This window comes from Ctenopharyngodon idella, chromosome 6 (genome assembly GCF_019924925.1).
Source record: "Ctenopharyngodon idella isolate HZGC_01 chromosome 6, HZGC01, whole genome shotgun sequence".
Classification (NCBI taxonomy): domain Eukaryota; kingdom Metazoa; phylum Chordata; class Actinopteri; order Cypriniformes; family Xenocyprididae; genus Ctenopharyngodon; species Ctenopharyngodon idella.
In genome coordinates, this window is record NC_067225.1 from 16,371,048 (window position 1) to 16,515,226 (window position 144,179).

General features: G+C 37.4%; 2 protein-coding genes and 1 pseudogene across 7 annotated transcripts; 1 reads left to right on the forward strand and 2 right to left on the reverse strand.

The window, feature by feature from the left end:
- Positions 1 to 11,553: 11,553 nt before the first annotated feature.
- LOC127514279 (kynurenine--oxoglutarate transaminase 3) lies at positions 11,554 to 16,840 on the forward strand. Of its 4 annotated transcripts, none has more exons than XM_051896986.1 (13): positions 11,554 to 11,802; positions 12,638 to 12,702; positions 12,783 to 12,927; positions 13,007 to 13,156; positions 13,249 to 13,335; positions 13,420 to 13,545; positions 13,617 to 13,737; positions 13,836 to 13,912; positions 15,566 to 15,655; positions 15,748 to 15,934; positions 16,051 to 16,124; positions 16,221 to 16,307; positions 16,504 to 16,840. In XM_051896986.1, exons 2-13 carry the CDS (start codon positions 12,644 to 12,646, stop codon positions 16,561 to 16,563), a joined length of 1,263 nt encoding a protein of 420 aa, XP_051752946.1. In that variant the 5' UTR covers positions 11,554 to 11,802; positions 12,638 to 12,643; the 3' UTR covers positions 16,564 to 16,840. The 4 variants fall into 4 exon arrangements, with proteins under 4 accessions (XP_051752946.1, XP_051752945.1, XP_051752943.1 ...); XM_051896985.1 differs by lacking the exon at positions 11,554 to 11,802 and adding an exon at positions 12,350 to 12,437; XM_051896983.1 differs by lacking the exon at positions 11,554 to 11,802 and adding an exon at positions 12,367 to 12,561.
- Positions 16,841 to 21,183: 4,343 nt separating this feature from the next.
- Positions 21,184 to 74,697, reverse strand: pkn2b (protein kinase N2b). 3 transcript variants are annotated; one of them, XM_051896982.1, is made up of 22 exons: positions 74,267 to 74,697; positions 58,462 to 58,762; positions 49,260 to 49,414; positions 44,162 to 44,285; positions 43,910 to 44,067; positions 40,121 to 40,334; positions 36,201 to 36,386; positions 35,532 to 35,641; positions 33,616 to 33,759; positions 33,441 to 33,516; positions 30,474 to 30,651; positions 30,099 to 30,225; positions 29,391 to 29,512; positions 29,208 to 29,283; positions 28,915 to 29,006; positions 25,824 to 26,000; positions 25,675 to 25,737; positions 25,512 to 25,588; positions 25,278 to 25,420; positions 23,002 to 23,109; positions 22,736 to 22,816; positions 21,184 to 22,642 (listed from the first exon to the last, which is right to left on the reverse strand). In XM_051896982.1, exons 1-22 carry the CDS (start codon positions 74,285 to 74,287, stop codon positions 22,439 to 22,441), a joined length of 2,937 nt encoding a protein of 978 aa, XP_051752942.1. In that variant the 5' UTR covers positions 74,288 to 74,697; the 3' UTR covers positions 21,184 to 22,438. The 3 variants fall into 3 exon arrangements, with proteins under 3 accessions (XP_051752942.1, XP_051752941.1, XP_051752940.1); XM_051896981.1 differs by lacking the exon at positions 74,267 to 74,697 and adding an exon at positions 66,916 to 67,120 and having other exon boundaries at positions 43,910 to 44,064; XM_051896980.1 differs by lacking the exon at positions 74,267 to 74,697 and adding an exon at positions 66,916 to 67,118.
- Positions 74,698 to 97,275: 22,578 nt separating this feature from the next.
- On the reverse strand, positions 97,276 to 97,400 carry LOC127515021 (uncharacterized; annotated as a pseudogene).
- Positions 97,401 to 144,179: the final 46,779 nt, after the last annotated feature.

Genomic DNA, 144,179 nt, shown 5'->3' on the forward strand with positions numbered 1-144,179 from the left:
AGTGATTTATTTCTTACATGTGGGAAATTCCAAATATAGTCTTGTAGTCTTGTTGCTTTACTGAGATCTCCAGACCAGAACATTGCAGTGGTGTCTTTTCTTTATTGGTCAGGTCAAAGTGTCTGAATAATTTTTGGTTCCAAATTTTCATCAGTTTTACTGTTAGTCCACTGTATGAATAATTTTTGGGTATAATATGTCCCAGTTTACTTTATTTTGCTATCCTGACTTACATAAATGTAATAGTGTCCTGCACCCACTAGTAAAAATATATCAAAAATATAAAAAATGTCTGAATAATTTTTGGTTTGACTGTATATATATATATATATATATATATATATATATATATATTGTTCTTTGGATATTAGGGAACGAGCACCTCGGTCAATTCTTCTCCGAAATGAATTGCATTTTTGAGGGCCTAAGCATTTTGAGGGCTCGAAAACTCATGAAACTTTGCACACGCGTCAGAAGTGGTGAAAATTTTCGTCTGATATGGGTTTTAGAATTAGGTGTGGCGAAATGGCTCGATAGCGCCACCTACAAAATTTCAATTAAGCGCCCTTCGCTCTACGTTTCACGTACAGGTATGAAATTCGGTAGACATGTAACAGCCCAATACCTACAAAAATGTCCCTGGGTGCAAAATCTGAAAACCCAACAGGAAGTGAGATATTTTGAATTCTCTCTGCAAAATTTTTGCAGTTTTTGCCATTTCCAGACGTCATACTTTAACAAACTCCTCCTAGAGCTTTAATCAGATCAACATCATATTTGGTCAGGACAGAATTCATGACCAAATAGTTGTTTCAAAGTAATTTATTTCTTGCATGTGGGAAATTCCAAATATATTCTTGTAGTCTTGTTGCTTTACTGAGATCTCCAGACCAGAACAGTTATGAAATTCGGTAGACATGTAACAGCCCAATACCTACAAAAATTTCCCTGGGTGCAAAATCTGAAAACCCAACAGGAAGTGAGATATTTTGAATTTTCTCTGCAAAATTTTAGCATTTTTTGCCATTGCCATTCCATTTAACGAACTCCTCCTAGAGCTTTAATCAGATCAACATCATATTTGGTCAGTCTAATCTAAAGGCCTTTTCGGTGTTAAATTGCGAAGATCTTGAGTTTTCACTGAAGGGCGTGTCCGTGACGGCCTGACAAAGTTCGATGTTTCGCCATGAAACAGGAAGTCGTTGTAACTCGGGCATACAATGTCCGATCTGCCCCAAACTTCACATGTTTTATTAGAGTCCTGGCCTGAAGACATCTACATGGCAAATATTCAGTTACAGTCATAGCGCCACCTGTGGGCAACAGGAAATGACATGTTTTACACTGTGATTAACTCCTCATAGAGATTTAACCAGATCAACATCATATTTGGTCTGTCTAAACTTAAGGCCTTATTGATGTTAAATTGTGAAGGTCTTGAGTTTTCGCTGAAGCGCATGTCTGTGGCGGAGGAAGCTGTTGTGACTCAGGCATACGGTGTCCGATCTGCCCCAAACTTCACGTTTGATAAGAGTCCTGGCTTGAAGACATGCCAATATTCAGTTAGTCATAGCGCCACCTGCTGGCAACAGGAAATGGCATGCTTTGCACTGTAATTCACTCCCGGAAACACATTTGTATATGCCATGAAGTACTAAACATGCTAGAAACACGTTAAATCATGCAACACTTGGCTAAGTGCTAAAGTATGCGATTAACGCCACGAAACAGGAAGTTATTGTAACTCAGGCATACAATGTCCGATTTTCTCCAAACTTCACGTGTTTGATAATAGTCCTGGCCTGAAGACATCTACATGGCAATATTCAGTTATAGTCAAAGCGCCACCTGTTGGAAGCAAGTGTGGTACGTCGAAATGACTTTGCCATATTTCTCCTGTATTTACTCGCTTACATGCATGTCGCCCACTGTTCACTGTTTTCCTAAGGCCACAAGGTGGCGCTGACCCTGGGTGCAAGGGACCTTTCATAGCTGCTTGCAGCTTTAATTGTAATTATAATTGAGGGCCACTGTAAAAAGTTTATGCTGTGGATTTTAAAGGGATAGTTCACCTAACAAATTGTTTATTATCCCTGTCATTCCAAACTTGTCACGTGTATGTTCAGTTTAGTTCAGTTCTGTCTTGTCTCTATTATTTCTTGTTAGTCACTATGGTTTCTAATTAGTTAAGTCTTGTCAGCTGTTTCCGTTTAGTAATCATCATGTGTATTTAAGTTCCTGCCTGTTCTCTGTTCATATTCAGTCATTGTTGGTGTCTATGTTTATCACCAGTAAACGCTATTTCTTTAGTATCCTGTGTTCCTCATCTTCCTTACATGGACTAAGCATTACAAAACTACTTCTTCTGTGGAACATAAAAGATATTTTGAAAAATGCCTCAGTGATCTTGTCCAGTTCTGTGAAAAAACCCTGAAGTCGAGGCCAAGGCCATTTGGTCTGCAGTATTTCTTATGTTATGTAATTTTCTGTGGTAGACTGGGATGGGATCCATTGTTTTAAGTCTTCTAGCTCCCTTAGTTCAAAAACAGCATTTCTGAACATAAGGCTGATTTCTTCTTGACCCTTAGAATTTCACTAGCTTCTGAATTAACTTCTCCAGAGGCTGAAGCACAGCGGTTTCAGCTGCTTTTTGATCCCAAACAGGAATTACTGAGAGTTTCTTTAAGAACAATGAATTTTACTGATCCAGTGGATGAAATATGAAAGCAAAGTCATTCTTGACATCAGCAGTACCACTGTAGCTACCATCATCCCACATTAGGTCAAAGGATACTTCTTACGGGAGTTTATGATCATCCACAAGAAACTATAAATGCTAGTTCGGCCTGTTCTTCGCCTGTCCAGAACACCCTGCAGCTCGACCAAATTTCTTTTGTGTTTTCACTTTGAACAACCGGGTCCCCTCTGACAATGCTCTGCTATGATGAGCCATAGCACTTGTGTAGGATGGAGAATATTTGGCCAGAGGTGGTTTAGAGCTGGTGCTTGGGTAACTAAGCCAAAAATTGTTCACCTTTACCAATGCTTATGTCAGAAACAAAAACCATTTTGGTTGATGACCATAACATTGCTGACATAAGCATACTGCTCTAAGTCAAGCTTATAAACCCATGGAAAGAAATATTAATACCTAAATGGTTGGTCAGTGTTAGTGTTATATGTAGGCTAAATATGTTGTTTAAGGACATGCCTCTTCCACAAAGGTTGTTTGGTAAACATACTGTATGATCTTGTAGATTGTCATATCTACGACAATTGCAAACATTTAAACTGAGAGGTAATGACAGAAAACATCTCATCAGGGCTGAAGAACATGGTAAACAGACTGATAAATGTCTTCAGCTTCCCTGTTCTAGCAGAATGCACAGCTGATCAGCATTGATGCACTATTTACAGTATTTATCAGTTTATTTCAAACTAATCTACATTTTTTTAAAAGACATTTAAACATGAGTTGTGCTAACAGGTAGATGGGGTTTACCCATTTATGTCAAATGATAGTCAACATGTTAAAATGTGGTGTATTTTTAAAGTTTTGGTGCACACTGCAAAAGTACATCCACAGTTACATTTTGCTGTTGTATGATCACAAGTTGTATGAGCACAAACGTGTTTTATATTAATAAAAAAAATAAATAAATAAAGCATATTTTGAACTTGTACTTAAAATGCCCCACTATTGGAGCACATATTGTTACGTTTCACTGACAAACATTTTTGAAGGTCAGATTTATTGGTGTAGTCCTATTACAATCTTTTTACAACTGTGAAAATTGTACAATGATATTAACAAATTAAAATTGCTACATGACATTTGTGTAATAGTGTAGTTTGTGTTATCCCTTCTATTATTGTATTTATCAAAACACATGGGTTTATATGAAGAAGAATGCCACAGATAAAAAAACTGAAGACTCGTCTCTATAGTGTTTGCTGAAAGTGACCTATTTAATTTTTCACTGAAACTATTCAGTGCTGACTGGAAGCCAATTAAACATTAAATGCCTAAGAGAAAAAAAAATACAGGCAATATGAATTCCCATTAATTTAGAATAATTTTCCCCAAAAGGCACACTACTGAGATCATCTATTATTTATGGACCCCTGGGTGTCTGTGAAGGTACAGCATAGGGAGAAGTTACGGCATAATGTACTGATAAGAACTGTATAATAATGTTAGTTTTTTTGTTTGTTTTTTGCTTCTTTTTTTTTTTTGTACATTTAAGGGTTCCTGCATGGGTTTGCTGAATCTTTCGACTGAGGAAGCGACAAGCAACTCCTAACAGTGCTAGCATAATAACACAACAAGCTTTCGCAGTATTTGTTGCAGTCTATCTCAGGGAATCAAGGTTACGTTATTCCCTAACCCTAAACTATTCCCTTTCAATAACGGTTCACTCACATTGCATCACTCGATAGCCATATATATATGACCAACACAATATTAGATACAACCCGAATTCCAGAAATGTTGGGACGTCTTTTAAATTTGAATAAAATGAAAACTAAAAGACTTTCAAATCACATGAGCCAATATTTTATTCACAATAGAACATAGATAACATAACAAATGTTTAAACGGATAAATTTTATACTTTTATCCACTAAATGAGCTCATTTCAAATTTGATGCCTGCTACAGGTCTCAAAAAAGTTGGCATGGAGGCAACAAATGGCTGAAAAAGCAAGAAATTTTGAAAAGATTCAGCTGGGAGAACATCTAGCAACTAATTAAGTTAATTGATATCAGGTCTGTAACATGATTAGCTATAAAAGGGATGTCTTAGAGAGGCAGAGTCTCTTCAGAAGTAAAGATGGGCAGAGCTGTGAAAGAGTGCGTAAAAAGATTGTGGAATACTTTAAAAACAATGTTCCTCAACGTCAAATTGCAAAGGCTTTGCAAATCTCATCATCTACAGTCAGGGGTGTAGCACCGATTCTTGGGCCCTATGCAAAGACAGTGTGTGGGGGCCCTTAATATAATATTATATTTTTATTTCACACTTTTTTAAATAATAGTGTACAATTTTACACAGAGCACTCACTAATAGAAAACAGTTACAGTACTATATATCATGTAACACTCTTGTGTTTGAATTGTGCTATATTTAAATAGAGCACCCCAGTAATATTAGACATAAAAATGACATTACAATCTTTCTAAACTATTTAACAGTGTATGTACCTCTGCAAGCATGATGAACACAGGATTGATATTACCCTGAGCAATATATTAGGCTACATGTCTAATATTTATGCTATCATAACATGTGTTTAGCTGCTTATACATGGCAGAAAAAAATGACACTTGTGATATTACTTAAATCTTTCATGACTATTACTGAGATGGCCAATTTTATATATATTTTAAATAATTTTAGTAATTTCTGTAAAATGTTAAAAGTGCGTTGGATTTGTAAACGATAGCTGCCTGGATCTTGTGATGAATTTTGTGAGTGTTTAATGTTTTTAATCGTTTTTGATATACATTTTTTTAGTATTATTATCATCACGCTATCTTAATGATATGACCAAGTTTGCTCATCATTTTAAGATAGCGTTTACGAACGATGTTTGTGTGGATCTTGCATTAAAATATTAATGTGAATATTAATATTTTAATGCAAGATCCACACAAACATCATTTACATATTGTTTTCCAAATTTACAATGCATCTCTAATGATTTGTCACACACTTGTCGTGTTACTTCGGTGTTTAGAGTATGATAAGAGCCTTTATTACCGGCTTAAGGCTGATTTATACTTCTGCATCGGACCTACGCCTCTGCGCCGTAGGCTATGCGTCTGTTTTCATTTATACTTCTGCGTCGTTGTCCACGTCGACGTGCATGCAGACCACTAGTAGGCAGTGTCTGCGGTCATGTTGAGTATCAAGGCAAAAGCCGAAGAAACAGCAGCTTGTCATGTACGTTGTCAGAGAAGCTTACAAATAGAAGCGGCAGAGAAGCAGCAAATAGGTAACGACTTTTGTTGCAGTATGACTGCATGTGTCCCCTGAAACAGAGCGTTTTTCATTCCTATGGAAGTTGAAAACGCTCGCTCTTCTCCTATTGCTCCGCGCCAGTTTTTTGACCCGAGGGAGGGGTTCTAGCAGACCAATCACAGCGCTTGCGGTCCGCGTAGAATTGACGCGTTGTTACATTTTTGAAGAGGTGCACGTCAGGCTACGTTGTAGGCTATGCGTGGTACAAACAGCCTACGCCGTAGCTACGGCGTACACTCGACGCAGAAGTATAAATCAGCCTTTACAAACAAGTTGTTTCTCATTATGTAGGAAAATGCAGACTCCGGTTCAGCAAACACATCTATTTACACAACGTAAACAGCGGCATATAGGTCGACGTCACCTCGCCCGAACAATATAGGTTCTCTCTTGGTCCCTTTGGAAAGAAATTTATGAGGAATTGTTTTCCCTTACTGTTCACTTTTGCCTGATCTTAGCTTGAACGGCAGCTGTGCGATTCAAAATTCACCACACTCCGGAGTCAGGCGCGTCCGCTCCGCTCTCCCTCACAGCCATTTAGCGCTTTGCAGCGTTCCTAGACAACCAATCAAATCATGCGAATTGCGTGCATGCTGTGCTCGTGGGAGGCGCCTACACAGACGTGTACCAAAGCTTGCCAACAGAGAAATAGCGCAGACACAGTGTATGTGCACAATTGTATAATAATAATTATAATAATTTCAGGATCGTTGAGGGCCCCTCACACGCCAAGGCCCTATGCACTCTGTCACCCTTTTCCCCCCACTTACGACGCCCCTGTCTACAGTGCATAACATCATCAAAAGATTCTGAAAAACTGGAGAAAGAAAGGCCGAAGACCTTTATTGGATGCCCATGGTCTTTGGAGCCTCAGACGACATTGCATCACTCTTCGGCATGATTGTGTGAATGACATTACTAAATGGGCCCAGGAATACTTCCAGAAACCACTGTCGGTAAACACAATCCGCCGTGCCATCTGCAGATGCCAACTAAAGCTCTATCATGCAAAAAGGAAGCCATATGTGAACATGGTCCAGAAGCGACATTGTGTCCTGTGGGCCAAGGCTCATTTAAAATGGACTATTTTGAAGTGGAAATGTGTTCTATGGTCAGACGAGTCCAAATTTGACATTCTTGTTGGAAATCACGGACGCCGTGTCCCCCGGGCTAAAGAGGAGGGAGACCTTCCAGCATGTTATGAGCGTTCAGTTCAAAAGCCAGCATCACTGATGGTATGGGGGTGCATAAGTGCATACGGTATGGGCAGCTTGCATGTTTTGGATGGCACTATGAATGCTGAAACGTATATATAGGTTTTAGAGCAACATATGCTCCTCTCCAGACAACTTCTATTTCAGGGAAGGCCTTGTGTATTTCAGCAGAACAATGCAAAACCACATACTGCAGCTATTACAACAGCATGGCTTCGTCGTAGAAGAGTCTGGGTGGCCTGCCTGCAGTTCAGATCTTTCACCTTTAGAGAAAAATACGTCAAAGACGACCACACACTCTTCAGCAGCTGGAAACCTATTTCAGGCAAAAATGGGACCAAATTTCAACACCAAAACTCCAGAAACTCATAACCTCGATGCCCAGATGTCTTCACACTGTTTTAAAAAGAAGAGGAGATGCTACACCATGGTAAACATGACCCCGTCCCAACTATTTTGAGACCTGTAGCAGGCATCAAATTTGTGTTATCTATGTTCTATTGTGAATAAAATATTGGCTCAATTTGGCTCAAATTTGGGTTGTAGATTAAACATAAACTGTTCTTTCCTGTAGGCCAGGCCTATATATGTTATGATGAAATTAGGTGATGCATGAATTAATATGAATGACATACTTTTACTTTTAGTTTATTGACTGATTTGTTGAACTTCCAGCCTTGTAAACATGTATTATCATGACAACATAAAGCACTGACATATAAACCTAGTGTAAACATAAATATGAAAGTCAGTAACAAATCACACAAACTAAAGTGCAGATTGTAGAAATATAAAAACAAATATGTGGCTTTACCACACGCAGTATTTATTAGATAATTGTCACTGTAATAGTCATGATACATAAACACACCATACTAAAGTGCACAATGAGTATGGCACTGCCAGCCATAGTGATTCTACGGTATGGTTCTCAGTAGCTCACAGGTTTTTTGCTATAGGAAAACCAGTATATCCACTTTTGCTAGTTTCAAGGATGAGCGGGTGCAGGTGTATTACCTCCAGTGCTAAACAGACGCTCTGAGGGGGCACTAGTGGCTGGTACACAAAGATACTTGCGGGCACAGTCATGGAAACATGATATTGTGCACCTTCCACCAGGCCAAGGGATCGTCCTCTCCGTCAATGACAGGGGTCAACAGGTAACCGTTTAACTCTGCCTCCGCGACATCTTCAAGTTGCACAGGCAAAGCAGAAGATGCCACACTAGTTTTGAAAAGGCTGCCAAGAGACTTCTTTGGTTTTTCCCTGGAGGGCTGTGCACTTTGAGGCTTCTGAACGGTTTCAGTATGAGATCTCTTCTCCTGCCAGATGGGGGAAAAAAATCACATTAGTTTTGCAGTTGAATTACATATAAATATATATGTGTTTGTGGAAGTATCATATTCAAGGACATAATTATTATTAACCTAGTTATATGTATGTCTTGCCGATTCTAGCATTTCCGTCTTCAGTCAGGTCTTAATGGCAGGGATGTTGTCTCAGTTATGTGTGCTCAGGAAGTTTGAGCTCCCTCTGTGCCTCAGTCATTGCTGCCTTCTTCCAACTGTGGGAGAAGTGCCCCACCAGCTTCTTGCACAGCCCTATTGCTCTTGACACTGTCATCCTTGATTGCATTTTCTGGAAAAATAAATAAATAAATAAAAATAGTGTATTTCATACAATTTGTGTGATACAAGACACTCATTCTCTCTCACATACACACACACACATACGAGATACAAACTTACCAATGGCAAGATGTAATCTGTTCCTCAAACACTGGAGCCTGGGGCATCATACCTTTCGCAATGAACTCTGTTACTGCTTGAGTAATTTCTACATGCCGTTTTGAAGCACGTTCATATGGAGTTACGCTATCAAACATTTCAGTCAGTGATGCCTGTTGGGTGGTATTTGGCTTACTTGACACACTGGTGTTCGGCTTTTTTAGCCATGCAGCTATCGTACAGGGCTTTGTGGTGGTTTTTTTTTAAGTGCTGAATCAGGTTAGTAATGTTACTCCATGAGGTAACAACGTTAGCAAGGCAGGTTTTGGACAATACCTGACGCTGCGCAACATCTTCTTTTTTAAAGCCAAAATAGTCCCACACAATTGACGTACTGTTCCTCTTTGACACTAAAGTTTCTGCAATGTCAGGTTCTGTCGAGCCTGAGGCCATAGTACAACAGGTCAGGGTACAGCGTAGCATGGCAAGTTAATGCTTCTTCTGCAGACTGTGCTTTACTCTCGCATGTCACATGATCAGAGTGTAATTGCAGCCTTTGCGGTTAAAAAATCTCATTTTATCATATCATGATATTATCGCAAATGCAATTAATCGTTCAGCCCTAGAATAGGCCATGCAAGTCTGGCCCAGGGATGGCTCCGATCCGGGGGCCTCAACAGTGGGGAGTGCAACAGTGGGCACTTCAGGCTCAGGCTCTGCCTTGGGGTGGGGCTGGGCAGGTGCTGCCACTGGCTTGGCACGCTGCTGGGTCGAAAAGGACTTTGGGCAACCAGGAGTGGTTGCTGCACTGGCTCGTTTTAGCAGAAAGTGGCACATTGCGCAGCACAGCTCCCTGATTGCAGCGGAGTTAGGGCCTGACTCATCCATGCAGTGGAGGAGCTTGGCCTGTAAAACTTGAAGGACCGCCATCATGTGAAGAGTGGATCCAGCTTGTCCGGCAAATGAATAAGCCATAGCCGCCAGGGCCAATGTGGCTCTGCAGGGCTTAGAGGGATGGGCCCCCCAAAACTTCTTTTTGGGGGTTGTTGTCATACCCCTTCTGCTCTGCGCTGTCAACAAATGTGAGGGTAGATGAAACGGAAGAGTGGACGCAAGCCAAATAGGGGCTGTGCCACGACTTTGTCAGCTCCTTGTGCACCTCCGAAAAAAACGGGGTGGGTCTCTAGCGGGGGGCTCGCTGGTGGTGCACCGGCTGCAAGAAACCACTCATCAAGGAGGTGTGGGAGGGCTCAACCAGAGTTGACAACTCTAACCCCAGCTCCTCGACGGCCTTTGAGAGGACTTGAGTGAGCTCGGAGTCCAGCCCAGATCCACTCACAATGGAAGAGGGCTGTTGGTCTTCTCTGGTAAACAGCACAAGGGAATCCTCTCACCGTGGGGAGAGGGAGACATGAGGGACCTGGGCCGATGTGAGCTTACTGAGTCCTGTTTGCTCAGCCCCACATCTCCACTGTTTCTTCCTCCTGGGCTTGTCAGAGGAGGGGGTCGAGAACGGGGGAGCGTGAGAGGCGGGATCACTTCCTTTAAAGAAAGTGATCCACGAGTGCAGCAAGGCGAGATATTTGTGGGGCAACATTTTGCAACAAACACCCCCTGAAATATTCTGTTTTGTCACAGGTAAACTTGCTCAATCACTCGCCGTGTGGCCAAAGCAGCTATCGCTGCTGGGCTCATCAAAACGGTGAGCAGGTAGGCTTCTTTTTTTCGTTCTTCTTCCTGAAGTCAGTGAGGAGATGGTCTTCATGCTTGGGGAAAGATTCTGATGAAACGGCACTCAGCTGCGGCTTATATAGGCAAATGTGCCCACCCATTTGGCCGCGCTGAGACACCATTGGTCTGTGCAGTTTTACAGACTTGATTCAATCTGGAGTCAGTATTTTCAGGGAAAGGGATTTTCCATAATTTCAGCTATAGACGCAACGTGACTGAATCGAAAGCTTTCAAAAGGGAACCCTGATTTAATATAGTAAAGCCATAAATTAACATAACAATGTAAGTTGGTGATTTAAATAATTCTAAGCTAAATAAAAATTGTATGAATTCAAATTACAATAAAAGTTTAAATATGATGGCTAAAAGATTAGCAGATCAATAAAAATCCATAATTTGGATAAGCCACACTGCTAGAGTTAGCATGCACTGGCGATTCATAGACAGTTCTATTCATAGGCAGTTTAAGAATAGAAACTTCAGTGCATGCCATCTAGCAATCGCTGGGAAGTTTATCTCAAAATTAGAAATTTCAATGATTTGAAAGGATATATAAACAGTGAGGTGTGAAGAGAAAATTCAATTCTTCTTTACGTTACAATATTTGCCTCTACTTCAGTGAACCCAATAATATGACACACATGAAACTGCATTCCAAGTCTAAGAAGGAAAGCAATGTCTTGACTTAATACGAAGACTTTTTACAGAGAATCTTTAATGTGCTGAGCCTGAGACGCATGTTAACGATTTCTTTACAGAATTATTAATCCTATTCAATTACTAATAAAAGTTAGGCTAATATTTATCACGTCTCCGTGGTTACAGCGCCACCTGCTGTGTAAAAATACATGTTGACGAATAATGTAAAATGCAGAAAGCTTATGATCTGACTGCTATTCAGTTTTCCAAGAATATATGGACATTTAAACATTGCCCTACTACGACATTAAGCGAAGTAATACATTGTCTAGGATAGATGTGGATTGGATGCCTCTATCAATGATAAATTTAACTCTGACTACAAAAAACAAAACTCGTTCTTGCTTTTCCTGCAGGAGCCTTCATTTTCTTTTAATAGTAATCAACAAGCGAGACAATCACAAACGTGAGTAAAATTGTTACTGTGAGCAAACCTTTTAGTTCATGTATCCTTCAATATGTGCCAGTTAATGAAAACGCTTTTTATGCTTGTTTTTTAATACTTGGAGCTTTTTGATAGATTGGTCATACACGCATACTTGTCAAGCTCTGTGACTCAATATATATATATATATATATATATATATATATATCGAGTTGGTTTTAAATAGGCCACTTAAAACAGAAGAAAAAAGCTTTTTCAATCAGACGTAAATAACTTTTTTTGTGAAGTGAATGGCTACCGCAAAACGGACAAACTGAGTTACAATAAACACTAGGCCTAAACTTAAATCGAAAATAAAAACCGTAAAATATATTAGGTATAGGTGTATTCTACTCTGGGAAGGGTACAATAAATATACGGCACGCTGGGATATTTGGATCTGCTTCGACCCTTATCATAGTAGGACCAGTTACTTCCAGGCCAGAACACAGAACTGTATCGGATCTTTGAAAAGAGCAAACTGATTGGTCCGTTTTAGAGGCGTGGGACGTTTGCGTCAAGCAGAATCTGCTCCCGTCAAACACAAAATACATTTACAATACAGCCAACCAATAAACTGAAAGGAGTCCTTATATCTGCTACTGCAATGTTTTGAAGTGAGCAATGAATATTTGATACGATTTTGACTTTTGTTTGGCAGAAATGAATCTACTCCCTATTTTCAGATCTGCTTCACGCATATTACAAACCAATAGATTTAGAACTTTATCATCCTGTCAAGTGAGTGCAAGTTTTACTGAATTACTAATTTCTCGTTGACATTCCTTTATTTTGTTTTTTTACTTTTTTTTTTTAGCATAAGATGGCATCCATAAAACATAAGAACGCGAAAAGAATAGAAGGTCTGGACAAGAATGTATGGTAAGAATAAAGAATATTTGCAAACATTTTCTCACAGACATGTGTTAAATATTCTTAATAGTGTCTCCTGTGTTGTTTAGGGTGGCCTTCACATCAGTGGCAGCAGACCCTTCCATTGTTAATCTTGGACAGGGTTACCCAGACATTCCTCCTCCCTCCTATGTGAAAGAGGGTCTCGCTCAGGCAGCAATGGTAGACAGGCTGAACCAGTACACGCGTGGCTTTGTATGTTCTATCCACACTTTATGATCATCCTATATTATGTGTTGAAAAAGCACTCAAATTGTTATATTTCTGTTTTCAGGGCCACCCAACATTGGTTAAAGCCCTGTCAAAAGTATATGGAAAAGTATATGACCGTGAGCTTGACCCGTTTAAAGAGATCCTGGTAACAGTGGGTGGATATGGATCTTTGTTCAGCACTATGCAGGCTTTGGTTGAGGAGGGAGATGAGGTGAAAACATATTTAGCACTTGTATGTTATACTTTATCATTGCACTAGTTTATGATTCATACACTCTCTGTTTTCTCCCTTTCTTCATTCAGGTTATCATTATAGAACCTTATTTTGACTGCTATGTGCCTATGGTGAAAATGGCAGGAGCAAAACCTGTTTTAATACCTTTACGACTGGTAGGTTAGCCTTCTTTATTATGAATGTAATAGTGATTTGTCATATTTCCATGAAACATAACACTTGATTGACATGTATGATAGAAGTCAACCGCAACAACCAGTCTAAGTAGTGCTGACTGGGTTCTGGACCAGGAAGAACTTGCTAGTAAATTCAACTCCAAGACCAAGGCTATCATCATCAACACTCCTAATAACCCTATTGGAAAAGTAAGGTCACATATATTGCATTTAGTTTCAAAATGGCGTTTTAATATCCTAAAGCACTCTTCCACTCCCAGATATTCAGTAGGAGCGAGTTGCAAGGGATTGCAGATCTCTGCATCAAACATGACACCCTGTGCTTCAGTGATGAGGTATACGAATGGCTCGTATATAAAGGCCATGAGCATGTAAAGATAGGTATGTGATATTTCTCTGTTAGTGCAACTTATCTTTTGTGTTAATGGATTACATGTGCTATAAAGAAGGGATAATTCTGCCATATTCTCTCTGAACAGCCACTCTCCCTGGAATGTGGGACAGAACCATCACTGTCGGCAGTGCAGGGAAAACATTCAGCGTGACTGGATGGAAGGTATTTGACCATTACCTTCAGTTGTCATTGTTCATATTTATGTCCAGCTTTACCTTAAAGGAATAATTCACCCAAAAATTGAAATTCTGTCATTACTTACTTACCCTCCTCCTGTCAATTTAAACCCACCACCTGTTACAAAGGAATAAAAAGAGAGTTTTTTTAAAGACTCCAGTCTCTATATAAGTACTAAAACTCAATAAAAGCAACAAAAAATGTCGCTATAAAATCTTCTTTTAAAATCTTCAGATTAAAAAATTATGCATCTTGGCAAGTTTTGTGCCAAAGCACCACAGAGTGTAAAAATCCATAGGGAGATTAATTTTTAAGAATAACTTATAAACCTTTAAAGACAGACCTACTGTGAGCTATGAGATTGTAAAATGATTACATTTGCTTTTGTTGACGCCATCAACACACAATATTTAAAATTTGCTGGCGGAAAAACTACATTACCTAAAGAATCTCCACCCCAGATCTCCACCAATTAGAGAATCAAAACAAGTAAAATTAGCAAGTAGACATCAGCGTTTTGGGGGCCTGAAAATTTGAAAACAGGACACCATTTTCAACTAAAAAAAACCGGAAAACTTTTTTTTTTTACTTTACAATGTTTTTTCATTATTTATTTATATTTACAAAGCGACATCAGCAACCACTGGCCTGGCATGCATAATACAGTGTTTTTAGTTGTTTTTGCTGATCCGTGTCAACGGGGATCGTTTTAACAACGTAGTAGAAACCTTTCCATTTTTAGTACATTGTTGTTACGTAAATGAACCCAAAGAGCAAGTTTTTGAAAACGATACCATTATTGTCTCTGTGTAAACTACAAAAACACAAATTTGTGAAAACGGTGACGTCATGCACCTGCATTTTAGTGTTTCTTTACAAAGTGACATCGCCAACTACTGGCCTGGCATGTGGAATACAGCGGATTTTTGTTTGTTTTTTCCCCTGTTGAATGTCATGTGTACGTGAAAAAGGAAAGTGTAAACTTACCCTTGTCATGTAAACTTACCCTAATTTGACAGCGATTCCCTCAAGATTTTCCTATGGGTTTTTATAATGCGGTTTTTCAATTTACAAGTTAAATAAGGTCTGTGTTAAACATAACTTGATGAAACTCGAAACTTTACAACGTAAATTACCACACCCATATCAAAAACATGAATTTTGAATCTGTTATGTTTATTTAAAAAAAAAAATATATATATATATGTTTCTAATAAGTAAGTAGATAAGAACATTTGGGATTTGTGTTTGCAATTTATGTACAATACAACAATACACTTTTTTTGTTTAATTATTATTATGGTAACACTTTACAATAAGGTTCATTAGTTAAACATTAGTTCATGTTTTAACTAACATGAACTAACCATGAGCAATCCATTTGTTACTTACTAATCTTTGTTAATGTTAGTTAATGAAAATACAGTTGTTCATTGTTTGTTCGTGTTAGTTCACAGTGCATTAACTAATGTTAACAAGATTTTAATAATGTATTAGTAAATGTTGAAATTAACAAAGATTAATAAATGCAGAAGTGCAGTTCATTATTAGTTCATGTTAAGTTAACTAATGTATTTAACTAATGTTAACTAATGAAACTTATTGTGAAGTTTTACCATTATTTTTCTGTTTTTGCAGTTAGGTTGGTCAATCGGACCTGAACACTTGATCAAACACCTGCAGACTGTTATGCAAAACAGTCTCTATACGTGTCCGACCCCATTACAGGCAAGTTCTCTCTGTCTTATTGGTTTTATGATGTGTTGCAATGCATTATTCTATGCATTCTATGTGTTTGTGACAATTGCACTGCACAATAGGAGGCTGTTGGCCAGGGTCTTCTTCGGGACTATGAGCTGATGGGTCAGCCCGACTGTTACTTTACCTCTCTAGCAATAGAGCTGGAAGGGAAAAGAGATCGTATGGCAGCCATGTTGAGACAGATTGGCATGACTCCAGTGGTCCCTGAGGGAGGATACTTCATGATAGTGGATGTCACAGCACTCAGTAAGTGGGTTGAAGTGATGTATGTTAATAAAATTATATTTATAGAGGCAAAGGTGACATTGGTTGTGGGCGGTTTAATCTTATTAATGTTGTTCTGTCTTGTCTGCTGAATATAGATCAGGACCTGTCACATATGGGAGATGAAGAACCTTATGACTACAGGTTTATCAAATGGATGATAAAAGAAAAGGTACACTCTTTTCTGATTTTAGGAATATATAACAGAAGAAAGCATAGTAAAATGTACATAATTGTCTTTAAAATTATTATTATTATTTTTTTAAAGAAACTGGCTGCAATTCCTGTAACAGCTTTTGTGGGGGAAGATTCAGTAAAGCAGTTTGAGAAGTACATTCGTTTGTGCTTTATTAAGGTAAGGAATGGGTTTACTTCAGGCTTTTATAGGAAATACAAAAGATCATTCAGCTATCTAAAGACCGCCAAATCTATATTTAGCTGTCTTTACTTTCGGAAACTATCTGAATGTTGCAGAGGTGATTTTCTAATAACAAATGACATTAAATACCTTACCAGTGCTGATGATATGTAATGAATTTTTTTCACTACAGCAAGACAGTACCTTGGATGCTGCAGAGGCCATTCTGAAGAGCTGGAAATCTGATTTCTGAGAGCCTGATAATGTAGTAATAAACGTGCAGACCTGGTCAGATATATAACATATTTTACTTGAATTTTATATTGTTACATCCTCTTACAATGACCTAAACTGTGGCTGAAGTGTCTTTAGAGCTTGTATTTACAGTTTTCTGGATCAGTCAGTTTTAAAGCCTGTTGGGATTATGGTTCAATTTTAGATTAATATTTTGTCACAGGCTACTAGTTGTATTACATTTGCTGAATTTAATGCTTGTACAAATAAAATCCACTCTATGTGGTAAATCACAATTTATGTCTACATATAAAGTTGACTGCACACATACACTACCATTCAAAAGTTTGGGCTCAGTAAGATAAACATTGAAGACTGAATTAATGGCTGCTGAAAATTCAGCTTTGCCATCACATTAATAAATTACATTTTAAAATCTATTCAAATGTAGCCTGGGTGAGCAAACAGACTTTTTTTTAATTTATTTTTTTTATTAAAAATTCTTAAAAATTTCCAAACGTTTCAATGGTACTGTAGGTAGAATAGAATGTGTAAATGGTGCTGTTAGTTCAGACCCTGTGAGATGGAAACAGCATGTTTAATGCAGCAACATGTAGTATCTCATTTAGCTGCATTTCTGATATCAGGTTCCTTCAGTATAACAATATCTGTGACTCTCCATGCAGAAGTCAGGAATTATTTAGTCCCAGTGTTTGTTTTTGCATTAATTCACAATGTTTACAGTAAATCACATTTACCCATAGAGTACAACTCATATCATGGCTGTGGTGCAGCAGTTAGAAAACATAGCATGTTTTCATAGCAAGTTTCTAGCATGTTGAGCTATGTTGCTTACGTGAGAGACACATGAGTCCTGCAACATGTCCTGGTCCCATTTCTTTTTACCAATGTTTTCCTGTCACTCTACTGTCTTAGTACTTTTTTAAAGAACCGTTTTTTTCCCAAGACAATATCATTGGTCAACCTCAAGATGGCATTATTCATCCAAAAATATTTTATGCCGGTGGAACATGAACACCTGGTTTCACAGACAAGGCTTATAGTGGTGGTCAGAATTATTGGCACCCTTGGTAAATATGATCAAAGATGACTGTAAAAATAAATCTGCATTGCTTATCCTTTTGATCTTTAATTCATAAAATTAGCAAAAATATAACCTTTCATTGAAGGAAATGATTCCCAGATTCCCAGCTCCATGTTGGTGCTTCTTCTCTTCAGTTCACTCCACTCATTTTCTTTAGAGTTCAGGTCAGGGGACTGGGATGGCCATGGCAGAAGCTTCATTTTGTGCAGAGTGACGTATTTTTGTGCTGGTTTTGATGTTTGTTTTGGATCATTGTCCTGATGGAAGATCTAACCACGGCCCATTATAAGATTTCTAGCAGAAGCGGTCAGGTTTTGATTTTTTTATCTGTTGGTATTTGATAGAATCCATGATACCATGTATCTGAACAAGATGTCCAGGACCTCCAGCAGAAAAATAGGCCCACAACATTAAAGATCCAGCAGTATATTTAACCGTGGGCATGGGGTACTTTTTAATCCATGTGTGCACCAAACCCATCTGGTGGGTTTGTCGCCAAAAAGCTATTTTTTTTAGTTTTATCTGACCATAGAAGCCGGTCCTGTTTGAAGTTCCAGTCTTGTCTGACAACTGAATATGCTGGAGATTATTTCTGGATGAGAGCAGAGGATTTTTCTTGAAACCCTCCCGAACAACTTGTGGGAATGTAGGTGCTGTTTGATAATGTTTTTAGGCTTTCTGAGACTCAAGACTCAACTAATCTCTGCAATTCTCCAGCTGTGATCCTTGGAGAGTCTTTGGCCACTCAAACTTTCCTCCTCACCGCACATTAGGACGATTTAGACACAGGTCCTCTTCCAGGCAGATTTGTAACATCTTTAGTTGAATGGAAATTCCGAATTATTGCCCTGATAGTGGAAATGGGGATTTTCAATGCTTTAGCTATTTTCTTACAGCCATTTTCTATTTTGTGAAGCTCAACAATCTTTTGTTGCACATCAGAACTATATTCTTTGTTTTACTCATTGTGATGAATGATTACGGGAATTTGGCCTTTGTGTTTCCTCATGTTTTTACTCCTGTGGAACAGGAAGTCATGGCTGGACAATTTCATGTTCATGATCACCCTGGTGTGCTAAAAAAATTTAACTATGAATGGGAATATACTTCAGAGATATTTTACTCATAAAAAATTCTAGGGGTGCCAATAATTGTGGCCAATGTGTTTTGGAGAAAAACATTTATTTCACAATGTGATTTTCCCCCCTTTCAATTCTTTTAATTCAATGAAAGGTTAGATTTTTTAAACAATGCAGATTTATTTTTACAGTCATCTTTGATCATATTTGCCAAGGGTGCCAATAATTCTGACCACCACTGTAAGTCTCAGACTAAAATGCATGTTTGAGCTGTTTTAACTGAAAGAAACTTGCAAAATATGTCAGTGTCCCATTGTTTTGTTTCAAGATGCACATCATTAATGTTTTTTTTTCCTAAGGCATGTTTATGAAAGCTACTTAAATTTCATAATTAAAGTCCTTTAACTTGATCTAAGCCCTGTCTGTGAAATCAGGCTTAAGTGATATTAGACAATTAATTTTGTTAAAAGTCTTGGCTCTTTTCTGTTTTGAGTGAAGTTTAGAACTTTTGTTAATAAACTAAAATTAACTATGTTATGTAAGGGACATAGTGAAGTTAAGAAGAAAAAAAAATGAGATGGAAGAAAAATTATTTTACAATGCTTTTGCGTTCCCTTGCATAAACTTTTGTTCCACCGAGAAAATTTGCATTCGATAGCAATGAACTCAAAAGGTTTTGTGAGCGAACGAAAAGTTTTCCGGGTGAACGCAAAACATTTGCGTGAGAACACACATTTGACTTATTTTTCCTCCCATCTCATTTTTTCCCTACCACTATGTCCCTTTAGGGGCTCCATATTAACCACACTCAGTAGGTCATGTGCAAAAAAAAAAAAAAAAAAAAAAAAAAAAAAAAAAAAAATAGAAAAATTCTAGAGCAGTTTATGTAGTCAAATAAGCTGCAAATACAAAAGGGTCTGGAGACCTCATGTTTTGAAATAGAAGGAATCCACAGGATTGTGCTAAGACATGGTTAAGTTGTCCAAATTCCTATTGCCTAATTAATTTAAAGTTTTTTTTTTATCAATGATACCCTATTTCCCACCTATATTTGTTTACTTCCTTTCTGCAAATTCTGAGGCACCAGTGTGAAGGGCGGAGCCTCTCATCTCCAACCTATTTCCCAGCTTCCCTTTCCTCTTCCTGTCTGTAAATCTGTCCCATGTCCTGACTATCCCCTAGAGAGCATGTAGCCTAGTATTTTTTATGACAGTGTTCCAAGATAACGTCTGGTCACTGACTATCAGACAGAAACATCAGATTTACATCACTGTTCAAAAGCCTGAGTCAGGTTTGAAAATCTGATATCCAATTTAAACCTGAAAATAAAGTTTAAAAGGGGTCAGACATGCCCTTTTTATCATTCTATTACCTTCCTGATGTTGTAAAATAAATATTTAAGATCTGTCACTAATCAAATGTGAACTCTTTACAAATGGTCAGATGTTCTAGCGTCCACTGAATCTTTGGAACATTCTCAAATCATACTGGATAACATGGTGTTGTTTCATACACCTTTTGCACCAAATAGTTGGTTTCTTTTAAGAACAGCACCTCAGTGGGAGTATTTCGCGTGTTTATGATACTGTGCAGAGGAGGTTGTTTAAACACACAACCTTAATCTTGCACACAGAGGAGGGAGTTATGAAAGTTCAGAGAGGATGAAGCTTTCCATGGGAAAGCCTAGTTACTCATGTAATACACACCCAGACAGGACCAGTTAGACCCGCAGAGCGATAGTTTGCTTCTTCCCCTCAGCAGTCAGGTGAGGTGACTCAAACACCAACTGCTTCTGCTTTTTTTCCACTGCGAATTTGTCACGTGTCACCCACTGCAGGAAACGGTAAAAATTAGCTTTTGGTAAATTCTCTAGACCGGTTTGCATTTGTCACTGATACAAAAACTCATTGTAACAGCGAGTACTAAAACTAGACCAACAGGTTTGACCAGACAGGTACGTCAGTCATCTTCCGCCTGTAGTAAGATTTACATTCATCACTCACTAGTAAAATCGCCTTATTTCTTAACAGACAGCCCGTTTAAATGCAAAGTTATAATCGAGTAATGCCCGAGATGCCACAATGTGTAATCAAATATACGAACATTTAAACACACGTCTTTCGGTATGGCAAGCCAATAGGGTCATTACTATATAGACGTAACTTGTAGCCTATTTCATATCAAGCATGCTTATGGCGTCTATTAGTCCAGCTTTATATAAAAAAAAAAAAAAAAAAAAATTTAAATCAGCCCAACACGATTTCAGACTGACTTAAGTTTTTTACAAATCATTTAAAAAAGACAACACATTGTTTTTGTCCACCTTATGTCTAATTCTAAAGTGCATGTAAACATACTTAGTTGATAGTATGGGTGTGTGTCTTCATTAGTTTGTTTGGAGCACACACATTCTTCTGTGAAGTTCTTACCAAGAGGAACAGACAGAAACCAGGTGTCAAGTTGGTGTACAGAATGTATTTGAGGAAGGTTTCGTGATACACTTGAGTGGAATTGTTGGCAGGAGTCCATCATAAGCTACCTCAGGAGCAGGGTTAGTTCACTGTAGGAACAAATGTGTCTAACAAGTAGGAATGGCAAGCACAGACATATGAAACCTTTTCTATTAAAGGTGGTTTAATGTTGACATATACAACCACAAAATGGCTAAATTGTGAGAAATCATTGTAAAATTACAAAGATCTGAAATAGTCAGACTACAAATTTCCTTTAAAAAATGTCAACTAATAAAACATACAGCCAGCTTTGGCATGACCACATGCCAAAAATATACATTTTTTTGTATTCATGAATATACATTTTTACATTCCATTTGAAAAGTTCAGAATTGCTCTCAACTTTGAGCTGCCCTCTCCAAAATGATAATCTTACAATTCATATATATGTGTACAACCATTGTCATAACATACAGCAGATCCAAATGGCTAATATTCTAAAAATACAGTATAAAACTATAACTTACATTTCTTTTGATGATTAGAGTACAAGGATGCTTTTATAGAAAAGAAAAATTCTTGAAAGATTAAATCGCAGCTTTCTCTCATTTTACCTTTATAAAATTCAAGTTAATTTATCTGTGCTCTTGGCCAAGGTCTTTTTTTTTAATCTAATAAAAAGGGTAGAACAACATTTGGCAGGAACGCTTTGGTAGGTTTTCTGTACCTGATAGTTATTGTTTGGAAGCCCTGTAAATAATTTAAGGCATTGAAGGGAATACATGAAAATAAATTATTCAATAGAATTCTCCTTGAACTTGCTCCACTTGTAAGAGGATAAGTTTCTACTATGGAGTGAAGAATTTGCAATTCGATGATGTCTTGGTCAGGTTCAAATCTTCAGTTGTGTGTCTGCCCCCAAAATCTGAAGACAATAGGCACATTTTAGTCTTTAAAAAGCAGAGAAAAATGTGTGGAAAATAGAGAGAAAAGCTGCAGTTGATCCTGTTGAATCCTCACAAGTTTGTAATGGTCACTAATCAGTGTCCCAGTGCTCTGACAATGAAAAGATGCCACATTGGGCTACCAAGACTCAACCACTTCATTCTTGTTTCTTAAAGCAGGTTATTACCAATCCCTTAAATGGCACGTGCTTAGAGGGAAAGCGGTTTCTTCTCTATTGTGTCCTATAGAAAGGGAGTATTTCCGGCTGGTTCAGTGTTGAGCATGTGTGATCAAGGTTTATGAGGATCTGGGTTAACACCAGTCAGCGATGTAGTCAAAGTCTGCAAACATCTCCTGTTCGCTGACTGTCAAAACCCTCGGCTCACGAGGTGGAGTCAGTATCGGTGCCTCTGAGGTGAATTCGTCATCAAAGTTACTAACGTCCTCACGGCCTTTAATGGTCGGCACAAACGGAGGCCGGATCTTCTTTGTCAGCAGTCCAGCCCAATCCATATTCTGAGGGAGAATAAATAAATGTGTGGTAAGGACTTTATCGGTGACATGTGAAAGTAAAAAATAAAAAAAGAAGAGGTAAAACAGATGGCCTACTCTGAAAAACGGATGCCTCTTCACTTCCTCCGCATCTCGTTCCCCTGCGCCAAGGCGCCGCTCTGGATTTCTCCTTAACAACTGGATAAGGAGGAGAATGTCTTAAGCTTATAAACATAGCTAGTAAATTAATGCTAAGTGCCATTACAAAAGAGAACAGCAGTTTCTAATAAGCTGTGTTATGATTTTAAGGATTGCCATATACAATAAAATGAGGTGTAGTCTAGGACAATAGTTAAACCAAAGCAGGACATGTCCAAACACACCCTTCTCATTATGGAAATGGCTTCCGTGGAGAGGAACCTTGGATAGCGAACTTCATCGTTAACAATACTGTCAAACACCTCCTCTTCATCATCACCGGGGAATGGCGACTGAGAATAAAATGAAAAGTAACCCATTACCACACAATCTCTCCATGTCATTTACAATTACACTTCAATGCACAATTTATTTTTAAAATTATTATATAATTAAAATAATATGAATTATATTACAGATAATAAAGTAATCAAATGAAAAGTGTCTTTAGAAGTTAATATTAGTGCTGTCAATCGATAAAAAAAAAAAAAAACTAACTAAACTGCACATTTTTCTGTAATTAATCGCGATTAATCTCACTTAACATTAAAGTTTTTTTTTAAACATATTTTTGTATTGTAATAATTTCACATTTAATCTCCTAATTAATGTAGAAGCAACAAAGATTTAAATATTTGATCTAACAGGTAGGAAATATACAGCAATGTAATCAAGTTATCAAACACTTCACAGTCTTCACTGCATATATATATATATATATATATTAAATATAGAACAATCCTTATTAAAGCTACAAAAGTGATTCAGTCACGAGTGGCGAGTGTTTTTCTCTTTGTCTTTTGTTCTTTGATTAACATTAATGACAGACATTACAGCAGCAGGTTTATTAGGCTGCTGTCACTTTAAGATCTGACGCACATGACGCCGATCTGACACACATCACATGTTCTCAACTCTTTATGGTCATTTAATACTTTATTTAACTCATTTAAGACTGTGCTGATACTCGACAAAGCGGGCATTTTGGCATACGTGTGTGGTTTTTGTCCGTTCAATCGCGAAAGAGAACTCAATGTGGCCGGTGCACTGTCTGAAGCGGCTTTCTGTGTGCATGAGTTGTGTGTGTCTGTCACACAGACAGGAGATTCACAAACCCTGCACCAGTACAAATTTAAGTTCTTTTTTTGCATCTTATTGCGCTTGAATGGTTTAATAGCACTTGAATGAATGATAGCTTGAACATATAATGTAATGCTAGCTAAAGGATGACGGGAAAAACAAACAAAAAAAACCCCAAAACAACGGATGCTGCGTTAAATATTTTTAACGTGTTAAACTTTAAAACTTAATCGCATGCGTTAACGGGTTAATTTTAGAGCTTTTTTATTTCCATATGACTCAATAAGTACTTGGTATTATCACTATAATAAATTAATTTTGTTCATTAGAATTATTGTAGTTAATAATCATTTAATAATAGTGCCATCAGTGTCCTAACCCCTTCATGTAAATTTGTAATTCAAGATTGAAGTATCTCATTTATTTTTTTGAGAAATCACCACAGGCAACACGCCAAACTAAACCACACATAGTGAGAATAGACGGCACAGAATGGGACGCAGTCTTGCACATTCTTGCACGCAGTCTTGCACACTCCTGCCACAGCGTTCACATGGGACGCAGTCTTGCATTAAAAAAAACAGTTGGATGGAGTGCAACAAAAAGGAACAATGTAGAAATCTTGAGAAGTTTTGTAAAGCTGAACTACTTGACAACATTGTCTTAAAACATGGTGCTCAAACAGCGAGACGCTGAAAAACAGCGAGACGGTGAACAGATTCTTTGTAAGGTCTATCTCAGACAGAAATACTTTAAAATAAACAATAAGTTAAATTCTAAAGTCACATTTAATGTCTTTACACCATCAATCCTTCTTCCACAACGTGTTTTTTGTCTTGCTCTGATTCACTATGGTAAGCCTATTATAAGTGTTTATATTTTAGACCTGACGGGATGGTTTTTCGCAAGAAATTGCATACATGCATCACTCATCCGTGCATGTTTCATCATATGTGTAAATCGAGAAACTGAAAGATGTGAAATGTTGTAAAAGTGATGTGGAGATGCCTTTTTTAACAGAAAAATTGCCATGTAGCTCTCTCACAGAGTTCATTGTTAAGCATTATCTATTGTGAAGGGTCATTTCATTATGGTTGTTGTAGGACTGTGCTGGAAATCATTTTCAAGGAAGTACAGTGTCTATTAATGGGTATAACGTCTTCAGCTAGTCAGCTTGAGATCCTTTCCATCTAAATTGGTTATATCTCTTAAGCCTAGTATAATAAACATTTTATGAACCATATTCATCTTCACAGTCAAGCAGAGCCGAGGCACAACTAAAACAATGTCCTTCCGCAAAATGCATGCACTTTTGTTTCTAAGTGATAGAGGGTACACTAAGTTACATAGTGTACCTTTAGCATCCATCCATCTATCATACCTCTCCAACCAACATCTCAAAGATGAGAACTCCCAGACCCCACCAGTCCACCGCTCGTGTGTACGACGTCTCAGTTAAAACTTCAGGTGCTAAGAACTCAGGAGTGCCGCAGAACGTACTAGTACGATCTTTAAAGCCCATTCCTACATGATGGGAGATGGAATGAGTTACACTCACAGTACTGACAAACACATAAAATCACACAAACATTAGTAATAGAAGTACATTATCTACCTTCTTTGCAGAGACCAAAATCCGCAATCTTGACATATCCCTCAGTATCTAGCAAAAGGTTATCTAGCTTCAGATCCCTGCAGAAGAAAATTTATAGCAGTCACACGTGGTTCATAGAACATTCATAAAGTCTTCGGTTTTTACATTCAAGACTGACACTTACCTGTACACAATTTTATGGTCATGCAGAAATTGCAGCCCCAAGACTACACAAGCAGCATAAAAACTGAGGAAATAAAAACCAAGTCATTTCAGATCATGTCAAACAATCATGTCAAGGTGACAGCAGCAATAGTAAACTCAGTCACTCACACAGCACGAGGTTCAGAGAACACGTCTGCATGAATGTGCATCATCAGGTCTCCTCCTGCTGCGTACTCCATAACGAAACACACATGCTCCTTGGTCTGGAAACAAGCGAAGAGGTTCACCAGAAAAGGATGCCGCACACTGTTCACCGTCTCAAAGATCCTCTTCTCACACATGAGGCTGTGGATAGATATTAATAGTTAGTGTAATTGGATAGCTGATGAAAAACATGTAATTTTTTTTTTTTTCTTCAGCATTTCTGGTTAAATTAGGCAAACATACTTAAAGTGTTAGTTCACCCAAAAATGAAATTTCTGTCATCAAGTACTCACCCTCATGTCATTCCACATCCGTAAGACCTTCATTCATCTTCAGAACACAAATTAAGATATTTTTGATGAAATTCAAGAGGTTTTTTTATTTTCAAGGTCCAAAAAAGTAGTAAATACATCGTTAAAATAGTCAATGTGACTACAGTGGTTCAACATTAATGTTATGAAGTGACGAGGATACTTTTTGTGCGCAAAAATAACGATTTTATTCAACAATTTCCTTTCTACCCTTACATTCTCCTACGCAGTTTACGTTGAAGACACATTGCAGAGCTTCTGTGTTCTACGTCAGAACGCGACTCTGTATTGGCCGGCTTCTGTGTCAGCAGCACACGTATACGTCGTGGTGCTCACGTGAACAGCATCGGCCAATACTGAGCTGGCATTCTGATGTAAAAACGGAAGCGTTTCGCTGCATCAACTGCATAGGAGACTGACAGGGTAGTGAACAAATTGTTGAATAAAGTCTTTATTTTTGTTTTGTTTTTGCGCACAAAGTATTCTCGTCGCTTCATAACATTAAGGTTTAACCACTGTAGTCACGTTGACTATTTTAACGATGTCTTTACTACTTCTCTGGACCTTGAATGTGGTAATTTTGTTGCTTTCTAGGGGAGATAATTTGTGTTTCAAAGATGACTGAAGGTCTTGCGTGTCTTAAAGGTGCAATATTTAAGATTTTCAACTTTTGAATGGTCCTGCAGTGTAATAAATGAATTTATAAAAGTAGACATTCATTTAGTCTGTCAATTAACATGGCCACATTAACTGTACGCAAAAACAGAATACGAAAAAAATATGCTGTTTTGGAATGGAATGTTGCATGTCAAAATGCATACAATATCAACAGTTAAAATTGATAATGTATGTAACATTACAAATGTATATACTGTAGATTATATTAGAAGAATAACATATATTTTTTTTAATTTTACCCACTTTATACAAAAATTTGTCAGTAATTGCATGAAGTCAATTACTGAAAATATATACACATATAAATAAAATTTAAAACAAAAAAACAAACTAAATAAAAACATTTAAAGTTTGAGACTATTTCACAATTCTGCATATTATCAACTAAAATGTCAACTAAAATTTGCATGAACTTATGCCATTTAAGATAAATTAAAATGGACTAAAATGAATTAATGTGACACACTAAAATATTACAGAGCCCCTAAAGTAACATGGTGATAGGGGGGAAAAAAAAAAAAAAAAAAAAAAAAAGAGAGAGAGAGAGAGAGAGAAACTTTGCGTTGGCTCGCAAAATTTTTGCGTTCCCCTGATAAACCTTGTGTTCGCTTGCAAAACTTTTGAGTTCTTTGTGAGCAAACGCTAAGTTTCTTGGGGGAACGTAAAAGATTTTTTGCAAGAGAACGCAAAAGCATTGAAATACATATATATAGCCAAAAGTTTTGGGACGCCTGCCTTTACGTGCACATGAACTTTAATGACATCCTATTCTTAATCCGTAGGGTTTATTATGGAGTTGGCCCACCCTTTGCAGCTTACAACAGCTTCAACTCTTCCGGGAAGGCTTTCCACAAGGTTTAGGAGTGTGTTTATGGGAATTCTTGACCATTCTTCTACAAGCACGTTTGTGAGGTCAGGCAGTGATGTTGGCAAGAAGGCCTGGCTCACAGTCTCCGCTCTAATTCATCCCAAAGGTGTTCTATCAGGTTGAGGTCAGGACTCTGTGCAGGCCAGTCTAGTTCCTCCACACCAAACTCACTCATCCATTTCTTTATGGACCTTGCTTTGTGCACTGGTGCGCAGTCATGTTGGAACAGGAAGGGGCCATCCCCAAACTGTTCCCACAAAGTTGGGAGTGTGAAATTGGCCAAAATGTCTTGGTATGCTGAAGTATTAAGAGTTCCTTTCACTGGAACTAAGGGGCCAAGCCCAACCCCTGAAAAGCAACCCCACACCATAATCCCCCCTCCACCAAACTTTACACTTGGCACAATGCAGTCAGGCAAGTACCGTTCTCCTGACAACTGCCAAACCCAGACTCGTCCATCGGATTGCCAGACAGAGAAGCGTGATTCGTCACTTCAGAGAACACGTCTCCACTGCTCTAGAGTCCAGTGGTGGCGTGCTTTACACCACTGCATCCGACGCTTCGCATTGCACTTGGTGATGTAAGGCTTGGATGCAGCTGCTCAGCCATGGAAACCCATTCCATGAAGCTCTCTACGCACTGTTCTTGAGCTAATCTGAAGGCCACACGAAGTTTGGAGGTCTGTAGCTATTGACTCTGCAGAAAGTTGGCGACTTCTGCGCACTGTGCACCTCAGCATGCTCTGACCCCGCTCTGTGATTTTACGTGGCCAACCACTTTGAGTTGCTGTTGTTCCCAATTGCTTCCATTTTGTTATGATACCACCAACAGTTAACTGTGGAATATTTACTAGTTAGGAAATTTCATGAATAGACTTATTGCATAGGTGGCAACCTATCACGGTACAACGCTTGAATTCAATGAGCTCCTATATGTCTCATTTTTTTCCATCAAATTGTCTCTTTAGGGGCTCTGTAGAAATATTGACAATTCAAAAAGGACATTTTGTCAAAAGACAAAAACTGCAAGAACACTATGCACTGACTCCAACATGTATAAAGTACAGCTCTGACCCTTTTTTGCCTTTAATAATAACAAAGTAAAGCAGAAGCGGAATAGTTCCCACTGTATACAATTACTGCTGTCTCTACAAAAGTTGTTCATTTATTTTACTTAAACACACATACATAGCCTTTACCTGTCCACTTCATCCCTTGCAACAATGTCACCCTTCTTCAAAGCTTTAATGGCAAACATTTCTCCAGTGGTCTTGTACTCAGCAAGTAAAACCTGTTGAATAATTAAGGAGATGAAAATGAAACCGTCTCCTGCAGAAATCACATGGTGGAATGTAGAGATAATCTACAATATATTACACAATTACCAAATACAAATGGTTAGTGTACTGTACATTTATGGCACATTTGCAAATTTTACAGAGCTGGACTTATTGCACGTAAGCACAAATTATTGTGAAAGAACAAATTTTACCTTTCCAAAGTGGCCACGCCCCAGAACAGCTACACATTTGAAGTCGGTCAAACTGAATTGAACTTCCTCTTCTTCCCTAAAAGCATGAACACACACTTTGAGCATGTGACTACTGTTAATGTATACATGTTTATCCTGGATGTAGCCATAATGTCAGTTATCAAGAAATGGGGAACAGACTACCTTATTTCAGATTTTTGTGGAACTACAGTCAGTTCCAGGTCAGGCTGCTCATTTTCAACCAGACTGTCATAATCTGGTTTAGCTACTGTAGCGTTCAGGAAGTCAAAGGTCGCTAGGGCATCCTGTAGGCAAGAGGCACTTAAGAGTCATTCCAAACCACTGCAAAAGAACTCCCCTTAAGGGACAGTTCAGCTAAAAATGAAGATTCTGTCATTGTTTACTCATCATCTTATTGTTCCAAACCCATATGACCTGACTTTTGCCCATCAAACACAGAAGAGAATGTTGGGCAGGGTGTTCATGCGGTTCTTTTCCTCACAACAGGGGCAGTCAAGGTCCATAAAAAAAAATTTGCTTCATTTACATGACTTGGCGTGCTCTATTTAAACATACATGAAGGTGAATGAGATTCAAGAGCTGTGGTGAAGATTATCAGTGAATAATATTGAGTTCAATTTCTTTTCCTTACCAAAAGCAATCATATGACTTAAAAGTTGTATGAACTACATTTATGGTACTTTTGGTCATTTTGAGGGCTTGACATTCGGTGATCACCATCCCCTTACGTTGTTTGAAAAAGAGTGATATCAACATTTTGCTAAACTTTTCCTTTTGTGTTCCAGAGAACATATAAAGTCAGATGGGTTTGGATTGACATGAAGGTGAGTAAATGATTAAACGACCCCTTTAATACAACCACTCCTTTACCTGCACCTCTTTTCTATCTGGGATCTTATCCATTGGTGCTGTTTCCTCTAACTCCACTTCGATGGAGTTCCGTTTTGAGGGTGGGGTGGACGCTTTGTCAAAGTCTAATTTGGTCACAGTGGGGTCGCTGATGACGAGAAGACAAATTATAAAAGTTTCATAGCAATAGTAACATTGTGGAATGCATACACCGGGATAGAGAGCAGGAATGTTAAGTCATCTCATTATCTAAATATAGAAAACCAATTATGTTTCCAGACAGATTAGACATTGTTTATCAAAGACTACAGAATAATTTGAGGGCTTTCCGCTACTAAAGCTCTTTTAGGAAATGAGTCTGTGGATGAGATGGAATGAATTTGTACATATATGCACCTGGGTAGGGAGTGTGCATCTGGGTGGCCGATGGGTGCCATTTCAGGGCTCAACGCTGAGCCCAGATCAGTCGCCCCAGGAGTGAATGAGTTATTGATTGAGGGAATGGCTCTTCTCACCAACCTGCCCCAGGTGGCGATGTTAATGTTCATCTGAGGGGCACGCAGGAACGTTTTACCTAAGAGGAATAAGGTTTATGTATGAGATGAAGAAACTTCTAAACAGAAGATAACATTAGTTCCGAAACCTGGTGCGTTACTATGGAGGCAGTATTTTAAAGCATTGTAGACTTGTTTTCCAGCAAGGTTTATACAACTAAGGGTGTGTTCACATTGTAGATCAGTTTTCTTGGTTCTTTTGGTCTGTACCAAAAAAGAAAACGATATACCTTCAAATACTTGGTTAGCATTTGAAGGTTGAGCAAGCAAGCAAGCTCATTGGCTACTGATACAGCAGGAACCAATCAGCTGTGCCCTTTGAGAATGATGTGATTGCAAGCAGGTTGAGTTAAAGGGTTAGTTCACCCAAAAATGAAAATTCTGTCATTAATTACTCACCCTCATGTCGTTCCAAACCCGTAAGACCTTCGTTCATCTTCGGAACACAAATTAAGATATTTTTGATAAAATCCGATGGCTCAGTGAGGCCTCCATTGCCAGCAAGACAATTAACACTTTCAGATGCCCAGAAAGCTACTAAAGACGTATTTAAAACAGTTCATGTGACTACAGTGGTTCAACCTTAATGTTATGAAGGACAAGAATACTTTTTGCGTGCCAGAAAAAAAAAAAAAAAAAAACGACTTTATTCAACAATATCTAGTGATGGGCGATTTCAAAACACCGCTTCATGAAGCTTCGAAGCTTTATGAATCTTTTCTTTCGAATCAGTGGTTCGGAGCGCATATCAAACTGCCAAAGTCACGTGATTTCAGTAAATGAGGCTTTGTTATGTGATAAGTATTTTGAAATTTCAATGGTTCACCACTGGGGGGCGTGACTTTGGCAGTTTGATACACGCTCCGAACCACTGATTTGAATCAAAAGATTCGTAAAGCTTCGAAGCTTCATGAAGCAGTGTTTTGAAATTGCCCATCACTAGATATTGTTGAATAGTCATTATTTTGTTTTTTTGGCATACAAAAAGTATTCTCGTCGCTTCATAACATTAAGGTTGAATCACTGTAGTCACATGAACTGTTTTAAATACATCTTTAGTAGCTTTCTGGGCATTGAAAGTGTTAATTGTCTTGCTGGCAATGGAGGCCTCACTGAGCCATTGGATTTTATGAAAAATATCTTAAATTGTGTTCCGAAGATGAACGAAGGTCTTATGGGTGTGGAACGACATGAAGGTGAGTAATTAATGACAGAAATTTCATTTTTGGGTGAACTAACCCTTTAAGGACCTATTAGCCTGCGCCATCTAGAGTTTCTAGATGGATACATGCTGTGTTGTCTCAGTGACATATGCAGCATATGCAGCATAGACATATGCAGCATATGCAGCATAGACATATGCAGCATATGCAGCATAGACATATGCAGCATATGCAGCATTGACATATGCAGCATAGACATATGCAGCATTGACATATGCAGCATAGACATATGCAGCATATGCAGCATTGACATATGCAGCATAAGCAGCATTGACATATGCAGCATAAGCAGCATTGACATATGCAGCATAAGCAGCATTGACATATGCAGCATAAGCAGCATTGACATATGCAGCATTGACATATGCAGCATAAGCAGCATTGACATATGCAGCATATGCTGCATATGTCAATGCTGCATATGTCACTGAGACAACACAGCATGTATCCTTCAAATGCGTTTTTTTTTTTTGTGTTCTAATCTCTTTTCTATTCCATTGCGAATAAAGATGGCCACCAAATAAGATTCACATGCCCAGAACTGTTGATGTTACATAAAACTACCACTTGGTGCCGCTTAAAGTGAATAGCAGAAGAAGAATCTGGAACTGTCTCTCTTTTCTATGTACCATTGTATTTTTTATTTATTTATTTATTTTATATATTTATATATATATATATATATATATATATATATATATATATATATATATATATATATATATATATATATATATATATATATATATATATATATATAAATATATATAAATAAACATATAGCAAATCAACCATAGCAAATACTAAAATCTGAACAGAGGTCTGAAAACATGTAAACAAAGTTGTGCAACTCTTAGTCTACCGGAGTAACCAGGGTATTTCTGCTTTTGTCTACTGTAGTAACCAGGGTATTTCTGCTTTTCTACAAACACCAATTACTGTCAAAGAATGAATTTACGTGTTCACTTAGCCTGTCAGATTTTCATGCATTGGTCTAAACAGATAAATCACATGCGGACTAAATCGGACCAAATTTACTTTCCGAACATTTTGGTTGGTGTGAATAGGCTGTTAGTTTAGCAACATGTTGACTGAAAACTTTTGACTTGTGTCTCCCATGCAGAGTACTATTTGTGTGACACCTCTAAGTTAAGTTGATATGAATAAGCTGTTAGCTTAGCAACACGCTAACTGAAAACTTTTCACTTGTGTCTCCCATGCAGAGCACTATTTGTGTGACACCTATAAGTTAAGCTGCCAGTTCCAAATTGACCCTTTATGGGGATCCTTGACAGTAGAGTGCTTTCTTAGAAGGCAGCTGCCTACATAGGCAGTAGACAGCTCATGAGATTTTGGAACACAGCTTAAATTAGCTATTCACCTTCTTTGTAAATACATGGTTCAAGTAAGTTCAAACAAGAAGGTCAAAGTTCATTCTGACTTCCCTGTGTAAACACTGGCCCCAAAAGCAGAGCAATATTGAACCACAGAACTGTGTTAGGAGTAGGCTGCTTAATCTAATCTGTTTGAGTGAACATGTCAACCCTTCTCAACACTGAGGCATATTTGGCACTTCATAATGTTACCTTGCTGTTTGGAGAAGATTTTCTTTTGCCTTTGTAGTTTAGGTCGCCTCTCAATAACTGGGTTAAAAAATGTAACCTGTGTCCAAAGAGGCAGAGAAAAATCTCAAAAATATCCACAACAAGGCCATCAAATTTGTATATTGCATGTCTGTGGGTGATGAAAAAATTAAATTACCTCAGCAAACAGTGTTCCTTGAGGTTCCAGGTAGAGGCACATGCCATGACGCTGGTTGTCCAGGAAGTCCTCCAGACGTAAAAACTTCACAGCACACAGTGAGCGCCAGTCTCTCCAATACACAGCTATCTCCAGCTCACGAGACTATATGCCAACCCAAAAATAAATAAATAAAAAAAATTAATATCTGATATTAAGTACACCGTATACACTATCTTGTAAAAATGTATCACAGTTTCCACAAAAATATTAAGCAGCACAACTGTTTTCAACTATGATAAGAAATTATTCTTAAGCACCAAATCAGAATATTACAGTAATTTCTGAAGGATCGTATGACACTGAAGACTGAAGTAATGGCTGCTAAAAAATTCAGCTTCATCATACAGGAATAAATTACATTTTAAAATAGAAAAGATATTTTAAATTGTAATAATATTTCAAAATATTTGATCAAATAAATACAGCCTTGTGCATAAGGCTGTCAAAACCATTAAAAAAAAAATAATAATAATAATAAAAAAAAATAATAATCTTACCAGCCCCAAACTTTTGAAAGGTAGCGTACATAAATCCGTTTAGGTTAAAACTACTTATGAAAAAAATGAAAAATTCTGTATAGTTTCATTACAGTGTTGTGTGGTTGCCAGGGCATTGCTATATGTTTGCTAGAAAGTTATGGGTAGCTGCTTACTGGATTCTCCTTCAGTTTATTTCTTTATGGGAACTTATTTTATAGTCCATCAGGCGAAAACTGTACTTCTGATCACCTAGTATTATATATATATATATATATATATATACATACATACATACACACACATATACTATATCAATATATTAGTTAAACTAAAAAAAAAAAAAAAAAAAAAAAAAAAAAAAATCCACAGACAAATCACTATTCAAATTGACAAAAAAAGAAAAGACATTTGAAAATGTTTAATTCAAAATTAAAATTATATTTAAAAAATTAGATTAAAAAATATATATATTTAAAATTCATTTTAAATGGCAATTAAAAACTTAAAAACATTGGTCAAGTGCTTTATTATTCACTGATAGTTAAAAATGCCAAATTTGTATTATTTTTATTTGTATTTCTAGTTCCCTATAATAACAAAGCCCTCTACATGATAAGCTACGTGATTTGAGGTATCATTCCTGTTCACAGCACAAATGGTGAAGGACCAGCTGAAGTTTAAGAGCCTCACCGTTTATGCTGTGACCATGAATCTGTAGTATGAGCAACAGTAACAGTGAAGCTTAACCCAGCACACACCACTTATGACTATTACTATAGATCACAGCCAAAGGTTTGACATTTATAGGCCTTTTACAGGTATTTTCATAGTCTGTCTGCCATTGCACAACTGCTGATTAGAGCGCTCTCATTGCCTGCCATGAGATTAAAAGATTATGCCATCACACATCCAAAAGCAAGTCCAAACCTAGTCAATAATCAATCCTCAAATATAAATTGAATACAATAACGAAGCAAGTAGTAAGCCTCCAAATCAGTACAGTTACTTCTAACTATTTCCAATATCTTTCCTGAGGAGTCACTTATTTTGGGAGATATTCTGCACTATAGAGGACATACATTATAATATACATTATAAAGGACATATCGAACGGAACTAATGTATTATAGTTGTAATAAATATATAGCCATAACAGAAAGGGAACATTTATATATGTGAGAATGAAGAGATTACAAATGATGACTTCTGATCCGCCTTTTGTGAGTTTCCATAAGAACTGGGTCAAATCTGGGATTAACATTTCCAAAGTTAATTGAGAGAGGCTGGAAAGGAGAGCATGTGTGCATATGTGTGCCCATCGACTCATGTGTTGAGGGATTATGGGATAAGACTGTGGTTTGACAACTGGGTTTTATGCAATTTCTCATGCATTACCCGGTCAAGTTCCAGCGTAAACTTCTGGTCCCAAGATTGGTTGCTGACTGGCTTCCAATGGGTCTGTCCCACAACTGTGTTGTCCAGCTTCAGAACAGCACTGATTTCATCTGCCATAACAGCACAAAGCAACTCTTAAACTATTAGTTTTTAACACAGGCATGAATATAAATTCACGAGAGATGCATATTTAATACATTGATTTAATGTGATCCATAAAAAATGCTGTGATGAAAATAAAAATACGCCTTAAAGACGTCAGTCTCCATGACAAAAATAACAAAAAATACTTACACTAAAAATTTAAAAATGGCACAGATGGAACACAAGAACAGATCTTGTGTAACTGCCTTTCTTGGATTTAAATGATTTTTTTTTTTTTTTTTTTTTTACAGGGAGATTATCCAAGCAGATACTGACATATTCAATTACTTGTGATTTAAACAGTCATTTTGATGGGGAGACAATGAGTGAAGATGAAATAATGTCAAATTGCAGAGCCTTACTTACTAGTTTGCTAAATGCAGACTATACGTGTGTGAATGTAGCGTAATTTACAATGGTTACTCTATTTGAAATGTTGAAGCTCAACTGCCATGCAAGTTCCTTAGGAACGATCTTAACATGGATTTTCAAAGGGAATTTACAACAAATACAAAGCCACTCAACTGGACAGATCATCAGACTTGGACAAGGTTCGGCTGCTGCCAGATTTGTTCTTGTTTCCTCGGCTCATAAATGAGGAGCGTGCCTCACTGGGGCTCCAGCCGGGCAGAGAAACAGATGCTGTCTTTGAGCGACCCGGTACGTTCTCCAGGAGGTCCTGACAGCCCATGAGCCTCACGTCTAATGTGCCTGTGGATTTATAACAGAAACCCTACTCAGAGCCAAAACGCTGCATGATCTTGAGATGTAAATCACTAAACACATCTATTCTGATTAACACAAGATAATAAGTGTGCAAGCAATTACAAATGTATTTCAAGACACATGCAGTAGATATAGAGCCTTATATGGAAATCACTGCATGGTACAAGTCTATAATGGTAACTACGTAAGCTCTCTCGTTCTCCTTTAGAGTGAAGGTCAAAGTTTTGTGTGATAAAGCCAAGGGTGGAGGAGGGGGCCGCTGGGGCCGACTGTGTGAACACTGTGCGAAAAGTCGAGTGTAGTTCCTACATGCCTATACCCAGACAGCTGTTCCCCCTCTCAAACAGGGTTGAACGTACAGTAACATGTGTTGTGATAAAGGACTAAAGGGCCTATTCACACAGGGAGTGAATATTTGCAGGGAACAAGACTATAAATTGAAACAATGCATTCCTATGGATCTATTCACGGAGACAAAAATTCAGCTGAACACAGAGGGATTTCCCCCACATGTATAGGTTGTTGTTTGTTTTTTCTTCCAATGACAAAACTCATCTACCAATAAAGTATAAGCATATGAATTTTGTCTGGAACTTCTACATACTCCAGTACAATTGGGGGCACCATTTTACCAACAACACTGAAAACTAAATGAAGAACGATTCTTCTAAAATTCTGTCATCAGTTAGTCGTTCCAAACCCATAAGACTTTTGTTTGAAACAAATAAAGATATTTTTTTAATAAAACCTGAGAGAATTCTGTCCATCCAATGGAAGTCCATTCCCCAAAACTTTGATGCTTTAAAATTTTTTATAAAAGTAAATCGATAAGAATCGAGCAGTTTAATCCAAGTGTTCTGAAGAAACCAGATTGTCTAATGTGATGAACAGATTTCATTTGGGCATTTATTCACACATAATTATTGATCAACGGACATGCATAGGCCTGGTTTCACAGACAGGGCTTCGATTAAAGGGTTAGTTCACCTAAAAATGAAATTTCTGTCATTAAGTACTCACCCTCATGTCGTTCCACACCCGTAGGACCTTCGTTCATCTTCGGAACACATATTAAGATATTTTTGATGAAATCCGAGGGTATCTGATCCACACATAGGCAGCAACGTCATTGCACCTTTTGACGTCCAGAAAGGTAGTTGAAAACATGGTTAAAATACTTTACTTTGTGCGCAAAAAACAAACAAAAATAAGGACTTTATTCAACAATTTGATGTTCGGATGTAAACAAGGAAGCCTGCACTGCACTTCACTATGTATGACAACGGTTCAAATTGTTGAATAAAGTCATTATTTTTGTTTTGTTTTTGCACACACAAAGTATTCTCGTCGCTTCATAACATTAAGGTTGAACCACTGTAGTCACATGGACTATTTTAACCATGTTTTCAACTACCTTTCTGGACGTCAAAAGGTGCAATGACGTTGCTGCCTATGTGTGGATCATATGCCCTCAGATTTTATCAAAAATATCTTAATTTGTGTTCCGAAGATGAACAAGAGGGTGAGTACTTAATGACAGAAATTTCATTTTTGGGTGAACTAACCCTTTAAACCAGGATTAGGCCTTAGTTCAATTAGGGCATTTAAGTAGCTTTTATAAACATGCCTTAGAGAGAGAGAAAAAAAAAAAAAAAACATTACTGGTGTGGATTCAGATACAAAACAATGGCACTGACATATTTTAAGATATGTCAGTGCAAGTTGATTTCAGTTAAAACAGCTCAAACATACATTTAAGCTGGGACTAGGCTTAAGCCTTGTCCGTGAAACCGGGGGATACATAAAACAAACAATACATAAAATATGGTCAACGGCAGTTCAAACATACACTTGCTTGATGTGTGACAACAAACCTCATTGGTTTTTGCAGAAGCTCAAACATGCTTGCGTGATTTCTTGAAAAAGTGCAATATTGAACTTTGTGCATCCGCCATTGTCATCGCATGTTAATGAACTCCCCCCCCAAAAAAAAAACTAATCTCTGCGCGTTTTATTTTTCATTATTCTATATATTTTGTACTTTTATAACAAGAGATGCTTTTCAGTTTTGTAGCTGATTGAGACCAAATACCTTTTTTTTTTTTTTTTTTTTTTTAAATCAGCCCTACAAAAACAAATGACCTATGCAAGACTGCATTCTGTTTACTGCTTAGTGCTTAATACACTAAAGGAGGCTGTACCTCAAGGGGACAAAATGCTGCCAGGCGGAACTGTTATTTGCACTACTGTCTGTTTAAACAACAAAAAAAACAAACAAACAAAAAAAAAAACTAGCATTGGGGATCTGTTGCTTTTTCCTGTTGTACCGAACTCGTATCGAACCGTGACACCAAAACCGAGGTATGTATGTAGGTACGAACCGTGACTTCTGTGTACCGCTATACTCCTACAGCCCAACTAAATTTCACTATATTATTATTATTTTTTTTTTTTTAAAAAGGTTACCATGCATCATGCTCGGAGTAACAGTATAAATAAATACTTCATGTCTTCAAATCCATAAAGTCACCATCATTTCTCTGAATAAAGTGTTTGTATATTATTTCCTGATGTCTTTTTGTTGACCAACATCCACATCAGACTCTTGGAGACCCTTAAAAAGCCACAGGTCAACTCAAATTCTATAGCTTTTTACTAGCATGACAGTTTGCATAAGAATTAAGTGTTATTTGTATATATTGCTGAGCCAATTATTAATTTAACCAATGTTGAAGTAGTTATCTTTACTGCTTCGAAATACATGCTATTAACGAAAACATTTACAGTTACTGTACGAATAAAAACAGTATTGTATAACAATTACACAACTACAGTGAATAACTGTACATGGCGAATTAAGTTGCATGCGCATGCCTTAAAACATAAATCTGTATTCAGATTTCAGAAGAATCATTTTGACTTTTGTAATACAACTGCTGAGGTGTCCCATCCGTCAGCTGATCTGATATTCGCAACAGTAACTTAATATGCAGGGGAAAGTTCCGACTTTAAACAAATAACCATTTAAATGTTACGACGTTTGCGTTGTAAAAATTTACAGGGAAACTTCAGATATATATATATATATATATATATATTTAAAAAAAAAAAAAAAAAAAAAAAAAAAAAAACACTCACTTGTTAGGCAATGTTTTCTCATTAAAATCAGATGATTTCCTATTACTTCAATAGAATGTGAGGGAATACCAATATGGCAGGGTGGTGGCTTCACTTTTTATGAGCAATCCTCCATTCAAATATACAGGACTTGGTCTTGGATGCCAGAAATTGCTGCCAAGTCTGTGTTGAACAGACTTGAAAGGGACTTTGACAAGGGTGAGAAAATGATGACTTTTCTTAACATGCTTGATCTTTCTTTTTTCTTTTTTTTTTTTTTGTCTATGGCTGTTTTCAAACATTTAAATAATATAATATAATAATAAGTATATCTTCTACACTTCTGTGTTTTATGAATGACAGCTAAAAGATGCACTGTGCCACCTGTTAAATTTGGTTTTCATTCAGCCTGACAAATATTTGATTTAAATGGTTTTGTTTTGAGATTCACTTCACTTTTGCACTTCGCTCCCAGTGTGAATAGGATTTAACCCTGTTACAAGCTGGCATTGTTAAAACCAAAGTAAAATGGGACCAGTAAACAACAACAGAGTTCAAAACCCCTTGAGAACCATGTGACTGTATGAATTATGTTTTGTTACCAGTCAGAGCAGCAGGTTTGGCCACAGTGCTGTACTGGTTGCTGGTGGACATGATGCTTTGGCGGGGACTGAGAGGTGGGGAGGACACCATGGCTAACTCCTCCATAATCAGATTGCCCTTCGGGTGATTTCTGGGCAACTCACTGAGTCTCTGCTCAAGAGAGAACTTCAGCAAGTCTAGCTTCTGACTGGACTCATTCAAGCGGGCTTGAGCCTGCAAGACAAAGTTAGACAGCGTTTACAAATGCATACAGACATAAATACACACATTTTGAATGTAGTCAAAAAAACCCTCTAATGACCTTTGAAAGACATACCGGATTTAGAATCTGTCACAAAGATAAACAGTTCTACATGCGTAACATTGGCAGTGTGAGTGGAAAACTAAATCTATGGGACAGAGTCTGGATGTATGCTACAGTTTAACAAATAAATTCATTACTAACTTGTGGCAGTTCTGCACAAATTATCTTTCTCAAATAAATGTATACCAGAAATTATTGCAGATTTTTTTTTAAACTTTTGTAGATTAATATTTGCTTTAATTGTAGTTATTATTGTGTGTAGGAATGTCCAATATATTGGTACCAGTTATGGGCTAATATTAGTGATTTTGGTATTTATCAGCATGGGTACATTTTGGATATTAAAAAATAAATAAATAAATAATAATAAATAATAATAATAATAATAGTAATAATAATAATAATAATAATAATAATATTGCCCTATATTGGATATTTTGCAGTAATATACTGCTCCACATGAACTCTGCAAGTGCTGTGAGTCCCTTATAACATATTTGTAAACGTAACATGCCAGCAGCACTATTCATTTCAACAGATTTGTAAAGAGCATTAATAAACCTGTTTCCAAAATAAAAGCCATTTGAATATGAAGAAATTATGCAAGTATTAGTATTGTAATATTAGAGTTGTGGTATAAAATAAAATGTTTATTTTTAATATTCATTTTATTTTACAGTACAATAGTATTACAATATCTTTATTTAATAAAAAATATTAAACAAAATAATCACAATCATATGATGATTAAATTATCATAATTATTATTCAGTAAAAAGTAAATTTTTCAGCTTTTTTTTTGAATATATTTTCTTTGCCAATGCACCCCCCCTCCCCAACAAAATCATCCCATTAATTCTAGAATTATTCATTCTTTTCAAACAGAGCTATATATATATATATATATATATATATATATAAATCTCTTAAATATACACAGATGAGCTAAGACATTAGCGAATAACACTGATCATCTCCTAACAAGGCCACATATTAAGGTCTGGGTAGATTATATATTAAGCAAACAATCAGTTCTCGTAATCAAAGGGTTGGATACAGGAGAAATGGGCAGAAATAAAGACCTGAGCGACTTTGGCAAGGGCCAAATAGTTATGGCAAGGCGACTGGGTCAGAGTATTTCTGAAACAGCAAGGCTTATGGGTTGCTTCCAGTCAGAACTGGTGAGAATTTACCAACAGTGGTCTGAGGAAAGACAAACCACAACCGGCGACAGAAAGGCAATCCTGTCTGGTTTGAGCAAACAGAAGGTCTACACAAAAACACAAAATTGTAATGATGGTTATGGGAGGAATTTGTCATAACACAGTGCATCGCACTCTGCTATGTATGGGGCTGCATAGTGGCAGGCCAATCAGAGTGCCTATGATAACCCCTGTGCACCGTCGAAAGCGCTCGCAATGGGCATACGAGTGTCGGAACTTTATCTTGGAGGAGTGGAAGAAGGTCGCCTGGTCTGATGAGCCCTGTGTTCTTTTACATCACGTGGAAGGCCGCGTACGTGCGCGCTATTTACCTGGGGAAGTGATGCACCAGGATGCACTGTGGGATGACAACAAGCCAGTGGAGGGAGTGTGATGCTCTGGGCAATGTACTGCTGGGAAACCCTGGGTCTGGCCATTCATTGTTGCAGACCAGGTTGCAGTCCAGACCTGTCAGATCCTGGCCTCCAGATCTCGATCCAGTTAAGCATCTGTGGAATGTGCTGGACCAACAAGTTCGATCCACGGCAGCTCCACCTCACAACTTACAAGACTTGAAGGATCTGCTGCTAACGTCTAGGTACCAGATATCATAGGACACCTTCAGGGGTCTTGACAAGTCAGCACTGTTTTGGCAGCATGCAGAGGACCAACAGCATATTAGGCAGGAGGTGGTCTATATATATGACCACCTTCCTAATATTGTGTTGGTCCCCATTTTGCTGCCAAAACAGCACTGACCCGTCAAGGCATGGACTCCACTAGACCCCTGAAGTTGTGCTGTGGTATCTGGCACAAAGATGTTAGCAGCAGATCCTTTAAGTCCTGTAAGTTGCGAGGTGGGGCCTCCATGGATCGGACTTGTTTGTTCAGCACATCCCACAGATGCTCAATTGGATTGAGAATCATCATTCCAGGCCACCTTCTTCCATTGCTCCTGGTCCAGTTCTGATGCTCACATGCCCACTATTGGCACTTTTGGTGGTGGACAGGGGTCAGCATGGGCACCCTGACTGGTCTTTGTTTATGGTCCCCATATGCAACAAATTGCGACGCACTGTGTATTCTGACACCTTTCTATCAGAACCAGCATTAACTGCTTGAGCAATTTGAGTTACGGTAGCTCGTCTGTTGGATCGGACCACACGGGCCAGCCTTTGCTCCCCATGTGCATCAATAACATGCTTTGATTAAATTCTTAATGGTTGTGTAAAAAAAAAAAAAAAAAAAAAACTTTTTACCTGGTCAAAAACAGCTATTTCGGTGCATGTCCCTTTAAATGATAATGAGCTATTGTTCACCCCACCCCTATCTTCCGTGGGCGGGCTGTAAACACTATTTGGCAAGTATTGCATTGAACTCACCATTCTTATTTATATGATTACTTAACGATTAAAATACCTTTGAAAATTACTTGTTAGTCATTAACTAACACCTTTATAAACCTTATTGTAGTGTTACCATGTTATCTTTACATAAAATGTACATATGTAATAAGACAATCACCTTAATGAATTGTTCATTATAAACATGCAGTTATGAATTACATTGAGAAGTTTCTAAATAGAAATTATATATTTGTTCGACTATTATTTTGATAATGAACAAGCTTTGATGTCACGTTTGCAGTGCTTTGTTGTGTGTGTGTGAGGCGCCGGCGCGATCAAACAGCAGTCTTTGCAAGGGACTTGCCTCATCATCATGGCAACGGTTCTTGGCCAGGTCAGATTATGCCAGTTTGTTGTTGTATGTTGGAAAATTATACCACACTGCTCAGACATTCCCCAACCCAACAAACGCCAATTAAACGTTCAGTCGGGTGAAAACAAACTCCGACCAACGGCAACAGATGTTACTCACGTCTTCTGGAGGTGAAGCTGGATCACGAACAGTTACAGATCCATCCTTCAGGAACTTTTTAGCAAAACAAACTTTTTAGCGCAGACATAAACGCATATAGGTAGATCCGGGGGCGTATTCCCTTCAAAAACAAACTTAATCCACTGCGTCTTCAGCGGCTCAGATGTCGAGAGTAAAGGACGACTGCTATGTTCATTCTTATATCCAATAACAAAACGCCTCAGTCGCTTAGGAGATATTCTTGTCTACACCTGCGTGGCATCGAAACAATGGCGGACTATTTACAGCTCACTCAGGGTGGGTCTATGCTAAAACGGCAGTGTCCGTCAACAGTCGTGGGAGGGGCCTGTGCAAATTTCAATGAGATGCAACTATAAAAACACTGATTTAGAAATGAAGCCAACCTCTGAATGAGCTTTCTTCTCCGTCACCTTCCCTGTTCCTAACAGTTTCATCACGTTTTTGGCACCTTCTGCCACAGCAGACTCTATCCGGAAGTGATGTCGTAGCTCTTCTATCCTCAGGTCCAGGGGGCTGATGATAGGCTTGCTTGAAGTCACTGCTAAAATCAGATTTATGTCTTCTTACCACACTTCTGCTCAATTAAAGTGCGAATCATAGATATAATTAGAGAGGAAATCAGCTACACCACATACCATCATTGTTCTCGTAGTTCATCTCGCTGGTCTGGCTGGCTTTGAGGATCTGCATTCGAATGAACTCTATCTTTGTCTTGCTGTCTTGAAGCATCTGCTGAGCTGCTGCGAGCAGTTTGCGGTCCTACAGATGTAGCCACAGGAGAAAAGTAAAAACAGAAGAGGAGTTCAGAAAAGAAAGAAGGAATAAAATACGCACAAATAGCACTTTACAATGACAGATAGGCTATTTAAAGCTGCAGTCCGTAATTTTGCCTCTTTGTCGCCATCTCTGTTTGAAACCTGCAATTGCAGTTGTTTGCAGAATTATATTTATGTGCGTTGTGCCTTGGCACAGCTCCACGGCTTCTGACTAACTGAGGGAAAAAAAAAAAAAAGCATTATAGTAAATCGCGCTGCCAATGGTGATTAAATCTAACGATCGCTTAGCTCATATCACGTCAAACCGTGCAAATTATTATTATTGTTTTACTTCGTTCTCAAATTGTTAATGTTAACAACATCAGCATTGTGTGACTATGGCCCGGTTTCACAGACAGGGCTTAGCCTAAGCCAGGATTAGACCTTATTCCAATTAGGATATTTAAGTAGCTTTTATAAACGTACACTACAAAAAAAAAAAAAAAAAAAAAAAAAAAAAAACATTACTGGTGATCATCTTGAGTCAAAAACAATGGCACTGACATTTTTTAAGATATGTCAGTACAAGTTGCTTTCAGTTAAAACAGCTCAAACAAGCATTTTAGTCTGGGACTAGCTTAAGCCTTGACTGTGAAACCGGGGGTAAGTGTATTTAGTGTGTATTAGCGTTACCTGTAGATTTCAGTTTCTGTACAGTCTAATCAATAACATTAATTTGTTATACCATACAATCCGCCATCAAAACGATAAGTTTAATTATTGCAGCTGGTGTGAGAAAAAGCTATAAATGATCCACCTCACATGCGATATAGCCTACTAGCTGGGACTCCTTTATGTATACAGACGTGACGCAATGATGCAAAGACAAATGGCGACATGCCCACCAGTACCACCCAAATTATAAAACATTATTAGAAGATTACCGTTGTGAATCGGGCTAAGGTAAACACTGGCTAGTTTTGAACACTGGCTGGTTATGTACATGCTCAAAAATTGATTTTGGATAATTTTAACCAAAAAACAGTTAAGGAACTGCAGCTTTAAAGGGTCAGTTCACCCAAAAATGAAAATTCTGTCATTAATTACTCAAACCCGTAAGACTTTCCTTCATCTTCGGAACACAAATGAAGATTTTGATGAAATCTGAGAGCTTTCCGTCCCTCCATAGACAGCTATGCAACTGACATTTTGACGTTTCAAAAAGTTCATAAAGAGATCATAAAACTAATCCATATGAATTGAGTGGTTTAGTCCAAATTTTCTGAAGAGACTCGATAGCTTTATATGATGAACAGATTTAATTTAGGCTTTTATTCACATTGGTCAGCGAATATAAACAGAAGCTCAAACGAACCTGCTTGACATCTGAGAACAAACCTTTTTCGGAAGCTCAAACGTGCTGCGTAACAAATGAGACTGAACCTCATTGGTTCTCACACCCGTGTTTGAGCTTCCGTTTACCACAACTGATGTGTGAGTTGATGAATCTTTATATGTGAATAAAAGCCTAAATTTAATCTGTTCATAATATAAAGTGATCGTGTCTCTTCAGAAAATTTGGACTAAATTCTCAATTCATATGAATTAGTTTTACTATCTCTTTATGAACTTTTTGAAGCGTCAAAGTACCAATTGTGTAGCTGTCTATGGACGGACAAAAAGCTCACAGATTATCAAAAAGATCTTTGTTTGTGTTCAGAAGATGAACAAAAGTCTTACAGGTTTGGAACGACATGAGGGTGAGTAATTAATGACAGAATTTTCATTTTTGGGTGAACTATCCCTTTAATGCAGATCTATAGTTCATAAACCTTCAATATAAAAACGAGATACAATTCAGTTCAAATTCTATTCAGACGAAGACGTTGTCAAAACGATCCCTGTTCACATGGGTCCGCAAAAATGATTTAAAACGCTGTATTTAATAAAAATGTATGTCCTGAATGTCTGTATTATGCATTAACTGTTTAATTAAAAAAAAAGTCCCTGAGGCCATTATGTATTGCGCATTTAATCCCAGTTGAAGGTGCTGCATGTCGTACCTAACACTTGCAATATTGCATGACCTCTCATACCTTATTCTTAATTCATATTCTTAGTATTTCTTACTTTTTATGATTTAAAAGTTATTAAAGTGAAACCAACAAATGAAAACCTTGCTGTCTGTCTGAAGTGTCAAGGGATGTTTCCTAGTCAAACCAAGCATTCAAATCTAGTGACTGTGAGTCAGAAGTCTCTCTGGACTGAACTTCCTGTAAGCAGCCATTAGAGGCTGACGTTACCTTAGAGGCCTTTCCTCCGGATGTCTAAAGCATGTTGGGAACCTGCATGGAGGACTCACCACTTCATCTTGACTAGACAAAACCCACATTCCAGTTGATTTGTGTAATTTTTTTTTCAGGGCCTGATATTAGCTTAACCAATGGTGAGAGTTTGGGACAGGGCTACCTGTTTGGCCCAGCATTAAAAGACGGGGAGTTTTTTTTGTTTTTTGCAATTCGGTCTGGTGCCACAAGTGGCGCAAATAGGACACAAAGCAGCTTTAAAAGTTCTTGAACAGAGCATTCATGGGGCAAGAGAAACGTAGGAGTATCTCTTAATCAGTGTGAGTCGAATGAAGTCATGTGCCGTAGTGCTGATTATGTTTTCGTGACAGCTTTTTGGAGGGTACTAAACTGTTCATACATCTGGAAATGAGTCAGACTCCCTTGTTCTGTCTCCATATGTTTATCACTCCATATATCCCCCCCCCCCCCCCCCCCCCCCAAAGACTGTGCTGATTTAACAACTCCTTTGTGAGTCCAAGATGATAATTTTAGCCACAGAGCCTCTTTAATTAACAGCGTAGTTCTTGATAAAAGGGAGGAAAGGAGGGTCAGACACTCAAGGCCAAACCAAACCATGAGAGTGATTCTGCTGATACTACATGTATGTATTGAGAGACACTACATGCACAGTAACTAGCACTGAAGACTGATTTCCTGAGGGGGAGGGTGGAGAAACATAACTGAACTGTTCTATTCCAGTTCTCCTTAATGTCAGCTGCACCCTAGGGGGTTACAACCATGACATTGGCATATGTGTATAAATGAGTCTGGTCTGGCTTCCTTTACCTCTTTTGGAAAAAGGAGAGGAGATTTCATCCAATTTTAGAGGACACGTTTGCTAACATGTGTTTTCATTTCTTGGGATGGATCTTCTCTCACAAGATCTTTAAGAGATCAAATGGTTTATCTTCTCTGGGAGTAAGAGCAAAGTATAGTATTTAGTGTAATTTAAACCTGAAGTGTGTATTTTATATATATATATATATATATATATATATATATATATATATATATATATATATATATATATATATATATATATATATATATATATATAAATATAAATAAATAAATGTAAAAGCACAACATTGTTTTTATTGTGAGTTTACAGAAATAAAAGCAAACCATTTACAGAATTTTGTATTATTCTTATCTGTATGACCAAAAATGACTTGCACCATTAATGACTAAAAATGAGTATTTTAAGTTAAAGGGATAGTTCACCCAAAAATGAAAATTATCCCATGATTTACTCACCCTCAAGCCATCCTAGGTTTATATGACAATCTTCTTTCAGATGAACACAATCTGAGATATATTTAAAAATATCCTTAGTCCTCCAAGGTTTATAATGATTGTGAATGGGAACTCACATTCTGAAGACAGAAAATGCATCCATCCATAAAAAAAAAAAAAAAAAAAAAAAAAAAAAGTAATCCATACGGCTCCAGGGGGTTAATAAAGGCCTTTTGTAGCGAAGGGATGTGTTTTTGTAAGAAAAATATCCATATATAAAACTTTATAAATTCGAATAACGAGCTTCCGGTGGACGACCGTACGCATATTGCGCACGTCAATTTGGGCGGAAGAACAACCTTTGACCTGAACGCAATGACGAACGTGGAGGCGAAGAGGAGAGAGCAAAACAAAACACTGATCACAAATTAGAGGTCTAAAACGAGAAATTTTAAAGAGAAATGTCGGAGGATTTCAATATAAGAGAAGAGGAGCTTGAGTTTGTTGCCCAGCCATATTTGTTTGAACCGTGAGAGGCGTCTAAGCTTACGATACTCCTACATCCTGCGTCATGGGTTACTGATTTGGCGCAAGTCAACTTGCGCATTCTGCGTACGGTCGTCTACCGGAAGCTCGTTATTCGAATTTATAAAGTTTTATATATGGATATTTTTCTTACAAAAACACATCCCTTCGCTTCCAAAGGTCTTTATTAACCCCCTGGAGCCGTATGGATTACTTTTTTTTTTTTTTTATGGATTTATGCAGAATGTGGGTTCCCATTCACAACAATTATAAACCTTGTGATCTCAACGCGCTCCTTGTGATCTCAAAAGTGATCTCAACGCGCTCTCCACACATTTATCTAGGTTAATGTGAAAGCGAGTGGACTTGTAAACTTGCTATGTTTCAAGTGATAAGCCATATTTGAGGTCGATGAATGATGGGCGAGTATTTGGATTTCGTGCCATTAACGATCTGTCCGCCTCAGACTGCTTGATTTCAAGTTTTTTTTTCCTTTCTTCCTGCGACTAATACCAGTTTTGGTCGACTAAGCCTCTTCTAGTTGATATTTACACACATATACATATATATATATATATATATATATATATATATATAAATATAAATATATATATACATATATATTATATACACACACATACATACACAACCCCCCCGCCCCCCCCCCTTGGATATTATTTTTTACAATTCCACTTTGTAACAGTCAAATACAATGCAACGCGACACAAAATACAATAAAAACAAAAAAACGTCCTGGCCATTCTTTCCAGACAATTTATGTCCATCAAAATGACTGTTCTTATCATAAGCAAATACATTAAGCTACACAACCCACACACACCACAGTTCCTGTAAATGCAGGGTTCTACCTTGGAAGAGCCGTTGGAATACATTTGTATCATATTTTCTGCTCCTTGTTTCACTTTGAGCTCGATGTCGGCCTGTTTCTTCAGAGCGGCCAGTCGGCTATTGTTGGTGGACGTCCGGAATTCACTCTTGGGGGTGTCTGGGGTTAGTGGGTACTCTGACATTGAACAAACACAAATCAACATCAAAGAGTTAATAAAGCATTAAAACAACAATAAATACAGCATGTTTGAAATGTTGCAGAAATTACAGCGACTGTTAACACATGGGCAGGAAATGCACACAAGATAAGCGAAACTACGCTTGATCCTTCAGGGCAGGTAGGAAATGCTAAATGCAGGAATTTTTTTTTTTTTTTTTTTTTTTTTTTTTTACACGATAGTAAGCCACAAACAACTACACTGAAAAAAAACTGTAACTGAGGATGACGCTAACAGTCTGATTAACTTTTAACTAAGTTCACATTATAGCCAAGTCTGGCCACCTGAACCACCTACTTATCCAGAAAGAGATGGAATACAGTTCTGCTTGTGAATATCTTGTTTAATTGCCTCATAAGTGCCTTAAACTAAACCAAGAACCTCAGACCATAGTGTTTAACCTAAGGAAGAAAAAAAACCTTTAGGATATAAGTAGTATTGTGACAACAGAATAATCTGTGACACAGGCATAATTTGCGGGTGGGACATGTCCCCACCACTTTTTGCCAGGGTCTATATTGGGATGTATCTAATACAAAAGAAACATCTCTAGTTGATTAGCAATTAGTTCGTTTGTGTTAAAAAATAGGCGATCTGGTGCTGGGATGTGTTGTTTTTGAAATCATGTTGAGTGCTCGTTGCCACTGTTACCAGTGGCGCAATAGTGTTCTCTTGGTGCTCGTGCACACTGTGCAGTCTTCACACGAATGAGCGCTTCAATCTACGCTGTTGCGGAGACTATTCGTTCCGGTAAAATTACAAAAAATGCACATAAACGTGTCCTGCTCTTGATATACAATCACTGATGAACATCTTTGGTTTTAATGGCAAAAAATAAATAAATAAATGATACGAGGGCAGATTAGAACCCAGAACCTCTGGCACACTGAACAAAAATTCTACTGCTAGTCCATCAGGACAATCTAACATTAAGCGCGGATCCACGTATTTATTGACTAATGTAAATACTCCCGAGAATAACAATATAGTAGTATAGTAGATATAAGGATGAAACTATCATATTAAACATGAGGTCTATGTCGATAAATTGTGCATTTATTATTGTAATAATACAATTACAATACAAACCCCCGCCACCACACACAGTCCTCCTGTCCCACCCACTTTTTAAAACAAAGTTACACCACTGTAAGGTGATTATACACAGGGCAACTTTGAGCAATGTTGCCGAGCAAAGTTGCTTGGGCACTTTCCTATTGAGAATGAGCAACAAATTTCTATCTGGATACTTTAGATCGGTCATGGGCAATTTTTTAAGATCCTCCAATCAGAATGCTAGCAGCCGATCACTTGACCAGCTTGGAGATTTCGGAAAAAATTCAAACAAGATGGCGGCCTCTCATCGGCAGGGGAGTGAAGAAAAGGAGCGTGAACATATATTTTTACGCTGGTAAGTTGTCATGTGTTCAACCCAAAACAGGGAATTTACCTCATTTAATGCTTAAAATACCATCAGGTATCAAATTTAATGCATGTAGGCTGTAATTTAGCCATCTAATGTTTTCAGTTAAATACTAAAAAGACGCGGTATGTTTAACATCTGTAGTGGCGTAGGCTGTAGGGCGTATGGTATGTGAAAGTAGCTTTTGACACAATCAACACGGTTTCGAATCCACCTTTTGCCAAACTCACTCTTCTCCCTTTTCCCATCACAAATCAGATCGGAAAGGCATTTATATTTAATAAAAATTAAGAAAATATCTGAAAAGTTGAAATAAAGTGCCTAACAAGTGTTTAATAATAAAGTATTTATTGGATTGGCAATAGATTTGCTCCTCTCAGATTGGTTGCTGCCAATTGTCTGTTGCCATAATTAGTTGCCCTGTCTCTCACCAGGTTGCCCGTTGACAGCAACATTGCCCAGCAACATTGCTCAAAAAGTTGCCCCGTGTATCATCACCTTCAGGGTATATAACATAAAGAACATTTTACCTCCTTCAAGCCAAAATCACAACTTGTTAAAACATGTAGCCAAATATTATGAGGGAGTTTTTTTTTTTTTTTTTTTAACTTTAGTGTTTGACGAGTTGTGTAATAAACAAAAATGACAATGATATAATTACACCCAGTGAAGGACTTGTGCAGGCAGGAAAAATGCAAATGTTCTCTCAGGTGACAGTGTGCCAGTTTCTCAAAGACTCTCTGTGAGAATAACTAGGCCATCATGGAAAGACTTGCACAAGATTGAGCAAACATAAACATGAACAGAAAACACCTAAGGAGAAAAACTGAAAGAACGGGGCAAAACTGGATTGTCGGTATTAAAGGTTCTTCATCTTTACCTAAACAAGCAATACTGAAACTACTCAAATTCGCATACGATTTAAAATTTGTGATTAAGTTAGTTTGAAAGGCAAATGATAAATGGCTAATTTCTCTCTCTCCCTCCCTCACACACACACACGCCATACATTTCAGGCTTGATTCATGATAAGATGAGGTTCAGAATGATGAGATCATCCACTCATGTCCTGACAAGAGCACGTAACCACAAATTATACACCTGCAAAGATAAGGTGGAAGCCCTGTTTCTGACAGCCCTGTCATGACATATAGAGGACCAAGGTGAAACTTGTGTAATGCTATTAATGTAAATACATTAATAAAACAAAATTCAGTGACACCAATAAGTTGATAGCTGGCATGAAATGCACCGTGACATGCAATACTAAATCTACGGTTTTAAATAGCATTATGCCAATTATTGACATGCAGTTTATATATACCTGAATACCTTAAACAAAAATGTGACCACTTACAAGAACTAAAACACACTTAAAATAATCAAAATCCATGATTGCTTATCTCAAGCTTGCTGTTCCACACAAATATGCAAAATCTATGCAATGATACACAAAAATTAATATAACAATATAACCAGCAATAAATGATACTCGTAGGGTTGTGTTTTATTTAAAGCATTAAAAAAAAAAAAAAGAAGATTCAAATAAAGCATTAAAATCAAGCTTAAATGCACACATCTGATCTTTTCATCAATTTGAAATCATTTGACTTGGAGCAGACGACTCCCTGCATGACTGACATGTTGGGAATTCCCATGTATTTATTCATTGATCCTGAATGCAAAGTGATGATTTCAGATTTATGAGCAACACAACTATATGAGTATACCAGAATCCAGAATATTCCTGTGTAATAGTTTGGATGAATAAACTAAGACATGCTCATTCTTTTTGTTATTCTCTTCTGGAAATACTGGAGATGCTCACTTGCACCATTAATACTTATTTCACTTCTTCCAATTTACTTGTTCGGCATAGCTATTTCATGAAATGTATTATGTGAGTTCAGTGGTTCTACCTTAATATTCTCGTCACTTTATAATATTAAGGTAGAACCACTGAACTCACATGAACTGTTTTAAACATTTTTTTAGTACCTTAATGGATCTTGAGAGAGGAAATGTCATTGCTTTGAATGCAGGCCTCACTGAGCCATCGGATTTAATCAAAATATCTTAATTTGTGTTCCGAAGATGAATGAAGGTCTTACGGGTGTAGAACGACATGAGGGTGAGTAATAAATGACATTATTTTCATTTTTGGGTGAACTAACCCTTTAATGAGACGAGGAAGAGAGAAGAGCACAGGATCACTCACTGGACTAAAAACACTATCCAAAGGATCCTAATGCTAGGAATGTGGTTATTTTATTTATTTTCAAAAATGTCTCAGTTGAGCATTATTTATTTTTATGCAGTACATTTTACTGTGGATTCTTTGGTAAATCAATTGCAATTTTGGAGCAGGCTTTGCAAACAGACATTTACAATATGGACTCGACAGTAATGTGGCAACATGTAAGTAACAGTGTTAATTCTAAGGCCGGATCTGTGACCAGTGATTTCTGATTTGTAATGATTCATGTACAGTCAGATGTTCTTTGTAGGGCTGCACAATTAATCGGACGATTAGAGAAAAAAAAAAAACAAAAAAAACATTGAAATCGCGCTTAAACGATTTGGCTTAGTGCGATTATGAAATCGCAAAGCTGCGATTATTTTTTTTTTATGCGCAGCTTGTCAATAAAGCACAGAGTTTGAATCATTTATAATGTGCATTTGAAAAAGCAACACGCGTCAAACATCTTTCCAGACATGAGAGGCATTTATTAACATCTTGTCCAACAAAGACAACATTTAATAACATGTTTTTGCTCCAAACTCACTTCATAACGACAGCTGAGCATCCTTCTGTGAGATGATGTGGCTTCTTACACAGAATAAAGCAGTTGTGCGTTTATTAGTCATGTTTAATCAATCAAAACGTTTCAATCTTCCGTTTATTTAGTATGGGATTTCATGGAATGACGCGTTCTACTTCGGCAGCAGAGCATATTTGCAGTTTCTGCGTGAGAGCGCCCTCTGGCTTTCAGATGGAGAAGCATTTACTACTGATCACAGAGCCGTACAGCTCTGACAAAGCTGCGCATAAAATAATCGCAGCCTTTACCAAATCGTGCAGCCCTAGTTCTTTGTCTATGTGCCAGTAAATCAAACCAGTGATGACTTAAACGTCAACTTCACATTGTTTCTCTTAGTAGGTTGAAGTTTATCAGTTCTGGACTCGTGCCAAAACTCCCGTAATATTCAACAAATCTCTTATTTACAGTGTGTTTGCACTGTTAGTTATGAAAGCATTCGTTAGTGTGCAGAAATCGAATTGCAATGACAAGATCGCTGAATTCATGTGCTCAACAAGTCTGTGATCGAAACTTTCTCATGCCACAATCTAAATATAATGTCATAGATGTAAATATAATCAATGCTTTACACTTAGTTAAAGGCGCAATATGTAAGAATTTTGCAGTGAAATATCCAAAAACCACTAGGCCAGTGTTATATATTGTTCACTTGAGTACTAACAATACTAACAAAACTATTTGTAAATCTTGAGAAAATTGCAATTTTAACCAAGGATCCGGGACGTGTGAGGAGTCGCCTGTCAATTGCGTCATACCCATGTTATCCTTGGTTTCCGGTTTTATTTTGTAGAAAGCATGGAAACACCAAAGACGCTTTAATATATTACGTTTTAATAGACAAGGGAACAACTGTTTTGATATATTTATAGACAGAAAATTAATTATTGTTATATAGCTCAACACATTTGATCTTATTGTTTAAATCTAATTTTCTTGATTTTTTTTTTTTTTTTTTGCAAGTACCATGCTTTACAAAGCATGCCATTTATCAACAAGCCATCCAGCATTTAATATGATATTCTAAAATTGATGTAGCTTACTGCAGTGTGCAACAAGTATCTCACAGCAGCCGCCGAGCGAACGCACAGAGTAACGTTATAATAATTTTCAACACACTCAAATGTATCTAATATGATAAACAGTGCCGTGTTACCTCATACTCGTGACTGGAAAAGCGGAAGCGGCGCTGGAGACTGCAGGATAATAAAAGTTCCGCTGCTCGCGGCGTGTGTTGCACAGTCGCTCCAGCGGCCTCGTTCAGCTCCCGCAACATTCGGTTTTGCTGCGCTTCATACTACAGTAACGTTAATAATCGCATCCATGAACATGATTTCTGCCCGAGACCTATCGCAATTATTTTCCAACGGCTGTGAGGTGAAGACCACATGTCCCAAGATTCCACGCTCAAACTTGGCGTCATAAAGCTACGCCTTTGTTTTGAATAGGCCTCTAGCGGACAGAATTTTACATATTGCACCTTTAACCTTGAGAGCTGTAATAGTAAAAACGTGCTAAAAGTTTGAGAGAGTTAAACATGTAATACTTAGCTATTTCATATGCAAAGATGTTAGCCAATCACAGCAGTGGGCGTTTACACTAAAGTCTCACAGGAGACAGAGCGTTCAAACAGAGTGTTCAAATCAGAGGGCTAAAATCAAGGTAAGAAAATTGCCTTTTATTTCTAAATTATGACAACTTTTGATGTAAAAAGCATACTAACATTATAAGTGCACCATAGGAAACAATCTAAAACAATAAAACAATGCAGTTCATGACCCCTTTAACAATTGTCAAGGTCATTGGTTCAATTCCCAAAGAAATGCATTTAAAGGTGACCTATTATGCAAAATTCCCTTTATACAGTTTTTGAACATATTTGTCCGCAGTGTGTACACACAACCACACTAATGTGGTAAAAAATCCATCCATTCCATGTTATTTTCCCCATAAATCTGAAACAGTCCCAAAATGAGCCATTCAGGAATGTGCTCCAATGTAACGTCACATTGAAACAGGCCCCGTCCACGACTGGCTACGGAATCTGCCCTATTAGCTTAGCTCCTCCCTTAAGTTAGCTGTACACAGTCTGCCATGTTTATCTCCTTGCCAGAGAAATTAACAGCAGCATTCAAGAAAATGTATTCTTATTAAAGCTACTAAAGTTATTCAGTCAAGAGCAGTGACTGATTTTCTGTTTTTCTTTTGTTGTTTGATTCATATTAACAGCATATATACAGCAGTAGGTATTGTACTGTACTGTATTATGTTATAGGTACTGTATTATGCTGCTGTCACTTTAATACATAGATCTAATATACATAGAATTTTTTTCTCTGCCGTTTAAATTCACAGACATAACCACAGTGTGTTTGTAAACTTTGTGTGTTTTTGACAGTTTAAGCGCAATAAGACGCAAAACAGAAATTAGTTTAATACTCACGGGATGCGCTGTCCGACAGCTTTCTGTGTTTAAACTGATATGGCTTTAAAACGCATGCAAATAATAAACTAATAAAATATTGTGAATTTTTCACAATCAACAAAAAAAAAAAAAAATTGTTAGTTTTTGGCAGAGTATCCGGGGCATGAGCTGTAAATGCACAGCACTATTTGCAGCAGCTCATTTGCATTTAAAGATGCATGCACGAAAACCGCATGTCTTTGCCTCCTGTCAAAAATGGGCATTTACAACATGGTATGATGATCTGTGGGGTATTTTGAGCTTCACAGACACACTGCAGACAACTGAGACTTATTACATCTTGCAAAAAGGGTCATAATAGGCCCCCTCTAAGTAAGTAGACATAAGTCAAACAACGTGTGTGTGGGTACACACAAAAAAAAAAAAAAAAAAAAAAAAAAAAAAAAAATCAAGCAATGTAGAAGGGAATTCCTCAGCTAATTATACTGAGATTTAGGATTTTCAAAAATAACCTTATCTAGAAGAGTGACTCATGCAAGGAAAATTGTTATTGCAATCTTTTTATAAACATACAGCACAGTGATTTGATTTTCATGAAGCGTTTTTGGAAGTGACCAGGAAAAGTCTCACATTTGCCATGGGTTTACCCACTACTAAGTGCCAGGAAAGACACACTTCCTGTCCTAATTCTCCTCTAATCCCTCTATCACCCTCCCCCTCTTCAAGATGGGCAGGTCGCTTCTGCCAGACTAATAAAACCATGCATTTAAACACACCATACCATAAACATACACTGAATTTAAAAACCTAAAAAGAGTCAACAAATGTTTTGGTTTGATCGAAGAACAATATCTATAACAATAACTATAAACAAAGTTTTACAAAACTTTAAATGCATACCATAACTATAACAATAAGAATACAGAGGAACAATGTTGTTGGAAATCACTTTCACAGATTATGAACATTACCACATTCAAGCATGCACTGCAATTATGTTCATGGAACATAACTGAACTGCATTTAGAATAAACAAGCCTCTATACTGTTGGTGTAGACAGGTAATATAGTTATTTTAGTTATCGCTCTTGGCCTTAACCAAGAACACAGCTGGCCTTAACCAAGAACAAAGAATACAGCTGGTGAAACCGTAACAAATGCATGTGTATACAGAGAAACTTAAGAAATGATTCCAAACACAACAGAAGTCCCCTGAAGCGCTACTAAAAAAAAAATTACAGCTTAGCAATCATGAGTCTGCATTCATCATTTTCTCAAAGTCCACAAACAGTCACACTATAGTATTATGTCAAACAACAACGCCAATGAGTATAATAGAACACTTTCACATACAAAGATGCAAAGACAGAGACACTCCATTCTTGGAGTATTGTTTCTTTGCATTCATTTATGATTAACTTAGCAGGTCATATTATACTACTGTAATATTATCAATAATAAAGTTCAAGGGGAAATAAAGACAGCCGCATAAATAAACAGTGTTCTTCCTCCAGTAACCGGTTATGGTTCAAATAAGTAACATCAAAATTCAAAAGCAAGCCACTTGTATAAGCAAAAGCGCAAATACAAAACCATCTATTTTGGATAATCCCTTAAAGCCCTGGCAAATCATTAACGTTGTTCTTTGATTTTTTTTTTTTTTTTTTTTTTTTTTTTTTCAACAAGAGTATATTACAGGGTAGAGTAACACCCATGGATAACGGTTGTTTTAGATACAAAGCCCTTGGTTGTACAACCACAGTAGAAGAAAAATGCTGTGGTTGTACCAGTTGTACAGAGACAGTATTAGACCATAATAACATGGTACTTGAATGCATACCATTATACTGATGATAACAATATTTATGTACCATGTTATTTACATGGTACCTCAACGTAGTTCAAAGAATGCTATGGTATTACCACAGTCCAAAAACATGGTATTGCCATGGTACCATGTAAAATACATTCTTTCTTAAAAGACAATGTTAGACTAGTTTTGCAATCCATCTTTGCCATACAATAGCATTTTTTATTTAAACTTTAGTAGATTCATTTTCTACGCACTGGTTCAATCTATCTGTTTAAACCAACTGAATCAACTATTCAATTTAAAATGTTCCTCACATTTAAAAGATTTACTACAATAAACGTATACATTTAATATTGTTAAATGGCTGAAAAATATCAAGATATATCAATCAGCTCTATTGCTATGACCCCAAAAAAGGGAAAAAGTATGATTTGGTAACTTTTTGGTGTGATTAAAAACAAATATACAGATATACAAAAGCTAAAGAGACATAGATGGAGATGAAGGAGTGAAGTCAGCCATACCTACAACCTCCTCTGGGTCCTTCACCACTATGTGTGCATTCAGTTCCTGAAGCTCCTGATGCAGTTCCTCCACCTTCTTGTTGGACTTTTTAAGCATGTTGTCCACATAAGCCAGACTCTTCTTATCTGTGGTCACCTTCCTCAGGTTCTCTGCTCCTTCTTTGATCTTCAGCTCTTTGCGGATCTCTCGTTTTATCTGATCCTTGATCTCATCCAACTTTTGCTGGACCATAGTATCTGAGAGGTCCAGATTATGGCCGAGACCCAGGCGTTCTGAAACCATCTGACCCCGAGTATCACCCTGAGGAGCAGGAGAGAGAAAGAGATAGCAGAAATGTTTACAATTATCTGAAACATTCATAGACATGGAATGCATCCTGGAATGTAGCATCATTCTCAAGATGCAATGTAATGGCAAGTTCTCAAAATAATAAGTGGTTTGCATTCTGTGAGTAATATCCTTCTATGCTGCAAAATGATGGGAATTTGCTTTCACATACACGGTGGTGTACATGATCCGGTTCAGGTTGTTATGCAATGGAATAAAGTACTAGCTAATCAGCTTGAGGAGGCCCAGAGAGCTCACAAGAACAATGCAACACCTTCAGACAAGCACAAGGGTCAATGACAAACAAGAGTAAATGATTAAGAAAAAAAAAATTAGTTTAAAATACACGTACAAAGTTTTATAGAAATGTTTGCGGTTGGAGAAGGATTTGGTTTTATTTGATTTTGAATGATTCAATGACAAATAAATTTAAGTCACTTTTGCACATAATGTATAGATAGCATAGCCTACACAGACACATTCACTATTATTTGTTTTCATACAGCTTAATATTGCACATTGTTTAGAGGACAACAGTGAGCAGGATGTATTGCCTTTCTGCCTTTATTTGAGGGGAATGGGACTGGGAAGGGACCACGAGGCGGGACTCAATTTCAGGTGGCTTGAAGCACAATTGCGCCGTTTGTCTGTCCACAAGGCTATGGTGCAAACAATGTATGATATTTTAAGAGACTTACACACAGTCATGAAGGTCTGCAGAGGTCCTCTGATATAATTTTTGTTTTGTGTGTGTTTTTGTTTTGTTTTTTTTTCTGTCCTAAATGTACCACATGCCAGACAAAGTTATTTTTAGTAATAAAAAGTTCAAATTATCTGCCTTCGGCTTGCTCGGTTGGGGCTTAAAAGACAATTAAAACTCAGAAAAATCAATCTAACTGTACTTGTACTATCATATAAGAACACAAAAACCAAATCTGAACTGAGCTGAATAATGTCATCAGTACAGCTGTTTTAATGCTGAAATTGAAGTGGTTTCAAAATTGATGACGTTGATGCAACATTAACACTTATTTTTTCTGTTCATTACTATTAAAGCTGCTTTGAAAAAAAATATGTATAAATTGTATAAAGCAATATATGTAATTGTGACAAATTTATTTGTAGAAATAAATGTTGTATATTGCAAGCAATGTTGCATTACTCGTGCATGCACACATAAAGTGTACTCACACTAGGCGCTCTGAACCGTGCCCGAGCACCTTTGACCCCCAAAGCCCGGTTCGTTTGACAAGTGTGATTGCTCCGTTCCGTGCCCGGGCGCGGTTCGTTTAGCCGGCCCTGGCCCGCTTGGAAGAGGTGGGCCAGAGCACGGTTCGGTTGGGCTCGAGCACGGTTCGCATGCAGTGTGAGCGCTAACCGTGCCAAAGCACGGAACAGCTACTACTCTGTGTGCGATACTGTCATCATTACGATGGCAAACATCTTTATAACTACTTTGATAGTACACTTATCAATTCATGTAATTAATTGTAGTGTATTTGGGTTTATAACGGGTCTGCTTCTCACCTTATTGATGAACAGGTATTGTAGTTTGCGAGTAAAGCTGCAAATTCCTCCATTAACGTCAGCTGTAATAATCCTCTGATACATGCTACTATAAATCGCTGCATAAATTATAAATAGCCTATATTATGCAGTACCTTAGTGAAAGTGCATTTCTTCCTGTTTTCTTCCATTCAAAAAGTTGCATCGTATATGACGTAAGTGTGCTACGGCCTGGAACGTTAAGTGAAGTGTGAGTGCAGGCCAGCGGGGGAGTAGGCAACCGTGCCTAGTGTTGAGTACACCCATAAAAACAGGCTATGTATTACACAATGATATCAAGGCTACATTCAGACTGTCAGTCTAAATACGATTTTTGTGCATATCTGATTGAAATCAGATCAGATTTATCAATTGTGAACAGCCAAAAAAAAAAAAAAAAAATCACGAATTTTTTACAAATTTTTACAAATCCGTTTCGAGCTACATTCATATGTATTTGCATTTCTGGAAATCTGTTTCAGTCTGACTGCTCTAATCGGATTCTGAAAACACACAAGGTTTTGTTTTGTTCAAAGCGAGACGCATGCTGAATGCTAAGTGCTGACCCATGAATCCTTTCATTATAACCAAAAACAGTGTAAACACAATGTAAATAGAGATTCATTGTACAATTAAGACAGCTTTTTTTTTTTTTTTTTTTTTAATTATAACATGTTTTCGCAAGAGTGCAGAATTCAGTGAGCCCTTCCCTAAAGGAATGGCTCTTCTCTTACTTACTGTTCATTATCCATTCACAATCTGAATACAAGTTTAGTTTTTCATGCTGCTAAGTACACTACAAAATTTCTGGATTGACAACCATATTTAAATGCATGATTGAATCGGAAACTGAATCAGAAACTGAATCAGAAATATTTAATTCAACAGTTTTTGCTGTGGCACCTAAATTGGTACAGAGAACAGCAAAATTTTACTGGTATTGATTAGGGATGCGTCACGATTTTCGAATATTCGATTAATTGATTTAATAGAATATCGAATAGGTTGTGCGATTATTGTCGTCTTTAAAAAAATTCCCCATGTTTTTGGTGCTGATGCGGTAGGGACAAGTTCATGTAACCAGAGGGTGGCACAGACTGCCAATAACGCATCTAAAAGCTGCCAATCAACTCTCAGACAACAGAAGAACACATTGTATCACACACACACACTGTAGACTTGCGTGGCATATAACAGACGTTAAAATTAATGTTCACATAAGTGCTGTCATTCAGGCTGTTCACAATATGTTATAATGCGTTTAGGCAGCCTAAAATCATTATGTATTGAGGTAGGCTTGCTGCGATAGTCGGTGTTGCCGGTGTTCAGCCGCAACATCGTTATCACTTGACCACTAAAAAAATAAATAAATAAATAAAATAATTTATTTAAGTTAGAAAACAGACACTAAAATTAAAAACCAAACACAGCACAGATCAGTAGCAGGAGTCAGATTTCCCCTCACTTCGCCGATTTCGTCTCACTCTTGACTGACAAGACAATGGCGGAAGATTTGGTTTCAAAGTGAAATGTAAAGGCACCCATTTAAGTGAGTTTGTCATTGTACTGTTTTAAGAATAATAATGAACCCACTATTCAAGCCGCTCCCGAACTGGCACTAATTTGAAAGTGAAAGTAAAATGCGCACAGAGACTAGTAATGGCATGTGTCCACTGGCGCAGAGCGAGCGTTTTCATTTAATTCCTATGGAAGCTCAACTTCTATCAACGAATTCTATCGCGAATAGTTCCCAGCGATCATCGAATATTAATTTTGTTGAAATGCCCATCCCTACAGCTTTTTTATAATAACAGGTTTTCACAAGAGTGCAGAATTCATTGAGCTTGCGTTTTAGAGATTGACAGACAGATTATAAAGGGAGGGCTCTTCTCTTGCTTTCTGTTCATTAACCATTCACAATCTGAATACAAGTTTAGTTTTTCATGCTGCTAATACACTACAAAGTTCCTGGATTGACAACCATATTTAAATGTGTGTTTGAATCGGAAATACTTAATTCAACAGTTTTTGCTCAGGTACCTAAATTGGTACAGAGAACAGCTAAATTTTACTGGTATTGGTACTGACTACTGAAATTTTGGTCCTGTGACAGCCCTAATTCCTTTATAAGCCATTTACAGCCTCTTGTACGGTCTTAGGGCTGCACGATAATGGTTAAACTGATAATCACGATTATTTTGCTCAAAATTATAATCACGATTATTAATCATGATTATTTTATCAAAAAGGGTAATGTAGTTATGGCCATTTTGCATGTTCTTTACCAAACTACACTTCACCCAAAAGGCCTATAGGTGGCACACCGAATTCATTTAACCAACTATGATAACTTCGTTAGATGGTAAATCAATACAAAACACATGGTTTTGGTGAACGCTTTGTAATCTGTATTCACATTAGCTTTTTAAAGCAACACAATTCATTTGCAAATGAGAAACCAGATTCAGATTGCCCTGCAAATTCATAAAGCAAAGAACGATGCTCTTTGATATTAAAAATGTCACTTTCAACTGATTAACATTATGAAAACTGGTAAAATCTTTAGGAACTTCAAAAGATAAAACAGCGAAACTCCTAATATTATTCCCAATAATTCCAAACTATGTTCATTTTCCCGAATGAATTGCCACATAGGTTGCAAAAGTGCATTCTGCAAACAGTAAGGTGGAGATCCATGTTGCATTTGTTGAAATTCATCGCTAAAGGTTTGATCATGGCAGATTTAGTCACACAAATAGTACGAGTGGCTTGTGAAGAAACAAAGACTGGCTGTATGACACTTTCATTGAAGCAGAATTTCGCTATGGAGATCGCTAAACTCCAACACACGTTTGTTTTCATATCATCAGCGCTTCTTCCGCATTTAGAGCGAGCGCGTGCACAGAGTTGCCAGATTGCACAGATTAAGGAAAACACCAGGAAGACAGTATATCTTTTTAAGGGAAAAGCTCTATTTGGGGGATTTAAGCTCTTTGCATCTGGCAACTACAAGCATATCCCAAAGAAAAACACGTTTTCAGAATAAATAAATAGCGGGCCAATATCGTGATGATTATTTGTAATCAATCTTGAGAAGCAGATATCGTTATCGCGATTAAAATACGATTAATCGTGCAGCCCTAGTTTGTCTGATTCCATCTAACACAACTAGACATCAAACTTTTGGTATATAAATTGACGTAAGTTTTCATTTTTGTAAGGTCAAAGCATATCAAAACAAGTACAGCTGAGAATCATTTTCCACCTTCAGTCGGTTCACAGCCGTCTCACTACAGCATGGCCTGTAGTTCTCAAAGTTCACATAAACATGCCTGCGCGGTGAATGAGAAGACCCCTCCTGAGAAAGATTTATAGACACACAGCAAACATGGGGTTTGGCATTCAGAGTGTGTGTTATCAGCAGGGTGGGGTCAGCGCACACAGATCACTGACCGAGGAGCCCAACTGCTTCAAATCAACTAGATGTGGCCACACAGAGCGAAAAACAAGTGGTGTGATTTAAACTAGAGGTTTCCTGAAAAAAGGGGAGTACAAACGTCTGGAAGGTCACCACAAGCTTTTAAGTGCAACAGTCTATAAATCGTAAAGCTATATACCATATCTGGAAGAAATAATGTCAGTATCAGTAGGGATGGAAGAAAAAAAAACAGATTCCCCAATGCATCATGATTCTTCTAGGGCTGCAACTAACATATATTTTGATAATGTCAATTTTACATTTTGCAAAAAAAGGGTTAAAATGTAAAAATTACATTGTAAAACTTATAAGAAAAACGAAAGCACACATTCACTTTTCTGAATATAGTAATGATATTACATTTATACCCAATTACAATATTCCTTTTCAGTAACTGCTCTCATAAAAACACAACTACTGGTGTAAAAAGTAGCACTTTAAACCTACATTTAACATCCAATTAAATGCATATTCAATGTAACAATGTATAGTTTAGTCAGAAATATTGCGAGACTTGCTTGCTGTCAGGACATGCTTTTCTGCAAAATGAAAATGTTAACATACTTTTTTTTTTCTCCAATATAGTTCTTATACATGCTTATTCTTTTTATTTTAGGCTGTTATGTGGAATTTAAGCATTTTTTTTTTTTTTTGGAATTTAAGCGTGCCACACGAGTCCTGAAAAGTGAAGCCAAAGCATCTTGATCGCCCCCAGGTGGCTGGATAGAGTATAGGTCACAAATCCCACCCTCTCCATGTAACGTAATGAACGTGAGAAACTAATGCCAAGTTTACACTACAGGATTTTAAGCCCGATTTGCAAGTTAACGAGCTCGCCGACAGGTCAGGCTGTGATCGGGGGAAAAATCAGCGAGTGATTGGCGCTCGCCAATATTTATGTGTGAACTACTCAATGACACATCAAAGAGGCTCGCTGACACGTCGCCGACGCCTCGCAGACGCCAGACAAATATCTGGCATGCTAAATATCTCGAACTGTTGGCCGACTCGATATCCTGTGGTGTCACGTGTCGCGACGCAACAGCCAATGAAATATACACTGATGTCTATGGAAGCAGCAATAACAATCCATTCAAATATAATTTGCCGACGTTTATTCATATCAGACACACATTGTGTAAGTAACTATAAAGCTCACTCACTCACTCTATTGTTCTCCCAGTTCACCAGCCACATGTATTTCAGGACAAATGGATGAATTCACGTTATATATTAAGATCAAGGTCATTACATAGGTTTTTAAATGACAAAACACTCACTTGCACATATTTGAGAATCGGAATATCAGATAGTTGATGACATGGTGAGAAAAGCAATACATCTGTCATATTGTGTGGCCGGCTGGCCGCGGTGTGTCACTTGACAAGCATGACGCGTCGTCATGGAAACAATAAAGGGAAACTTTCTAAAGTAACAGTCGCCTTAACTCTGGGAGGTCAGACAGAATGTTTTAAACTTATGTGTGAAAGGGTTATTTTAATTTTAATTAAATTTAATTCAAAATTTAATCCAATTGCCTCCCAACATCTATTTTCAAATAAAGTCGTTGGGTAACAGTTGTCATCAGCTCGTGTAGTGTGTAACCTCCTGTTGCAGATCATTTAGGTAGTGTCACGTAGTGTGAACACCACAACGACTTCAAGACTCCACAGCAAGTCACGTAGTCCAAACAGCACGTGACCCGCCGACGTTTAAAGTCCTGTAGTGTAAACTTGGCTTAAACAGTCAAATTACATGTCAAATATTTTTTCCACCAAAGATGGTTTCTGTCATTTTAAGCAGTTTTTAAATCACGCTGATGTTAGTTAAAGTATTCATTCTTTAAATAAGTGTGTTTTAAGTTAGTTATTTGATACTATAAAAACGTGGGTTTTGAAGTCATGAGTGACAGCTGAGATTGCAGGTTCTCTGAGCGAAGTAGTCACTGAAGCACCAACGGACTTTTCTCTGGATCTTCGGAAGGAGAATGGAGCTTTAACTGTAATTTCTACATTTCCAGAACTGTTTATTTCACACGACATAATTTGTTGTTCTGCAGTATTAACTGATTCGAGACTCAAGATTCAAGACTCAAGACTCAGTTACTACAATGGAAGAGAGTGAAGGTGCGTCGTCCATTTTTTTTTTTTACAGTCTATGGGAATTTTACATAGAATTAGGCAACCTGCCAATGATTCCTTAGGACAGCCTCAATCAAAACTGAATCAACTTGTGAAGTACCCAAAGATTCCATCCTCTATAATCACATATCAAAAAGGGTCAATAAAACGTATGCATAGTTTAAAGGGTTAGTTCACCCAAAAATGAAAATTCTGTCATTAATTACTCACCCTCATGTCGTTCCAAACCCATAAAACTTTCATTCATCTTCGGAACACAAACAAACATCTTTTGGATGAAATCTGAGAGCTTTCTGTCCTTCCATAGACAGCTATGCAACTGACTCTTTGACACTTCAAAAAGTACATAAGGAGATCATAAAACTAATCCATAAGAATGGAGCATTTTAGTCCAAATTTTCTTAAGAGACACGATCACTTTATATGATGAACAGATTGACTTTTATTGACAGGCTTTTAACACATACAAACATTCATCAACTCACACATCAGTTGTGGTAAACGAAGGCTCAAACATGTTTTCTTGACACATGCGAGAACCAGTGGGGTTCATTCTCGTGTGTTACGCAGCACGTTTGAGCTTCTGGAAGAGGTTTGTTCTCACGCATCAAGCAGGTTTGGTTTAACTTCGGTTTAGGTTCGCTGATCAATGTTTATATGTGAATAAAAGCCTAAATTAAATCTGTTCATCATAAGATTGAATCTCTTTAGAAAATTTGGACTAAACCACTCAATTCATGAATTAGTTATACAATCTCTTTATGAACTTTTTGATGTGGTGTAGCTGTCTATGGAGGGACAGAAAGCTCTCAGATTTCATCAAATGGATCTTCATTTATGTTCCAAAGATGAACGAAAGTCTTACAGGTTTGGAACGACAGTAATTAATGACAGAATTTTCATTTTTGGGTGAACTAACCCTTTAATAACCATGCACCAAACAATACAGAACTGGCTCTTACCAAGAAGTGGACGATTCCAGCTGTGCACACAATACCCAACATTGTTTTCCTCTTAATAGCACAAAAACCCTCAAGCAATCTTAGGCAATCAGATCTCTCTCGAAATATACATTCCCACTCAAAATGTACAACTATAAAGCAGAAGTGGCTATAAATCAGCCCAGCGATTAAACTAGTTTTGGCAGTGAAGAGTTCCATTCCAGGTAAGCCTGACGTCGGATAAGCCGTTTGTTAAGCTATTGCTAAATGACGGCAACTCGGACAGAGGTCATGGTGGTCTTAAAATAACGAGGGTCAAAGACAACGGGCATGCTGCAGTTCCAGCTTCCTTAAAAATCTCCTTCCTCAAATTCAGAACCACACACACACACACAAAAAAATCCATCTCACCAACTTGAACCTGTTGCAAAATCTGCATGGGTAAATCTTTTCGCCCTTATTGAAATTTCGGTCACAAACATTTTCAAAACAACTGTAAATGTGACTGGACCTTAAGGGTCATGAGGAGGCAGTGGAAGATGATTCACAGGCAGGTGAATTAAAAATAAACTTGCTGTTATAAGACCCAAAAGACTAAGTGTGGCTGGAAAACTAATCCCTCCTCCGATTTAATATACAGTATATATAGCAGTGAGAGACAGGGAAACTTCTGTGTGCCGGCTGTGGAGAGTCATGCAACTTTGGCTGGCTGAAAACAGAAAGTAATGCAGAAAAGCTAGGAATTGACGCTAAAGTAAGGCAATGCCAAGAGCATGAGTCAGTGAATTGTGTGCGTATGTGTGCGTGGGTCATAACATACACAAATGTACATAATAAAGAAAGGAAGGAATAAAGAACAAAAGGACATTGGCCAAGACTCAGTTGTTACTCTCAGTAACAAATGCCCCACCCTGTGAGAAGAACCTGGCTGAGGAACAAATCCACTCACAGGGAACACTGCATAACAAATTAACTCCCATACACTGGACTGCAGGTTGCCACATGGCCTGTGACACACTGAGGTAGAAAGACCTTCAGACCATTTTACTTTTCAGACAAGTGAGAATTTGTGAGGAATTTGTGAGAAATTTACTGTCACTGAATGTTAAAGGTAGAGTTCCAACCCAGGCTCGTTGGACATAAAAGACATCTAACATAAAAGTTTGTGTTTATATAATATATGTGTGTGTATACATTATTAATTTATATATATGTATTATATGATTATGTCTGTGTGTATGTACACACACACATAAAATATATATATATATATATATATATATATATAGGGAACAAATATATATTTATATACATATTATGTAAACACAAACTTATGTTCGATTTGATTAATCAATTTGACAGCATTAAAAAAAAAAAAAAGTATACAATTCATCACCGTTTCCAGCTGAAATGAACACTAATAGCAGTAAAACACCAACAACTTTTACTCTATTGCGATTACAGGGGCAGATGATCCATTAATGAAGACTTGTGCTTTTTCTTTCTTGCACAACACTATATTATGACCTCAAAACACTTCTACAATTGTGCATGATTGGTAAACTAATGCATGCTTGTATCACATAACCAGCTCCATATGTATGGCTTTTCTGATATAGTAAACTTGCTCAGTAGCTCATCTGCTACTGCACTTGTGTTGTTTAGTGTACTTTTTTTTTATTAGAATGCGGTAGAGTATTAAAGGGGTCCTACCTTTCCAACTTTAGTGTGTAATGTTGCTGTTTGAACATAAAAAATATCTGCAAGGTTACAAAGCTCAAAGTCCACTCCAAAGGGTGATATTATTTACTTTAACAGAAAACACTTTTCAAGAACTACAATGGAACTACAATGCGCTTTTTCCGGAACTTAAGTCACAATGTCACTCATTTAAAAAATCCTTGCCCGCAGAATATGCAAAGAAGTGGACGAGGCCTGGATGAGCTGCGCTAGAGTAGAGCTGCTTTAGTAGCGTGTTGTTGCCATGTCAAAGGGACCCTGTTTTCTTTTTTCCACCCTGGTTCCAAAACCTCTTTGTTTGTACTTACTAAGGCAGACAAACTTAGAAAACAAGGGTTAAAATTTATTACATTTATCTGTATGCTGCACATTTTAAGGAGGACCGCTTCCAGAACCTATAAGAGTACAATGCCGGCTATGCACAAAAACTTCTCCTGAAAACAGCAGGGGTGTAAGAAAATATCGATACACGTGAATATCGCGATATGTTTGGCGATACTGTATCGATTCTCAAAAACACTGTATCAATATTTATTTATTTACATCCAAGATTCGTGGCTTTGTGTTTGGTTTAAATCACAGACTGTATAAAACCCAACCGCTAGATGGCAGTGTTATCTCAGAACGTAAACTGACGCGGAGCCGGAGAAGCGCAAGGTGAAGGTGCGTGCATCGCTAGTGTTAAAGGGTTAGTTCACTCAAAAATAAAAATTCTGTCATTTATTACTCACCCTCATGTCGTTCCACACCCGTAAGACCTTCGTTAAACAACAAAATTGACAGCGGTGACAGCAGAAAGCAAGCATCTGATCATGGTGATGTGGATATGGTTGCACCAGCTCTGCAGTTCAGTACTTTAAATAGCACTTTATACAATAGACTGCTTTAAAGCAAACAGCTTTACAGTATTAAACATAAAACAAACAGTCATTCAGTCATGAAATGGACTATACACTTTCTGTGTTAAATAGTTTAGAAATTAAAAACTGCTATACTGTGAACCTTTAAAACATAGAACACAAGAGAGGAGCTGCAATAACGTAAAATATGTGAAAAATAATCAGTTTTTTGAAGAATCAAGCATGAAAACCTATTCTAGCACCCCCAAAACAAAATCGACTTTGAAAAAGGGCATAATAGGACCCCTTTAACCTTTTAGCATTCAATCTTTTAAACTAGACATTTCATATTCAGTACACGTACAAACAAGAAATATCTAAATAAGCGGAATCTCTGAAACTGCTGTTCCTCAGTGCGGTCAGAGTTGTTTCTATGAGACACATACTGGACAATACCGACGCAAACAGAGAGAGAGAAAGGCTGAAACTAATACAACAGATTCATTCTCTCTCTTTGACATTCTGAGTTCCTCTCTATGAGAAAATTACAAAGATTTGAATGCCTCATAAATTTTCCTAGACCATTTCATTTTTGATCATATGCAAGCAGCCTTGGTGAGCATAAGAGTCTTCTTTCGAAAAAACTAAAAATCGCTTTAGAGTTTAGTTCACTGATTTAGGCGAATCAAAGCTCTGATCTAATAATTATTCTGCCTTGCATTCAGGTTAATATTGCTGGTAAAGCAAATTAATATTGTTCTCCATTACTATTATTGTTATATTAGTGCATGCATATAACTGAGAATTATTAAATATAAATAATGAGCAAATAAACAGAATAACTAAAAAGAATAATAGCACAGCAATTAAAAAATATGATATAATATAAAAAATAATATTAATCAATATTTATAATATTTATTTAATAAATTATTATTATTTTGCTAATACTAATAACTATGCTGGGCTTCCATGAGATCAACACCGACTGGCCAGTTCTTTGAGACTCCACCCACTGAAGAGAGAGTCATGAATGAGCTCAGAGCCAATGAGAGTTTGAGAAACATCCTTTCAGTTTTTATCTCAGAGCTCATCCTATTATGGTTTTACCATGACCCCCAGGACCCACAGCAGTGAAGAGAGTCTTCACTAACCCACTACCTTATCTGCTCCATTACCTTTACCATGGCAGTTAACTCGCACTCACAGCAAACACATAAGCCAATAGATCACTCAGGAAATGTCTTCTTGCACAAAGTGCTTTATAGAACTAGATTAAACAAAGTGAATATGGTGTTATGTCAGGTGACTTGCCAAGTAAAAATGAGGATTAAAGGACAGACTCTCCACTAAATAACCCCCCTCCCCTCCCCCCACAAAAAAACCTTGTTCATTCTACACATTGATCAGGCTGCCCCTTCCTGTCTGACTTGGAGGTTCTTCAACGGTCTATGGCTAACTGAAGGATGGGATGCATGTTTGCCTAGCAACTAGTGGTTAAATTTGCAATTTTAAGAACATTAAATATTAAATGTAATAATTAAGCAATATTTAATAAATATTCAATAATTCATAAATGTTAAATAATTCAGCACCGCTACCTCATTTACTTTAGTCCCACTCCTCATAGGGAACAAATGTGGCACCAGGTTGACCTATAAGCCATGACACTGACAGGTAAAACCTTCAAATGAATGTACTCACCCAGTGAATCTGCAATTATGACATCAGATGTTAGTAATAGATTTAAAAAAAAAAAAAAAAAAAAAAAAAACACACCTCTGAACACTAAATTATGTTTTCGGCTTTTGAATGTTATTAATGCAATGAAGATACAAGTTTTACACATACACACTACATTTAGAAATTTCTCTACAAGCAATCTAAGGAAGAATAATTGGTATCGATGTTGAGATGCAACATTATCGACATATATATATATATATATACACACACAATCCAAATTCTGTCAGGTATAGTTAAGTTTACTGATAAATTGTTATATAGTGAAATGAAACAAAACAGACAAAAACCCTGTTACTTGACTGATCTGACATTATCACAGAAGTCCATTTCATGTACTTCTTTATTATAACTTCCTATAGAATATGTATTCTGCAAAATGTTACCTGCAGCTATATTTATTTTTGCGATTGGTTACAATAGCATATTGGGCATGAGTTGGGCAGTCCTTGCTGTCTATTTGGTTAGAATTGGGAGAGCAGCATTTATGCTGTCAGTTAGAGCTGCATGATTAATCATTAAAAAAATCTTGATTCAAACACCCACAAGATCTTATTCCTAAATGACAAAGATTTGGCTATGTCTGTTAAACCTTTGACAAGTACAATCACAGGGGAAAACTGAATTGCGTTCGTGTTGCCGCTGAGCCAGAGAGAGAACTTATGTATAGGTAAACAGCTTCACGAACAGTCTTTTCAACCACACAGTATCATTATTTATTTCGGTTTTGCAATAATTCAAATGATCACAGAAGTACTGGGATAGTTTATAGTTCAAATGTAAACACTGATGTCTACGGTAGAGATCAAAATAGAGCAAATCACCTTTTGCACATAATTTGACGCTTCAAATAATGATTGTATCAATTACAGTACATCATTACACCAGCAGGTAGTGATAATTGACAGTTTAAAAAATGTATTTGTCATTGAATCAATCATTCAAGAGATTTGTTCAAAAACACTGATTCATCCAGTAATGAAACAAGTGGAGTCTTTCTGAGTGAGTCATTGAATTGTTCAGTCAAACCGATTTTTTTAAATAATAATTCAAATTAATTAAATGTTTTTAAATAGAAGCTGGAGCAATTCACATTTTGTCAGAACCTGTAGTAAATTAAATGTTATTTTGTTTAGTTGGCTATTCAGAATTGTGGGTGATCTCTAAAAAAAAAAAAAAAAAATTCTCAAATTTATCCAGAATAGTGCAGCTCTACTGTCAGTTTAGTTTGTACGCGCACAGCTCTGCATGCAGCCAGAGCACAACAGACTAAAACCAAAACCAAAGGTACTACAAAATAATGAGACGTGATGGCCAAACACATCCGTCTGACATTTTTACATAGACCAACCAGTTAAAAAAAAAAAAAAGGAACAACTGTACCCCATTGTAGTGACAATCAGTGCACAGTTTTCTGTTGGGTGCCTACTGCTTAATCAATACTACTTAAATACATATTTATTTTAAATAAATATTGATTAAAAATACATAAATAGCTCTTCCCTCAGCTCGACAAATAACTTCCCACCCAAAGACTGGCATTTCTGAGCTAATGCCTCGCTCTCTTTCAGTAACTGGTGATTTGGCTCCAGATAAGGGCCATGCCGAAGAGGATACCTGTCCCACACTCCAGCCAATACCGACCCGTCAGAGTCCCTCTGAACATTCAAACTGAGAGTATCAGTTAACTTGTTGGGTTTCAGTTGTGCCTCACTGCAATTAGGTGGGGAGGAGACAACCCAAACACAGCAATCAAACTACTCCCTCTCAAAACAACAAAATGACAGAAGTTTAGAAAGGATCATATTAGCAAGTGCCTGATTTACACTTTCTATACTATTAATTGTTTGCCCTTTAATCTATCTTGAAGTTTGAAGATTCATTACAATGACAGTTCCTGTACAATGTTTAGATGTCACAAACTAAATGAATAAATGTAAAGTGTTTAACTAGTTAATGAGTCAAAAATACAAAATAGCACAATATAACATTATACTTGATGATACATGCCTTACAATAAGAAATAAACAGATCCATATCAGATACAAACTTTGATTGCATGACCAATGAAGCAACAGTTTAAGCAACAGCTGGACTAAAACCCTCACATAAGGCAAAATACAAATTTACATATCTGACCTTCGCAAAAAGCTAGTTTCGACTTCTATAAGTTAATTCCCAACAAAAACAAAATTTGCATATTGTTCAGTGTTGCTCTACACGTCGTTTTATTTATTTATTTTTTTTATTTATTTTTTTACTACTAGCTACATTTTCTTACATAATTTTAAAAGTAATGTTTTCAGAAACGCGTTTCATAAAAAGTAGGCAAACAAACACTGACTTTGCCTCACAGTATATTCATAAGTGCTTCAGGGAGTTGCCAGGGTGGAATCGTTTAGGATATGTTACTAATAATAGATTTTACTCCAGATTTTCCCCTCACGACACATACACGAAAGAGAGGTTCTGCTCCACAAGTTCTACACTTATTTCGTGTGCACAAATTCACTTGTTTAGTCAAACGTTTTAATCATTTAATATTTCCTTCCTGAAAAGAGCTCTTATGTTTTTTTAAGTAACGAAAGAACATTATTAGTAAAAAAAATAAATAAATAAAACCGTCAACATAGCAAATATTATACTGTAAATATGCCGTTGAAAAAAGAAAGTAACATCAGTTAAAAAAAAAAAAAAAAAAAAAGCGAACCAGCACAATAAGGTACAAAACAGTGAGCAACTGCTCTTCTGAATGCTACTGGAGTTATGTAAATACAATATCATTATACATATAATACACTGTATTTACAATGAAACGGATAGTTTAACTATAGTTATGGGCTGGGATTAAAGCAACAGTTGGTCTGTGTCAATATTTCTAGGCCACATTTAACCCTTTCAGACACAGTTTAAAGTCACTATCTAATCCTTAAGATAAGTGTTGAAATTTTAAAGTAGTGATCAGATAAAAACATGGATGCCGAGATCAAAATATGTTGATGATTTCGAAGCGCGCGGTTAGTAAATAAAAGATAAAATAATTCTCTCACCTGCACGGAATCGGCCGCCATCTTGCCTCTTAATAACTTTGAATCAAACTCAAAGGAAGCAAAAAGGAGGAATGTCAGTAAGAAGTTAAACCACTCCACTTCTCTCCAAGTTAGCTCGTATTTCTTCCTGATACTGAAGAAAACACATCGGATCCACGACTTAGGCTATTCCATAGCGCAGCCGGTAAACTTCCCAATTCCCATGACGCTGCCGAAATATCCTTGTTTGATATTTAAAAAAGCAGTTGGTCAAAAGCTTTAAAATTGTCAAGAAATCGATGCAAATGTTTTCCGTGACAGATCCACGTATAGAGACGTGGACATGCGAGAGTTTTGAATGCGTGTATTGTTGAACACGCTCCTCTCCTCTGCTCTCCCAGCTGGAGTCAAATCCTACACTTCCAGTCATGTGATCACAAACTCGCAAGCATTTTCCCATGAGTGTCCATGCACACTGCCAAATATAGAGTTTAAATCATTCTCGTATATTTACTAGAGCGTCGTATCAGATTACATCACAGTTTAATGTTTGATCATTTAAAAAAAAAAAAAAAAAAAAAAAAAAAACATCAGACAGCATTTTCTTTCTTCACGGTGTAAACGGGGATAAAATTCCAAATTTGTGGAATTACATTTTTACACAATACTGATACTAGGCGCGGCTCAGTGTTTTCTGTTGGCTTTAAACTGTCAGAAATGTAGTAACAGATGTTTTATTTAACAAATAGGCTTGGGTTTATTTATGATATTTATACAGGGATTTAAGTAAAGCACAACATAGCCTAATTGTAGTGCTTAATAATGATATAATATAATAACATTATATTACATTTTATTATATTATTAAAATAATAAAATATAATATAAAATTATATAGGCCTAATTATAATACACTGCTCAAAAAAAATTAGAGGAACACTTTGAAAACACATCAGATCTCAATGGGGAAAAATATCATGCTGGATATCTATACTGATTTGGACTGGGGAATATGTTAGGAACGAAAGGATGCCACATCGTTTGATGGAAATGAAAATTATCAACCTACAGAGCACTGAATTCAAAGACACCCTGAAAAAAAAAGTGAAAAAATGATGCGGCAGGCTAATCCATTTTGCTGAAATTTCATTGCAGCAACTCAAAATGGTACTTAGTAGTTTGTATGGCCCCCACGTGCTTGTATACATGCCTAATAACGTTGGGGCTTGCTCCTAATGAGACGACGGATGGAGTCCTGGGTTATTTCCTCCCAGATCTGGACCAGGGCATCACTGAGCTCCTGGACAGTCTGAGGTGCAACCTGGTGGTGTCGGATGGACCGAAATATAATGTCCCAGATGTGTTCCATTGGATTTAGGTCAGGTGAGCGTGGGGGCCATTCAATGGTATCAATTCCTCCATCCTCAAAGAACTGCCCGCATACTCTCGCCACATGAGTCCGGGCATTGTTGTGCACCAGGAGGAACCCAGGACCCACTGCATCAGCGTAGGGTCTGACAATGGGTCCAAGGATTTCATCCCGATACCTAATGGCAGTCAGGGTGCCATTGTCTATCCTGTAGAGGTCTGTGCGTCCCTCCTTGGATGTGCCTCCCCAGACCATCACTGACCCACCACCAAACCAGTCATGCTGAACGATGTTACAGGCAGCATAATGTTCTCCACGGCTTCTCCAGACCCTTTTACGTCTGTCACATGTCTGTCTTTCACGTCTGTCACATGTCAATGGCAAATGCCAATCAAGCTCCACAGTGCCAGGCAGTGAGCACAGGGCACACTAGAGGATGTCGGGCCCTCAGGCCACCCTCATGAAGTCTGTTTCTGATTGTTTGGTCAGAGACATTCACAGCAGTGGCCTGCTGGAGGTCATTTTGTAGGGCTCTGGCAGTGCTCATCCTGTTCCTCCTTGCACAAATGAGCAGATACCGGTCCTGCTGATGGGTTAAGGACCTTCTACGGCCCTGTCCAGCTCTCCTAGAGTAACTTCCTGTCTCCTGGAATCTCCTCCATGCTCTTGAGACTGTGCTGGGAGACACAGCAAACTTTCTGGCAATGGCACATTGATGTGCCATCCTGGAGGAGTTAGACTGCCTGTGCAACCTCTGTAGGGTCCAGGTATCGCCTCATGCTACCAGTAGTGACACTGACCCTAGCCAAATGCAAAACTAGTGAAAATGAATGCTATTCTCTGATTAAAAGGTGTTCCTTTAATTTTTATGGGCAGTATATAATAATGCTTAATATTATAAATTATAAATATATAGTAGCACATTTACATGTGAATTGGGATTATTTATCACCCTATTTCTTAAATGTCTTTTATATAGGACAAAACAACAGTACTTCTGTTCTGCAGCAAGTTTTTAATCAAGCCAAGGCACAAATATAGCCTAGTATGTATGTAAATCATTTGGTTTGACAGCTGCATAGTGAAATAAGAGCAAAGAATAATACACCCATTGTAAGGATTGCTTGGTTCTTGGTGGATTCATCTTGTCACATCTTGTCCTCTTTATTAATGAACCCAACTATATTTCATGTTTTAAGTTTTAAGTTTAAATATATCAATAACAACAATTTTAATGTTGAATTTCTTTCTGATTGGTGTTTCTGATGTAAACTCCCTTTATTATTGCTTTGCGGTCTTTCTTGTTTTTTAGATATTTATCCTGTTGTACAGCACAATGGCCAACTACTGTTGTTCTTATTGTGCTGTATAAATAAAATTTTGATTGATTGATTGATTAAAGTAGCTGATCATAAATCTGTTCAGCCTTCTTTTCCTCTATTTTCTGATCTATATTTGGTTTTAATTTGGTTCATACCATGGGGAGTCATCTCCTGTTTGAAACCTCTGTAACCACCATTGGCTTTCTGACTTCCCAGCTTCCAAGAAGCTAAGAGCTAGAAACTTCCTGTGGTAACAATTGGGCTTCCTGTGTTAGACCATGTGTTTCTCTATCACACATGATAATCTGCTGTTGCTTTTATAATAGGTTACACCAATAAGCTCAGTACAGGGGTTTGGATCTTTGACTAAAGCATGAAATGGCAATAGCATCCCAAGGGTTCCTCATTTAGAATGACAGTTATGGATGTCTATGGCACAATTAATAAAAAGACTCACTGTTCTACTGCATGAGGAATCAAAGCATTAGCATTACCTTAAAATTGCCGGTCCAAAAAATTCTTAAAAGGTGCTTTTAACAGCTGTATGGACATGAGAACATTACTATAAAAGCATAAATGGAGTATTAGCTCTGTGCATTCTCAAGGAAAACCAGTAAAACCTGTCTCTGGGGCAATAGTGGTAATAATAGCAATTAATTTATGTATCTATGTTGCAATGGGAGCAGGTTGGCCATGTGTCATGAGTTATGACTAGCAAGCAAGAAAGATGTGCCATATGTGAAGGAGGGATTCTCTTACTATACTGTCAAACCTGAGCGAGACAGTACAGATAGGGTATACATTTAACAGCTGACGTTACACATAAAGACACATTGAAGAACCATGGAATTTAGTATCATTTGAAAATGAAATGATAGTTGTCATTCCCAGGAGTTGTTTGTGTGACTGATTGAAACATTGTATCATACATTTACACAGACACAGACACAGACACACACACACACACACACACACACACACACACACAAACAATATGATCAGACTCTTATTAAACTGTAGAGCAGCACATTGAGTATAATATGAATGCTGTATTAATGTCAGTGTTGGGAATAGCACTCCTATCAGGTACAACATTCCCAATGGAGGGCTAAATACTCCTATTTGGCTATTACCATGTATTTTATCGCCATCTTGTGGCAAATTGTAATATAACAATTACAATATGAGACCTTTTTTTGGTGTATAATTTTAGCTTTCTTCTTCTTCTTAGTGGTATATATATATATATATATATATATATATATATATGTTATAAAATCTGTTATAATATCTCAATCAATTGATATTTATGAATAAATAATTCATGATATTTAAACAACGACAAAAACAAAACTTTTTGCCTTGAATTAATGATTTTACGTCATGGACTATGGACTTACAGTTTTTCTTAATCGTTTTGGCACATTTTTTGAAACAGTCTCAACATTCTCTAAACTGTAAGTGCAATTGTCACAACTGTTCGCTGGAACATCAGAACTCTTTTGCATGTCTGCAAAATGTAGTTACTCACCCAAAACATTTAATTCATGCTTCAAAACCTAGTTATTGTGTCAGTAAATTGGCCAGTGCCACTAAAAATAAAAAGTGTTTTTGTCATCGTGTGAGCCACACTGGTCAAAATGTTTATATGTTTTTTTCACCATGGAAATATTTGTTATATACAAATTGCATGTGTTTTCTACTTTTTAGTTGACACTGTTTTCTGAATGCTCTTGTGTCTCACATTGAGTTTCAGCAGTAGGTAAAAATTTACTAGGAGTAGTCAATACTGTAGTACACAAAAAGAAAACATTTGGTCACACTTTATATTAAGTGTCCTTATCGACTATGTACTTACATCAAAAAATAAGTATAGTGCACTTATTGTATTCATATTGTATTACAAAACACTTGTGCTGCTATTGAGGTTGGATACAGGTAAGGTTAGGGACAGGTCTGGTGGTATGGGTAGGTTTAAGGGTGGGTTAAGGGGAAACGAAAGGCTACAATGTACAATGTTAAAACAATTATGTACACAATAAGTTCATTGTATGAAATGATTCATTTACAGTAAATGTTAGTACAAAGTAGTTAAAGATGTGCATTTAGATGTTGTGCAAACTGTAGACAATGACTTACTCTTTTGCACACATGTGCCAAAACACATGCAAATTGCTTAAATCAATAAGAAATCCAAATCTGATGTGAACAAGAAACTAACTGTTCAGAGACCTGAACTTATTTATTTATTTATTTATTTGTTTATTTATTTTTTGAGGAAAAAAAAAAAAAGAGAATTGAGCCAAAGCATTGAGGAAAAACTGTAATACTTTTATCTGGATTTTATGTGTTTTGCGCCATCTAGTGGTAAATTGTAATCTTATAAATAAGATTCTTCTGCAGAACACAAAAGAAGATATATTGAAGAATGTTGGTAACTAAACTGTTATGGTGACAATTGACAAGTTTTCAGGAGTTATTATTAACTAAAACTAAAACCATAACGTTACTTGAAATACAATTATATATGTTTATGTAACAAATAATGCACCTATGACCTGTGGAACAGTCCTTCAGACACTAACAGTTTACAGGCACTAGACAATTAAAGGGTTAGTTCACCCCAAAATGAAAATAATGTCATTTATTACTCACCCTCATGTCGTTCTACACCCGTAAGGCCTTCATTCATCTTCGGAACACAAATTAAGATATTTTGATTAAATCCGATGGCTCAGTGAGTCCTGCATTCAAAGCAATGACATTTCCTCTCTCAAGATCCATAAAGGTACTAAAAACATATTTACAGTTCATGCGAACAAAATAACGACTTTTCAACAATATAGTGATGGGCCGATTTCAAAACACTGCTTCGGAGCTTTACGAATCGAGTCAGTGACTCGGATCTCCTATCAAACGGCTAAACTGCTGAAATCACGTGACTTTGGCGCTCCGATTCACTGATTCGATTCGCAAAGCTCCGAAGCAGTGTTTTGAAATCGGCCCATCACTATATTGTTGAAAAGTCGTTATTTTGTTTTGTTTTTTGGCGCACAAACATATTCTCGTCGTTTTATAATATTAAGGTAGAACTACTGAACTCGCATGAACTGTTTTAAATATGTTTTTAGTACCTTTATGGATCTTGAGAGAGGAAATGTCATTGCTGTGAATGCAGGCCTCACTGAGCCATCGGATTTAATCAAAAATATTTTAATTTGTGTTCCGAAGATGAATGAAGGCCTTACGGGTGTAGAACGACATGAGGGTGAGTAATTAATGACATTATTTTCATTTTTGGGTGAACTAACCCTTTAAGGTCACAGTTACAATAACTTAGGACACTAAAGAGACTTTTCTACTCTGAAAAAAACAGGGGAGAGAGATGTCCAGGGTTCCTTATCACCTGTGTGAACATCCCATAGTCCTGCTGCAGGGAGGCACGAGGACTAGACTACAGATGTGGCCAGAGCAAAAACAAACAAACAAACAAAAAACAATGTCCGTAATGTAAGAGCCCTTCATAGAAATATTTACACATAATAAGAAATTTGCTGGGGGAAAAAAAAGCAGTTGAAAGTGAGAGGATATTTCCTACAAATTGATCTGCATATGTTCCAATTTAGAGGTATGTTATTGGTATTCCCCGTTTACACCATAGGGGGAGCTCTGTCGGATTTTCCTCATTCCTGATGGAGATTTTAGTGAGGAAACATCCTGAGCTTTATGTTTATTAATAATATGCCATCTTCATGGTCGAAACACAAGCATAATCAAAATAGATAAAATAATTCCAACTCAACTAAACAAATGTTTTTAAAAACATTTTCCTTCAGAGCTGTCAACCTGCTACAGTGAATCTGAACTAAATCTGACCACTTCCCCCATCTGAAATCTATGCACACATAGACACTTAATAAAAAATTGCCACAACTGATGTACACTCAGCCTCAACCAGAATGATGATGGTGTCTGTGCCTAACAATTAAAGCCATTCATCTTGGTCAATTACAGTATACAGGAAGAGCGTGAGGTGTATTTGTGCTCTCTCAGGTCACATCCAATATCACATTTGGTTGTGCTTTATTCTATTACACAGTTTGCATGATTTTTGCATATATGAGTGGCTTTCTGCAAACACCACATATGAAATACATCTGTTTTTATGCTTCTAAACTTTTGAACTCACACCATGTTACAGTATATTAGGATGTAATTTTCTAAAACATTTGAAATGCTGTTTTAATTTAGCTTTTAGTTAAAATAGCTCTTTGTATATATCTTTTTGGTTTATTTCCACATTCTTCTACATGTGGCAAATGAAAGTGATTCTAATTTGATTCAGATTCACAATGCATCTGGCAAAGAGCTGAAGCAAAATAACCACCAATAAGAAAAAAGCAATTCAAACCACAGCAGGTGTTGACCATTCATTCAGAGGTTTTCATTACCATTTTCCCAGCTCATTTATCCATAGATTATCCCAGCTATCCATTTTTATACACATTCAAACAGTTTGCCATGTTCAATCCTTAATCCCCTGTGAATGTGCAGTAAGGGATCAACTTTAAAACATGACAGCAGCTGTTAATGTCAGGGTTAAAGGGTGCAGCACCTAATTTAATCTCCATATTAACTACAGTAAATAACAAATGTAAATAATTACCTGTGTCACCTCAGATGCTTATAAATAAGGTAAGCAAACTTTAGCTTACTAGATAAAGCTCCTTGATCATGTTTCTTTTGACCTGTAAGTTGAGATTTTTCTGATTTGAATTTTGAGTTAATAACATTAATTAAATCCGACAAATGATTATGTATCATCTGATAACAGCTCTTTTTAATACGGAAAGGAGCATGCAATGTCCATCAGTCACTTTGCAATGTGTTTATAAGCTTACAGGAACACCTAAGAGATGTGTCAGTGGTCAGTATATGGCCTTATTTTAGTGATTTATTTTTTTATTTTTTTACTAACCATGCATAAACGTCATTTTCTCAAAAAGACAAACTTTATACATACATGCTGCTGACAAATTATTGTAGCAGTTTGTGCTGAATACAGTGTACACTGTAAAAATGTCAAATTGGCTTGACTTAAATTATATTAAACTGACTTAAAAAATCGAGTTGAATCATGTATAACTTAAGTTGAAATTGCTTAAATTATTTTGATAAGTTAAAGTAATGTAAAAACTGAAGTTGTCATGACTTACTGATCATATCATTTTTTACAGTAGCCATTAAGTAAGCAATAAGATACGAGAGGCTGTGCTGGCACGACGTGAAGCGGAGTTCTGTAAAACGGTTACCACACAATACAAATATTAAAGCCAAAAATATGTATCAATGCAACTTTCATGAAGTAAACTGTCACCAAAAGCCTTCCTTCCGCCGGAAAAAATAGTCCCTGACCGTGAACAGAAACAGAAGTTATATTATTACGCCATTAGAGGGCGGCAAAGACTGTCTTTATGAGTGTGTCAGTCAGTAGCAAAGACTTTTACATTGAAAAGACTGAATTGTTGTGAACACGGAACAAGACGCAACTGACAAATGCTTTGACTAGCGCTGTCAGTCACGGGAAAACCCCTTAAAAGTTAAAAGGACAAGATAATACATTGGACATTTAAACAGATTTTTTATTATGAACATAGGACTGACCTAAAGGAAAATGCTAAATCTGAATGCAGGTAATAAAATCGCTCAATCGATCTCTTTCTCACATTACTCTTCTACATAATACAGTAAGCTTCAATGAACAATATCAATTGAGAACAAACAGTCTACGTTGCTAAGAGTGGTTGCTAAGGGTGTTGTGTAGTGATACACAGAACCGTTGGGTGAAGCGGCCATAGCCGTGTTTAATCGTGAATAAAACACAGCTATTGACCAATCAGAATCAAGGACAGGAACTAACTGTTTTATAAAATGTTATAAGTAACTGAAATAAGCACAAATGTCAGTCCATGTCAAAACATCTCCAGGGCCCCAAAACCCCCTCAGACCCCAAAGAGTTAATTTCAGGCTGGCACACCTCTTCTGTGATTAGTTTTTAAATCCTATATTAAAAATAATTTTGATATTTTTGTTACATAAAGTCAAAAATGTGAGGATACAACTTGAAGAAACTTGATTATTAAAAATTATTAAAAGTATAAAAACTACAACCTTTTCTGATTTTAGTTTTTGCTGTTTCAAATGACATTAAACATAAAATAAAAATGTATTTTTATTGTGAAAGACAGGTGTACTGATTTTTGAAAGGATCATTGGTGTGTAAGTTATTTAATAAATAAATTCATAATAGACAGATAGATAGATATCTGTATATATTTTTACATTTATATTTTTACATAAATAATTTATCTCAATTACTTTAAAATTAGTTGTAATAATCAATTGAACAAAACAGACAATAGGAATAAAAAAAATAATTGAGCTAAGAGTCATGTGGTGCGACCAACAAAGTCATGTAAAACAGGACATGATATCAGAAAGAGGCACCCTGCAGACATCAATAAATCTCTTAAAATAGCAAATAATTTGACCTTTTTATGACAAGACAAGGTAAGTTCAGGTTGTAAAATGCCATGTGATACATTTTTTAAAGTCATAGTATTTAAATATTTCTCGAAAATGGTATAAAAGTTTTTCATAAGCACATGAAACCAAAACAAATGCAGTACATTTCTACTTAGCACATGTGTTTTGAACTATTTTCTTATTGTACACACTCTTGTTTTTCACTGACCCATCTGCTTTTCAACAGGATGAATGACTTCCTTGGGTGGGCTGACTAAGCTATTGTTGTTCTGATCTTGTTTTATTCCAGTTTTGAATGTGTCATATCTGAAATGGCTGAGAACACAATGTGTAATCACAGATTTCTCTTCCATTTCCTTTTGCAGACTGAAGCAGATGGCAGTAGTTATGTTTATCAAGCACAGTACGGGCCAGTGTACGAACAAGGATGTTGTGACATTCATGAGTTCTAGCTTACAAATCCGCCACCTGAGCCATGACGCACAGAACACACCTCATGTTTATACACACTGAGTCAACTCAGACCACCAAAAAATGCATCAAATATTTAGACTAAGGCAGATCTGTTTCAATGCATTCAGCTGCCAAGGGAATTAATGCATTTTGATGTTTTCCATGCTGAGGCAAAGCTCAGAAAGGCCTTCTCTCTTAAAAAAAAATGTTTGTTTGGTCTGTTTAATTTGGCCTCAATGGATGCACATTGATTATATAAAAAAAATACAACTCCCTCTCCACCTTATGGTTTCATGCTTTAGTTTAGAGTTTCCATCCATTCCAAAATGTTAGTTTTACACTTTGTACTAAAAAAATGCAATACTAATATATATATATATATATATATATATATATATATATATATATATATATTCCCAATTTTCCAATCTGATCTCTAGAGGGCGGTATTGTACAGCAAATCACTCCATTGATTGTGTTGAAATGTTTATGTTGCTGAGAGAGAATTTTGGAAGGACATATGAGAACAAAAAAAAATAAAATAATGCTACCCAGATTTTGAAAAGCTTCCATAATTGCTAGCAACTGTCACAGACTCACCAAACAAACAACATATAATGTTCTTCTTTTAGAGACAAAGCATTTCTGCATGTAGTCCAATAGAAAGTGCGAAATCCAAGTGAGAAGATCTGCTAGACATCCAGGGGGTTCACTGTTGCACCCCGAATGATGTCCGTTCTCACACAAGCCATATGGCACACACACACACCCTCGCCTCCAATGGCAGCTCGGTATGGCGCTCGCTGGCTAACATCTTGCAGGACACATAATTAATTTGCCCCGGCGTCTGCCATTTATTTTCCAACCTACATTTTGTTAATTGGACAGAGGAGGTTAAAATCAAATGATGTCTCCGGCTATGCAAGAGCCCACTAATTGTACGGAATTTGAAAGAAAGGCTACGGTACTGGCTGGCTGGCTGGCTTGCGGGAATATTAAGTCATGAGTGATCTTTGCTAGGTGCTTGAGGGAGTCTGTTGTCATTAAATAAGGGAATGTGTCATTCATACATGTGCTTTGTGTGCAGATGAACCTCACAGATGTTCATAGCCTTTATTAATATACTAATGAGTGGAGGGATTATAGTGCTAATGATGTCAAAGGTGTTAATGCCACAATGGACAGACTTGAGGTCAGCTATGCTTGAAGACATAACGGCACAGAGAGGCCCGGGGTCGGACCGTTACTGACACTAAGATTGTTCTGCACAGCTCTAAGCCATAAGTTACTTCCAGTATATTCAGTATAAGTATTTTATGCTTGCTAAGGCTGCATTCATTTTATTAAAAATACAATAAAAGGCATTTCTGTTGTGAAATATTATTATAATTTAAAGTAACAATTTTCTATTTAAATATATTTTAAAAATATCATTTATTCTTGTGATGGCAAAGCTGAATTTTCAGCAGTCATTACCCCAGTCACATGATCCTTCAGAAATCATTCTTATATGCTGTTTTGGTGCTCAATAATTTTTTTTTTTTTTTTGTACTACCATTTTGAATGTTATTGTATGTTCAACTGACTACGTACAGTATTCAGAAAGGAGATTTTTACTTGTTGGAATTGCTTTTTCTTAACACACTGACTGTTCAGAGGTAAACTGAATAGCTCATCTTTTCCTGAATTAAACACTGAATGACTGTTTAGCAATTTCAACAATTCTTTTCCATTAGTTTTTTTATCTCTAAAGTGCAAAAGAAAGAGCTGAGTGACATTACAATATCACTTGGAAAGTCTTTTATTTAACTGGAGGTTCATTTCCCTCTGAACCGCTGTGTTTTAGAAGGGAATTGGGTGTAATTGTCACATCTATATCTTTATTAATATCTCAAGGAACTGATGTGGGCTTATTGAACATCTGAAACGCTTTTAAATATTTTGTCATAGCAAATTGCAGACTGGCAATCAGTGGGAGGGAGAAACAGAGTGAAAGTGATTTTGTTTTTCTTCTGAAGTCTAATTCCTCTATATCTGACTCATGGAGTTGCTCTGAATGTGTGCTCTATGTTAATCACATAGAATGTGTGTTTAAGCACTTGGGCGAATGGCAACTGAGAACTCGCACATTGAGAGTGCTCTCATCGCCCATCTGTTGTTTTTTTCATTTGTTGTCTTTTTGATTATGGGGTGGAGAGAGGAGGGGGGCTCCGTATCTATCTGATACTAAATGCATAACTCAACCTTATTGCTGCTGCAATTACCAACTAACCATTAATGATAATTTCAGCACTTAATCACAAAAAATGGCACTAATATAAAATGATGATGAATAAAAATGACATTAGAATAAAAATGTCCTTGTAAAGTGAGGTAATTAAAAATAAATACATTACAAAATAGGGCAATATGCAAACAGCTTTAAAGGTGATGGACAACGACCAGAAAAAAGGACATTATGCTTCTACTTTCACATAGAGTAGATTCAAGTTGAGTCTCTATCATTCAGCAAGATTAAACTGTATTTCACAGTTATTAATTTAATCAATCTAATTGACTAAAGACAAACTTAATTAGGATTATAAAAAAGAAAATATATGACTCTGCTTGCTTTTCATTCCTGGTAAACATTAGTAAATGAGCACAGTTATTATCTAAAAGATGGCAATAGTGTCAGCTTCTTGACCAAGAGAGGGAGGGAGAGAAACACTTGTTGAGTCATATTTCCTTTATCATTCACACAGGAGGTCTGTGTAGCCTATGGCTTCATGCTGCTTTTACTCATCAAATTAAATGGCAGGGATACACCTACCCAGCTAACAAAAATATTCTAAAAATGTTTTGCTAACTTTCCCATTAAGTATATATATAATCTAAACGTTTAAAACGTCAGTTTTTCTTTTGCGAAAGTTAAGGGAACATTCCATTTCCATTCCAGCCTAACATTAAAAAAAACAACAAAAAAACAGAACCTCCACCTTACATTTTCGAGGAAAAAATGTTCCATGAACAATGTATAAATAATGTTTTTGGGCTATATATATATATATATATACACCATATAATTTTGAAAGAACATTCTGTTGATGTTACTGGAAGAACGTTTGTTTATAACTTTGAGAAAACCTTGCCAGAACACTCAAACTGTTTTATAGCCTACTATCTCCATGATAAAGACACGCCAGCATGTGTATCCACTTTTAAATCAATGAGTGCGGTAATAACATAATCTTTAATGCCAAATAAACATCATACGAACTGTAATCCAGTTTCTAATAACCTAAATTAGTTTCCATTTCATCACGCACTGACTCATTTAAAGAACCAGCCTCGAGTTGGGGACAATATCTAGCGCTAACCCCCACATAAACAGAAAAAAAAAAGCCTCGGGCTTCCTCATTTGTTTCCAAGGTAGGCTACACTGCGGCTAATTTAAGCGAGAGGTGCGCTCGAGGTAGAATACGAAACGGGAAAGGGCCTAATGAGGCTTTAAACCACGGACCGGTACGCGAGGGGTTAACGACATTACAAATTACGGCAGCGGAAAGTTGGTCGTGTTCCTCCGGGCGGCGGCACCGCCAGACAGCGCGAGCGCAGCAGCTGCGCGCGGAGGGGCGGCTCGCGCGCAGGGCAGCGTGCCCAGCGCAACGGTCCCCGGCGTTGTTAATCACGCGCTTCCCGCCCTCTCTCTCCTCGCTGTGCTGATTTGCAAGAGCAGATTAATCAGAGCGCGGGGGCCTTGATGAAATTTTGCTGTTATTGTGCCCAATTTTAGCAACATCTTTTATTATCTTCATTATTCATTTATGGGGGGAGGGGTGTGCTGCATGGGGATGACGGTATGGTGAGGGGGGACCAGTGTCAATTATGCAAATGACATTTACGTGTTTTTTTCGCAGATTACTTTATTTGCCCGACATTGTTTGTGCGAATTTAATTATTAAATATTATTACGCTCACGTTTCCGTCAATTTTCTGAGGCTTGGTTTCAACTTGATTTCTCCTCCAGCTGCTCTTCTCTTGATCTGTGCCAAAATCAAAGTGGCTCGGCTACAATAGGGCCAAATAAACTCCCCTCTATTTAATAAGGATGAAGTTATTCCCTTGTTCTCATCTGCGAGCTCAAAGCAATGATGGGGAGAAACGCACTGCATATTCATTTTAATGAGCATAAATTGAATTTAAGTTTGCTCAGAATTGACTGCAATTAGGTGCTGCCTTAATGACAAATTAATCTTTCTATCTTTTATTCAGTGGAATTTGTTTTTCAAAGGCTTTCTGTGGCAGCAACAGAAGGGCGCCCAACAAAGAATACCAATTTCAGCTAGATCCTAGAGATGATAGTGAAATTAAAGCTTTATAGTTAGCACACTCAGATTAAATAGCATGTACACTAACTACACACTCTGGATTTTTATTATTATTATTTTGCCTCTGTCACAATTATATGGACACAGGCAGACTGTAGATTTAAATGCTGTCAACTTATAGTTGATAATACGTTTTTTTTTTTTTAAACAAATTCCTAATTGAACATAAATTTCACAGTTTGAAAGTGTGTGAAAAAATCCAAAGGTTGTGGGTGGGGTGTTGCTTTATCTCATACTGTTCTTAGTCTACTTGAGAGAGAGAGAGAGAGAGAGAGAGAGAGAGAGCAGAAATATGCCGTCATCCTGTTGGATCACTATACCAGCTTCTAAAAATGGTGGTTGGTACATGCTGATTGGCATTCAGAGCAGCAGACGGAAGTGAGTGCAAGAGACTTCTTCCCAGATTTGGTGTGATTTTGGCAAGGGAACAGAGAGCTCCTTTCTAATATCCCCTGCTTTTGCTGTCTGCAGTGAGTAGAGGATGAACATACTTCTCACCTAAGAGTTATCATAAAGGTTAATGAGTAGGTATAGCATGCTTCTCTGATGAGCTAATCAAGAGCATGTTCTGCCAGGGTCTATTGCTGCATTCAAGAGCACCTAGGAAGCTACTTCCAAGATGGTCATTTATTATTTTATATTATTATTATTATTCAAATCAGAAAAATAATATTGAAATTTTATATAATTGTAATTATATTTTGTATTTATTTTGATATTTTCATTTCAGTATTTCATTGCCCAAAAGGTTCTTAAAGGATTAGTTCACTTCTGAATGAAATTGTCCTGATAATTTACTCACCCCCCCATGTCACCCAAGATGTTCATGCCTTTCTTTTTTCAGTCGAAAAGAAATTAAGGTTTTTGAGGAAAACATTCCAGGATTCTTCTCCATATAGTGGACTTCAGTGGGGTTCACTGAAGGTCCAAATTGCAGTTTCAGTGCAGCTTCAAAGGGTTCTATGTGATCCCAGATGAGGAATAAGGGTCTTGTCTAGCAAAAAGATCTGTCTTTTTTTTCTTTTTTTTTTTAATTAAAATTTATATACTTTTTAACCACAAATGCTTGTCTCGCACTGCTCTGTGATGCGCCACTCATTATGTTGAAAGGTCGCGTGACGTAGGCGGAAGTACCGCGGTAGGGCGAAAAACTTAATCTAATTTTCTCCTCCAACTTCAAAATCGTCCGATATCATTGTTTTACCTTTTTTTTGTAAAGGGTGTTTAGCTTAATCTTTGCATGTTTGCTTTGTAGACACTGGATCGATACTTTACATAATGCGTGCGGATTGCAGAGCTAGTGCAAGACGAGCATTTGTGGTTAAAAAGTATATACATTTTTATTTATTTTTTTTAAAAAGACCGATCTTTTCGCTAGACAAGACCCTTATTCCTCGTCTGGGATTGCATAGAACCCTTTGAAGCTGCAATTTGGCCCTTCCACCCAGTGAACCCCACTGAAGTCCACTATATGGAGAAGAATCCTGGAATGTTTTCCTCAAATACCTTAATTTCTTTTTGACTGAAGAAAAAAAGACGTGAACATCTTGGATGACAAGGGAGTGAGTAAATTATCAGGAAATTTTCTTTCAGAAGTGAACTTATCCTTTAATAGTGAAAAAAAGTTTTTTCAGATTATAAAAATGTCCTTCACACCACAGCTGTTTACTGAAATGTTCTTTGGGGAATCCAAAATGGTTCTTCACTGCAAAACCCCCTTTTGGAACCATTATTTTTAAGAGTGCAAACTTCTCTTGATCATGTGTTTGGGTCTTGTAAAAACAACATTTCTGGCTATGCTTGAAGGCATCGTATGTGCATATGTGTGTGTGAGATACAAATTCCACCGCTGATGCTTCTGGCATCAATTCTCAATTCTGGTAGCATGCATGTTTGTTTTAGGAAAGGGTGAGGGCCCGTGGGAGCCTGCCACATGGACTTAGTAAGGGGGTGTCTGGATAAGGGTAGGGGGTGGTGCGAATGATGTGTCCTAGGGCACCCTATTCCTCTTCATTTGATTACTCATTAACATTAGCCCACCTTGTGGCACGCTGCTATTTCTGATGCAGCGGGGACACACGATTGCATGTCCTCTCCTTTCCCAAGTTGTGCTGCTGCTTGTCCTGACCCAGTAGAGCCTGCCCTCACTGCCATGGCCTTGTCTTTGGCTGGGAGGAACAGCTGTCTACACTAACGAGGCCGTCGCCATCGCGATGAACTAAACGACACGATGGCATACGAGTGAGCAAGACTGCCACTTGGACTCCACGAGGCCCCGGGACACGTAAACAATGTCTTAATGAGAATGTGTGCCATTACAGTAATTAACACAGCTCAACGTCAAGCCACTGTCAGATCTCTAGACTTTCAGGAAGGTTTTGTGTTACACACAAGCAGACAGAGTTGAACTTCCACCAAGAGGCCTTTTCTCGAACCGCCTGCTTGACTGAGGCTATGCCCTCTCCTGTGGATTCACAGAATGGACAATGAATGTTTTCTCATGAAACACAGCCTGGGATGGGAGTGTTATTTGAACATGGTGTATTGAACACTTCTAATTAGCTGACATGTATATTATGGGCTGATATGAACCAGCTATATTTGTTTAATTAGCATTGTGCCAGGAGTACTGAAAGCTATGAATCATAGGTTAAGTATATGTGTATATGTTAAACCACAGTAGTACTTAGAATTACACCAGTGTTTTCACAGTAATACCTCTTACATTGGTTGGTGCCGGCAAGAGTTAGTGAGAGAGGAAAAAGTTTCTCCAGGGAGTCTGTTCTACTATAAGTGTAGGGGTGTGAAGCATCAGCTAAATCATTTTCTTTGACTATTTTGTCTTGTTTTACAGTTAAAATATCTAAAACTTTTTGATAAAGTTACTTGAGAAGCAACATTGCATAAGATATTAAAACTTGTTTTTAGATAATTTTATACAAGTGTATTTTGTCTTTTTTTTGACCTTAAAGAGTTTTGTCATCAGTTACCCTCATAATGTTCCAAACCCAAAAGACTTTTATTCATCTTCAAAAAACATAAATTAAGATATTTAATCCACATTTTCTGAATAGATGTGATCATGAATAGATTTATGTTTTTATTAACATATAAACATTGATCAATGCACATACCACAACAAATATGGTCAACGGAAGTTCAAACATGCTTGCTTGATGCAAGTCATGTGGATTATGTTTACTTACATTTTATGAACTTTTTTGTTCTTCATTTGTGTTTTGAGAATAATAACAACATGAACATGACAACATGCTAACAACATGAAGGTCAGTAAACAGAATTTTGATTTTTTTTTGTGAACCATCCCTTTAAAACAAGTGAATTTCCAGAGCAGCAAGACAAATTTAAAAAGTATTTCCCCGGTTTCACAGACAAGGCTTAAGCTAGTCCCAGACTAAAATACACGTTTGAGATGTTTTAACTGAAAGTAACTTGCACTGACATATCTTAAAATATGTCACTGCAATTGCTTTGTCTCAAGATGCACGGCAGTCTTTTTTTTTTTTCTTCTAGTGCACGTTTAGCTACTTAAATGTCCTAATTAAACTAAGGCCTAATCCTGGCTTAATCTAAGCCCTGTCTGTGAAACCAGGCCATTAAGAAATATGTATAATGTAAAATGACTAGGTAATATTACAAAATAATAATAACAAAATAATAATCTTCACTATAATAAGAACAATAGGGCCCTATGAAGTGATGTATATCTACATAATATCAGAACAGCAAGTGGACCATGTGGCTTTAGACAAGTATGATATTGCTTTTATGCAACTATAAACAAGAAATTAATTTTGAGCAACTTATAATTTAAAGAAAATATTGCAATGAAAACAGTTCCAAAGAAGTCAAAGCACGATCAGTCGGGCAGCATCTCTGAGTAACACATCGTTCATAATGAATCAATGTGTTTGAAATTGGTTGAATGAATGATTCAATGACTCTGTCATAAATACAGTCACTTGTTTGCCAAGTAGTGGCAAAATGAATGTCTGTCTTTCTGACATGCTGGTGCTCACAAACACACACAGCTACTGGAATAAAACCTTAGAGTGCTCGATTGATGATTTCCCCCTTCTCTCAGAGCATTTGTGTATTCTGGAGCGTTTCTAATTAGCAATGAATTATGGGGCTTAGCGGTGGAATAAAGTGTGTGTTTGTATATGGAAGGGGAAAATTAGAACTTGTGTGATTGCGATTCAATACAGTGGCCTGGATAGTTTTCCACCCTCCTTTGTTTTGTCCTACATTACTATAATTACTGTATCCTCACTATGATATGTGGTGAATTTGATTATGAGTTCCTTGAAGAACAGATGTGTAGTGCATCAAAAACCAAGGCTGTGCAAATTCAGTGAATATGAACTGAAACCATAACAGGTGCACCTGGTAAAGAAAAAAGGCAAATAGATTAAAAATAACGACGAAAAGGATTGAGGAAAAGGTGTTACCCTTCCAATTAGTGTCTTTAATAACATTGTTGATTCAAGTATAGAGATACATTGAAATTCTGAAGTCATAGCGCTCATGTACAGGAGCCTTGTATTAATGAGTCATTGCAGGGCTATATTATGTTTAATTAGCTGCTTTATATAATGAGGTGTTCATTTCTAATGAAGGGAATTCGCTGTGAGTGGCACATCTGCAAGAATAACTCATGCAATCAGCAGTGCTCGGACACATACAACTGCAAATGAGACTCGCTTACCTCGAAATGAATTACATCTCTGCGCTTTCTCAGAAAGTCCATTAATTAACTCTCCTGACATCAAGGTCTTTTTCTTAATTTCATGTACCATTAGCATAATAAACACAATTTGAGTTAGCACAATGCGATCAGTTTAATGGATGCTATTTATTTTACTCTTATTTAAAGGTCTGGTAATAGGAGGAGGAAACATAAATTTAGTCGTATGGCCCCTTTATGAGGAATTCCCTTCGGAGCCAAATACCATCACAGATGTTCGTTAAAGCATGGTCGCATACATTTGGCCAGTGTTTGTCGACTTCATTAATTTGCTTAGTGAAAAGGCTGTAATTTCAGACCGTGTTGGGCAGTGTAACCCTACTTCTGTACTCTGACTGGCTTTCACATTCATTACAAATAGACATTCATTCCCACCAGTGCAATGTCCTAAGCCTAATGTTTTGGTTGTAAAAGGGGGATGGGTTAATGATGTAATGGTAATTTCAAATCAGTTAATTTTTAAAAAAAATACATTAAATTGCAATTTATACATACAATGACTTGAATATGTCTCTTCAATGAGGTTGATGGGTTTTTTTTTTTTTTAATTTCTGACTTTAAAGAGGCACAAAATGTCTCTGAAAAGAAAACCTACCTTATTGTTAAAATATATATTTTTCTAAGAAAAAATAATAACATAAATCTGCTTCACTGCTTATTAATATTTGAAAAACATTTGTTTTCCAACTCAAAGTCATGAGGTGAAAAACGTAAAAAAAAAAAAAAAACACAAAACAGAAAACTGTGTCAAGGTCAGTAAGTCAAAAGTTAAAATATTTCAACTTTAAAAGATAATTTGAACTTTGGACAACAAATTTGGACAACACAAGGATAGTTCAAAATATCATAAATATGTCCCGCTACTTTTATTAATAAAATAGCTTCGCTACTTTGAAAAAATACCTAAAATATTTTTTATAACTTTTTTTTGGGGAAATAATGATGTGTAACAAAATTTTTTTCAAACACAACGTAAAATATATATTACTTTTTACTTAACCACACTGTAAAAAAAATAAATTGTTGGTTTAACTTAAAAAAATAAGTTACCAGGTTGCCTTAAAATTTTGAGTTCATTGAATAGGCGATTGGTTTAATCAACAGAAACTCAAAATATTATGTTATCTGAACCACATTAATTATTGTATTTGATTTGACGAAAGAAAAAATGTTGTGATAAATCATGAAAATATTTTTTTACAGTGCACATGACAGTTTAATTCAATGGTCATTAAACTGAAATTTGTAAATTAAAGTTTTTCAAAACCATAATAAACAACATAAATACAAAGAGTAAATTTCTAAAAACATCATGTGTATATTTTTTTAAAAGTTTTTTTTTTTCTTCATCATGGAGACTCTCTGTCATTTGTCATTGTATAATTAGACATGGAAAAAGCTTACATAAAAGTCATGGTGGATAATTATGCTCCGCTTAGCCTTTTTCTTTCCCTTCCTCTTCTCTGTTTTTCTTTATATAAAAAAGCACCCTTCATTAAAACAAAACAGGATATTTAATTTCTAGCAGTGAATTAGTTGTGACCTTATAAAGGCCTGATCTGGAGGTGAGACATGATTAGAGTTATAGTGGAGGACAGGTACATCATTATCTCATTGAGTCTTCTGCACTGCCTGCTTGCAGAAGCGTGTTCCAACTCCGGCTGGCTGTTCAGCACTTACTCTCCTCTTAGGACCCAGGACAGACTTAATCATCAGTATTCCACAAGCGGGAACTGCCCTCCAGTTCTCTTCCCGTCTATTAGAGATCCGGCTTCTGCCCCATGGTAATGTACTAGTCCTCACTAGACTCCTACTGTAAATGAACTGCCCTAATGTGGAGGAGGACTCACTAACTCCATGTAGAAAATGGAATAAATTAGGCTAGGTGAGGACAAGACACAACTTGTATTTATAGAATACTTTATGATTTCCAATTTGGTCTGACAGTTTGTTCTATGCGCCTCCTCATTGCCATTCGGGGTTTATTAGTAGACAGTGTGTCCGTGCGCTCTACATAGTCAGGCAAAGACAAGCTGAGAGTTATGGGTATGGTAGAGCACTAATGGGAATCTATTCAGTCAGAACTAGCCAAGTTTCTTTATGAATGATGTATGTCACACTGAAAATATTTCAAGTGTTACCTTTGTTGTTACCGAGAATAGTGCTTCACCCAACTTCACAATGAATAACTGTTTTCTGTCCAGTAATTTTAGATAGAAAAAAAAAATACTTTTTGCCCCACATATTCCAGGAATGTCAGCTCGGAGGGATGAATAATAGATTACGTCCTGTCCTGAGCTCTTATCAGTTTGCTCTAAATCTTTGCGTCCATCTTGGCCTCCAGATTTTGTCCCGTTTCCTGTGACACAAAGCCTTTTTGACCAGAATCAATTATCTGTGGCTTGCTAGGGTGCTGTCTCATTAAAGGCAGGTTGGGTTACCCCTAAGCTCTGCTGGTCATCCAGTGGCGCCACACGCACATGGCTAATGACTGGAGATCGATTGGCCTGTAACCTGAATGCTGTTTGTTTTGGTATAACGTTTGCCATGCTCACAATGGCTCATGCATCGCAGCAGACTAACGCTGCTCACAGGGGAGGACAAGTCAGAGTGCATCATACTGTATGCCAATGGTCCATACAACAATATTCCATTCTTTCCTACTTGAATCATATGTCCTGTCTTTGAGAATAACAAATGTTACATTCTGATCATGTTATAATAAAGCAATGAATCTTAAATTGAAATTGGTCAAAACCCAGTCTAAACCATTTGTTCATTATTCAGACTGAATTGGTCCACTTTTGGTGAATTGAGAACCATCTTTTTTTTTTACTGTATGTGCTGATATGTGCATTTGGAGTGTACCAAGTGTTTTAATAGTAACGTTAGAAATGGAACATACTGGAAATATGTTTATGACTTTATCATGAATCATGACTGCAACAAAATAAATTGGGACACATTTAATTATTATTATCAATAAAAAAAATTAACAAACAGCAATACACAGATGTATTCTCAAGTACAGATACATAGAGTTGTTAGCCACAAGGAATGTAATACCTGCTTTTATTAATCACAGTTGTTTTATTTACACAAATGTAGACTTGTTAAAGTTGCTTCAAATTTTGTGGCATTTAAAAATTATTTGAACATGGTGTTGAATGAACCATTGTTTTGAGTATAGCCTATGATTCAATTATTCACTGAGTAAGAAGTCTTTTTCAAACAGACAAGTTGAGGGATGTAAACAAGCTTCTAATTAAAGGAACACTCCACTTTTTTTTTGAAAATAGGCTCATTTTCCAACTCCCCTAGAGTTAAACAGTTGAGTTATCATATTACAGAATGGCCACGTTCACACAGCAGCAGAATGCGGTTGTCAGTCCTTAATACGGTTAAGTTCACACACAGTTTGGTTATTTACGGGCGTGACAACCGCATTCTATAACCAAACTCACACTTGTAAATTTTCGGGACTCACAACCGCATTCTTGGAAAACCAACGCTGTGTGAACTGAACCGGACTGGACAACTATTGTATCTCATGTCATAGAATGCAAGAGAACCACTCTGCGCTGCACAATGCATGTCTACCGTGTGTTGTGGGTTTTCGTGTTTCACTTTCGGTAACTTACAGCAACAAAAATATGAGCTTTGTGTCATCTGAAGGTTTTACATAAGTCTGTTCTCCACCAGAGCTGCTCCCGTAAGTTTGTGTCACACGCTACTCAGATGAATGGCGTTTATATATAGCGCTTTCATATATACTACTGTACACCCAAAGCGCTTTACAATCGTATCAGGGGTCTCTCCTCAACTACCACCAGTGTGCAGCATCCACTTGGATGATGTGACGGCAGCCACAGTACAACGGTGCCAGTGCGCTCACTACACACCAGCTATATGTGGAGAGGAGAGAGAGTGATAGAGCCATTTCAATGGATGGGGATTATTAGGAGGCCATGATTGGTAAGGGCCAATGGAGGGAATTTGGCCAGGACACCAGGGTTACACCCCTTCTTTTTATGAGAAGTGCCATGGGATTTTTAATGACCACAGAGAGTCAGGACCTCGGATTAATGTCTCATCCAAAGGACGATGCTTGTTACAGGGTAGTGTCCCTGTCACTATACTGGGGTGTTAGGACCCACACAGACCACAGGTTGAGCACCCACTGCTGGCCTCACTAACACCTCTTCCAGCAGCAACCTAGTTTTCCCAGGAGGTCTCCCATCCAGGTACTAACCAGGCTCAACCCTGCTTAGCTTCAGTGGTTCAGTGGGCAACCAGTCTTGGGCTACAGGGTGATATAGCTGCTGGACAGCCGCTGTCCACCCAGATATAGCCTAAAACCTGCTGGCAGTTAATGAAAACTTGACGGATAATCTCATGGCTCGATTGGACTCTTGTCATATCAAAACAAGTGATGAGACTTTTCGGTTTTATGGATGCCGCCATCTTTAATATTACTTTGGTCACTGTCTTTATACGGGCTTGATTCTCATTGCACGTTCATACAGAGACATGGAATTTGCTGTTTGAACGGAACATTTATAGTTCTACGAGACTCACATGCATTTGTCCTTTGAAAAAGATTGGGGATTTAACCCCGGCATCCTGGCCAGAATTGCCCATTGGCCTCTGTCCATCATTGTCTCCTAATCATTCCCATTTATTGATAGGCTTCATCACTTTTGTCTTCTCTCCACCAATAAGCTGAGCGTTCTGGCGCAATATGGCTGCCGTCGCATCATCCAGGTGGATGCTGCACACTGGTGGTTGTTGAGGAGATTCCCCCTTCCATATGTAAAGCATTTTGAGTATCCAGAAAAGCACTATAGATGTAACAAATTATTATATCTAACAAGGAACACCTGAACCTAATGAAACAATGAACCAATCAGAAAGTGACACAAACCTACAGGTGTGGTCGTCATCGGCTGCGGCTGGATGCATCCGATCAGCGAGAGTTGCCACATGCAGTCGGGGAGGAGCTGAAAATGGAGACGTGAAGTCAAACACTTTCTGCTTACAGTAGTGACGCTCGCGCTGCATTTGCATACTTTATCACAGCTTAAGTGAAATAAATGCAATATTTGTCAAATACACAGCTGTTTCAGAGGCATTTTCATTATGTATTGCTTACAGTGTCTGTTTGTACAAGAGTAAAGTTCAACATACGCATATACTATTTAAATACCAAAGAAGTGGGGTCTACGATTTCATCAGTTTTATTTTGATAAACATGACACAATATAACATTGCGACTACATGAAAAGAGCTTTTACTGTTATAAAAATACAGATTTGTGAGCATTAGTGGAACTGAAGGTGTGATAAACACGAAACACGTGATTGTTGTCATGCGGTAAATCCGGCCAATCGTGAAACAGCTGTGTCGTCATCAGAGCTCGTACAGCTGCTCTGGAGAAGCTGCGCTGGCTGACTCAGCCGACTGCTCTCGAATCGCTCTCACGGTACTTTGATGCCATACGTCACAGTCACGTGGAGTTGGCGCTGTCTCAAGTTGGACAAAATTTCTAACCGGTATGCACTGCTTCAAGTCAGCCACCGATTGGTCTGCGCAGTGCTGCACGAAGTCGGACAAGCCTATAAACAGGGGAAGCACATGACAAGATCACATGATAGGGTCAGGGAAATCATATGGCAAACAAATGAAAACTTCAAAATAAAAGGCATGAAAACATGGACATGAATCAAAACCAAAAACCAAACATGACATCTCAAAATGATACTGTACTGTCAGTTATATACTATAACAGGCATTGCAAATCTGGCCTATTGAAAGACACCAGCTACATTTTGGTTAGTTTTGTATAGTCTGGTGAAACCTCTTTATGAAACACATAAGTGGAACCATTTTTTTCTTTTTGTCTTTTAGAGAAGCAAGGAATGTGGAGGCTGTCGGTCTGCACCAGTGAGAAAAACCTGTAAACTTGTGGTTGTGAAATGAGTCCTACACTTTGCTGGCATAAATTTGGTGAGTGCTATGAAGAAATGTTAGGCTGATCCAATATTCTCGAGTCCAAACTTTACTCTTGTTTGGATTTTATGAACTCCACAAAGTAGAAGTAAGTGCAAAATAAACAAAACTGGGATGATGTGTTTGCTGTGGGAGGAAATGAAAATGCAATAGTACTGTAAGTATCTGAAATCTAAAACCATTTTGTCCCTGGACAGTGTATATGAATTGTCCATAATGTTTCATTAAATGTTTCTATGCCTTGGTGTCCTGAGTGCCCTTTCCACTGTCCTTTTTGTTTACAGTAAAAAAAAAAAGACATTGCAGTACGATAACTTTAATTGTACACTATAATTTGGAGATGCGTGTGTAATCCGCCATTGACAGTAATGTTCATTAACTGCCCTCTTGACCTGAATAAAGGCCCGTTCACACTAAGATCGATAACTATAAAGATAACTATAACATCAGCATCCACACCAACGCATAATATTTATTATAAGCGTGCTGCAGTTTTGTCTGCTGCTTTAAATGCTCAAGCTCTTTAAAGCAGGATGGATTCTAATTGGCTGTCAATGTTTTTATCGTTCATCAGCTGGAAAAATTCATTGTGAAAGTGACTTGAACAATATAATTTCTCTATTTTTGCCGTTATCGTTATAGTTGTGGTGTGGACTCTGCTATTCTTTTACATTTAGAATAAAACTATATCTTTATCTTTATCATCATAGTTATCGTCCTTGGTGTGAACAGTTGTAAACAGTAATCAAAGCAGAGTAAAGACAGGGAGACTCCAAAGGGTGCCCCTTGAAGCATGCTTCCCCTCATTTTATGTGATATCCCTTAATTAACAGGGAAAGTCTGCAGATACTCAACCGGTTTTAATCGGCTCAATACCCAGATCTCATCCCCCTAGAACATCCAACATAGATCTAAAAAGTGATAGTAAGCCACATTTTTTTTTCTTTTTTTTTCTGCTTTCCTTAATTTCTTTCAGTGTAGAATCAGTTTGCCAATGCCCTAGGAATTCAAGTCTTTTCCTCATTACTAACAGGCTTCCACTGGTTTGTATTTGAGTGTATCATGGGCTCTAACCAGCACAGGATGATTCCCCAGTGGGCTGTCTGTCTGAGAATGCACATTCAGGGTCATGAAGAAATGTAAATTTGACCAAAAATGTGACTGGAGTGATTTTTATTTTAGTTTCTGTGTTTATTAAGATCTGACTGTGGATGTCTGTAATGTTTATAGAATATTGCAATGCCAATTTATATGAAATACAAGCATATTTCTGGAATAATTATAGGCGATATAATTGTTCCAGGATGTTGTACTTTGTGAAATCACGTTCACCATAGCGTGAACAATGAAGTTGTGGTGACCGGACGCATGTAAGTATTTATTTGAAATGCTCCTCTGACTGTATGTTGCACCCTGAATATTTACTTGCTATTCATTCAAATGGATACAGTGCTGTCTGTAACCTTCCTGCTGCACAGTGAATGTCGTGAACTTTCCTCTCTCTCTCTTGTTCTACCTACTATGTCATAGCCAATGAAGCTGCTCGTCTAGGCTAGTGATGGAAAGCGACACAAACAACACAACCGTCAACCGCTGAGGTTTCAGACCAGCAGGCCACAGTGGAACCGAGTCCCATAAAACTCACTTTGCAAATCCAGAATTATTAGTACCTGGCCACAACATATTGTTGTGGTGGAGAGAGGGGACAGTACTTTGCTATTACTCATCGGCATCTCGGATATCGTTTGGACAATGCAAAGTAGAGAGCCTGCAGATCAATGCAGCCCTCCGCAAACACCATTAGTACACAACAGCATATGATCAGTTTACTGAACAAAAAACATTGTGCGGCATCCCTGCACTCAGCATCCCTTTACTGGAAACAATTGATGCCTTGTTGCAGTGAAATTAATCCTCCGAATTCATTAGCCGAATCAGATATTCAATCGACGCGACCCAAAATAATTATGTGGCGGAAAACGAATGACAAACGACTCCTCTGCCTAAGCTTTCCATCCTAGACAAGACTGCCTTATTTCAAACGTGGAAAATATGATACTGGCCAACCTCATCATAATAACAAAACACCAGCCACATCTGAATCTAATTTATCTCTCATTTTAGATTTGTCAGTGTCTTCTTTTCTTTCCAAGGCTCCAGAGAGAGGAAATGAGACGTGAAAGGTGCCAACGTGATCGGCTGTTTGGGTATCTGTCTGCTCTATTGCCATCTACAGAGCAGTTATTAATCCCTCAACGATATTCTTGTATGTTATGCTTACTAATTGGGAGGTGAGAGAGACCAAAGGAGTGAAATTTCGAACTGCACCCTGTGGATGTTCACTTTCTGCACAAATATATCGAGTTGCTTTCTCTCCAAACATGATCGACATGTTGGGACTCCGGTCCGTTGTGAAGAAATGCTCTCCACACATGATCGACACAGTGAAACTCAAGTCTCTCTCGTTGAAAATATGATCCAGAGGGTGAATTGCCAACAATTAAACAACGGGCCTCTATGGAGAGGGTGAGAAGTGAACACGCAGCTCTTTCACGCTGTCTGAATAAAGTGTGGCCCAAATGCATCTAATTAATGGGCTTCTTATGAACCATGTCCAAAAACACCTCTTTAAAATGTGCATTATTTTAGGCAACATAAATTGGCTAGAAGTTAGTCTGCTGTATCGCCAGAATGAGCTCTGCACAGTCAATTAGTTTAAAATCCCCTGTACTCTAGAATAGGTTTGCGTGAACTTTTGAGGAAAATAAATGACGCTGCAGTTATCCCAGACAGCCCCCTCTTCACCCGAAACACAGGGAGATGTACGGCAAATCCTCTTTGGGGATGAAGGTGATGCAATGACTGATGCAATCGCAAATATTTCCAAGCCATATTCACATGACGATTAATGCGGTTTTAAACCAAACTTACTTTCCATTCAAATCAGTGCTGTGCTGGAAAGTCTTAGAATCATCAGAAAGTTTTAGGCATAATGCATTCTGATGAAAGAGAGGCCTGTCTAGTCTGTGTGTCATATTGGATGGTAGATTGTAAATGAACCCAGCTGACATGTGGTGTTATGAAATGAGGTTATTTATCGCACATCCTTTATCGTGTGCCAGCCGCATCCCACACTAAGCCACGGCACAGCTGTTCTTCACCATTTCACGCCTTTTTGCTAATTGCACAAGCACACTAATGATGACCTATTTCCATGGGTAATTTTAATCCCACAGAAACAATGTGTGGCTTCATAATATTACCAGGAAATGAGAGGGTATTCAGACGAAGGGGTTCCTTTCAATGTTATCTTTTCAAATGTTAAAAAGCATATTTTAAACATGGTTTAGCCTACACAATTCCTCATGTTTAGTGGTTCAGGAAGATTTTTTGAAATGTACACGCTAGCTCTCTTAGTTCCCAAATGATCTGACTGTGACCCTGACCTTACGAGAGGAAATGAGATTGTTCCCCTCTTGTTTCTGTAGATCAGAGTGTGTTGAGAAAGATCAATGGTCATCAGCCTTCCATAATGAGGTAGATGATGTGACACAGATGGTGGTCAATTTCTATTTACTGATGATTTTGGACCCCCCACTCCCCCTTTTCCCTCTATTGCACAGTTGTTAATCGGGAATGGCTTAGATAACACCTCTTAATAGCATGTACACGGAGCATAAAAATACTGTACAGCAGCAGGCATCATGCCATTTCACATACCAACTTAGATTTTTGAGCAAAGTGTGTTTTTGAATCAGATTTTTTTTTTTTAAATCAAATCTTTGATTAGTGTCTTAAAGTGTTTGTCTAAAATGCTGCAACAAAAATCACCCATTCAGACACACACACATTGGTGCATTATGCACCAATATCTTTATCACCAATATCAATATCACATACACAGACACATTATCATTATGAGGACATTCCATAGGCGTAATGTTTTATACTGTACAAACTGTATATTCTATACCCCTACATTCACCCTACCCCTGAACCTACCCATGACAGAAAACTTTCTGCATTTTTACATTTTCAAAAAACATCACTTAGTATGATTTATAAGCCATTTTCCTCATGGGGACCGAAACATGTCCCCACAAGGAAAAGGATTTCGGATACTGACATCTTTGTGTTATTCTTTGTACATCTTTACAACATAGGGTTTACCTGAACCACACAAACACTCCCACACACACACACACACACACACACACACACACACACACACATATAAGGACATGTCCTCATAATGTGGGGGCGTGGCCTGAAATCTGAATACACACTACCCACATGTAGTCTTATGCAAATATGTGGAATGTATGTAAGCAATAAGGTACTCGAGGCTGTGCTGTATCGTGAATAAGTCACGGCTGAAGGGCGTTGTTAGGCACAACATGAAGCGGAGTGCCTGCAACCCCTTCAGCCGTGACTTATTCATGATACAGCACTAGCCTCGAGTGCCTTATTGCTTTTATAAAACGGTTATCACACAATACAAATATTAAAGCCAAAAATATGTACTTTCATGAAGTAAAGTTTCACTAAAAGCCTTCCTTCCGCCGGAAAAATAGTCCCTGACCATGAACAGCAACAGATTTATATTATTTCGCCATTAGATGGCGGCAAAGACCGTCTTAATGAGTGTGTCAGTCAGTAGCGAAGACTTTTGCATTGAAAAGACTGAATTTTTGTGAACCCGGAACAAGACGCAACTGAAAAATGCTTTGACTAGCGCTGTCAGTCACGTGAAAACCCTTTAACTGTTAAAAGGACAAGATAATACATCGGACATTTAAACAGATTTTTTTTATTATGAACACAGGACTGACCTGAAGGAAAATGCTAAATCTGAATGCAGGTAATAAACTTGCTCAATCGATCTCTTTTTACAATACTCTTCTACATAATACAGTAAGCTTCAATTAACAATATCAATTGAGAACATACAGTTTACGTTGCTAAGAGTGGTTGATAAGGGTGTTGTGTAGTGATATACAGAACCGCTGGGTGAAGCGGTCATAGCCGTGTTTTATCGTGAAAAAAACACAGCTGTTGACCAATCAGAATCAAGGACAGGAACTAACCGTTTTATAAAGTAAATGTGTCACGTTGTTGTTTAAATATATTACATTGTTGTCTTTATATGCTGCTATATATATATGAAAAGTGAATGCCAACTTGCAAATCCTGAGCCATAAAACACTCACTAAGTGTTTGTTATTTCACCAAAGCCTATAAATTGTGGAATAAAAAAAAAAAAAAAATGAAAATGACCACGTTTCCACCCAAATTTCCCACATCACATGACATCATGTCCAGCTTGAGGTCAGGGGCCATAAATATTTCAGAGAGGTTGTTTGGGCCTGGTGACAGAGCTAGCAGCCCACAGCTCGACTCACCGCCTGAATTAAAGATGTGTTCTGTTCAAACACTGTGACTGCCTCAGATTAGCCACAAACAGTAATCTGTCACTTAGCTGCAGCCTGGCTGGCCGTTTGAACTGATGTAAACTGGCCCTGTCTTGATGCTCCACCGGCCAGTGTAATGGGGATTCATTGATCCACTGGTCTCTCGCTGATTGAGTTAGATAATTAAAAAGCCTTGTATCTGTTCCATTAAGGATTGTTTGTGTAGCTCCTTTATGTGCCTTGTACTTATTCCTCTGTTGGAAAGCAAAAGCTTTGAGAATCCCGTGAGCTTTCATCCTTTTTGTCCCTTTTCTCTCTTTTTCAAGCATTTAATGCAATTATTTTGCTGTTAAAAGACAATGATTTGTTGGTTTAAGAAAAAAAAAAAAAACTATTATAAATATTTGAATGTAAGAAAAACAGAAACAGCTTGTATTTGTTTTATCTTGAATAAGTTGAAAAAACAATATAATATCCAGTGATCACAGAAGTACAAGTAGAAAAAGATGCATTCAAAGGCCTTTAAAGATCAGATGGATTCTGGGCATCACTCTGAAGAGACAGTTTAGGAGAGAGACTTCTTGAGTGTGCGAACAGGAGTGTGTGGGCTAAGACATGGCACTTGTTTACATGAGCTGTCCTCTTTTATAAAGAAAGACAAAGAAATTACATTTTTTTTTAAAAAGGGTCCAATTCGCTGTGTTAGGGATAAGCTGTGCCGTATCATGGGGTAAGTTTGACCATTGCAAAATATGTGCATAATTTACATGTCAAAAATAAATAAAGAATAATAAAAAAAAAAATATGGGGAAAAATAATTATACAAAAAATAATAATAAAATTATGAAAAAATAGTATTTTATTATTTTTCTTTTATCACATCCTGAATGGTAATAAAAAAAAATTGCTAAGACATTTCTCAAAATATAATCCACGGAAGAAAGAAAGTTAGGTTTGGGACAACATGAGGGTGACAGAATTTTCATTTTGAGATGAATTATCTATTGATGTCTAAAATGGCTGCACATTATTTACATTTTCAACAAACATCCATAAACCAGTAATGTTAATATTTTTTAACATTAAAAAATATTTAAATGTAATACAATTTGTAACTTTTTTTTATTTATAGAAACTTATATAGAAAAACTTAATAATTTACAAGAATTTACAGAATTAATCATTACAACTATCAAATATAAATACATATGGAAATAAATATAAAATGTTGCTATCTTTCACAAAGTTTTCACAACTTTGTGAGGCGTATTAAATGGATAATTATCTTAGGAAATTATTGATTATTTTCTTTGACGTGGATAAAGCCAATGTACTTAAATTTTTTGATCTGGCTACAAAATGTAATACTATCAGGCACAACTTTGATGTAAAAATGCTTAATTAAATAATTCAACTAATCTAATGTGCATAATGAACACATGATATATTTTTCCCAGATCAATTTGAAAAATATGTATTTTTAAATCACAGGATCTCATATATGAGCCCCTTCCTAAATATAAAAATCGTATGCAGGTTCCTAGATTAAGACAAATCTTACTCCACTCTGCCCTGTGTGAGAGACTACAGTGTTGTGGAGGAGCTGATCAAACCCGTTGACGAGGATGGGTTAACGAAGCATTTATCCTGCTAGATGCTGCATTTCTCAGCACCGTCGGTCTTCTTGTCCTCTGCTGTCACCGTTAGCCATGTGGGCCCTTATTCCTCCTCCTCCTCTTCGATGGCGGTGATGGCGTCTCTGTCTGCGGCGGGGCTGAAAATAGCAGAGCGGCTCTCATTAACAGATTAGGTGTTGCAAGGAATCCGTGCGGTCAGAGCTCCAAGGCCTGATATTGTTCCTCCAGGATAGCAATTATGGCTGATTGACATGTTGGCACGCGGGGGAGAGGCCGGAAGACAGTTCTGGGATGAAGGACAAAATGCTCTTCCTCATGGGCTCAGACCAGTGCAGTTGTGGCATCTTGGCCCACCATGCTTCGCCAATCCAATCAGAGCAATTTGTATCAAACAGTGCAGATGTACAGGAAGTGTGAGGAGGTAGTTTATTTGTCCCTGGAACACATTCGCGCACATATATTCCGCAACACAAACACACTCGCACAGTTCCTGCAATTTGTTGAGCATGAGGTTCTGCATTAATAATAGATGAACTTTGTGTCATTGTCAGTGGTAGTGGAATGATGAACATGATAGCCTGATGTCAGCTCCTGACTGTATTACTCACTCAGGGTTTGCTGTTTGCAGTTCCAGGAAGCCACAAATTAAACTCTGTCCAGACACTGATAACCTATGTGTCTCTCCACGTCCCTCACCTCTCTGTCAGGGCAGGATAATGATGCCTTTTACAGTCTCACCTGCATGAGGCAGGATTTTACTTATCAGTGGAAGACTGGAAGAGTCATCATAGTAACAGCTCAGGTCACACTCTAAAACTTAGAAATAACAACTCGAAAATGTTCACGTCTGTGTCTCTGAGAGAGGGGGAAGTCTAAGGCCTGAGACACGCTCTGCGGAAGTATACGTGAATGCAGAGCTTGAATTCGCATTTTCTGGAAACATAATTCATAACACAAGTATTACATTAGCATAGATTTCTGCTTCTGCGCTCAGCTTTCTCTTTAAGTTTAGCTGCTGTCATGGGGAGAGCTGAACAAATCTGTTTCTTGAACTACTTTTGGCCCTTTAGACTTTTAGAAAATAAAACTTATCACACTAATTTATTTAATTTGTCCACTAACAGTGTTTAACAGCGTATACATGAATATCTATATAATTGAATTGAATTTAGCTAAATAATGATGCTATATTGTCTCCTTTAAAGCTGTAATTTCAACCAAATTTATTGTTTCATTATTGAAGATTATTTCAACTTTGACACTTTTTTTCCCCTGATTATTACTATAAAGCTGCTTTGAAAAATCTGTATTGTATCAAGCGCTATATAAATATATATATAAATACAGTACATATACATACATCACAGGTGATTTTTAAATTTTTTTTCACACTAGATTTTGAATATACAATATCTAGTGATGTGCGATTTCAAAACACCGCTTCATGAAGCTTCGAAGCTTTATGAATCTTTTGTTTCGAATCAGTGGTTCGGAGCATGTATCAAACTGCCACAGTCACGTGATTTCAGTAAACAAGGCCTCGTCAATGGTTCACCACTGGCGTGAATTTGGCAGTTTGATACACGCTCCGAACCACTGATTCAAAACAAAAGATTTGTAAAGCTTCGAAGCTTCATGAAGCAGTGTTTTGAAATCACCCATCACTAGATATAGTTGAATAAAGTCATTATTTTGTTTTTTTGGCGCACAAAAAGTATTCTTGTCGCTTCATAACATTAAGGTTGAATCACTGTACTCACATGAACTGTTTTAAATACGTCTTTAGTAGCTTTCTGGGCATCTGAAAGTGTTAATTATCTTGGAGGCCTCACTGAGCCATCGGATATCAAAAATATCATAATTTGTGTTCTGAAGATGAACAAAGGTCTTACGGGTGTGGAACGACATGAGGGTGAGTACTTAATAACAGAATTCTCATTTTTGGGTGAACTAACTCTTTAAGTTTGAAAATATGGGTCTGGGACAATGTCTATTCATGAAGTCTATACATAAAACTTCAACAATTATTATGTCCTTGAGAACTCAGGTTTGCCATAGTAATGCAAGAGTGTGCATTAAGTATGTACAGCAGGACCCTTGTGTTGGTCAAGAATTCACGTCTACATGTGTGTGCTCGTGTATAGTAGACTTCCTGCCTCTGTATGTTTTCACATGAGATCTGTATCAAATGTGAATCCCTTACAGCAGGGAATTACGAATCTCCTTGCAGTGTTGGAGTGGCAGGTCTCATTTGGTCATGTGCTTAATTAGTGCCTCAGTCTTTCTCTCCTGTTGTTGCCAGGGTGGCACCTGAGAAAAGAGAAGAGAGACCTTCGTGCCGTAATTATTGCCCCAGCCCTCCCCTTTTGATCAGGACTGGCTCGCTCTCTCCAGGGCTTCACTCCATGGCTGCTAATCAAATAAATGTGCCCTTTAAATGAATGTTGTGTGTGATTCCTCCCCTTGCCCTTCCTTAGCTGTTTAAAAGAGAAACATTGTGAGGTCCCTGTAGTTGCCCTGACTCCATGTCTTTTAAAGCTAGATGTTTGATGTTCATTCAGATTTTTTTTTTTTCACTCCCTGATCTTTTTCATAGTTTTCAAAGGAAAAAGATACCTCTGAATTTTGAAACATCAAAAAATCCATCAGCAGAATCAAGGGAATTTTTGATTATTTAACTCCAAAGTCTTCAAGTCTTCACTTGCATATGAAGAACATTTTCACTAAGTTGCCTCTAATCAGGAGATGCTCAGAGGGGGGGCAAAGCCCGCCAAAAACTTTGGTATGTTTTCTCAGTATTCTGTATTAATGACATATGTTTCATCATACTACAAGCCAGCACTCCAAATTACCTCAGCCATGTTCATTAGAAGACTTCAAGTCAGGGTTAAAATTACTTGCGTTTCTCAAGAAGACTTCTGCAGGTGTTTTTGTGAAAGATAATGACACTTTAGATTACTGTTAGATCATTAATGAATAACACAGGAACAAACGAGTAACGCTCTGTTAACATTCTAGTAACTAACAAGAAACTCTGATTAACGAATAAGTAATAGTGCTCAGTCGAATGAGGTACTTCACTAAGACTCAAGTATTACCAAACCCTTCAGAAGGAATTACTCATTATTTGGATCAGTATTCTAAAGTGAAAAGCATGATAACTCCCTAGTAATAAGTCATTGTAAACTTTTAAGGTGTTGAAAATGTAACACCTCTCAATACCCCTTACCTTACCAGGTTTGTGCTTCTGAGGCTTCGTGAGCAGCTGTAAACAGTATTATATCAGTATTATATATCTATGGTAACTATGGTGTAGGTATTGTATATACAATTTTTTTGTTGTTGTTGTTGTTGTTGTTTTTTTTGCCTTTGCAGTGAAAAAACAGTGTCTCCTGGACTGTGAAATCACATACCCAAGTGTTCTTTGATGGTGGGCCAAACATTACGCAAATGTGTAAAATGGTGGTGTACTGTAGCTTAGTCACAAGGCTACAAATGAGGAATTCTAGGTGCCTTTAACCCTTTCAAGCGTGGGTTTAAAATATTCTAACTGACCCTCCAGAATGAGTTTTTTTAAGGCGACTGTTATTTTAGAACTTTTACTCTTATTGTTTTCATGGTGACGTGTCATGCTTGTCATGTAACACACCGCAGCCACAATAACACTGAATGACAGATGTATCGCTATTATTTTGTTTTTCTTTTTATTTAAAATATTCACAAACTTGCTCACCATGTCATCAACTATCTGATATTCCGATTTTCAAATATGTGTAAGTGAGTGTGTTTTGTCGTTTAAAAACGCGAGATGGGCGCCGCCATCTTAGTTTGCGCCGCAGTTCGCAGAGTCCTGTCAGTCAGATTTACAGCACGTGAATTCATCAGTTTCTCCGAAATACATGCAAGTAAGTGGCTGGTGAACTGGAAGAATAATAGAGTAAACTTTATAGTTGCTTAGGCCCACTACGTGTGTCTGATATGAATAAACATCGGCAAATTATATTTGAATGGATTGTTTTTGCTGCTTCCACTGATGTCTGCCATTAGTGTGTATTTTATAAACTCTAAATGTATTGTTTTACTGGTGCTTATGTATATTTATATGTCTGAAACCTTAAAAAAAAAAACATTATGTGGCTGAAAACACTGCATCATTGTGATATATGACAAGCGCTGAGTGTGTCCGTCTCACAGCCAAAGCGTGAAAGCTCAGTTTGAATCTGGCAGTTATGTGACGTCACTGAATGTTCTAAATCCCATATGTGGGACCGTACTATCAGGGGCACAGAAATAAAAATCCCATATGTGGGACCGTACCGCTCAAAAGGTTAAAGGTGCACGAGCGAGAAAGGTTGACATGGAGCACACTAAATCTCAAACCTCTGGGGAATCACCTGTTTTTTTTTTTGTTTTTTTTAAACTTAAAACAGAGGAGCTTCTGCTTGCAAAAAGAGAACGCAACAGAGCTCGTAATAAAACAAGAATCAAGATTGGCTTGGCTTTTTGGATAAATGGTGAGAATTATCATAGCCTCCAGAGTCATCCAGAGTTATGCAACCACTAATGACAGTAAAGAGGAGGAAAAAGAACAATTCTACACCAGACTCCAGTCTGTCCTGGAGAAATTCCTGGAGAGAGATGACATCATTCTGATGGGGGACCTCAATGCCAAGATTGGGAATGACAACACTGGATATGAGGAAGTCATGGGAAATCACGGCCTTGGTGAAAAGTTTGCAGAACTTTGTGCCCTGAATGGCCTAGTAATTAGCGGTAGTGTATTCCTACAAGTATACATAAAGCAATGTGTGTGTCACCGGACCACAAAACAGAGAACCAGATCAATCATGTCTGCATTACCAAGAAGTTTCAGAGGTCCCTGCATGTGAGAGTGAAGAGAGGAGCCGATGTGGCATCAGACCATCATCTAAGAAAGAAAGAATGATGCAATGATGTATTGTGCTCGTAACTCTTTAGCTCAACCCAAGAACGCCAGAAGCTCGACTGTTTTCAGAAAAAGTTGTCCAGCTGTATCTGTCTTTTATAAATCTGATAAAACTAAAGACTCTTCGGAAATATGAAGGATGCAGTACTACTCCATAGGTACCTAAGATTAACAAGAGATTGGCAGAAACTGTGTGTGTTATGCCCACTTTAAGATTCTTTCCATCTAAACTGGTTATATCTCTTAAGCCTAGTAGTGAATGTTTTATAAGCATATTCATCCACACAGTCACGCAGAGCCAAAGCACAACCAAAACAATGTTCACGCAAAATGCTTGTAGATTCGTGTTAACTGCTAAAGGGCCTAAAGTTACATAGTGTTGTCAAAAAATAAAAATGCATGTATATTATTAGATCTCATGTGAACAATTAATCCGTGCATACGTGTCTTTTTTTTTTTTTTTTTTTTTTTTTTTTTTTTTTTTTTTTATGTTTTGACCTCACAATTTTAATCAAAATGTCATAACTGGACTTTCCAGTGAAATTACAGACTTCTCTTTGGTGTTCTCCACTTGCCTAAACCCTGCCCTCAGCAATCTCACATTCATCTGCCTCCACTTTTGAGTCCAATGACCACAATCAACAACTGGAAAAAACAAACTGGATGAAAAAATCCAATCAACAACTGATGCTATCAACAACTGTCCCAGCCCTACATTTTTTTTCTTTTTCGATAATCTGTTACACTCGGTTTTACATCAAAGTATAAAAGGAAAGGTCAGTTTCATTGTGACTTTAAAGCAGCTCATCTTACAGTATAGACTGCTACACTCCGAGGACAAAAGGTGGACTTTGAAAGTGATAGCTTATATAGAGTTGAGCTATACTATTTTGCCAATGTTTTAGCAGATATAGCATACCAACTGTGGTCAGGAGCTCTCATGCTGTTTTTGAGTGAAGTATGTTCAGTAGCTGTTAGCACAACTGCTTTAGATAAGCTGTGATTTGTAAAAGTGGGCAGCATTTGTAACAATTCAATGTGTGGATTCTCTGAAACACCTCCAAAGGCTGAATAAATTGTGACCACCCTAGTAGTTTGTTCAGTTTCATGCATATTGCATAAAAAGTGCCAAGACATTTCCAAAATCTCCAAAATAACAAGCTCTGTTATGCTAGCTTCTACACTATTTCAGGGAGAGAGAAACAAAGTTGTACTGACAAGGTGCCAAGCTGCTTGGTAAGTGCTTCCCGAGTCTGGATGGATATATATATACATACATATACACATATATATATATATATATATATATATATATATATATATATATGTTTTTTTAAATTTGAATAAAATGAAAAATAAAAGGCTTTCAAATCACATGAGCCAATATTTTATTCACAACCTAGATAACATAACACATTTTTTTAAAACTGAGAAATTTTACACTTTTATCCACTAAATGAGCTCATTTCAAATTTGATGCCTGCTACAGGTCTCAAAAAAGTTGGCACGGGGGCAACATATGGCTGAACAAGCAAGACATTTTGAAAAGATTCAGCTGGGAGAACATCTAGCAACTAATTAAGTTAATTGATATCAGGTCTGTAACATGATTAGCTATAAGAGGAATGTCTTAGAGAGGCAGAGTCTTTCAGAAATAAAGATGGGCAGAGGCTCTCCGATCTGTGAAAGAGTGCGTAAAAAGATTGTGGAATACTTTAAAAACAATGTTCCTCAACGTCAAATTGCAAAGGCTTTGTGAATCTCATCATCTACAGTGCATAACATCATCAAAAGATTCAGAGAAACTGGAGAAATCTCTGTGCGTAAGGGACAAGGCCGAAGACCTTTATTGGATGCCCGTGGTCTTCGGGCCCTCAGACGACACTGCATCACTCATCGGCATGATTGTGTCAATGACATTACTAAATGGTCCCAGGAATACTTCCAGAAACCACTGTCGGTAAAAACAATCCGCCATGCCATCTGCAGATGCCAACTAAAGCTCTATCATGCAAAAAGGAAGCCATATGTGAACATGGTTCAGAAGCGCCGTCATGTCTTGTGGGCCAAGGGTCATTTAAAATGGACTGTTTCAAAGTGGAAAAGTGTTCTATGGTCAGACGAGTCCAAATTTGACATTTTTGTTGGAAATCACAGACGCCGTGTCCTCCGGGCTAAAAAGGAAGGAGACCTTCCAGCGTGTTATCAGCGTTCAGTTCAAAAGTCAGCATCACTGATGGTATGGGGCTGCATAAGTGCATACGGTATGGGCAGCTTGCATGTTTTGGAAGGCACTATGAATGCTGAAAGGTATATATAAGGTTTTAGAGCAACATATGCTCCCCTCCAGACAACGTCTATTTCAGGGAAGGCCTTGTGTATTTCAGCAGGACAATGCAAAACCACATATTGCAGCTATTACAACAGCATGGCTTCGTCGTAGAAGAGTCCGGGGCTGAATTGGCCTGCCTGCAGTCCAGATCTTTCACGTCAAAGATGACCACGAACTCTTCAGCAGCTGGAAACCTATATCAGGCAGGAAAGGGACCAAATTCCAACACCAAAACTCCAGAAACTCATAACCTCGATGCCCAGACGTCTTCAAACTGTTTTGAAAAGAAGAGAAGATGCTACACCAGGCATGGGAAAACTCGGTCCTCGCTTACTCGCTGTCCCTGCAGAGTTTAGCTCCAACCCTAATCAAACACACCTGAACCAGCTAATCAACGTATTCAGGATTACACGCAGGTGAGTTTTATCAGGGTTGCAGCTAAACTCTGCAGGACAGTGGCCTTCCAGGACCGAGTTTGCTCATCCCTGTGCTACACCATGGTAAACATGCCCCCGTCCCAACTATTTTGAGACCTGCAGCAGGCATCAAATTTGAAATTAGCTAATTTTGTGCATAAAAATGTAACATTTCTCAATTTAAACATTTGTTATGTTATCTATGTTCTATTGTGAATAAAATATTGGCTCATGTGATTTGAAAGTCTTTCAGTTTTCATTTTATTCAAATTTAAAAAACAACCCAACATTATATGTATATAGAGCAAACTTGTATATAAAGAAAACTTAAAATGCAGTTCATGCTGTACAGACAATGACTTGAATATAGCCTGTCTGTGATGAACATTTTTTAGATATTTACAGAAATTGAAGTAAATTAAAACTTTGATTTTATACTTTTCAACATCTTGGACATCCTTGTTTGCTATTGATTATGACTTCTGGAGCAAAGTTCTGACCATAAAGTTTTAAAGTTTTTTATTATTATTATTATTATTATTTTACCAATTTTCTTGATTTGTCTGTACAACTTTTCACTGTAAATATTATGCCATAATGTGAACTAGTCCATTATTTTAATATCATCAGACTTACCTTTCCTTAAATGTGAACTGTTGTGGATTTAGATGTTTTTATTTGCCATATTACATTGCTTTAATCAAGGGAGAGTTTATAGACTGTTTGTAGAATGAAGATGTCAGAGATCATTAACAATCAGTAGAGTGAGTCAATGAGTTCATTTACCAGCAGGTGGTGCTTGCTGCTGTATTTGCTGAGCTGTCAGTATTCTCATCTTTTGATCATCTTGAATTATCTTCTTTTGAAGTTTCATTCAAATAATTATATTATATTATCTCTTCTCTCTGTCTCCAACTTCTTTCTTTTCTTATGCAGTGCTTTCCTGCACATTTTAATTCATGGTCACACTTTATTATAATGTGTTCTTGTTACAGTGTAATTACACCAATAAGTACTGAGTAATATTAATTAACAACATGTTCTCATTATATAGTTAGGTTAGGGTTTGGTTTAGTGTTAGTTGCTTGTAATTATGCATCATTTACTGTTATTAATATAGTAAATACATGCAATATGTGTAACAAGGGCACATTCAAATAAAGTGAGGAAAGAGAGGTTCAGCATTCATAGTGCACTTCATGTTTTAAAGACAGTGTTTTTATCTTTCACTGTCATGTTCCATATTGTAACAAAAGCACAAGGAATATATTCTAGAGCTGTGAAAATAAAATATCAGAATTATGTACAAAATCTTGTTCTGCAGACTGGATAGAATTTTATTTTATTTTTTGTTAAAAATCACAGCACACAACAGCTGTAATTACTATTCACAACACTACAGTAGTGGTGTTTGCTCTGGGCATCGGCTTGATTATTTACTCTAAATCAATGAATGAGTTTTGCACTGTGGATACATTAGTAGCACAGTTTGAAGAAATTCCCCCTTTGGAATATATATATATTAAAAAAACTTAGGTGGTAAAAAAACCTAATGAATAATGAAACGGAAAAATGTGTCCTATCTCATCCCAACTAACACATTAGTTGTGTTTTCCCCTTTAAAATGGTAACTTAAGTTTATGCGTGCAGTGACCTATGAATGAACTCACTGTTGATTTTAGCTGTCAAAGTGGCATTAGTTGTCGTACACACAGTTACTGTCAACCTCTGATGGGAAGTGGATCTTAGTGAAAGAGATACTTCCCCTGACCGCTGCTTCAGCTTTCTCTCTTTTTCTTTCTCTTCTTTCTCTTTCTGTGGCTGAAAACACTGGCTTTTTGAGAAAGTTTTTTTTTTCTCTTCAGGTGTGATAGATTTATTTCAACAGGGTGGGTAAAATTATCACATGACTGACTGAGGCGTACTGGTGTGTCTTGGACACACAATCACCTTTTTGGATCCGCAGTGGATTGTATCTGATGTGTTGAAAGTACTGGATGAGTTCTGGGAGAAACTTTATAAAGTTTTTATTTTATTTTATTTTTTTTATTGTTGAAATGAAACAGTGCCTCAGTGTTGATGATACAAGGACATAAAATGACCCTCTTTCAGATCCATCTTAAATAATTTCTTTAGAAACCACCCTTAGTAAATGTTAGAGATTCTCAGCTTACATGTCATAATGATATACTTTATGTAAATTGTCTTCTAGTAGTAGTTGTGTATTTATTTGGATGTATTATGTTTTGTATAATAATTTGATGAACACATAATCATTAAAAAGTTTGGGGTCAGTATTATTTTTTTAAAGTAGTACTTTTATTCAGCAAGGGTACATTAAATTGATCAAAAGTAACAGTAAAGCCATTTATAATTCTATTTCATACAAATGCTGTTAACTATGCTATGCACTAACTATCTATTCATCTAAGAATTCTAAATCAAAGTTTCCACAAAAATGTTATGCAGCAACTGTTTTTAACATTGAAAATAATAATAAGAAAATATTGTGTTTTTTTTGTTTGTTTGTTTTTTAATCACCAAATAAGCCTATTAGACAGCTAGAATGATTTCTGAAGGACTGGACTGGAGTTATTGTCATGTTGCATGGTTTTGGGAAACATACGCGGACGATGGAGCTTCAACAACCAGGTCTTTAATGGACAAACGCAGGAGATCAATGTACATGGTACAACAGAGACATGAAATACTGAAGACAACCAACAAAGACTGAGGGAGAACACAGGGAATATATACATCTCAGACAAAGGGGCAAACAAGGCTAATTAACAAGGGACAGCTGGGACTAATAAACTCAAATCAGGGTAACCAAGGAAACAAACAAGTGGCGGGAAAACTGAACAAAAGAACATGTGACCAGGGAAACAAACACAGAACACTGACAGTTATGGCTGCTGAAAATTCAGCAAAAAAAAAAAAAAAAATGGTACTGTTTTAAACCCTTATCACTTATTTTAAAAAGTAATAATACCTGACAATATTACGGTTTTAAGGGTTTAAAACAGTACCATTTTTTTTTTTTTTTTTTTTTTTGCAATGCAGCCTTGGTGACCATAAGAGACTAACCATTAACAAAAGTTTGTTGTTTGTTTATATGTCCTATATAACCTATAAAATGTTTTCTGAGCTTTTGTAATGTGTGGTGAACTCAGAGACCAGGAAGGGTTGGATCCAAGTGCAAATAAGCTTTATTAATTATATAAAAGAACCAAAATAGCAAAGTAACAGACACTAGGGAACTCCAAGAACAGATAAACGAAACAAAACTGAGCACATCAAAGTAACAGACTGATCTGATCATGAACAAAGGAAACACTAGGGTATATATACACGAGAGGTAACAAGCTGACAAGACACACCTGGGAACAATCAAACTCTAATTAGTAGAGGAAAATTTAGACAGGACTACTACAACAATGGCCCACAGGACAGGCATCACGAATGTAACAGCTTTATAGTGTAGCTTCATTTGGTACAATGGATGATATGCACTCATTGCCAGCTGAACAGATGGCTTTGGAATATATATATATATATATATATATATATATATATATATATATATATATATATATATATATATATATATATATATAATGGTACATGTATTCGTCCCGAACCGTACGGTATGAATGTTACGGTTCGGTGCATGCAATCAGATGAGGAATACAGTCACGGGCGATCCTCACTCCAATCCAAAAGGGGGCATGCGCGGTAATACAACGCTGTTTGCTAACCGCCACAGCAGAAAAAGAACAGCACATACACGAATGACTTGAGTCTTTCTGCACTCATGGACAAAGGCTCGGAAACGGAGCGGAACATGGAAAATTAAGTATAGGAGGGTTGGGCTTAAGCTTTGAATGTTTAAATGTAGCTGATTGTAACCTAATACCTTTTGGGGTTTTTTATCAGCTCTGCAAAAAAAAAAAATAAAAAAAATAAAAATTGACCTATGCAAGAGTGCATTCTGTTTACTGCTTAGTGCTTAATACACTATAGGAGGCTGTATTGTACCATCTAGGGGACTAAATGCTGCTATAGGTGGAACAAACTGTGAATTGCACTACTGTCTGTTCAAAATAAAATAAAATAAACCTAGCGTTGTGGATTTGTTCCTTTGTTCGGTAACACTTTAGTTTAGGGTCCAATTCTCACTATTAATTAGTTGCTTATTAGTATGCATATTACTAGGATATTGGCTGTTTACTTAACAACTACCTTACTCACTATTAATAAGCAGTAATTAGGGGCTTATTGAGGCAAAATCCATAGTTAATAATTAGTTAATAATGAGAATTAGACCCTAAACTAAAGTGTGACCATTTTTCCTATTGTACCAAATTCGTACCAAACTGTGACCCCAAACTGGAGTATGTACTGATCCGTGACTTCTGTGTACCGTTACACCCCTAATAGTAATACTATCAAAGAAGAAATTCACAGGAAAGCAGTGGCCCAAAATTGTTCAAGACATATGGCACTAAACCCAGGCTTTCTTACTTGATGAAGACAAAAGTTTTTTTTCTTTTATTGTTTGGCCTTTATGGTCCTCTTTCCGGCTCCTTTCTGAGTAGGTTCTGTGTGTTCTTCTTCACCCATCAAGTCTCGACTGCCCTGCTGTTTTAAGTGGACACGCTGTCATATTTCTACAAGGACATGATAATCACTGATATTACTAGTGCTCTACATGGCTGTAAAGGACAGACTTGCTTCTATATAAGGACTTCTCTGCAAACCTTTTTATCTGCCTCAATGGGAGGTCAAATAATGGCCTTTGAAACAAAAATGTGTTGTGGCATTGTCTCCTTTAATCTTTTGGCTCCGTTTTGATATACCATGCAAATTCTACTTTTGCTGGTCTGGTAGGTGATGATAGATAGGAACATTGTGTTTAGATGTCCACAGGTGAAGACGTGACCAAACTGTGAACTGTAAGAGGGCATAGTTATTGACAAACTGTTCATAAAGTCTAATGTAAGTCAGGGTTTGGTTCCTGGTATTGATCGTCATTGTCTTTTCTTTTCTTCTTTTCTTTTCTTTTATTTTTAATTCAAGCTTTGAGATATAAAATCCATGTCAGCCATGGTTCTCTATTTTGACCTATTGTTTCCTTGTTTGCAAGAAATATGTTTTCTATGGCACCATACAATCTGATGACATTTGTTATAGTGCACACTCAATGGCAATATTTTCCTGTTTAGACCAAAAGACAGAAGTCCTCATTGCCTTGTTCCATCAGTTTCAGGTAGAAAAATTGTAAAAATTGCATCAGTGTAAAAACACAGCAAAGATGAACAACTTTGTCATCATGTCAGAAACCATAGAGATAAACCAGCACTGAAAAAAAAGCTGTTTCACAGACATCTACCTCAAGAGTGTCTTTACGGCTCTAAAAGGTATGATTGCACATGACGTTCACTTCTTACATGCGTAACAGCGTCTGGTTTCATCTCGGCCTTGATCGTCAAATAACCGCCGTTCCGCCGAGTGTATGAATTCAATTTAGCCTGACAGTGATTCTGTGGCTGTTACCAAAAAGCGCTGGACTGGGATATAATTTGATAATAAATAGACCAACAGTTTCCGCAGCATACATTTTGCTCACCTAATGGAGGCACCAGAGTGGCAGGCGCTCAGATCTGTCCTGATAGGACGATAACACGGAAAACACTTCCATTCATTTCATCACAGACCTTTCTGTTCTCAAAGACGGAAAGGGTTGAGACTAATGACTCATGAGCAATAAGCAAGTGTTTAAGTAAATGTACTTGCAGGGGAAAAAGCTTTTTCCAAGCGGCATATCAATATTTTAAATAGAGTTTCTATCGCTGTCTCTACCTAACTTGATTAGTTGTGTGATGTGTTCTGACAGGCTTGTTGTTCGAAATACCCCATTAACTGTGTCTGTCAGCTTATTTTCCCTCGGTAGGCAGCATAACACCCATATATTTCATAATTTGTTTTGCTATCAGGGCTGATTTGTAAATGCGCAAATTCTAATTAGTAGCAGCCACTGTTTCTAATTTATTAAATATTAAATGAATCCTGCGGTGGATGCTTTTCTCTTCCCAAGATGGAAGTTTATGCTATGCAAATTATTTGGCCTTTTAGGTTGTCAGCACTTTTTAAATGCACCAAAATGCTTTATTCCTGGTTTGTTTGTTTTCCCTCTCCAGTCGTCTTCGAGTTAATATTTATTTATCTTAGATCTCCGGCTTTCTTTTTCATCCAATAAAGGCGTCACAGTCTGTTGGGCTTCAATCCTGCCGCTTTGTTTAACTTCATTACAGCTGTCTTAATCTAAGGCCTAGTCGCTTGTTTCAGAGGCTGCATAATACATCTTCTGAAGTCACTTTGTCACTTACACATTAACAATTGTTTTGTCCATTTTTCCCCCTCCATGGACGTAGATGGAGGCGATATTACATGCTCATAGTCTGTTCCAGAATAAACCACAAGCACAACCCTGTTTATTTTTAAACGCCATGTATAATGACTGCTATAGAGCAAAACCCTAGTCTCTCGTACAGCATGCAATATTAATTCTATTGTTTAGTTAAGATTTTTCTCTGACCGTAGACATCGGATCGCTTTGTTTTCTCAGTGTGACAGCTGCCTGCGAACTGGACGCGATTTGAAATATGTCATTTGTATTGAATTACCAGACATTTATCGAACACCCACTTATCCCAAGTGAACTTCAGTCTAATTAAGTTTCAAGAAACACATCCATCAAGCTATTGAGGCAGTTAATTTGCCATTGCCTCCTGGATCTGTATTCCCTTCCCGAATCACTGGAATTCACATGAGCATCGTTTCAGCGATGTCATTCGCTTTTCCTTCCTACTGGGCTGCAGCTGGCACAACCACACTTGAAGCTTGCTCACCCCACATGCTATTAAAACATGCTTCCAGAAAAATCCCCCCGTTGTGGACAATTGTGAAAGAAGTCCCCCAGCACTTCCCTTTGTGTGACTGTTTCTGCTGGGGTAATTTCATTAGAGTGTTGGTGTTTGATAGTATATAATGAAGTGTTAGACTGAAGGGGGAATGAGGGTATCATGGTTTGCGTTCCAAGGTCATTTCAGCCAACAGGACAAACCCAAAGGAACTACACCAGTAATACAAGGACCTCCTTGTTTCTCTGAACGTACCATAGAGCTTCCTAGCTCAATCTAAAATTAATATGGTTATATTTTATTTTTTCTTTATTTGTCAATTATGCAATCCAGGCTGATTTGAAAAACATGCCTGTGGCGATGTTTCTGCACAATGATATTACGTTGCTTCTTGCACGTTACATGGCATACACAAAGTGAGTGGCTCTAAAAAGCATGTTCAATTTTCTCTGAAACAGATGAATGTGAATGTGGCAACATTTATGATATTGGTTGTTGTATGTGTCAAGGCAGTTAGAAATTGTGTGCTAAAACGTGAATGCGCTATCGCGTTTGAAAATGACGTAGCACCTATAGTAAACCCTACACTAAACCTAACCGATAGTGTTAACAAAAGAAAATGTTAGATAAAAACAACCATGCTATTTTAGCTTGCTTCTACAAGTGTTTCAGCTTGAATTTCATGGCTCATGTTTCACAGGACCCTTAGCCAAATGTTCCACATCCCAAGTGTAGTGCTGTACTAGGTGAGCTACTGAGCAAGTTTACAATGTCAGAAAAAAACATATCCTCCTGAGACCCAGGAAAAAAAAAAAAAAAAAAAAAAAAAGTTTTGTGAATTTTTTTTTTTTTTTTGATTGTCGTTACATTTGCTTGGAGCATAAAAAACAAATGGAATTTTTTTTTTCTTTTTGAAAAAAGATATTTTTTTCATATGTTCGTTTTGAGGCATGAATATACATTTATAGGCAAAAACAATGGATTTTTTTTTTCATTCACCAATCAGTTTTTTTTTTGTTTCAGGATTTTCTTTAACCAAACATTGTATAAAGATGATTCTCAACTATGTTATGAAAGATATAACAGAATTATTTGATATACTATTTTACTTTATGCAATATGTGTTTAAAATGGCCATAAGTGGATTTTCCTATTATATACAATGCATTGATACATTGTAGCTAATTTGCATATTAATGTGTTTTTGGAGCCACATGTAATGAAAAAATAAGTATTATAATAGGAGTAATAATTGGCAACATTTTCGTAAGAATATCTGGTAACACTTTAGTATAGGGAACACATATAAACTATTAACTACGACTTTTCCCTCAATAAACTCCTAATTTACTGCTTATTAATAGTTAATAAGGTAGTTGTTAAGTTTAGGTATTAGGTAGGTTTAAGAATGTAGAATAAGGTCATGTAAAATATGGCATTAATATGTGCTTAATAAGTACTAATAAATAGCCAATATTCTAGTAATATGCATGCTAATAAGCAACTAGTTAAAAGACCCTAACATAAAGTGTTACCGAATATCTAATATTTACATGCTTTAAGTCCTGGTGTCCACTACAGTGGACGTTTGAAATCGATGTCTTGTTTCATATTCTGATTTTAAACCCCATAACAATTTCCTGAGATGTTGATTCATGACAAACAATTTGAAAATTAGTCAGATTTAAGTAAGCAATAAGGTACAAAAGGCTGTGCTGTATCGTGAATAAGTCTGTATTTAATAAGTCTATAGACTTATTTACGATACAGCACTAGCCTTGAGTACCTTATTGCTTTTATAAAACGGGTACCACACAATACAAATATTAATGCCAAAAAATATGTATCAATGCATCTTTCATGAAGTAAAATCACTAAAAGCCATTTTGTAAAAATGTAGGTAGAGGCATTATTTTTAAATTAAGCCTATGTTGCATTTATTGTTTAGTTAAGCAGCTGTACAACTGTTATGCTTTATAGTTTAAAAAAATGCAGTTTTGAGTGTCTGAATAGGACAGTTAAATGGGAACATAATTACGGTGTGCCAAATCCATGTGGCGAATGAGAAAACACCGATATTAATTATAGAAGAATGAGAAATTATGTGCCATCTAATTGGTAATCAGTTTGTTTTGTACTTCAGGCTACTTGCATATGAAAATGAATGATGGGCTATTTAACTTAATTTATTCCAGTTTTTACAGGCATTTACTGGGCAGAACACATTTACATAGTAATCAGTAAAATTACAGATCACAATCACAAATATTAAAGACAAGTAATAAATTGCTTCAAATGTTTCTTCTCATACTGCTCATAAATTTAAGATGGACAACACACTGCTCTTGTTATACTTTACTTGAGACAATTATGTTTTTCACACAGAAAGCACAATATTAAGGTTTATAAATGATAAAATAAAACCCAATAAACATCAAAAACAAACAATCTTTGGAGTATACGTCAGCTATGCAAACTATTTATTATTGTAAAGTATGTGTAGCTAGTCTTCTAGGCATGCTAACTGGAGTTAGAGTCTTCTCTCATTAGTGCAATTATCCGTGTGAAGAAAACCTGTTTCCGTTTGCTTCTTTCACATTCTGTCCTTTCTTTTGGCCCCTGCATGATTCTCTCTTTTTCTGCATAGAGACAATACCCCCCACACTATTTGTCATAAAATCCCTCATTTGCTGGATCCTGAGGAAAGCAGATTATGCTTATTTTTCATTTGGACAGAGGGAGATGGAGCCAGGTGTTTGGCAGCAGTGGAGTGTTCAGGTGTAACCGGGCCGGCGATGGGACATGATGAGTTGGGGCTGATGAAGGATGAGGCGTAGAAGATTTCAGGGAGAGCGGCACCCTGCTGGCCGCTCCCTCAAGAGCACCCCCACTGATCAGGAAGTGGGGAAACTTTCCTTTTTAATCCGCTTGTGCCGTGATCACTTTCTGCTGTTTTAATTAGCTCGTTACGGCCTTGATGAAAATGCAAGGTTTGCAAGCACAAGGCCTGCTATTCTGCTAAACTCATCAAGATCACTTGTCTTGAGTCTCAAGGTGATCTTTTATCTCACTTCTACAGGTGGAACTTCTTCTTAACTCTTAAAGTTCCATTCTCAGCACTTTGAGAATATTAAAGTTAATGCGTTTTTGTGGCCTAATGCAGGGGGTTTCAAAATTTGACCCCAAATATGACCACCCTAAACGACCACTAAGATGTAAGCAGGTACAGTCAAACCAAAATTTATTCAGACACCTTGAACATTTCATTCATTAATACAGTTTATTCACTATAGTTTAAAAAAATGGATCTCAAAAAGATCTCAGAGTTAAACTGTGTCAGAAAAAAATAATCTTAATTATGTCAGATAACACTTAAGGAAAACATGGTCAGGTCAAAGTGTCTGAATAATTTTTGGTTCCAAATTTTGGTTCAAAATTTTACTAGTAGTCCACTGTATGAAGAATTTTTGGGTATAATATGTCACAGTTTACTTTATTTTGCTATCCTCACTTATATAAATGAACTATAGTGTCCTGCACCCACTAGTAAAAATATATCAAAAATATAAAAAATGTCTGAATAATTTTTGGTTTGACTGTATATATTTTCATATCTAAAGACCCATTTATGCTGTGGGAGAACAATAAAAGTATAGTATCTAATAATTTACAAATATTTACTTTGTATAAAGTTGGCAGTGTATCCAGCATTTGTTTTCCAGAGAAATTTAGATGTATAAGCCTATATAGAAACAATTTCAATTCAGTTGCCAATTGTATATTTCAGTATGCATATTTGTATATTATGCAGATTTCTTTCTTTCTGTTAAAATCTGTCAACAGAATAAAATAACTGCAATTAATCTCATGTTTTGAAGCATGGCAGCTGGTTTGAGCTGGTTTAAGCTGGTCCTTAGTTGGTCATGAGCTGGTTTAAGCTGGTCAAGTGCTTGTTCTAAGCTGGTCCTAAGCAACTAGCTCCAGCTCAGGACCAGCTTATAACCAGCTCAGGACAGCTTATAACCAGCTCAGGACCATCTTAAACCAGTTCATGTCCAACTAAGGACCAGCATAAACCAGCTAAAACCAGCTGCCATGGTTCAGAACATACCTAACCAGCATATGCTGTTTTTTTTTTTCAACAGGGAAGTCACAGTTTGCTTTAATCTGCCAAAAATATACATTAAAAAATCTGCCTTCCATACTTCATCTTTATAAACTATCAATACTAGCTCAGAGTCTGTATCCAGTTTGAAGATTATAACCAAGATATGGATAACGCATGCAAACAAGACCAACAAACAGGCTAAATTGTTCTTTTTGAAGATGGTCATTGTCCAACTCCAGGCTCTCTCATTATACCACAGCTTGATGCTGAGTCATGCATGTCTAATGGGGCAGGCAGACTGCAGAGTGTCTCTGTCTTCAGCCGGTCCCTCAGACACACACCATGGCAGGCTTTCCCTGGGGAGAATCACACGGAGGCTGCTAAAACATGCCTAAGCACTGTCTCTCTGTATCAGAAGGAGCGGCACGCATGACGAAGCCCAGTGGAACCTAGCAAGGACCGTTATTCCCAGCCTCTGAGATCCACCTGTACTCAGCCTTCAGGGAGAATCGCTCTTCTCAAAGTCTTCAGTTTACACTGGATTGAGGACCGACTGGATATCAAGGTATAAACTGCTCTTGTTTGTAAAGGGGCTCGATACAAACACCCATTTAGCTTTAGATAACGTTTAACGCCACATAAAACCTAGGCAGTACGTGAGGTTTTTCTCTCTCTTTGATGCCTCGAAAATGTTCTACAGTGAAATAAAATACTAGGCCTTGAGCAAACCGCTGGGACTTGTCAGTAGTCTACTCCCATGTCCTAATTACCGTCAGCAGGCTTGATGGACAGTCAAACCATCTGAAATCAAGCCTCAAGAGGACACTGCTCAGTTAACTAATAAAGGCCTAGTGGTTAATACTCTCTTGAGAGGCCTGACAAACCTGTAAATCAGTCTTCAACATCCTTTTATCTGTGTAGTCCACAGTCTGATCTTTACCTGGAGAAATTTTGTGCTTGTATTTTGTGCGGTGAGACCTTTAAGAGTTTCCCTGATCCAATAACTGCCATTTGTCAAATGGAAACCTTATGGTTTGATTCAACCCCCCTCCCACCACCACCACCACCCCTATTTTCCCTCTACCGAATTCATTATAATTTCCTAGGCTCAACTAATGTGGCTTTGTCTGCACGTTCTCAGTGCAAATGCTCCTTGCATTATTGTGTAAGCATCTCGAATTGAAACATCCGCCTTGTGAAATATTGACTTTAATATCTCATTTGAAAAATTCATGAAACCTTTGATGTTAAATCCATACTCAATTTAGCAAAATGCCACTAAAATATGCAGAGGGGGGCAGAAAACATTATTGTCTGTGCTTCTGTGGAGAAATTACATTTTATGGCTGTTACACCAATCTTTTCCATGTTTTCTTTTACTTTTTTTCCCGTCGTCTGGGGGAAAAAGTGGAGGCGACCCATTAGAGGCAAAATGAAAAGCGCTATTGATTGGTCTCTTATTCCTCCACTCTTTGCCTCATTTCCTAAATGCACGGTAATAAGGGCTTAGCCATGGTGACACACAATAAGCTTTAATGAATGAAACTTTAAAGAATTAGCGAGTGTGTATGTGTGTGTGTGTGATGCTATCATTGGTGGATCCCTTGCGTTTGGCTTTGTTTTGTTTTTGTGATACCTTTTCCATTTAATAAAGCACATGAATGCCAATAATGTTGCAATACAATAAAGACAATGGATGATATTTATATATATATAAAAAAGAGGAGACGTGTGTTTCTGCATGGTTGGCTGAAAGTGCTGTAAGGAGGGGTGAGATTTTTAAAAGGCATCGTATTAGAATTAGATTTCCTGAGGCTAATTATGATCAAACACAGCCTTTTGAAATGGTCCGAGGTTATGACAGGTAGAAAAAAAAAGAGCCTTTTAGCAAATGGATTTCCGTGGAGAAGAAAGAGTGTGAAAGGGAGTGCAAAGGAGAGAGTGCAAAAAGAGAGAGTGAGTGGTGCAAGAGAAATGAAAAGACAGACGAATGTTGTGAAATCCACTTGCGTGCTAATAGAGTTGCATTCGCCTTTGGTAATTTGTAAGCACTTTACCCCTGCCTATCGATCAAGCTGAGGGAGGGAAAGAGAAAAAATTACATTGCATTAACATGTCCCACTCTCTGCTGCTCTCTCGCTCTCTTTCTCTCTCTCACACACACACATCTCTCATGATTGTCCTGTTCCTCGTTTCCACTCATATTTTTGAGACGAAATACCCCCTTTCATCATCCCACTGCATAACAAAGACACATTCTTCCTCATTTACAAAACCTTCTTTCCTTTCATGGTGATGAGCTGCTTTATAGGATTCTATAGGTTGAATTTGGGAAGCTGTTTTTTTAAGGTGTGTCAAGATACTTTGATTAAAATTAATTCCTCACGTTCAGCTGCAGCTTAAAGATGTAAAGGTGGATCTTGAGATTCTTTTTTTGGTTTTGATGGTGGTGCTATAACCTTTGAATTACATCAAGCACACTTTTGTGATGTAATTTCACTTTGACTGTTGTGTAGAAGTCTGCTGCGGAGCTCGGCCCAGTCCTTGCTCGGCAGAAGTGCACATTGAGGGTGCATATGGGCCGCAAAGGGAGACACACTAAGGTTTTGTGGACTTAACAGACATTAACAGACTTTAAAAGGCCTATGCATGAAATGGAGTGGAAAGTGGAACATGAAATATACTGTACTTGGGCCTTAATTCTCACCTAGAAGAAAGCCTTACTGAGCTCCAGAACAGAATGTGATAGCTTACTTTAAAATTGATGCTAATCTAACCCTGATTTCATGAGAAAATGCAACTATTTTGTCGATGAAGCTAAACATGAAGGTGGACCCCTAAGGCTCGGTGGAGCGTAAGCAGGTCTTATAATTTTAAAATGTAAAATAGTTCTTAATTGTCACAAGAGTCTACTGGCTAATCCTGTATCTGCTGCTGGTCTTCAGTGGAGTCAGGCTTATCTTTGGTTTGAGCTGGTTGCTACAGACATTTTTTATTTTTTATTTTTGCCTCTACACAGAAAAGTGGAGACAAATCGATGAGTTTCCACCATGAAAGTATGTTTCTCTGATCTTGTTAATGTTGTTAATGTTGGTCAGACTGTGACAATGGTGAGAGGGATTCCCCAATAAATGATGTTTTATTAACAAAATTCGGGAGGAGCAACGCTCAAATAACTAATCATCACGTCATTTCAGCCAGCTGTCAACAATTAGTAATAAACATATCTACCCAATCAGCATTAGTGAAGACCTATATATAAACACAGTTGACTCACCCATATTCCTCAACAGTTTTTTTCAGCATCCCTCCACCACCCTGTCTCCTCACACTCACCTGGTTACTTTCCTAACCAGAAATACGGGGGGAGTACTCTGGGTTTGGGCCAAATACAGAGCTTGGAGCCCTCTCCTCGGACAGCACGCCAAATACACATATTATAACGCATACTATTTACTATCTGATTATTTGTAAGTGTGAACTTGTGAATTAGTTAAATGGAAGTAATTTTAGGAAGTGCATGCTCTCTTGTTCTTAAGTTGTTGTTGTGGTGGTGAAGATAAGGATTGTTCATTAGGGAGGTATCATTAATATCATTAGGGTAGACTTCATCTAAGCCCAGTGATTAAAAGGGTGACAAAGTATCACATGCCTAGTGGATTCAATCAAGCCAAACAGTCAATATAGTGTATTTTTGAAGCCCTCGTGCAATTGTGAAGATTTAGCTTTCTCCAGCCACATCAACATCATAGCCACATTGTCACAGTGACGTTCAGTTTGTTTTGATTTTCATGGACTTTCAGTTTGTTGTCATTCATCACGTGCTCTTTTGTTCTAGTTTCCCGCCACTCATCAGTTACCATGGACACTAACTATTATCATCACAGCTGTCCATCTTTTAGTTAACCATCACTGTGTATTTAAGGTCCTGCCTGTGTTCTGTCCAGTGTCCGGTATTGTTTGTGTCGTGTTTCAAGTTGTTTCGCATGTCGGCTTCTGTTTGAATTACTTTAATAAACCTGGTGAGTTTTACTATCATCATCATCTTCTTCAGCGTTACAGAATACCGGACCAAAATGGACTATGCAGCTCAGTTCACTGCAGTGGCTCGTGAAAGCCAAAACTTTTTTGTTTTCACTGAGAAATTTTGTCAACTTGCACTCACCTGCCCTTACAATGACGAGACCCTGAAGTCACTTTTCTGGATCAGGGCAAACTTCCATTATCCTGTCGAACTTTCAGACACCAAGGACTTGACTGGAAGGAGGCCGTCATTAGGTATTTGGAGAGCAATGTGCCCCGATCCAGAGAACAGCCAGATCCAGAGCTAACTTCAACACCTTCGACCATGGAGGAATCGCGGGTGCCCCTCGCAGACGTTGAGGTTCAACTGCTGCAACCGCTGACTCAGCTCCCGATGCTCAGCTTCCGATGCTCAGCTCCATCAGCCCTCCGTCTGTGCCTGTGGATTCATCGGACGACCCCCAGATGTCGATAACCAAGCCAGGGTTGGTAATGTCACAGTCACGTTCAGTTAGTTTTGGTTTTCATGAACTTTCAGTTTGTTGTCATTCATCACATGTGTTCCTTTGTTCTAGTCCTCTGTTCACTAGCTATCATCACAGCTGTTCATCTTTTAGTTAATCATCACTGTGTATTTAAGTTCCTGCTTGTGTTTGTTCAGTGTCCGGTATTGTTTGTGTGTTGTGTTTCATGCTGTTTTGCATGTTGGCTTCTTTCTGAATTACTTTAATAAACCATGTGAGTTTAAGGGTACATTTACACAACAACGATATGCTTAAAATGGAGCAGTTTTTTCTTTGAGTTTTCTGCGTACAGATGACACTATTGTTAAAATGATCCCCATTCACACGGATCCGCGAAAACGACTAAAAACGCTGTATTCTGCTGCCAGGCCATTAGATGGCGGTGAAACACTGTAGCCTGAGCATGTAATACTCATGTGCATGACGTCAGCGTTTCCACAGATTCGCATTTTTGTTGATTACATGGAGACCCTTTTCAAAAACTTGCACTTTAAAACCCGTTTTCAAAAGTTTGGGTTTTCAGGCACCCATAATGCCATTGTCATGTAAATGAACGGCCAAAACGCATTAAAAGTTTTACGTTTTTAGTTGAAAACTGTGTTGTGTAAACGGCCCCTTACTATCATCATCATCTTCTTCTTCGGCACCTTAGCGTTACACACATTATGAAATTACACATTAGATTTTTTTTTTTTTTTTTTTTACAGAAAGTACCACTACTGTAAGTATCATTATAAATATATCATTTTTAAGCAGCACACTTGCTCTAGGATTTGTGTCACGAGGACTGACCTATTGTCAAGTAATTGGTGACACCTTGAGTCACGTGATTCAGTGAAGGGGTAATCATAGTGGATATGGTCAGCTGTGTGTGTGTGTGTGTGTGTGTGTGTGTGTGTGTGTGTGTGTGTGTGTTTGTGTATGTGTGTTGAGAACTGTTGGCTTCAGGGTGCTCATCTTGCTGAGGCATGAGTACTGCACCAATTAGTCAGTGCCGGGAGCTGTATGGGACATATACACCTGCACTCCCTCTTTCTCTCCCTGTCTATGTGTATTCTCAGTCCTCAAGTCCGTCCTGGTGATATTCCACAGCCGTGTCTGAGTGAAAAACCTTTAATGAATTATTCATTCAATTATTAAAGGTTCATTTTTTTTTTTTTTTTTTTTTTGTGGTTAAAATGAACAAAAATTCCATTATGAAGTAAAACATCTTACTACAATTTATTATGGTAAGCTTACTATGCAATTGTGATTTATATTTTGGGCTGTCAGGTCAGATTTGGTGGGAAATTTCAGGTTTAAATATTTTTTTTTCCTTATGCCTTCACATTATATTAATAAACAGAAACAAAAAGTAATAAACCATCAGATTCATCAATGTAAAAAAACAAGGCCAAAGCACAACTGACCAACATTGCAATAGCTTGCAATATTAAGTTTTGACTAAAAGTTTGGCCAAAATTCCATAGTGCATCTTTAATGTAAATTTTTTTTAGGCTACCAAATGTTTGGTAACACTTCAATTTGATAGTCCACTATAGACATTCTACTAACTATAAGTAACTTTGCAACTACATATCAACTACAGTCATCAGAGTATTAGTACACTGTCTGCTTAATATCTGCTAACACTTTATATTGATAGTCCCCAACATATTTTATTGACTTTATACATGACTTTGCAAGTACATGTCAATTTATTCTACTAACTCTAACCCTAACCTAACAGTTTACTAAAGGTACATTTGCATTTTTGTGTACAGGCGACAACATTGTCAAAATGATCCCCGTTCACAAGGATACGCAAAAATTAAAAATTATGTATTATGTATGCCAGGCCAGAAGTTGGCGATGTCACTTTGTAAAGAAACACTAGGCAATACACATGCACATAACGTCACAGTTTTCACAAATTCACATTTTTTGTTGCTTACACAGAGAAATAACGGTATCATTTTCAAAAACATGCACTTTGAAACCTGTTTTCAAAAGTTTGAATTTTCAAGCCCCTAAAACACTGTTGTCGTGTACATGAACAGGCAAAACGCATAAAAACTTTTCTGTTTTTAGTTGAAAATGGTGTCGTGTAAATGGCCCCTATAAAGAGAGTTAGTTGACATATAGTTGCAAAGTTACTTATGGTTAGTAGAATGTCTAAAGTGTACTACTGAAATAAAGTGTAACCTATTGTTTAATATTCGTAAATTAGTGTTATATGAACTTATCCAGAGATTAAATCAGTAGTAATTGATCCATATATGTTTGTAGCAGAAGTTGCCAGCAGCCTGCCCATGGTTCTCACAAGGAAAACGGATTCATAAACATTATATATCCAGCATCTGTATTTGGTGCGAAAAAATAACTTAGACTTTTCCAAAAGTATGTTTTTAAGATTTACTCATGTTTGAACCTGTGCTTGAATGAGATAGAGGAAGTTAGATAAAGTGCTGAAGCTAAAATCAGCCTCTCTCAGCAGTGTGTGTTTTGGCTTTGATCACCTGAACATCATTAGATCAGCTTTAAAATAAGATGTTAATTTTCTCTCCTTTTTTCCTCAGGAATCGTTATTGTCTCATTTGCGCAGGGGTGTGTTCATTCTCCATTACCTCCAGCCACCAATTTGCATAATTATCATTCTGAGATGAAGCTCTTTTAACACGGGTAACGGCAAGAATCAGCAGAGTCTGGGTGAAAAGGATGTGTTTGGAGGAAAAGTTCTCAGATGTTCTTATATGAACACTGATCAAATCTAAATCTAATTAATATGCCTTTTAGCACTGATAGCACAACCCGATGATAAATTTATACAGTTTTGAAGCATTTTTACTTGAGCTTAACCTCCTCCCCCCACCTCCACATAATTTTCAACATTTTCTCTTCATTTTCTTTTGTTCCAGAATGGATGATTAGAGATATCAAGCCAGGGGAGGTTAGATTTTGTTTAACACCTTCAAGCTAAATGTTTACTTTACAGATACAGTGAAAATAATAAAGCTGCTACAATGAAGATTAATTATATTTAAAAAAAAGCAAGGACATCTAACATTAGTAAACTTAAAACTTATAGTAAAAAATATTATTAAACATGTAAACTTAATATTTCATTTAGATGTCTTTTAATAGCCGAACCTGGCTCTTCTGAACAAATGATTCTTTTTCTGTTCATTTTTATATGATATCTTATAGTTAATTATAAATTTCAATCTCCATCACATCTGCTTCCTAACTTCAGCAAATAAGACCAAAATGGGATTTTTGATATTCGAATAGGCGATTACATATTTTTTGTTTCAGTTATCTTAAAATTCATTAAACAATATGAATTTATTGGAAACTTTTTTTTTTCTCCAATTTTAAAGATGATAATATCTTTGCCCTTTCAGTGACAGATCAAAATTAACTACTCAAATGTTTATCTCAGTTGTGCCATCTTTGTGTAAAACATACAAAATATGACTAGAAGTTTCCTCTTGCCAGAGTATTTGAATTTGTAGTGAACCCCTATTTCATTATTTCCTTACACTAATTACTCTCTTTCTTCTTCTTCTTCTTCTTCTTCTTCTTCTTCTGACTGGCCTACAGCTGCCAGTTCAGCTGTCAGTTTCACAGCCAGATGACTCAATTATATTGTGGGAGCGGCAGCTTTTCAGGGAGGAAAGTGTGATCTTCAACGGCAGTATGGCTTTGAGACCATTTGGTAAGAAATGCTGGGGAAAATGGCCGCAGCGCATTAAAGGGCCCTTCATTAGTTGAGGTACATTAAGACTCCTAGAGGCTCACCACTCTCCTGAGCATAGACGATAACATTTACACACACAGTCTCCACACAAAGTTAATGAAAACGCTTGCCATTGACTTGTGTGTGTGTGTGTGTGTGTGTGTGTGTGTGTGTGCGCGCTGAGAGGAAATAAGGGGCTAGAGTCCTGGCAGAAGCAATATCAAGCATGAGTAATTTACAGGGTTTTGGCTGTGTGGTATTTCTGTTCTCAGGCCTGTTAGAGATTTGTCCAGCAGATAGAGCATATATAACTGATAGAGAGGAAGAGAGAGGGAGGCAGAAACTCAAAGCACGCAGATAAAAGTCAATGTGGTCTTTGTTCAAGTGGTGACTGGTCTAATGTTTATCCATCATTTAAGACATAAGAGGAACTGTTAAAGACCCCATGAAATTGTGGCTTTTAGTCCATGCATGTTAGCTTTGAGGTCAGCTATAGATCTGGACATCATGCAAAATGTAGATAATTTTACATACATTATGGTGACCTTACAAAGACAAAAATATTTGAATAGCATAATTTTATAACACACAAGTTTTTGATATGAAACGGTTTGATTGAATTTGTCAAGGCCCTTAAAAGAGCTATTGCCCCTTTCATCTCAGTAGACCATTTCTGTGACGTTTTTATGTATGCATGTACTTATTTAATAATCATTAGTACAATGTCTAAGAACTGAGCAAAAAAAAAAGCAAATATAAATAAGTCATTTGTCAGAGCGTGGTTGAGGCAAAGATGAAAAGAAGGGAGCTGGATTTAGGTGCAGCAGTGTTTCTTTAACAAAATCAAAATAACAAAAATACTCAGGCTTCTCAGCAATCTCAAAAAGCGCGAATGGAACAACCACAATACGTGACAAAGATCTAAGTTTAGGTATTGGGTAGGATTAAGAATGTAGAATAAGGTCATGCAGAATAAGGCATTAATATGTGCTTAATAAGTACTAATAAATAGCCAATATTCTAATAATATGCATGCTAATAAGCAACTAGTTAAAAGACCCTAAAATAAAGTGTTACCATAATTTTTTTCATGAATCAACATTCTGTGAGTTGGAATATATACATTATATGTTTTTTTTTTTTGTTTTTTTTTTTTGGAGAAAGACCCTGAATTATATTGCCCTACATTTTTATTCAGTTGAATGCTCTATAGCAGGGGTCTCCAAACTCAGTCCTGGAGGGCCACTGTGCTGCAGAGTTTAGCTCCAACTCCAATTAAACACACCTGAACCAGCTAATCAAGGTCTAATTAGGCACACTAGAAACTTTCAGGCAGGTGTGTTGAGGCAAGTTGGAGCTAAACTCTGCAGGACAGTGGCCCTCCAGGACCGAGTTTGGAGACCCCTGCTCTATAGAGTGAGATATCCCTCCCCCTAATACCACCAGCAACAGGCTAGCTCCTGTAGGTCCTGTTCCAACTGGGGCACTTTGTGCGAACCTGTAGTCTTGCAGACTTGCAATAGCCATCGTTCAATTACATTCATTGTGCTCTTGAAATGTCCTTTTGGCTAGCCTGCACTGATTTGGACTACTTTCGTCGATACTGTATTATGTTACTGAAGTGTGGCAGCATGTGGGACAGGGCCCATATATTATAACAAATCATGTTTCATGGCTGTGACATACTGTAACTGTCTGTTTGAAATAAAGTCAAGTCAAGTCATCTTCATTTATATAGCCCTTTTTACAATACAGATTGTTTCAAAGCAGCTTCACAGTGATAATAGGAAAATTAATGGACAGAGATTTTTTAACTTTACAGCAGCTCTAGGAAAAAAGTTATTATCAAGCTAAAGTAAGTTTTTGATTGAATCACTTCTGTTGTAAAAATCATTAATTATTAACTTAGGGGCTGCTTAAATGACACATTTTTAACTGAAAACAGAAATTTTTTAATGCAGAATACAGAATTATTAGTCATTTCCGTGGATCCATGCGAACTGGAATCATTTTGATAACATTTTATCTATACATATGAAGGAAAACAAAACAAAAAGAACTTCAGTGTTCCGCGCCCGCGCCCAAAATTATTACGTCAATACTGGAAGAAAAGCTGTCTTCAATGCTGCCTTCACATGCTATCTTAATTATTGTAAATACGAGTTTCGTAATCATTGGACACGAACGCCCTCTGAAGTCATATTTACTACTGGGAAACTTGAAATGGGAAATGGGCGTGCCATAAACTTTAAACAATAACAGAGGTGAGAACGATTGCTGCTGGGACTGGTATTCCTTATTAGTTTCTTTCCACAACAGCTACATCGCCTTGTCTTGTTGTTAAAGTAGTGCATATTTACATATATACATTCCATTTGAAGCATGTTCTAAGTTTTTATAGACAACAAAAATAGCATGTATTTGACCAAAATTCCAGAATTGTCAGCAAGCTGATTATCTAGTGAATCTAATATCTTCAATATATTTTGGCTTTAATAAGATTTCCCCAATAAATAGCCAAGAATAAACCAGGTGTCCTCAATGATCCCTATTCTTTCCAACAAGAAAGCACTTGAACGCGTCAAACTCATAATCACGACTTCAGAAGTGGAAAGTAGGACATTTCCGATAGCACGTGAAGGCAGCATTTGGTATTTCATGGGATTATTAAGATTCAGTGATGACTGCCTGTCTGTATGTATGTGTGTGTGCATTAACACCACTTTGCCTGGCATTATGGCTGCTCCACAGGACAGTTACCCTGGCTCTCTCTTCCGCTGTCTCAGCTCAAAGCCATCCTCCTTCCCTGGGACAGCCTCCCACAGAGGGGCAGATGCTCTCATTTTACACACCAGGAGTACCACTCCACCCACTCCCCTCCCACCATAAAACACGCACTCTGATGATCATGAAAATTTTGAGTTTATTGAAATTAAAAATTTGAGTTAATACAATGGCGATTGGTTTAATCAACAGAAACTCAAAATATTATGTTAACTGAACTACATTAATTATCTAAGTTGATTTGACAAAAGAAAAAATGTTGTGATAAATCATGAAAATATAATATAAAAATTTGTTACAGTGTTGCTCAATAATTATTTATGATTTCCCTGTTTTAAAATAAAAGTTGAAATTAAAAATGAAAAGAATAATTACAATTTATGATATTATTTGCTAACCTTCATGACAATCGTTTTTCAGTGGAACACAAAAGGACAGTTTTTTGAAGAATCATTATGTAGCGCTTGCCCCAAAGTATCATATTTGACTGCGTTGTACAGTACGTCTTGTGATTTATGATTGGTTTTTGTATGGAAAAGATTAAAATGTTATACACTAAAAATCTTCCACTCCACCAAAGCTTTTGTCTATCCCACAGTGTTTTAGAGACCAAGAGTGTCAGTAGTCCACAGGGTCAAGACCTAGACCATAAGAGGGCCGTGTTCAATACAAAACAAAGACCAGAAGAGAGCTAAGTTAAGACTCAAGGACCAACACCAAGACCATGAAAATATAGTCTTGGTCATTATCATGGATTCGGGCGCATGTGGACTTAGTCTTGACTTGAACTCGACCCTTTCCTAGTCTCAGTTTTCACTCAGACTTGAATGAGGTGGTTTTAACACAACACTAATATCCCATAATTGTGAAAATCATTGGCATGTTGGATTAATACATAAATTTTATAATTTTATGAACATAAATATTGTTGCAATTATGGTATTTTATGTCCTGTTAGGAGCTTGACAAATGTAGTCGGTTGTACTGTGAAAGTTCGATTCTTCAAAACCATCTACTACTATGGTCCAAGGAAAAAAAAAAAAAAAAAGTTAATAATGCCAGAATTTGATGTTTTCATTCAAACTCCTGGTCTTCATATATAAGTTATTAGCAGCACTGAGATCTACAGGGGATGATTTGCTCCACACACTGTGTGTTTCAACACTTTATTAATACTGCATGGCTCTGGCTCTGTTCCTATGTCTATTGTCCTGTCACTCTGCACTCTCGGCTCTGAGGTCAGGCTCAAACACAGGGTCAGACCTCCGCAGACGGCTCAGCGCTGCCTGAGATCTGCAGAAAACCCCAGTAGGGGTGGATCACCTACAGATTATCACCCCTCTTTCTCATTATCTGTGAGTCAAACTAAGTTAAATTGCCACCTTTTCCTCTGTTTCTCTCGCACTTACTCCCTTTTACTGTGGAAAATGCATTTTATGTATAATTCTTGGACTAAATAAGCCACAGTCCAGATGGATAGGTTCTTGACAGTTATGAATGAGGGTCTGGCTACATTAAGGCAATGAAGTGGGAATGGGAGGAGAACGGGTTGGGGGGAGTAAGGGGATTGCAGATTTTGAACTAAGTTTGAATAAATCATCATCAGAGGCATTCTGGCTACTCAACTGGAAGCCCCGGACCTTTGTGACCATGTGACCTGTTGTTTCCCTGGCAACTGTAGTACTCTACATTCTTCAGAATATTAAAAGAATTTTGGTGGCAGTAAGTTTGCCTGAGAGCAGTGAACTGGTGCCCGGCGTGATGAGTCTACCCCTCATTAGAGCGCCCAGCCTCGGCGGGCTTAACAGAGCTACGTCTATATCTTGTGGTAATGAAGACCCCGCAGAGGCTGAGAGGAGAGCGAGAGAGAGAGGGAAACAGAAGGCAGAGGGCAGAGGAAGGGAAAGTCAATACTAGAACTCATGCAGTGAGAGGTAGTATCAATTTTCTGGATTATTAATTCAAATTCGCATCCGCAGACTGCTTCAAATTAAGAGAGCTGCAGATGCCCTCTCACGCTCTGGCGAAATTATAATTTAAAGTATTCTGTTTCGGACGCTCAAATTAGACGGCCCAGTCAGCATGCCGTGGTCCTTCCCTTCCTGCTAATGAAGGCACATATGCAATGAGTGGGAACCGAAAGAGATCAAAACTACACCTGTTTCACCACAGAGCTGCTTACAGAACTTGGTTTTCTGTCTGGCAGCAAAACAAGGGATCTTTGTTTTGAACCGACGAGAGGAGGGGAAAAAGTTGACTGTTGAAAGGTGGGATTTGCAGCTAGGTGTGAAATGTAAGGGTCCCACATTAACTGCTGAGGTAATTATTTTTCTTCTTTTGCATAAACAGCGTTTTTCGGAAAGTCATTGATGGCTTTGGAAAGTCATTTTCATGATTAAAAACCTGGAGAGAGACCCGCATCATCAACTGGAACTAAGTCCTCTCAATTACAGAAGCCAGCAGTGAAATGAGAAGCAGGATTGTGTTCTTGCAAATGACCAGCATTAGATTCTAAATGGGCATGAGAAGTTTCATCCTTGGTTTGGATACTTTTGTCAGGAAAGAGCTCATTTGAGAGATGAAGCCATGGGCTTGAAGGGCGGGCTGGTGTCCAAGGATTGTTAATTTTGGGGGCAAGCAAGGTCATGTCAATTTCATTTCGGTATCATGAGCATTATTGTTTTACCTTGTGCATGGGATTTGAGTTGGTGCCCTTAGCACTCTAGAGATTACGTTTTATTAGAGTTATGCGTCCATTATCCTTCAGCCTGAACATGAAATGATCACAATCTCATTAGGCATTAGGCAAGTGGCTCATCCAATCAGATGATGATGATTTTAATAACCGTATGAATCTCTTGTGCTGATGTTGAGATAATATTAGCTCTGGCATCAAGTAAAACCACACCAAAAGTGGTTCCCGTACAAAATAATAATCAGGATTTACGGCCAGCTGACTATATGTTGTATGCACTTTGTGAAATATCCTAAAGTTGGGTTGATTTATTTAAGGCCAGCATTGCTGATCCATCCTGTCTGCCTTAATAACTTGAGAGGACACATTGGCTTGCGCTCGAAGTGAGTCAGTATCAATAAATGACAAGCAGGTGGAGCTGTGAGCAAAGTTAAACATGTGGAAAACAGCACAACAGCTCAAGTCCACTTTGATATACTGTACAGAGTGAAGATGAAAGGCAGATGAAAACGGGATCGAGGAATGTGTCACTCTGGGCGTACCTGGTGGAACGGGTCAGGTTTGGTGCTTCTTCCGAGATTTCACTTTGAGACATTTACCACAATCTAAATGCTCTCTCTAAGCTCCCTGTGCACCACAGTCTGATTCAATTTGCTTGATTCGGATCTGTATCCCTATCCAACAGGACCTCTTCATTTTTCTCTTCTGCAATAGAAGGAGATGAAAGAAAGGGATTGAGAGAGAGGATCGACGGCAATCAGGAGATGGCAATAATCAGAATAATTTGCTGCTAGCACTGTACAAGAGCGTGATTGTGTGGCATTGCGCTGCGCCGTGTTTGTACGGCTTGTCATTTTTTCAATTACTCTGGCTGTGGTTAAATGCTCATTTTCAGTTGCCCTGCCTGAAGCTAGAACACTGAGGCCCATTAGGGCCCATGCTCCAGCCTCTCTCTCATTAGTTTTCCCCCGACGAGTGGCGTTTGGAAGAAGAGCCTGAGACCAGTGCTCTGGAAGGAGGTCAGCGTGGAGCTGTGGAAACAGGACACCGCAGACATGAGTGGTTAGATTGCAGAGGAGTTGCTGACCCCACGGCGTCCCATCCATGCACTGGCACCAAGGACACATCATTAGAGAGCAGTGTGACCTTCAGGGCCAACATAGCACAAAGCTCTTAATGACCGGGACAGGCCTCCCTTTTCTCTCTCAGAGCCCGCCTGACTGCACGATCCTCTAAACAAGTCACATGGCAATAAACATCACGGAGACCCAAAACCAGTGAAACCAGCCATGATGACAAGACCATCTCACAGCCTAATTTATCATATTCTTTCATGTTTGGCTGTTAAAGGGAATCGGTCTAATTCAGTGGATTTCAACCAGGGGGCCTGAGCAAACTTCCAAGTGGGCCTGAAAATGAACTAATAAGTATATGACTTAATCATAATAAAATTTCAAATAGTCATATATGATTATAAGTGAAATAAAACAAACTTTATTTAAATCAAATAATAATAAAAAAAAAAACACTGAAAATATATATAACATGAAAACATAACATGACATTTTAAAACTTGATAGAACTGCACAAATTGAGTGCTGTGTGTATCATAATACTGTGTTGAATTGAGAATGATTTTTAAATACCAGTTCATTTCCTGAACTTGAATTGAGGTAGTAAACAGGATTACATTAAAATGAAATTGAACTGAAATTAAACTGAAATTCATGTAACTGCAATAAGTTTAATTTTTAATTAGAAATGGAAGGTTGGTTGAGACAAATGATTGCTTGACAAAACCTTGTCTGAAAGTTTTAAAAAAAGGATTAAAGAGGTTACAGATAGGCAGACAGACAAACAGATTTTGTTGGAAATACTACCTATATAGGGTACAACGGGGCTAAAGGCACACCTTAAGAAAAATATGCTTTTCATTACTCCCAAAGAGTATGATTGCAGAAAAAATATATATGCTTGTATTGAACATTTATGGAGCAACAGATTTTGTGTGAAAATAAATCATAAAAGTGGTTTATTTTGTATAAAAATCGTATAAATGTATAAGGTGGCCAGGGGTAAAAGGCACACAGTATTGTGACAAATATTTTAGCTAAAATAATATGTTTTTAATAATGTCTAAGGTAATACTTGTTCAAAACAATCACTTTATCAAAGTTTGTACTATTTTCTATTTATTTTGATAAATAAAAGAATAAATTTTTGTTCAATAAATATGCTGTCATTAAAATATGCTAAAATAGAAATATATTTTAAAAATATATAAACAAAATCATTTTAAAAAATAGCAAAGATTCTGAAAGCATCGAATGAGATCCCATAATAATTTAATATAGATTTACAGTAGTAACAATACATGATATTTTATTATATGATATGATTAATATAATATTTTTTAATATGATTGTTTCATTATAAATATGGTGATCTCTAAGGTGGATATCTAGTTTGATATATATTTACCATCTGAATTTAACCATGTCATGTCAACAAATGGAAAAGTCAGCTAACTATTTATTATCATGTTAAATATGATGCCTTTTGCCCCAACAGCAGATGTGCCTTTTACCCCAATTACCATACTTTTACATATTCTTACGTTATTGAAAAACTGTTGCTTTAATTACCTTGAACAAAACTGAAAATCATTAAGAAGACCTTTGTCTCAAAATATATTCAGTAATTTTAGCAATTCTTATTTGCTACTTAAATCTACAAAATTTTAAAATATTAGAATAAAGTAGCGCTGAATCAACTTTGCACTGCTGCCCGCGATCGCATCAAGGATCAGACAAATTTCTACATTCATCTTGAAAATCGGATGTTTTGGAAAGTACTGTGGCAAGTTTTTGTGCCATCTAGAGGTTTAGAGGAAAATAAAATCAAAGGAGCCTTTTACCCCATTGAGCCTTTAGCCCTGTTGTACCCTAAGTTTGTAGTTAATTTATATATAGTTTTTATATAATATAACGCAATTAACGCAAATAAATTACTTAAGGGATTCGATCACTTCTGAATGAAAATTTGCTGATAATTTACTCACCCCATTCAACTTACGGAACGAACGCAGCGCCAGTTAAATTTTTTCCGTAAGTAGAATAGGGAAGGCGTAGGACATACAGCGTAAGCATTTTGGAGAATATGGAAATGCGGTTTTGGCGGAGGCACTTGTATAAAACATATACAGTTGTATTTTTTTCGAAAATGACCGATCGTTTCGCTAGATAAGACCCTTATTCCTCGTCTGGTATCGTTTAAAGCCTTTTGAAGCTGCACTGAAACTGTAATTTTGACCTTCAACCGTTTGGAGGCCATTGAAGTCCACTATAAGGAGAATAATCCTGGAATGTTTTCATCAAAAACCTTAATTTCTTTTCGACTGAAGAAAGAAAGACATGAACATCTTGGATGACATGGGGGTGAGTAAATTATCAGGAAAAGTTTATTTGAAAGTGGACTAATCCTTTAAATACGTGAAATTGCATCATTTACGTAATTTGTAGCATGCACTTAGATGATCGTCAGGAGTTTATCACACTGAGCATCTTGGCGCAATTAAACACCTGTAACCCTGATAGGTGGAAATTTCTGTTCTCACTCTTTAATGTGATTTCGCTTCTCTGTTTGCGTCAGAAAAATGATATTCTCTGTCAGATCATTTTAAGCCGCTAAACTCCAGAAAGGTTTCAGTCCAATGATACATTCAAACAATCAGTCCAAAACAGCGCTAATGTAAAGAAAACCAGACTGATTACATCAGAGATGGCAGAGAGAATCGTGAATAGAGACTCGTATTGCGTTTTCAGTGATTTATTCTTTCCAGTGTGTGTTTCGCTCTCATATTCTGTGATTGTTTCTGAAGAGCGTGATTGCGGTAACATACAGGAGTCGTACAGTAAGCACATGTCAGTTTGCAAACAAATCATGTCTGTTCGCTATCGATGCATTGATTGCACACTGTATTAATGGACAGACATATATTCAGTACATTCCACACACATTCAGACTGTTTTTGATTTGTCATGTGTATGTTGCTGTGTTTAGTAATTCTGAATGGATCCGTGTACTGTAGTGTTTATATGCAGTCAGGTCAAAGCGGTTGGTTTAGGTTTTTTTTCATCTCCATGTGGTCATGCTCGGTATCGCAACTTGACTTGTGTAAAATGTAAACAAGCTCTTTGCTGTTGCATTGTACACATACTATACACTGTGAATTCTGAAAAGTTTGGGATATAGCAAATGATGACAAAACGAACATGTTACACAAGATAAATGAAATATAAAAATAAATTTAATCTATTGACAGCCTTAATATGATGTGTATATATATATATATATATTATTGACCAGCTAATTTCTTAAAATTGCCATTAACTATTACTCAGTTGAAGTTCAACCAACTTCTTAATTCAGTTCAAATAAGCCATGAATTGAAAAAAAAGATTTTAAAAATTTGAATTTTGTTTTAAATTTGCCCCCCTTTTGTTATTGAAGAAAATGAAGTTGATGGAAGTTAAAATGAAATTTCTGAATCATAAAATGAAAGGGAGAATTCAGTTTTATACTTGAGGCCTCGAAGTCAAACATTTTGAGAACCACTGCTCTAATTCAATGACAGTATGAACAACAACAACAGCTTATACTGCTCATCTTGTGTTTCCACGCTTTTCATGTCTCACTTCCACCATCCTAAGTTCTGCTCAGTAGCGTAAACGTGCAAATGTAGGTATCATGACGTGTTGTCCTCTGCTTGAGTGTGACCTGAGCGAAAAAGCCTTGCTGGTACAGCTCCTCCAGCTAAATGGAGGTCAGTGGAAGATGGCATCCATTACGGAAGCATTCAATTCAAATGTCACCTGGCTGGCATGCTTTTCCTATTCCCTAATGTGTGTGTTCCAGAATGGGGAGAGAAGAAAATGGCAGGGGCATGCTGGGATATTGTGCGTTTTGTCTCCAAGTACACGGTTTCTTTTTAAATGCTTAATTTCAAAAAGGTTTGTGTAAGGCTGCCCACCAGGTGCCTATGGGGTGGGGGGGCTATTTATCAATGGAGACGGGAAGAGGCAAGGTGACACTGCATTAAGTCGACAACCTCACCTTGGATTTGGGTGAAACCACCATAGAGCGCCCTCTCTCTCACTCTCTCGTTTCTCCATCTTTTGCGAAGAGGCTGCTATTCTCTGGAGCTCCGGCTGCTAAAACAAGACTGATTGTAACTATTCATCATTTCACCTCAGCGCTACTCTAAGCAGAGTCAAAGCGGGCCGGAGGACTGGATGTGAGAATACACACCAGAGCCAGAACTTGGCTCTGTCATAGTGTATAAACACTCACACACTGTCACACATGGTAGCCACAAGCAGCCAAGGCCCACTGAATTTTGATTGCTAGGCTTCACAATGCAGTCCTGTCTCAACAAGAGGACAGAAAGACAGTAGTCTGCAGGTTGCAAGGTAAGATGGGAGTTGAGCTTTGGCGCACTTAACAAAGACGGCTGGGATTCTTGGACACGACAGACCTGATTGTCACTCCTTGAGTTCCTGTTCTGTCACAGCAGCTCAGT

Excerpts from the sequence above, each read along its gene's own strand:
- pkn2b (XM_051896980.1), bottom strand. The coding sequence starts at position 67,113 with ATGGAACTCTTCACTGCCAAAACTAGTTTAATCGCTGGGCTGATTTAT. Across the intron at positions 40,335-43,909 it reads AGAAGAAAGCTCATTCAGAG|GCTCAAGCCCGCTTGAATGA; the intron begins GTTGGCTTCATT and ends TTTGTCTTGCAG. Across the intron at positions 29,513-30,098 it reads CAGATAGAAAAGAGGTGCAG|GATGCCCTAGCGACCTTTGA; the intron begins GTAAAGGAGTGG and ends TCTTGCCTACAG.
- LOC127514279 (XM_051896983.1), top strand. The coding sequence starts at position 12,484 with ATGAATCTACTCCCTATTTTCAGATCTGCTTCACGCATATTACAAACC. Across the intron at positions 13,336-13,419 it reads TTTTAATACCTTTACGACTG|AAGTCAACCGCAACAACCAG; the intron begins GTAGGTTAGCCT and ends CATGTATGATAG. Across the intron at positions 13,738-13,835 it reads CCATGAGCATGTAAAGATAG|CCACTCTCCCTGGAATGTGG; the intron begins GTATGTGATATT and ends CTCTCTGAACAG.